This window comes from Carettochelys insculpta, chromosome 3, assembly GCF_033958435.1.
Source record: "Carettochelys insculpta isolate YL-2023 chromosome 3, ASM3395843v1, whole genome shotgun sequence".
NCBI classification, from domain to species: domain Eukaryota; kingdom Metazoa; phylum Chordata; order Testudines; family Carettochelyidae; genus Carettochelys; species Carettochelys insculpta.
The window spans coordinates 49,310,964-49,455,142 of NC_134139.1; the positions used below are offsets into that span (position 1 = coordinate 49,310,964).

The 144,179-nt window shown below is 43.6% G+C and overlaps 1 protein-coding gene across 1 annotated transcript; it reads right to left on the bottom strand.

Annotated features, from left to right (window-relative positions):
• Window positions 1–50,972: 50,972 nt before the first annotated feature.
• LRFN2 (leucine rich repeat and fibronectin type III domain containing 2) lies at window positions 50,973–115,521 on the bottom strand. Its single transcript, XM_074988563.1, has 2 exons — window positions 114,149–115,521; window positions 50,973–51,891 (listed from the first exon to the last, which is right to left on the bottom strand). The coding sequence occupies exons 1-2, from the start codon at window positions 115,519–115,521 to the stop codon at window positions 50,973–50,975; spliced, it is 2,292 nt and encodes a 763-aa protein (XP_074844664.1).
• Between the last annotated feature and the right edge of the window lie 28,658 nt (window positions 115,522–144,179).

A 144,179-nucleotide genomic window follows, 5' to 3' on the forward strand; every position in this document is an offset into this window, starting at 1 on the left:
CCTGGGCCTCAGTTTGTATGCATTGCAGTCCTGTCTGTTTTAATTCAGCGTATTTATTTTGTAGAGCAGGTTTCACTTCTCCCTTGTTCATGTTCTCAAGCTGTATGTATAATGCTGTTTGCATAAGAGGGGTTATGTTTTTTTTTTTTCCCTCTTCTTCACAAATTCTTTTACTTCTCATGAAATGCTCTTTTGCCTCTACACCTACAATTGCCGTCTGTGTACGAATGTATATATAATTTAAGCACCCATATGGCAGCTACAGAGAGCCCTAGCTGGTTTCTAACCAGCACTGTGTGATATTGGCTAAAGTTTGTTTTACTTAGCGAGCCTTGCTTGAGATATGAAATCTTCATAGGGTGAATCTTTCCGGGATGCCCCCAGTCATGTCCTTTCACTCAGCATTTCAGTGCCTATGAGCTAGAAGGAATTAGGTCATTCCTTTCTATTTCCCAGGTTTGATGATGGTTTAAGTTTGCAGTTTAGGAAAACATTGATACACTGAAAACGTGTCTGAGTATCTAGCTGAAAGAAAACAAACTGCACAAAGTGAGAGATTGTGGGACTGTGGTTGGAGCATAGTTTCAGGCAACAAAAGCACTGACAGACACTCACTGTATAAGCTATGAGACAGTCACTTAAACATCTGTGAAGCAGACATAACCCTATGAAGGAAATATTGGTGTGGGGCTTAATTCATATTTATAAAGGTAGCTTGTGCTCCTCGAAGAAAAGGGGCTACATGAACAGTGTATTTTATTTATAATTTGCTTTATTTCATTTCTAAGTCATCTCCCTTGGTTGGAGGAAGCTCATTGGCTGCCAGGGAAATAATTAATAACAGCAACAAAAATCTCTTTTAAAAGCTCTGCACCATGCAAATGGGATCATATTACACAATGGCTGTGAAAAACAACATAAAATCTGGGACATTCTTTTAATTCTTTTTCCCAAACCAATGTTCTGTGACCTGAGACAAAATCGTGTCACCTGATATGTAGGCAGTCCTTTAAAAATGTCCTTGATTACATGAAAGCTTGATTATGCAAACACCTGTGGGGTTCTGCATGACATTTGCATAATCAGAATTATATTGTAAGGGTCTGATCCAGTGCCCACTGAGGTCATTGGAAAAGCAGTCATTGAATACAATAGGCTTTGGATCAAGACCTAAAAGAACAGCATATCTCAGTATTTCCCAAAGTGTGGGTGCACCTCCTCAGTTAGAATCAAGCAGTAGCCAGTACCCCTCACAGATTTTCTCTAGCATCTTAGGTTGCTTTTGTTTTTAACTCTCTAGCCATCAAGGTGGCAAGTAAAACCTTGAAAATGTAAAGTGCATATACTCGATGCAGTAATGTCTGCCTGAGTCTGTGGAGAAAATGACATGCATTCCCCCCCCCAAATTCTCTGCTCCCTGTTTCTAAGCCTGCAGGAACACCCTAGCTGAGCAATGCATTTTTATACTCCTTTAACATTTTAACATCCGGTCTACATTATAGAATCATGGGAGTAAGAGCACATGGTCAGACAGCAAGGTGATAGATTTCTTAGAAATACTATGGACAAAAATGTAGCTGGCTAGTTCAAGTAAAAATCTGTTCTCTTCCATTGCACACCAAGCCAATGCAGGACAGTTTTCTTAAGGATTTCTAGCTATTTGCCAGTTGAATTTTAACACATAGGTGTAACCATGGACAGGCTCTGGCCCACCCACTTAGCATCCTGGTTCACCCAAATTTGAGCAGAGGTGTAATTCTGCCATTGGGCCCCAGAGCGTCACTTGGGTATCTGAAATCCAGGATGAAGCTGTACACCCACCCTTCAGAATGCTTCCATTTTCTGAGCTTCCCCTTACATGTGCCCAGTAGAGCAGGCAAAGCCCTGTGTCTGAGGACACCAAGGCTAGGAAGAAGGCCTGGTGCTGTGGAGTCGAGTATCGGAGGGGTAGCCGTGTTAGTCTGGATCTGTAACAGCAACGAAGGGTCCTGTGGCACCTTATAGACTAACAGAAAATTTTTGAGCATGAGCTTTCGTGAGCACAGACTCACTTCATCAGATGCATCTGATGGGCAATGACAGACTGATATCCCAGCTTCTCCACAGCACCAGCAACGAAGGGTCCTGTGGCACCTTATAGACTAACAGAAAATTTTTGAGCATGAGCTTTCGTGAGCACAGACTCACTTCATCAGATGCATCTGATGAAGTGAGTCTTTGCTCACGAAAGCTCATGCTCAAAAATTTTCTGTTAGTCTATAAGGTGCCACAGGACCCTTCGTTGCTGGTGCTGTGGAGAAGCTGGGATATCAGTCTGTCATTGCCCATTCACCTGGAAGTCAGGGCCCATCCCAATTTCCACTTTCCTCCATACCGTTGCTTTGAAATTGCAGTCAATAGATGTTTCTTGGTTTCCCGGACATCCCGCCTCTTTAAAAACACTGTCACTATTCCCCAGCTGTGAAATCTGTATGGCTTCCTACTCATGCCTACCTCTAGGAATTTTTCACATCAGTGGCACAGATAACAGGCTGATTTACCTCCAATAGCCTGGACTGGTGAATAGCTTTCCTCCAGTTGTACTCCAGGTAGCAGGCATAATTAGAGAGGGGCCTGAACCAAACCCCAGAGGGCAGAACATTCCTGAATCTTGAAGGGGCTTAAAATCCAAACCCAGGCCCAGATTTCTCACTCCAGGTCAATTTAAGACTGGTACCTTAGAACTTTAATTACACCTGTGGGAAATGCTCCCGAATGCGAACGGGGCCCTTAGTGCCAATCTCCATGAAGGGGTTTTGGATATACACAAAGCCTAGCTCCAGAGTTAGGGGTAGGAGCAGTTCTAGGCTAAGCTGTAGAACATCTCACATCAAGTCCTAGTTCAGTCACCATCACCTCACCTCACCTGAAGAAAGTGACTTATCTGTAAAACAGTGCTTATATTTCTCTGTTGTGTTGCGAAGCTAAAATCCATTAGAGACCCCCAGGTAGTATTGTGATGAGGGACATTTAAACAGCTAGCTTCCAAATTTTCAGATTGGGTCTAGGTTTTCAGAGACCATTTCCAATCACATCTGCAGCAAACGGCTCTGAGCTGGAATTGTTTTGGGGACATTTATTATTTTAAATTGAGATCCTGTTAGGTCGCCTATGCCCTCAAAGGTATTTCCATCAAAAATGCTATTTGAAGGGATTTTCCCCATGTTCCTCCAAACAATGTCAATTTGAAATTGCTTCTGATTATTCCTCTTAAAAAGGCTCATCTTTATCTGAGGACTCTGTTCCAATTCCTTATTTTCTCCCTTTCTCTCTGACTCTGCATACATTTAAAGCCTAATTTCAGCTCCAGACATCAAGCTAAATGTTATCTGTCCCTTTAGATCCCTATTTAACAGTTCTTGTCTTAATTTCATCTCTTGCCATTGTAACTCATTATTCAGGTTATTTCTCACAAGATTGATTTGCGTATTAGGGGATCATTTACTTTTTTGTTGGAGCAGCCACTTCAGCTTATAAATTCTGACTGTGAGGAGAAAATGTGCTTATCAGTTGTGTCATCATTTGTGTGAGACAGGATTGGGTTTGTGTTGCAGATACTTTTATAGCTGGTATGAGCACTGTTCCTTTATTTTCTGTGGATAATCCTTGGCTGCTGCCTCTGCTGCATTTTAAAAAGTAGATGAAGTCCATGGACCCTTGCTGTAGTTTTCTGATGGGATCTGTCTGTATGCCTGAACTGAGAAGATCTTCTATTACAAGCCAACATTAAGATGGAACTTCTAATTTAGTGGATCAGATGGCTCAAGGGGCTACAAGTGGTGGTTTTTGTAGCTATGGCTTGGAATGTTATCGCTTTTTCTTTGTCCCATATTTTTAAATTTCTGAGTTTTCTGGAAGCAGCTGACATTTTATGCTCAATTCAACTGAATTATGTTCCAAAGGAGACAGACACTGGGCTTTCAGGGGATGGCTTCTCTCCCCAGATGGTTGACATGGTCAAGGTTGATCTTCCATGGAGTACATGTGAAATTGAACTATTTGGGGCCCAGAGGTGACCTCTGTACTCCTCACTCTTGTGAGAAGTGTGGGAGGTTGACTGGAGAGTTTCTCCCATTGACCTCCCTCAGTGAGGACGGTCAGGTACATTGATTGTAGATTAGTGGAATCCAGCTATTCAATTGCCATAGCTGGAAATGTATATCTATGATTGACTTTAACATTTAGTGCAGACCTCAGCTATGAAAAATCTTATTTTATGCCTTGGTCTAAATGGAATTACATAGTTGTCTTTCAGTGTGGAAATATGTAACCACTATTGTGTTATGGAGTCTTGCATCTGGGCCATGGAGTTGAATTCAGTTCATGTCCGGCTTTTATCCTCAGTTTTGCTGCTTACTTAGTGTGAAGTGGGATGATGGTAGTCTCAATACAGTTCAGAGTAAGATGATGTCATACTGTAAAATCTCTCATCAGGGTAGATACCTTTGATGGCAGCCTGCATGTACTGGTCATGGAAAGTGAAGTTCCTTCGAACTCTGGGGTCTTTCCAAGTCACAGCTGAAACCCAGCAGTAGGGCAGAATGGGGCAAAGTATCTCCGTGTGTAATGGGTGGAAGAAAATAAAAATAGATATGGCCTTTCGGTGGGAATAGGGAATCAAAAGTGATTAAATGTCCTAGGACAGCTTGCAGCTGGTTTAAGCAGTGTCTGCTCCAGGAGAATTCTTTGCTGACTTGAAAAGGATCTTTTTTGACTCTCATATTCTGCCACAGCACTCCTTAACAAGTAGTGCATGAGACTAGGGTAAAAAAGTGCTTCTGTAATAAGCCAAACCCCTGCAGATTTTAGTCAGGCAAAACTGCTGCTGGTCTATACCTTGACGGTGCAGGCAGTGACACTTCCATCCTTCGTCTCTTGCTATTGATGTGATAGGTTTGTCATCACTGGCAGCAGAGTTTCAGCAGTTTTATGAGATGCTGAGAATGATTCCAACAGTGGAACACTATAGGAATGTTTACCCTTTCTATTGAATTGTATATTATAACTTACACTCTCTCACCATTGTGAACCTAGTGAACCCTTGAGGAAAGGCTTCCTTGGGCTAAAACACTTCAGTTATGCTACAGTGTCATGCTCGTGAAGCACAATTTCATGTCCTGACACAGTGTTGTGACTTTCTGATGCATTATCTTCTGAGGGTGCAGAGTTATTTCACAGTCCTGCAAATATCATGTTGCAATATAAGGATATTGGAATGAGACCAGAACAATATGTTAATGTTACAATGTAAACAATGAGGCTGCAACATTCACTATCAATCTCAAGGTCAACAAATACTCCTTTGTATTTTTCATTTGCATGTAATACACTGCACATAAACTAGACAAATACAGCCAAGATGGAGTTACCGTGAGGTGGGCGAATAAGTGGTTGGTTAACCATCCCTTGAGAATAATCATCAATGCTATATGGTCATGCTGGAAGGGCATAAGGGGCGGAGTTCTGCAGGGATTATTTTTTGGGACTGGTTTGGTTCAATATCTTTATTGAAAGGTTTAGATAACCATATACAGAATACACTGAAAAAATGTGTGGATTTACCAAGTGAGAAGAGTTGCAAGTGCTTTGGAGGGCAGGATTTTAATTCAAAATTACCTGAATAAACTGAAGAAGTGGTCTGAGGTATATAGGATGCAATTCAACAAGGAGAAATGCGAAGTACCGTACTTAGGAAGGAACACTCCATTTCAAATATACAAAATGGGAAGTGGTTCCCTAGGAAGCACCACTGCAGAAAGGGTTCTATGGGTCACATTGGACCACAAGCTAAATGGGTCATCAGTGTAACATTATTGCAAAACAAGCAGACATCATTATGGGATTTGCTGACAGGTGTGTTGTGAGCAAGACATGAGAAGTAATGCTTCCAGTCTATTCTGAACTGATTAGGCCTCAGCTGGAGTGTTGTTTACAGTTTTGGGTGCCACGTTTCAGGAGAAATTGGAGAGGATCAAGAAAAGAGCAATAACATCATGAAAGGTCTAGAAAATGACATCTGAGGGAAGGACAACTGAAAGAACTGGGATGATTTAGTCTGGAAAAGGGAAGACTGAAAGGGGACATGATTTCCATGTACCTAAAACTATGGTGTCCAACCAGTTCTGAAGCAGTAGCCCCTACAGTGGCTATTGCCATAGTGAACTAGCCGCATTATTCTGAAAATATATTTCTTGTTCAAGTCAAGTAGCTATACTCAACCAGCTTAAGAGCCACATGTGGCTATCATGTTGAACACCATGGATCTAAAAGGCTGTTAGAAGGAGTAGGGAGTACAATTATTTTCCTCAACTCCTGATGACAGGACAAGAAGCAAAGGGGTTAAATTGCAGCAAAGTAGGTTTAGGTTGAACATTAGGAAAAACTTCCTAACTGTCAAGGTAGTTCAATATTTGACAAAACTGCCAAGAGAGGTTGTAAAATCTCTATTATTAGTGATTTTTTAAGAGCAGGTTAGAAAAATGTGTCAGTGATGGTCTAGATAGTGCTTGGTCTTGCTATGAGTGGTCTAGATGGTGCTTGGTCCTACTATGAATGCAGGGAACAGGACTTAATGACCTTTTGAGGTTCCTCACAGTTTTGTGTCTTGCTGAATTTCAGCTTTACTTTTGTATCAGCATCACCTTTCTACAATATGTTTGGTCAGACTGTTCTCTCTGAGCACTAAGCCCAGTCTAATTTAATTTTTGCTTTTTATGCGTAGCAGCCCTGATACTCCATCCTTCAGAAATGGCCAAGGTGTATGTTAATAAAAATTAGGACTGTTGATTAATTGTGATTAACTCAAATTAAATCACAATTAATTGGACTATGAAATAACATTTTGGATATGTTATAATCTTTAAATATATTTCAATTACAACACAGAACACAATACAGAATGCTCACTTTATATTTTGATTACAATATTTGCACAGTAGAATTGATGAAAGAAATATTATTTGTTAGGTCAAATCATGTGAGCCTGGAGTGCAATCTCCTTGCCATGAAAGCACAACTTACAAATGTTTGTTTTATTTTTTGAGTACAGTTATGCAACCAAAAAACCTATGCAAAATTTAGAGGCTACAAGTCCACTCAGTTCTTGTTCTTGTTTGTCTTAGTGACTGTCTTCTGGAATGGTTTTTGAAGCATGAAGAGATATACAAATCCTTAGCACATCTGGCACATAAATACATTGTAACAGTTTCTACAACAGTACCATGCAGACACCTGTTCTCACTTTCAAGGCGCATTGTAAACAAGAAGGAGGCACTAGTATCTCCTGCAAATTGTAACCAAAGCTGAATGAAAACTAGGACTGAGTGACTTTAAGCTCTAAACTAACACTGTTTTATTTGTCATGCACTTTTTGGGCATGATTCTGCATTTGTAAGTTCAACTTCCATGATAAAGTGATTGCACTGTAATACTTGAATCATGTCATGTATTGGGTGTACTGAAAAATGCTATATTTTGCAAATATTAGTCAAAATAGATAAAAGAAATTTATAGTCTATATTATAGTTGAAATAAATTTGAACGTGTAGAAAACATCCAAAATATTGTTTACATAAATGGTATTGTATTGTTTAGTCACATGATCAATTGCTTCACAGCCTTAATAAAAAAAGTACATATGCTTACATCAGTGCATCTGGCACTTGCTAAGCAGATAATCAAGAAGCTCTCTTTTTCCAAGCCAGTTATTGGGTCGCAGAAGGACTTTGGTGGGGCCAGGAGACATTTTGCAAAGGGAATTTGGGGAGGCTGGTTGCAGTTTTTTGACCTGCTGTGGAGAAGCATTTATGAACATAACTTTGAATCTAAAAATCGGTGACCCCAGTTCATTATGTATGTACAAGCACTGCAAATGTTACTGGGAAGCAGAACACAGGCCTTCCGTACTTGAACTAAAGTGGTGAATTCAGTGTTTGTAACTAACAAGCTTGTATAGATTTTGATATAGTCATAAGCAAGTGACCCGCTCTTGTACAGCAAGCTAAATAGCACAGTAACATGGAGTAGCAATGTTTATCTCTCTAGTTGGTGGGTGCAACTAGGTATATAGATACTCACAGTTGCACCACAAAATTGGAAGTTGGTTTTGTAGATCCTTCTAAAAACCTAGGCTTGCTCTGCATTGTAAAAGACTCAAATAGTTTTCTAAAATAATCTCCGTTATATGGTTATCTACCATGGCCTTAATTGAAAAGCTGGTTTTATGTGAGTGATTGCTTGAGAACAGCTGATACTTCTAAAACAAAACATTGAATATCTTGTTAATAGCTTGTTGTCATTTTTTCCCTTACGTGATGGGGCTGGGGAAAATAAACAGTTACTTGGTTCTGAACAGAAGGGCCCAGCAGCCTTCCCCAGATTGCTGATGCCAAACTGAAATTGATTAATTGGAACACATTACATTGGGGGGAAAAAAGCTGTGCACATTTACACTATAGCAGCATTTGGAAAGCCACCGAGTATGAAATATGACATATCTGGAAGGGAACGGCCAAGCGGCAGAAAAAAACTTTGGCAAACACAGCTTTCTCATCAATTATTTACAAGCTGTAACTCAGGTCTAGTCAACACAGTGCTTGAAATGCCAGTGGCAGCACATCTATGGTGGGGCCCTTGATTCGTCTCGAGCTGAAATGGGGTTAGCAATGGGGGGGAAATATTTACAAGGTAATGCTGATGTTGCTTAGATCTAAAGGGAGGTTCCCTGAAGTAACCAAATTGCATCATAAAGAAGTCGATTGGCTTATTTGCTGACCATCTGATGTATTCCTTGGAGATATTGGGAGAGATTCTCAGCTGCACTACTGCTCTTCACATCAAAGCAAGTTACACCGGCGGAGCAAAGTAGTCAGAATTGTAATTTAGTTCCAGGGTGACCATATTTCCCTATGGTGAATATGGGACACCTGGTCAAATTTACTCACGTTCAAGTGAGTTCAACACTCAATCATACAAACATTCAAAATGAACATCAAGTTGATGGAGCCCCTGTTGAAAAGATGTCGTGTTGGATTACTTTCATTATTTTTAAGGGTTTAGGGTTCAGGCAAGGAGGGGTCATGCACACTCTCCCATACACCGCTCTCAGGAGTATCGGCAGGGCATGGATGACTGACTCACCCAACCCTTCCTGCGCGGCAGTCTCCACCTTCCATACTTCGCTGGGCTCACAGGATGGATCCACCTCTTGTAGTGCCTAACATAGCCTCTTCTTGAGGTGGCAGTGGACGGGGGGAGGGGGGCGTGGAACGCAGGGTCACAGGCCTCCCTGCCCAGATTTCTGTCAGGGTTCACAACGCAAAATGGCCAGCGGCAGCCTTTTGGCATTGGGTGGGAGTGAAGGGATGAAAACTGGGGCAGGAGGATAGGAATGATCTGGCAAAGCTTCTCTCTCTTTGCCCCCTCCCCCAGTACCCCTTCTCTCTCCTACCTCCACCCTCCAGCTCCCATGTGGCTGAAGGCAGCCCTTCGCTTCCTGTCCTTACACTGTCAAAAGGCAACTAATATCTCCAAGCTGCTGCTGGCCACCAACATAGCCCACTGCCTCTTCTCCCCTGGCTCCAGTGTAGGCGGAAAGGGCTTAAGCCATAAGGATGCACTATGCACTAGGACCAGCCGGCGAGGTGGCTCAGCAGAGCAGGGTGCCTAGGGAATGGAGCAGCCCTGTAGTCATCCTTAGCTCTGCCGGGACCACAGTGCTGGCCCCCCACAGCCATGCAGAGAGGTAGAGCAATGCTACTGGCACTGCAAAGGGGCCCAGAGCTCCAGCCACCACCACTGCTGAAGTAGCAGAGCCACTGACCCCTTCCCCCTAGTTGGTAGGTCGGTATAAGACAGCGTGGGAGAAAGGGAATATTTTATTTACAGATGGGGAGCGAAGTCATAGCGGGGCTAAGAGGAGGGGAAAAAAATCCTCAGGTGATATAAAGTCAGTGTAGCTGGCTCTACACTCTCCCTTTTAATGTCCCTCAGTGGTAGCAAAGTGAGAAGGAGGCAGGGCCAGAGTGGGCTGTGCTCATGCAGTTCCTGGCTTGTAGATGGTCACCTTGTGGCTGTTCTAGTCAGGTGAAGGCATAGAGCAGCCAGCCTTTACTGCTCTCCTCTATGGCCGCAGGCTCAAGGGGATGTAACCTGACTGCAGCTTGTCTGCCTTTACTGTGCCCAACCAGACTGGGTAAGACAAGGGGTTGAGGCAATTTTTAGGAGGACAGATGAGAAGCCGGAGTCCTGCTCAGTCCCACTTCAGCTATAGTTTTTATGCATGTTCTTCATAAAACATTGTGGGTTTTTTTCCCCCTCCGGTTCCTTAGAAGAAACTGTTGGCTCTTGTAAAACCATTTGCCTACCAGGAAGATGGTGGTAGAAGAGGGGAGAGTGACATATGCGTTGTCATTTTGAGCATCTCTGGTCTGAACACAGCACTAGTGCTGTAATAGAGTATCTAGTTACACAAATAACCAATAAGTATCTGCTTATAGATTAGTGCTACTGGTTACTCACAGTATCCCTCCCTCCCCCAAGTAAAGGGCATGCCTGGCTGAGCCTCTTTCCTGTTTGCACTGGGATCAGACAATTTTTCCCTTTTGCTGTTCTGCATTTAAAAGGCTGAGCCAGCACACGGGCTGGCTAAGCTTCCGTTCCCACCATGGAGATTGGGCACTTCCACCCTCCCCAACAGGGAAGAATCCAATCCCCATGGCGGGGACAGAAGCTGAGCCAGCCCACATGCCATCTCAGCCTTCTAAATGCAGAGCAGCAGGGTGGGAGGCAGTTAACCGAGTAACCAACAGAAATTTTGGTGGTTAATCAGTTGCCAGATTATTCTCTCTCTAACATTCCTACACAGCACAGACAGGAGATTTGACATCTGTTTTGGTCTCTAACACTGATGTGCTCTGTAACCATGGTACAAGTCACTGACTTTCTCTGAGCCTCACTTTCCCTGTCTGGGAAACCTCCCAAACTGCAAAGCTCTTCCTTGAGATCACTGTATGAAGCACACCCAGAAAAGTGCAAAGAGATGTTGTTTATAGGTACCTCCTTAAAATGCCATCAACAAATGCATTTATTAGTATTCTGTATAGGCATTCTGGTGGAATTTATCACCATAGTACCTGAGAGCCTATTCACTCCTGTGAGGAATTTCTCAGGGTTGAAATAAGATTAATGGTCGAAGACACACCAGTAAAAAGCCACCAAATTCAGGTCTGAGGCTGACCCTCCAGGGGAAATTTTCAGTGTGGTGAGTGAGGATTTAGTGCCATAACTCTCATAAAGGAACAGCTACATCCCTGTGCATTGCATTCTCTCTCTGTCTTCTCTTGCTTCACTGCAGAATAAAAGAAGATGGAAGGTGGAGGACAGAGGGTGCTAGGTTTAATTAAGGCGCCTAGATCATTAGATCCTGGATTTAGATAATTCTTGTCAGTCTCAAATTTTCCTTATTCTGACACTAAAAAATTTACCTGGCATTGCTCAGGTCCCTAAGTTCAATAATGGTGTGGGCTGTTAAAATATTTTTTTAAATAAAAGGAAAATGTAATGCTTTATTTAAATGATCGTACTTTTCAAAACCTGGAGCCCTTCCTCACCACATCCTGACTCCTACACCCCAGCTTTTGCCCTGAGCCACATGCCCAGCCCCCTACTGTTACTCCTGCTGATCTCCACACACCTCTGAACTCCATGCCCTGAGTCCTTCCTCATCTCCAGTGGCTTGCTGTGAGGGAATGAGAGCAAAGTGCACAGCTTGCCTTCCCCTTGCCATGCCCAGCCAGAGTAAGGGATGCAGCAAACTGTGCACTTTCCTCTCACTCCATGACAGTGAGGAAGGAGAACAGCAAGCAATGAATCTGGAGTTGGGGAGCTTCTTCCCACCAGCACAGCCAAACCCTTACCTTGCTCTAAGATATGTCAAGAGGAAGCTTTACACTGAATTTGGTGCTACTAGCTCTTATCATTTACTTGGAAAACAGCAAAGATGAGTTTCAAAAAAATCCACGCACGTATCAATAGCTGCCTCAGTAAGGTTCTCTGGATCCACTGGCCACACACCATCAACAAACATGACCTGCGGCAACTGACTCACCAACTTCCTGCTGAAGGAGAAATCAGCAACAGAAGATTGTGGTGGATTGGACATATCCTCAGAAAAACAGCCACCACCATCACAAGGCAAGCCGTAGGTTGGAACCACAAGGCAAAAGGAAAAGAGGGTGCCCCAGAAACACCTAGACACCTGAAGGCAGACACTAGAAAGAGGGAATATGCCTGGCCATAACTGGAAAAGATCGCCCAGGACAGGGGACACTGGTGAATGGTTGTTAATGGCCTGTGCTCTAAGGTGTAGGATTGGAAGAGGCTTACTACTAGTTCTTACCATTTAGGTGTTCTTGGACAAAGCCACAGATGCACAAATTCTTTCCAATATATCATAGATGAGATTCTTATTCTACTACTTTATTTTTATATGCTAGAGATTGAACATTGCTGGGTTAACATCTGCCAGATGCTGAACTCTCCTATTTTTTCACCAGATCAGCAGAAGTGAGAGTATAATTATGTAATGCCTGGGTCATCATAAGAGATTTTTAGCACTGCACCATAGACCTGCACCACTTAGTGTAGATTTTGCTCCTTGGGCTTAAACAGGTTGTTACCCTCAAATGAACTGATCACCAGAGAGGAATGTGGCATACAGTTTGCCAGTGCATTATATTCACTTTTCCAAGTTGCTTTCCCAGTATATCCTATTCCTCTCATGGCGGTAACACTGTCTGCAACTCCCCTTCAATCTTTGGCCAGATAAGGGAAAATTCAAAGCAGTGACATAAAGGAAAATACCTTTTGTGTCCCATTTCTGGTTATTTGTCTATGTAGTTCTCTAGTTTGTTAAAGAAAAATGGTTATATGGCAGTTTATAAAACTTTAAATATTATTTACATGCTAGACTGGAACCACACCTGAGGGTCTATGCTGTTCTCTGGGGTATAAAAAAAACCATTCCGGCAGTCATTTAAAAAAATGTGTACAGTTGCGCTGTTCCAGTCTAGCTGTTAAATCTGCATTCACACTCTAAGCATGTGTTATTTACCCAATAAATAGGAACTGCTGGCAGCTCTTGGGTAAATATCTCAAGGTTAAATGGCAACACTCTCTCCAGTTTGTGGTGAACCTGGGATATTCTTGAGTTTGCAAGCATAACCACATGCTAGAGTTCTACAAATTTGCAGACATCCGCTTCTTAGCCATGGGTCTTCACCTCTGCAGATGTGGATGTCTGTGGCTCCTTTTTGCAGATGCAGACATGGATACCAATGTTATATCCACTCTGAGATCTACAGATTCAGAAGTCACCATGTTGGTAAGTGAAACTTGACATGTCTATTTCTCACACGTTCTTGAGCGTAACTCAACAATACATTCAGAGGGCCAGGCACATGGCTGAGAACTTGTGCACTCTGGTAATGCTAGAGACTACTGGCCCACTTTCTATATGGGTGCAAGAGGAGACTACACTGAGGGGGGCAGAGGGAAGAATCCTGTAGCTGAATAAAAAGAAAGAGTTCACCCAAAAAATGAGCAGGACTCGAGCTGACAGTTCGTAATTTAAGTCACAATGGACACATTCGTGTCCTCAGGAATCTCCAGCCACCCAGGTTTTTGTTCAAACCAGCACATAAATGGTTTAATTAAAATCCTCTGATTTGTACTTCCTATTGAACTCTCACATGCCCTAGACTTTAACATGAATTAGGGTGTTTACGTGTTTCATAGGCAATAATAAGTCATTAGGGTAGACAACTTTCTAATCACATAAAACCAAATACCTTAGCTTCAGGCCTTCCCTAAGGCCCTGGCCCCTTTGAATACATTCTCCCTCTCTTGGTGACTCACTCTCACTCATGTTCCTTAGGTGGGGGGTGCTGGCGTGTGTGAAGGGGTAAGGCCTCTGCACTGGGGCCAAATATAAGGGGGACATGGTGTGGAAGGGGGCTCCAGGCTGGGAGCTGAGATATGGGGACGTGAGAGCTCTGCCGGGGTGTGTGGACTCAGGTGGGGCTGTGGATGAGGAGTTTGAGGTACAGGAGTGGGTACAAGGTGTGGGACAGAGGGATTCAGAATGTGGGATGCGGATGCAGGGGGTTAGGTGTTGAAGGGAGAGAGGGTTGTATCTGGGACAGGGGACTGGGGTGCAGGAGGATAAGAGGGCTCCAACTGGGGGTGTGGGCTCTAGGTTGTGGCTGAGGGGCTTGGGATACAGGAAGGGGCTCTGGTCTTACCTCAGCCAGCTCCCAGTGAGCAGTGCGGTGAGGCTAAGGCAGGTTCCCTGCCTGTCCTGGCTGCATGCTGCACCCCAGAGGTGGCCAACAAGTCCAGCACCTGGGATGGGGAGCAGAAGGCTCACCCACATGCACTGTCCCCTCAGTGCCCATTGGCTCATTCCCAGCCTCTGTTTTCTGGGGAGCAGTGTGTGGTACCCTGTAGCACACACTCCCCCTACCCTGTACCACCACACAAACACAGGAGCTGGAGCCAAAACTTGTTGGCTGCTTCCAGGGCGTGGACCCAGGACAGGTGGGGACTAGCCTGCCTTGGCCCTGTAGTACCATTGACCAGACTTCTAACGGCCTGGCCTGCAGGGATGATGGGAGCCATCAGGGTCCCTTTATGACCCAATGTTCCAGTTGCAAGTAAAAAGGAAAGGGTGGTGTGCAATGTCTTCTAGCCACTTTCTATTAATATGGTGTTTTTAAAATGTGGCACACACAAAATCTGAAAATCCTTCCCTTGCAAGGAGTTGGACAGGGTGAGAGAAGGACATTGGTGGTCAAATACAGGCCTAGGAGTTGTGGTTCTCAATGGTATCCCTAGAAATACTACCATCTTCCTGTTTGACCTTGAGCAAATCACTTTTCCCTCCTCTGTGCCTCTCTTTGCCCATATCTGAAATAGTCCATAACAACATTTCTCAGACACTGCTCTGAGGTAGGTAAGCTTAATAAGTCGTTAAGCTCTGTAAATCTCTGAGAGGGGAATGATTTTTCAAAATGTAAAATAATATATTGCTACTGTAATTAGTTATAATAGGTCTTCTTCCTTTCTACCTGCTATGAGCCATGTACTTTTCCCCAGATATATTATTTTTATGTTGTTGTTTAAAAAAAAAAAAAAAAACTATTGATGGGTACGGGTAAAAAGAGTTATCCAGGAATTGTGAGATAAGTAAATTCCAGCTGTGGTGTATGTAACTGAAGAGCTGCTATGCTTTTGGTTTAAATTTCAAAGTGTGCTGTTTTCTGGAGGCAGCTGCAATTTTATGGTCAGTTCAGCTGCAGAGTGTGGTAAAGGAGTGACACATTCTGTGTTCTTCCATGGAGTTTGTGTGTTTTGTTTATTTCTGACATTTTCCCTTTATCTGTAATAAGTGTCATTCAGGGTAAAAGGAGAAACATATTTATGGAAAACCACAGGACTAATGTGTGTCTTTTCTAGCAGGTAAGGCAACCTCTTCGCTAATTGATTTAAGACTGCTTTCGGGGACAAAGCCCCACCAAAATTGGAAACCTTACAAACATACCATTTGGAGGCAGAATGGGGAAGTGCCCGTTATATGAGAGGTGAGCCAAGTTTGCATGTGGAAATGTGACAAGATAGATCTCAAGCTGAGCTTAACCTCCTCTTCACTCAGGGTGAAATTCACCCCCAGGGCAGAAGTCCAACAGCGCAAAGATTAAATGTGAGTGGGCTTAAGAAGCACACAGCTGTCACACTGGGAGGATTCATCTCTCAGGACCTGATCCTCCTCAGTTCCCAGTGAAAATTCTGGGAGCTGAGCACCTCGAAGGTACTCACCATTGTGCAAAACCAGGATCTACATTTCTAATTATATAAATTCTGTCTGGCTTTGCAGCATTTTGCCTTCATTAAATACCTCTCAGTGGCTCTCTCTGTTCTCTGGATAGTGTCTCAGCAGGCTTGGTTGTTGGTTTTTTTTTTCCCCTCTGCCTGCTCCAGGCTGCGATGAGTGATTCATACAGCACAGCGCTGTGCTGTGCTTTGCAAGGTCAGCATTTGCAGCATTATTACAGACTACGCACATGGTAATTCTAACAAACTTTATTTAAACATTGAGCACAGGGGGATACAGTATCTGCTAATTGGAAGTCTCCGGGTATCTTTTTTTTTTTTAATGGATTATTAAAAAGGAAATGTTCTAAGAAGAAAGAGAGGCTGAAGCCAGAGCTGATTTCCATTGTGCAGCCACACCAACTTATGGTTGGTTGTGTTGATTCATTATTGATGATAACAGACTAGTTTCTCTGCAATTCGAGACACAGCTAAGATCCCCTTTTCCCAGGAGCCTTTGTTAATGCATGGCTAAGAAAGAGAATTGTTTTCGAAAATGAGGTAGGGCCCATTGGAAGGAAAGGACTCTAGAAATATAAGATAATGGGGCCTCAGTCCTCCTCCTGGGTTGAAATTCATTCCACATTCATATTGAGAGCTGGCAAAAGAAAAGCCCCCTGCTGGCTGAGAGGGAGTTGAGTAGGGCACAGAATTTGTTCTCTCCCTGCACACAGGAAGGAATCCTATCCCCCATAAAGGGAATGACAATTTTGCCATCAATTTCCATAGAAGATTAGCTGGTTCAAAGAAATTCTGACACACTGTGATGCAGAAGCCATGTGCTTCTTCTGGGAGGGTAGAGGATTATGGAGTGGGGTGGATAAAAAAAAAATGTAGGGACCTCTCTGCTGTTTGAATGGCACTGAGGTAGCCCTATAGGTCTAATGGCTGTGCTTCTGTACTTGGTTAGGCATGAATAGGGTGACCAGACACCCAGATATTAGCAGTTTTGTCTTATACACACACACACAACTATACCACCCCCACCACAGGAAAAAAGAAAAGTGTCACTATTTGCTGCGTAGTCATCCTAGGAGTGAGGCAAACTATTCCTATAAGAAAAGGAGAACGGTGAGACAAATATTCCTAGCTGTAAGAAGACCATTTGTGTAGATTTTCCACAGGGGACAAAACAGGGTCTCTAAAAGAGGACTTCTTGATGACATGTAGATATAGGACTAGGCACATCCATATTTGTGAATATTATATGTCCTTACTCATAAAAGGAAAGAAAAATAGAATGAGAAGGATGGAAGCTAGAGAGGGGAAATAAAAGTGAAACTGGTCTGTGGGTCAGAGGGGAAAAGAGAGTAAGAAGACAAAGATGAATAAGTAAGGACCTGAGGTCAGACCTAAAGCTTCAATCCGATGGACAGCTAAAGCACACTCTACTGTATGTAGCTACAAAGGGAAATACAAAGTTTGATTTCAGAAGAGAGAGAGAAACATCTTTTCTAGTCTGTTTAGCAGAGGGATGAAATTTTCCTCACCCTTTTTTATTTGGATAATGTGCTTTTCTTTAAGTCAATTTCAGCTAAACGTTTCCATTTTCTGATTAGAAGAATCAAGCAAAAAGTGGAGTTTCCAAATACTATTTTGTTTAAATCTCATTTTGAAATGGGGGGAAGAGGTAACCACAATTCAGTACACTGAATCATTCCAGTCAATAAATGACGAGTTTTTGTTTTGATAGCTCTGAGTCAAAATCTTGTAGAATTTTGCATTGTGAAGACTTTTCAGTATTCTGACTTTTTTTCTAATTTGAAATGGAAAGTTGACGTCAGATTTTTAGCTAAAGGAAAATAACATTTTTGGAGACAGCTATACTATGCAGTACAAACAGGAGAGCTGGCAGCAATAGACTTTTTACTGAGATGTAAAATTACTTCTGCGTTAGAAAAAGACATCTCTATTCAAGAGGATAATTTCAATAGCCATACCAGCGAGCTTGTACCTGAGGAGGGTAAGACTGAGCTGAGATGTTGGAGAAAAGAAACTGACAGAGAAAAATCTACTGGCTGAAAACAAAGCTGATTGTTACAGTGTTCTGTTGAGTGTTTTCTTCGTCACAAAGTACCATAATGCTGTGACCTTTTTGAGATTCTCAAAGCATTTTGCAAATGCTGATTGATTCAGTGGCACAATTCCTTGCTGGGTTCTGTAAGGGCCCAAACACACTGAAGAAACAGCCTCCAATTAGTACAAATAATTATTAACACAGCACCTAGGAGCTCTTCCTCCAGAGCCTTGTAGTTAAATTGACTCAAACAGGCTTTGGCCTCAGGGCCTAAATGAGCATTATTAGCCTCATGTTACAGACAGAGGCACTGAGAAGTTAGGTGACTTACCAAAGGTCATAAAGCTTCAGCTCCTGTGGTGAATTCCAGGCAAGTCAAGGCCTGAGAGGGTCATTTGCCTGCAGAACTCAAGGCTCCCAATGTCAGGTCTCCTGATGCTACCGCTGGACCATACTGCTTCTCTGAACCCAAACTAAAGATTAGGCAACAGCTGGTAGAGGTCTGATGGAATGTCTGATTCTACTCCCTTTGAAATAAGGGGAAGTTTTCCCAATGAGTTCAGTGGCAGCAGATCTGGTCTTATAGCCCTTCATTCCTTGGTTCTTGTGTGAATACTAAACAGGAGAGGCAGGTGCTGGAATTCCAGTGGCAGAATATGCTAATAGTCTCAGTTTGTAAATTTCCCTAGGTTTCTCCCCTGTGGTCTATGTCCCTTCCTCACCACAGCTGTTCTGTAGATTACACACACAAAGTAATTATGCAGATTTCTTTGTTCCCTCATCTTAAACCATCCAAAAATTGATCACTCTTATGAAGTGGTTGCCCCATAGGGGAGAAGAATGGAGCAGCATTTCATGCTGATTGGGCACACCTCATTAGGTCAATGACAGTCTTTGGCTGGCCTCCCTACAAAGGATAATTTGCACTAAGTGTTGTTTTGCCATTTACCAGTCAGAAGTAGGATCAGCAATGAGATGAGAGAAATAAACAAGAAGGAGGGATGAGAAGGAAAGAGCACTGACACTATGAGCTGAGGAATTAAGATACCCACAGAGCTGTTTTTTAATTTTGTTGAAGGCCAATTCTGCCAATTATCTATCTTAAATAGTAGAGGACTGAGCAAAGCCTCATGAAGCACTACTTAATAAAACTGGAGACAGACCACAAATGCTTTTCATGCAGCATGAAGACAGAATTCAGTGGAAAAGCCAAAGAATAATTTTCTCTCTTCTTTTCCATATGCCCCAAACATGATTTTGAATGCTATTCTCCACTGCATATAATGGGGTTCTCTTATTTACTTAAGAAGGCGCTGAAGATGCTGCGTAGCACCTTATTGGAAAGGGCCTTATCTTCAGAAAGAAAATGGGGGTTATTACTTTGACAGTAAACCACAGAGGTTGGGAACTACAGAGATAAGACTAGAAAGACCATTGTTACAGGTATTCATAGGTGCCCTTTGTCATTCAGTCTGAGTGCCCCATTTATATAATTTAAGTAATATTGGGGTTTCTTTAAAAATCTTAGTTGTTTTGTTTGTATGTACAGATACCAAGTAGAATAAACTCCAAAACAATTGTGATCCATATTTCCAGGATACAGAGCCAGGTTAAGATTTTGATTTTAATCCTAGACAGAATTTTCTCCAAGACATATTGCTTTGTTGGGATTGCACCAATGCTGAGGAGACTCAGCACAATGGGACATTTGTCCATGACGAGGTGCTGCACCAACTCAGAACAGAAAACAAGTAATCACAAGCACGTCAGCAAGGAGCACACAATTGTCGTAAACATAGAAATCTTGTCTACATATGCAACTTGCACCAATTAAACTGAATTAGACGATTTTGTGATAAAATTGCATATAGATTATCCCATGGACACAGATGCACACCTACAGCTCACAGTAAACTTTACACCACAAAACAAATGGTATATTGCAATGTAGTACCTGTCAAAAAGGGAACATAGTTATTGTTCACTTAATGGGAGTGTAAGATTAAATTGGGTGAAAAACCTGTAAACATTTTGATGGGATTTTCTTAAATTGCATTGTTTCAAAAATTTTCACTAAAACTTCAAGCATTTTGAGGAAAAATAAAACAAAGAAATTCCTAGTTTTGGTTTTAAAAAAATTGGGTTTGAAAACTAAAAACTGAAATTTGTTACCAAATCCCAGAAAACTGTACACTAAAATGTCAGTGTTTGATTTGCATTCTTTTGTTAAAAAAATACAGAAAGGGCTGTATATAGATGTCCTTAAAAGTGGTGAAAATAGATCTGTTTGTTGGCAAGTTTGAGATTAAAAATAAATTGTTTGGGGTTGAAATTAAAATAAAAAATTTTCATTACATTGAAAATTCCGAAAAAGTCTTGTCAAATGAAACTTTTTTGTTTCATGTGCGTTTTTGTTTTTGACTTTGAATTTTTTAATGATTTTTAATTAAAAGGAATAAATTTCAAACTGAAAAATAAAAATGTAGAAAATGTCAAAACAGGCTGTTTTGAAGCTTTTGATATATTTCCTTTTTTTTGTTTGTTTTTTTTGTTTTTAAATGAGAGCTTAGCAAGTTGATGCATACCCATGAATCATTCCATTGACACCAAATCTGTTTCTTGAGGGAGGAAAACTTTGTAGCTAAAATTTTACCCACTCCAATTATAATTCATATTGTGGCCTAGATTTTGACCTCTGGACTACCGGAGTATATTGGGAACACCCGCCTCTCCACTCCTCATTATCTTTGGCTACTTCACCTTTCCAACATTTTAAGCAAAATCATAATCTGGCCTCGTAAATGTTTCTTGAAATTATGCAAGTATTTAACACTATTTAAACACAACACAACTCTGATGTAAAATCTATTTTTGTACATATTCCTAAGGGGAGAAATTATTTCTCTGCTCCTTTGTGACATTTCTGAGCCTTTCTATTCTCTCTGTTCTTCCCAGTATTTCTGCTTCTGTTTCTTTTTTGTGTTCGGCTCTCCACCACCACCTGCATGAGTGACGCCTCCCTCCTGCATCTTGTTTTATGTTGTTGTTGTTGTTGGGTTTTTTAAATAATTCACCCACAAAAGCAGCATGTAAAGCTCTTACTCTAAAAGCATAATTTGGCTTGATTTGATAACTATTGGAATCTCAACACAATCTGTCTGTCACCTGGGTAAGGTATATCTGTGCTCCTACAGGGCTGGACTTTTTCAGATGCACCGAGTCTCTGCACTGACTTCAAATGGAAATCACCAATTAAATGCAGCCACTTCTGTGACAGACTAGCAATAGTGATACAGAATACTGCCAATGATGCGTGTAGGGGAATTTAGGTAGAGGACTAGGTGGGAGAGAGTCTGTGGACAGACAGAGTCGCCTCATGAAGAAATGTATTTGGGAAAGCAAAACTGATCATTAACACTGGACCCTGCACGCCCTGGGTATGGCCCATGTGTATACAAGTGCAACATAAAGAGGGGTAAAGAAGGTGGGACTGCATGGGAGCTCCCTACTGGATTAACAAAAAGGCTGCTATTTGATGATCCCTGCTGCTAGGCAAGCAGTGAGAAAGTGAAAGGGGAGCCAGTAGCTACGTGCTTTAGGGGTATGCATAGAGAATGGCTTAAGAGCAGTTCCTCTCATGCCCTGTCCTTTTGTGTGTGTCCGGGAATGGGGATCTGAGACATACTGCTGCTGAATATAGCTGGCTGGCTACACTAACACTTATCCTTTTGTGTGCCCATAGGGCATGCCCACTCCCATGGGCCCTAGTACTTTGCACCATTCAAGGAGCAGCACGGCCTATCCTGTGAAGTGGGATCAAAGGGGATTTCCCCTGATCTTAGCTGCTCTTCTCATTGCTTGAATGTTGACAGCATGTGAGGAGGGCACTCTCTAAGCTACCTTTCACGAGGAGTAAACCGTACACAAACAGCAAGGGGGGATTGACTCACATTGTGCTTCTAATCCTGGCTAATGCACACCAGATGGCTCTAAAACACATGCAGGTAGGAAGAAGCCAATATCCTCCTGTGCCAGCAGGGTAGGTCCTCCTTTGCCTGTGTGTTCTCTGAGCAGCCAGAGGCTAAACCAAGCTGTTCCCGTTTACAGGAGCCTTGGATTACTTGTAATCCCCTCGAAGAGGTTAGTTAACCTTAAACCGTTTTCTGTCCTGTAAAATCCTGTCCCCTTTGTATGAAAACCAATATGCTGTCCAGTTAATGGCTTAAAAACACAAGCATACAAGAACCGTCACAGTAGTACAGAACAAGGGTACAATCTATTATGCGAAGCCGAGAGGTGAGGTCTAACAGGCAAATGTTGGGAAAGCCATAGTTCAAGTCATTTAATATTGGATTGGCCAGAGCTCTGGAGAATGTACTGTGGGGCCCCACTTTCTACTGCACTGTTGATGGACAGTGAACTAGCGCTTTTTAAGTGTCTAATTTCATGAATTCCAGGGCCAGAAGGGACCATGATGACAATCTAACTGACCTCCTGTGTAACACAAGTCCTAAAACTCCCCTCCCCACACACACACCAATAATTCCTACGGCAGAGCTCTTTGAAAAACATCCTGTCAGGATTTCAGAATTGTGAGTGAAGGTGAATCCATCAGGACATTTGGTAAATTGTTCCAATTGTTAATTACTCTCACTGTTTAATTTTTTAAACTTTGTTTCCAGTCTGAATTTGTTGAGCATCAGCTTCCAGCCATACAGTTCTATGGCCTTTCTCCAATTCTGCCAGATGCTACGCAAGACTGCAGGCCAGCAGAATGCCTCTGACTGTAAAATGCTCTGCTCTGAAAAAGTGAAGTGATTTCTTCCCAGCCTGATCTCATGGACAAAACAGCCAACCTCAAGCATTCATAAATCAGCTCTCTCCCCCTCACAAAATCATGAGAGATTTAAAATGAGTGTGGGGCTCTTTTTTTATTTGCCTTCTGGTTCTTGAGTCTTTAGTTTTGAGTTTCTCTCCATAACCCAGAGGGAAAGTGACTGATTTGATTTATTTTTACCATGAAGTTGATATTGTCAGAATAGCATGACTCCAGGACCTGAGGCTCCAAGGAAATCACTGACTATAGCAAAATTGCAACACAATCATTGGAGTTGGCCCCATTGGGATATTTATTACCTGAAGCAGGAGGACTGACAACCCTTTGAATGTTTCTGCTCTTAAGAATAGCTGTAGATGCTATCACTTATTCCATAAATGTTTTGGTTTTTTTTACTGAAGTAGCCTCAGCTGGTAGTTAGTTAGCTCTGATACTCTAGGGTATGGGTGAGCATAGTAGGGTCTGGCCTCCTTGGGGTGGGGGCATGCAATTTCATGAAGGGGACACAGCACAATAAACTGCTGGGTCTCAGGTTCATCCATTTAAAAATGTTGAACTATGTTACTGTTTTTATGTATGTGCGTTCACATTATATACTGATTAATAACGTGTTTACATTCTACAGACTTATTTTCTTACGTGTGCTGAGAGGTTTTCTTTTTCCTTCATATGAACAGAACTGAAATTTCTCTCAGTTTGAATTACATTAGACAGGCTGGGTTGTGGGGTGTGTATGCTAATTGCAGGAATGAAAAGTGGAGCCCCGCCTAAAAATTTTGCTCACTTTTGTTCTAGGGTGTTCTGTGCTCTTCACGTACTTCTGTTGTACCTATTACAAGCTACTTGAACCTTGTAGAGTTAAAATGAATAACATTTACAAAGTGATTTATATCAGTAGTGAATAAAGCATCCTCTCTTTCCTTCATCTTATTTTTTTTTTAATTTAACCTGTTTGTATTGTATAGAAATGCTGATTTATTGAATCAGTTTGGCTGTGTCTAGACTGGCCCCAAACTTCAAAGGTGGTAGGGTAAGTAGGGTGTTGGGAGATTACTAATGAAGTGCTGTGCTGCACATGCAGCACAGCACTTCGTTAGTCAAAATCTCCCCCGTGGCAACTTCAAAGTGTGAAACTTCGAAGTGCCGGCTTGCCTGTAGCCGCAGGTCGGCCTCAGGTACTCAATGTGCCCACACTCCTTCAAAGTCCCTTTATTCCTCAAAAGTTTGACCTGTGGCTACATGCAAGCTGGCAAGTTGAAGTTTCACACTTCCAAGTTGCCGCAGGGGAGATTTTTGACTTATGAAGCGCTGCGTATGCAGCACAGCACTTCATTAGTAATCTCCCAACACCCTACTTACCATGCCCCCTTCGAAGTTCGGGGCTAGTCTAGACACAACCTTTGCTGGGGAAATAATGAAATGTAAAGTCTATTGACATTATGAAGGTGGTCAGAGTGTTAATCTCTCTTACATCCTGGGAATCAACTGCATTGACAGGCCAGCCCCCGAAAAAGCCCTGTCTACTCTGCTTGAGCTTCATCTTTGAGGTACCTCGTCTTTTGTTCTCAAGGAGCAGAGATGTTGAAGGCATGCAAAGGTCAGGAGGGCATAGAATGCTTTAGGGATCCTGGTCCCAGAACATTGAGGGCCTTGTGAAAAGGACACTAAAGGCCAGATATACAGAGGTATTTATGTACCTAAAGCTGCAGCTAAATGTTAGTGAGGTTCTTGGAAACACTTTAGCAGGTCATGAGAGGAAGACGTTGAAGATCAATGGCAGTAAGGCATTGACAGTACTTCACTTAGCTGCCTAGTGGCATTTTCACCTATCTTCATCTTGTAGGAGCCTAAATATCTCCCAAAAGCTGGTGCTGATATCACAAAATTGGTATGATCCTCAACAGGGAACTGGTGGTGTACAAAGGGGATACACACTGGAGGTGCGTTTTTGAAAGGAAAAAAAAAAAAAGGAGTCAGTATTCACTCAGCTCCCTGCTGAGGGGCTGCCAGGGACCCATGCCCCTCAGCCAAGCTCCCATGGGGCTGGTGAGGTACCCCTGCCACCCAACTGGGGGTCCAGCACTAAAAAAAGCTAGAAATGGCCGAAACCTGAAAACAGGTAGACTGACACTGCTCAGTAAGTAGCCTGATGAATTGTGAGACAGCTGCATCTTGTTTAAGCTTGCTTCTCTGAGACCAACATTGTGGACATGTGATCTGGAGTTAACAAAACCCGGTGTGAGCAAGTCAAGGCCATCACCAGACAGGATGGGATGTCATCTTCTAGCATGCTGGGGCAGGTAGACTACAGTTGGTGAGCCATGTTCTGTTGAGGGTCCAGGCTCAAGAGAATCCAAGGAGTAAACCTATTTTGACAATTTAGGGCCATACTTCTTAACTGCTGGACTCATTGGATGCCATGCTACCTTTGTAGGCCACACAGTCTTTTAATGAATATGCTGTGAATGTGGATCTCACCACTATCTGTTACATTGCCTGGCTATGGACCTGCAGGCCCATGTCTCGAGATAGCTAGAAAACCACTACCCAACTTGCTGCTCAAGTGGCAAAGGGGAACTGCTGTCTTTTGTACCCATTTCATCAGCTTTCCCAGGGCCTAAGCACTGCTGAAGTTGTGCTGGTCAGTGTGATGTGAACCCACAACTCAGGGGTTAACAGGAGAGCAAGTTGAAATTTTTCAAGACTGAGCACATCCATGTTCTTCTGCTCCAGGAACCAATTCTCAGAGCTTATGTGCAAGATAATTTGCTGAGTGATTAGGCTGGACAATCCTATTTTGCTTCCCTTGAGTCAGAGATCAAAGGTGATAGCACAAAGCTTTGGTGTTTAATAGGTCAAACCCTTTTGCTTCAGTGGCATCCGTTGAAAGGAAAATATCTGCTAGTGAACTAGACCTCTTTGAGAGATTGTTTTCTATGGAGCACACCAGAAGAGAGCAGAAGGCAAGGAAGCCTGTTTAAAGGGAGAAATGGAGAGTGGGATACATTATCACACTCTGATATCGCATACACCAAGCAGGAACACCTCCCTGGTGCAATGTACTCATTGATATTGAATTTAATTTGGGGCCGTAGTCTCTTCTCCCATGCATTGCTTGAAAGAGAAAATCCAGATGGCCAGCGAGATCACCGTATAGGGAAACAGTGGTGTGGAGCAGCAACCTGCCACAACACAGAAGCAGAACTCCATGCAGGAGTGGCACCTTGCCCTGTTGGGGAAAGTGGAAGAGGGAAGAGGTGGTAAAAGGGTCTCTAGGGAACAGCTGTGCTAGTTGGCATGTTCCATTCTCAGGGCAGTGGACCTTAGGCTGGAAGATGCACAGTAAATTTCTGCTCTTCTGCTTCAGCAAAGCAGTAGCACCTTACTTTCAGCTCTCCCTTGTTGCTTCTTTGCCATTGAGAGGCAGGCTGGTGCCTAGAGCTGTAATGATGGGCGTATTCGAAATACCAACGACCACTGCTGTACTGGGTTGGGGATGTGAGAGAATGTGGATGAGTGGAGACCAGTGAGTGATGTCTAGGGTACCCACAGATCTGACCTTCGCTGTAAGAGCTACAGCCCAGGTTCTTCAAGGGATTTAGATGCTGATCTCCTATTTAAAATCCTCTCAGTAGACCTCCCATACTCCTCTGGCTCTTCTTCTTTTGCACTGGCCTGGCTGTTTTTAACACAGGACCATGCAGTGAAGTGGAAACAACTAGGTCTTAATGTCAGATGTTCACCTTCAGCGGGAAGGGGGAGTGATGGGTGATAAAAATTTGGAGGTTAAGGGGACCCTTTAAATTCAGCCAGCAGTGATAAGGAAGGTGGGTGAAAAATGTGTGACCATGTAAGCAAGATTAAAGAGAGAAGGAGAGTTGAGATCAGCATATCTGAGCCTAAGATTAGCATCACAGAACTCTTGCATTCTTCTCCTACCTCTGAAACTGGCTCCGTCCATGGGTGCAGTGAGTTCAATCAACCTTTTCCCTCTGCTGTGAAAAGAGATACTTAAACAGGCTGACTAGGTTGTCTTGAGCATGAATATTCATGGTGTCCAGGAAAAGCCTTCTTGTCCCTGGCTCCATCTCTGTATCTGGGTTTAAATAATAAAAAGACTCTCATGTTAAAGCTTTAGGGGACTGGGTGGCATTACAACATGGTATTCCACGAGCATTCAAAGTAAATATGTGGACAAACTATCACCTCAGCATGGCCCGCTAGTTAACTACAAAAAAGCTGCTTTCTACCTCATCTGCAGCATTCCAGAATCATACCCTATACCTCTTTGGAAGTGTATTTCAGTACTTGACTATGCTTGTTAGATATCAGGACAACCTTTCGAACATAAAGCTCCCTCACTACAGATTAAGTTAATTACTTCTTGTCCACCCGTCAGTGGACACTGAAAACAATTGATCACTGTCCTATTTATACCAGATTTAAATGTATTTGAGGACTCTCTCATGAGGTCCTCACTCCCTCATTGCTGCAAGCTCTTTCTTTTTGTTTAAGTAAATAGTATGCCCCCTTCACCACTTAACACAGGGGTTTTTGTTGTTGTGTTCTTTCTTTTTCATATATTTGTGGAGTTTCTGTGTTAGTAAACTTGTAAATATGGAAACAACTGAAATAAAACAAGAATGGCATTATTAGAAAGACTCTTTTTTATTTATCTATTTATTTTCGTATCAAACACCTCCTTCAATGTTCTCTTACAAGAGGAAGTCCTTGAAAATGTGTTCTTTTGGAATTAAAAGGAATATCCTCTACCAATGTCTGAACATTGTATATGGTCGACTACTCGACTGGTGTTTCAGAGTCAGGCTCACTGATGGGGTGGGGGAGACAAAAAGGGCTTTTGCCCCCTGGCCCAGTGCTCCTAGATGATGCTTGGCATGACTCTTGAGGGCTGGAGGGACATACCACAGTCTGGGTGGTGCAAAGGAATGACTGCTGAAGGTCCCACCCCTTCCTAGGACACAGAGTTTGCCTCACCCCACACCTTGCCCCATAAGAACATAAGAATGGCCATACTGGGTCAGAACCAAGGTCCATCTAGCCCAGTGTCCTGTCCACTGACAGTGGCCAATACCAGGTACTCCAGAGGGGGTGAACTGTACAAGTAACAATCTGTCTCCTGACATCCATCTCCAGCTTCTGACAAACAGAGGCCAGGGGTTCCATTCCTTCACAGCCTCCTCTGGCAAGAAGTTCCACATTTTGACTGCACAGTGTGAAGAAGCACTTCCTTTTATTTGCTTAAAACCTGCTGCCCATTAATTTCATTTGATGTCCCCTAGTTCTTATATTATGGGAGCAAGTACATAATTTTCCATGTTCACTTTCTCCACACCACTCAGAATTTTATATACCTCTATCCTACCCCCACTTAGTCTCCTCTTTTCTAAGGTGAAAAGTTCTAGTCTTTTTAATCTCCTTTCATATGGGACCCATTCCAAACTCCTAATTGTTTTAGTTGCCCTTTTCCAAACCTATTCTAATGCCAATATATATATATTTTGTGATGAGGTGACCATATCTATATGCAGTATTCAAGATGTGGGCGTACCATGGTTTTATGTAAGGGCAATAAGATCCTCTCTGTCTTATTCTCTACCCCTTTTTTAATGATTCCTACCATCCTGTTTGCTTTTTTGACTGCCATTGCACACTGCATGGATGTTTTCAGAGAACTGTCCATGATGACTCCAAGATCTCTTTTCTGATTAGTTGTAAGTTAAATTAGCCCCCATCATATTGTATGTATAGTTGGGGTTATTTTTTCCAATGTACATTACTTTACATTTATCCACATTACATTTTATTTGCCATTTTGTTGCCCAAATGCTCAGTTTTGTGAGAGCCTTTTGAAGTTCTTCGCTTTGGTCTTAGCTATCTTGAGCAGTTTAGTATTGTCTGCAAACTTTGCCACCTCACAGTTTACCCCTTTCTCCAGCTCATTTATGAATAAGTAGAATAGGATTGGTCCCAGGGCTGACCGTTGGGAATGCCACCCCTCTTCTTTATAAATAGGCCCTGCCTAGGTCCCGTGGTAGCTGTTGGTCCTTCTTCTCAGAGCCTCCCTCCCCAGGATGTTGATATATAAATGAAGGAGAGGTGGGGTACCTCTTTGAAACCTGTTTTCAATCTAAGACTTAGTCTATTCTATGCCTTCCTGTCAAGCTAAGATGCAGAACTTCAGCTATGTGAATAACACAGTGAAAGTAGATGTACTTAGATCTACTTACCATGGTGTCTTCCACGTGGTAAGGTTGGCGGGTGCTATCCCATCAACTTTTTCCTGTCCATTTTGGACAATGTTTTGGGGCAGATCTTATTTTATCCAAGCCTAAGCATACGTCTGAGCTCACTTCATACATACGTAGTCCTAAAACATTTATACATGTCTTCTTCAGGCTATCTCATCTGTTCTTTGTGCCTTTTTTTTATTATTTGTAGATGCTTTGGTCAGGGGAAGAGGGAGCATTGTGAGAATGTTTTAAAAAAGTTGGCAAAATATCAACATTTCAAAACGTGAATAGAGAATTTCTGAAAACTTTTGACTACTTCCATAGGTAGTTAAAAACATTGAAAAATGTCAGTGAAAAATTCACTTTTCAGGACATTTGATAAGCTCTAACTCTGTGGTTATGACTTGCTCAAGATATTTCTGCCTCCCCTAGCTAAGTGGTATGCCACTTCCTAACAAATTCTGAAGTGATATTGGGTGGGTTTTGCTTTCTGCCGCTTCTTCTCCCTCTTGCTATCTATTGGACACTGTGGGAAAAATAAGCTGGAGAACTGAGATGTGTGTTTTTGCTTTAACTGCCTATGTAATTTGTGGTTGCTTGAGTCTCTTGTGGGTATGGGTTCCAATGATTTGGGTTAGCTCTGAAATTGATTATCGCACAGTGACAAATCTCGGAGCCTGCCTCCCAGATTGGGCCATATGCAGGAGGAGGTGGTGCCTCCTTTAGCCCTGGTGATTAGATTACTTAACACTCAAATATTCATTGGGCCAGGGGGAGATACAATGATGCTATATGCTGGTGGTTGGGCACTCTCTGAGGGGCAGCCCAGGTTTGTCTTGGCTGAAAAGATCATGTGTTTGTGTAAAACCCAGGACAGACTGAGAGATCTCCTCCCTAAAAGGTGGGAGATGTGTGTTCAAAGTCTGCAGTAGTCATCAGGCAGAGCCATCCCATCCATGAGATGATTTGGGCAGCCACATGGGGAAACATTTTGGGAGGTCCCTTGGTGACTGCCCCAACTGTTCTATGGATCAGTTGGTTTTCTATTTTGAGGTTATTCCTTGGAGACCAGGGCATCCTTAGGGATTACCTGGGGGACCTGGCACAGGGCCCTCTGAATTGAACATGGTGGCAGGAGTCACCAGAAGTGGTGTAATAGAGGTGCATGCTCTGCTCCACCACTGTCTTCTAGCTGGCTTGTTCTGCTTCAACACAGAGGTGGGAAGTGGAGCACCCTGGCCCCTGCCCTAGCCTGCATCCTCAAGACACGGGCAGAAGGGCAGTTGTACCGGGCACCACATCCTCCTAGTGATGGCTCTCTCTAGTCACTTGCCTATTGAGCATAAGGAGGCAATCTCCACTTCCATTGTTTTTTATGTGTAAAGATTGACCTGGTTTAGTCACCTGACTTCAAGAGAGGATTCATGGCTGTGAACCCCCCCACGCACAGGAAGGCTCCTCCCATTAGGCACCTGGTTCCCTTTTGAGGGAAAAATGGCTAAGCCCCATCACTGTCCTCAGCATTCCTTATTGGCTAGCATGGGTGGCTCCCCAGTCAGCTTGCAGGCTGTTTGTGGATTTCATAGTTAGGCACTGAAATCAGGTACCAAATTCAGGGTGGTGGATTCCACTAGTGCCAGGGGACCTAAGGTCAGGTGATTTGACACTGAGTCTGTCATCTTTGTGACTCTACCCTTGGCAACTTGTGTTTTCTGCTTTCAATTCCAGATGGATTTTTTTTTCAGGGTCAGCCTTTTCCTCCCTATGGAGGATAGGCCTGATGCTGCAACTGGGGTAAAATGGCCTACCTCATTTGAGATTACACCAATTTACAAGAGCCAAGGCTCTGTCCTGATGCCTCTGTTGTTGCAGATGGTATCTTAAGAGAAGCCTGCCTGTTGAAGATGAGGATGTTACAGCCAGAAGAAGAGAGTGAAGTCAAACTCGAATACAGCTTAGTTTGGATGTTTTTATAAAGTCTTGCAGAGTTCCTTCCACAAACCATTAAGTCGTAATTGCCATGCTAATGTTATTTTATATTGTAACTGCAGCTCCAGACTCCTGTTGTTACAGTACCCAGTGGAATTAAAGCCGGCAATTAGCTTCCTCATGTTCCTTGTGGTAACCTTTTCATTCCACGATTATTATTCTGCCGACTCATGCTTGTTCATTATTACTTAAAGGTATTGCCTTTTTCGCTAAAATGACTTGCAGTTGTGTAAATTAGAGACATAACTAACTGGGTTCAGTGCTGAAGCAAGCACCTTTCTTTTGACAAGCTATGAATTAAGGGGCTTCTTTTTATTCCCAGCTGAAGGAGTTTTTCTCCTTCATTTCTAATAAGGACAATGCTGAGGTGGATTTAAAAGAGTCTTTTCCATGAAAGGGGTTTGATCTGTGATAATCTCCTCTAATCTGAGAATAGTGACAAACTGAGAATTAGGCCTGGAGTAAAGATGCATGATAGCCTTTTTTTCCCCCCTCATTGTTTAGAAATTAATTTAAGATGTACACTCCCACAGTTTGACAGCAAAGAAACGCCTTTCCAATTAGAATGCCAATTTGATTAATTGTTAGGTGACCCCATCTCTGGTAATCACATTTCTACCGCAGAAATCTCCTCTGCACCTTAGAAGTGAACACAGTGTTGCGTAGCATTGCCATGGCTTTATTTTAGCTGCAGAGATAGTGCTCCTTCTCTTTTGAGTCATGCAGTAATGACCACTACAGTTAAGGAACCATAACTGCTTACCTCCTGCCTCTCCTTCAAAGGTGGTAGAATTTTCTATCGTAAATAAATTAGCCCATGAATGTAGTCCATTTTTAAAATTAATGAATCAGTTGCTTGCTAATCCTAGTTTTAGCAACTATTTTCATTCTTTGGCCATAATCTGGATGAGTGACTATCATCCCCCAAGTTTTTCATGCTGGCTAGTTTTATTGTTGCCCTTTGCCACTAGTGTTTTGTGATTGATCACGTTACTGTTTCTATACCCCTGCTGGACGATAGCCACCTTTTTTAATAGGTGGGAAGCACAGAAGAACTGATGACTAATGGCTCCAATAATGAAGACTGGCCATTCTTTCTCATATAAGACTTCTGTGGTTCGCCTGACACGCCTATCAACAAAAACATTACAGATACATGTTGTGAAGACAGACTAAAAAGGGGTACACTAGACCCAAAAAGATGTTAAGAATCTGAGTGTTTATCCACAAACCATGGAGTAAAGATACCCCCTAGAGACCCTCTGCACCAGGTACAAGAGCTGGTAGAGGAGAATTGCACAGGCATGGTAAAGATCAGCAATAAGATTGACTTGTAAGTACCTTCTTATAAACCCTGGGGTAGGGTATGTGTGGGAGTGAAGCTTCAGCAAGCAGGTGCTAAAGAAATTCAAGACAGTGATGTGGCCTACAGGACTGCCTGAGAAGGCTACTGCAATGGACAGCCCTAGAGCAGGATAAGCTACACCATGAACCACTGACCAGCCAGGATCAGGATAGTGAAAAGTTGGCTTAGAGATTCACCAGATCCAACCCTCTCCCTGGGCTACAAGTCCTGTGCTTTTGCTGCACAGAAGCTTGCCACAAATCGACCTGATTTTTCCTCTTTCTTGTTCCTGGTCTGGTCATTTATGTCTCTGGAAAGCAGGTGTTAAATGCTGCTATTGGTGGAGACTTTTGTGCTGGGGGCGTTTACATACACTTTCTGCACATGTGACTCAGGTGTAAATGAGGGCACAAGCTGCAATGTGGTGGAGAATCACGCTTATGCTTCCACAATGTTTGAGCACTTATTCTTTCTTAGAAAGGCCTTTTGCACTAGCCCATCCCCTTTGCCAAGCATGAAAGGGCATGAAGCTGGCACAGCAGCTTAATCAACTGCTCTTGGCACGTGTTGGGTATTCCAAGGTGTGAAAAGGGTATGGCTGGACACGTGGTGTTCTGACAGTCCAGGATCAGCTTATAGTTCCAATGTAGCTGCAGGAAGAGAAACAACTTAGAGCCCCAAATTACATTCGGGGCTTGTTCAACTAATATAAACCCAAAGTAACTCCAATGGAATTATTCCTGATTTCCTCTTGTATATCTGAAAGAAGAATTTGGACTCAATTCTGAGCAACAGAAGGGTCCATTAACGCTACTTGGCAGGAGGGGCACAGCAGAGGACTGAGCTCAATGGAAAGCTCATCTAGCTGAACCCAGAATTGCTGATACACCCTGGAGTTAGGTCAGGATTTGGAACTGACAATACTTGCACAAAATGAATAGATGGGGCTCTCTTGGGTAGAGGGCAGATATCCTTTCTCATCTTCCTAAACTTCTCCACAAAGTCCAACAACGTTGACCATGAGATACTGCTGTCTCAGCTGAGAGAGATAGCAAGAGTCCAAAGTCATGTGTTAAAATAGTTGTGAGTCCTCCTGGAGGAATGAACCATAACAGCAGTGATGGGAAACTGCACCTTCACCCCTGAGCCCCTCACTTGCAGGTTCCACAAGGATTGTTTCTCTCTCTGGTCCATTTCAATGTCCACATGCAACCACTAGGTGAACTGATCAGATCAGATGAACTTCAGTGCCTGCAGTTTGCATGTGACATGCAGCTCTACCTGTCCTTCACCATGCAGGACCACAGCACTACCACAAAAACAACCCTGTTCTTGAATAAGATCAATTATTGGATGAAGAAGAGCTGGTTGAATCTGCACCTGTTCAAAACAGAAGTGATGCTGGGGGTCACAGGCATGCATTGGAGGACTTTGCAGCTATGGTGTAGTTCCCTTTGCTTGTGGATGTGAACGTTCAACTGGTCGCTTCAGTTTGTAACCTAGGAGTTTTTTAACATTCTGCACTGAACCTGAATGCTCACATCACAACGGCCCTGAGTAAAGTTTTCTGTGTCTCCAGTTGGCTGGGAGACTGTCTCATTGTTGAAGGTAAAGACCGGGCTGAATTTATTCATACCATCACTTCTTTGCTGGACTACAGAAGTGTGATTACAGCGGGCAATGAAAGCATCAGTGCTTAGGAAATTCAAGCTAGTACAAAACCTACCAGCACATTCTCCTCAGCAACACAGGCTACTGTGAGCCTGCCACACCTATCACCTGCCATCTACACTGACTTCCTGGAGACTTTTGACTCAAGTTCAAGGTCTTTTACTTATCATCAAAGTTCTCCGTGGACAGGGCCCAGGATGCCTATCAGACTCTTTGAAGCTCTAGGATGAAGAGTGTGATTGACAATTCCACTTCTTCAGCCATTATCCTCAACGGTAGGAATAAAGCTCAACTCTGTAGGGAAGGAGAACCCTCTCTGATGTTCCTTTGTTCCTGAGAAAATTCATTCCACAGTCTCAAACTATCACCAAAGTGGTGAGGTTTGTACTCCAAGTGCAAGGGTGATTTCTTTGACCTTGTCTTCGCTAATAAGAAAGCACAGCAATAGGTGCATTTTACACACATTCACAACCACAAAAGAACTACAGTCACTTGACAGGAGATGGAACTTGTTCTTTTGGAGGGGTTGACAAAACTGATTCCCCCATAACAGGTGCACAGTCCTGTTGCTTAATGCACTTCTAGAAGGCATGCAGAAGCTGCAGGGTAAAGTGAGGTGTAAACCCATGAGTAGAGCAGAATAGAAGATGATTTTGGAACTGGACCATCAGTGGATAGGGCCTCAGACATATGAATACTTCCCGTTTCTGAAATGAGATCCAGGTCACCTACTCAGGATACTAATCTGGAAGCTCCATACCAGGTGTAATCCATATTAATGTCAAGGGCAATTTACATGCAGGTGCTTTAGCTGGAAATCGAACTTACCTGACAATGCTGACATACTTTTTTGCACTGTGAAAAGTAGGACACAAGGCACATGAGCCTTGAGTTAAGATGAGGTGTGAACCCTAAGAACCATAACTTTTACAAGATTATGTTGAATTTTGTACAAAGCATATTGTGTAAGGTATCACTTAAAATATGTGATTTGCTGAGCATTATTGTCCTTGTAAAACGTCCTGTTAAATATTACCTAGTACATGTTCCAACATGTTCTGGAGGGCATTTACAAAGTCCAACAGAGACTAAAAGCTAGCCAATGACTCAGCCAGGTGTCAATGGGCTTGAAGGTACCAACACTCGATTAAGTGGTCATTTCTTCTGCAGAAGCAGGGGTGTAGGCAAAAGCTTGACATTTTGACAATTAGGCAGCTTAAGGTTTCCTGCCACACTGACCTTCTGTCTCCTGAGCATCATCTGGAGATAATTCTTGTGGAAGAGAAAGGGCCACACAGAGAGAAGGCAGATGCCCCAATCCACCTTCCCCTTGCTCTCTAGCCACACTATCTAATCTTGAAGAGCAAAGGTGGTTGCATTGGGTTGGGGGTGGCTAGGCGAGCCTTATGGAAAACTTCTCAGCCAGTAAGAGTGCTGGAACATGTGGTGAGAGAGATCTCTGCTCATTGTTAAATTAGTGTTAGTAGTTTTACATTTTATTTCCTTGTAACCCAGTCTGATTTATATGCCTCATTACATGTAGTCACAGAAAATCTATTTTTCTATAGTTAATACATTTTGCTCTCTTGTTTTATTGGATTGATGTGTTTGGGAAAATCCATTTGCGATAACAAGATTTGTGCATACCATTTTCTCTTCATAAATGGTGGACTTTATGGGACCTTATATTATCCAGGAGGCTGCGGAGCAGTAGCAAGATACACTTTTCTGGTGGAGAAGTCTGGGACTGGGAGTTTGCTAGTGTTACTGTGCACAATAGTTCAGTAGTGGAACTAATACAGTAAAGCTGAGAGCAGGCCTGGCCTTAGGGCAAGGTGAACAAGGTGGTTGCTTTCAGCCCTGTGCCTTAAGGTCCCATATTCCTATCAGCCTGGCCACACTGCCAGCTGTCCCACTACCCACCATCTGGGTTCTGCCCTCAATGCGCTGCGTTAGAGCCTCCCCTTCCCTGCCAACTTGCCTGGCATTGGCTGAGAGTGATTTACATGCTGCGAGTTCAGACTGGGAGTGGCTGCTTTCACAGCAAAGCGCTGTAAATGGTACTGCAAGCTGATGAACTGAGGAGATGCAGTTATCCATCAGTCTACACTGCACCCCAGGTAACGTCATAGTGCACTTTGTGCCTTATACTTTATACGTTCTTCCCTGAAAGGCTGTGAGCAAATGCTAAACCAATTAGTCTATTTAGGTCACCAGTTTGTAAAGCTGTATTATTGCTGCAAGAAGCTGTCCATAGCTGGATTCTTTTTTTCTGAGCTACTAACCAGGAGTGAATAGCTTGCAAACATCTCATAGGCTGTGATTTTTTCCACACCAGCTCTTTGGGGAATTATTATGGATACTGAATAAAGGCTCATAAATTGGGATGGTTTGTGAATGATAAAAGGATTCAATTAATCTGATCACTTACTTGCCCTGAATAATTCAAACATTTCTAATTGAAACCATTAGTCACTGAACTCAACAGTGGAGTTGCACCAGGGTAATAGAGAGCCTTGTGGTCCAGAGTGAAGTCTTAGGTTTGTCTACACTTCTGAGACAAAAGCACAGCTGTAGCAACACTTTAACATGGCAGTGTGGTCCGGGCAGGATGGCTGGGCGAGGGCCTAGGGCTGAAGGTAAACCATCTCCAGCAGTGGAATAGCTCACAGCTCTGGAAGACTTTTTACACTGGTGCTTTGCAGTGCTGACGTTTGCTGTGCTCAGAGTGTACGTGCATGTATTTACACCTCAGAGTGAGACAGTTACACAGTGCATTGCCTTGCCAATGCAGACAAGCCTTTACTTTCCTCTGCTTGTATAGTGACAACATTGCACTAGGTGCATTGAAGTCCTACCTGGTTGCCCCAGAGCTGGAAATGGCTCTGTTGCTTAAATTCATCTAGTAATAGAGCTGGAGTGATAGAATCTTGCAGGAATCTTGATTCGTTCTGTCCAGATGTCTCCTAACCCAAAAGCATACTTCAGAGTGAGCTAAAGCCAACAGCGCCAACAGCTTCTGTGGGCCTGGGGCCAAGGTGGAAGGGGGACCTGACTCCCTTCCCCTGGAAGGGATGGGGCCAAGGCAGAAGGGGGTGAGGCTTAAGGCACTCAGCCCTGGGACCCCCCATGCTCCCTTGGAGTTGTGTGGGATGCAGGGATCGGCAACATTCCAAAGGCGCATGGAGTGCCAGCCACCACCGCCACTACTTAGGCAGCAGGGGCAGCCAGAGCTCCAGGCACCTTTGAAATGCTGGGCCCAGTGACACCTGCCCTCAGTGCCCCCTGCTCAGCAGGCCTGTCTAAAGGTCTCTAGGTAAGGCTGTGATAGGATCATAGCCTCTGTGATCTGCACTGAAGGAGACCTGATGCCTATGCTCACCAATGGGTTCCACAGGAGAGGTCTCAATTTCACCTATCTTTGAGCTTAATATTATTTCCGGTGGAAATTAAAATTGGATGATTCTTATCATCAAAGTTGTTCTGCTGAGCCCAGGGAAAGTGTGGTGACTTCAGTTCAAAGTTAAGCATATGCTTGCAGACAAAAGCAGCTGGATTTTGTTGCACTGTATCATGGCTGTGTCTCTGTGCTAACTGCTAGACAGCACTCTGGTGCATGTGGACAGGTAGGATTGGCAGCTGTTTAGTCCCTTCATGTTTTAGTAGGGCAGTGAAACAGTGCAGGAAGTATGGGTGAATGAATATGGGCTGTGTTAAGCAGGAAGTCAGACTAGATAGTGTCCCATTGGGCCTTAAATATCTACAAATGCTAATTACACCATAACCCGGTCATACTCTGTGTAGCCTTCAGTATGCCAAAACATTAACATCATACCTTTTATTTTTATACTGTAGGAAACTCTCTCCTCTTAAGCAGCATCATTCTAATTCCTGCCTGGTGGTCTCTATGTTCATCCAAAGTGCTATCAGGTGCATGGGTCACAGAGAATACTTCCCTTATTTCTTACCCTCCGCAAAGCCATATAAGGAAGGTAATGCCTAAAGGCTTTTAAAAAGCCTGGATCTTCAAATGTGATGTTGTCTCTTTGTTTTCACCATGTTCATTTGACTTTTATGGCATGTGTCTCCATGAGCCACTCAGAAGGCACTGCCTGGACTTGAATCAGAAATGTTCTCATGGCACAGAGTGTGCAGAGACATGTTCTATGCTTTTATTCTGCTCAGCCACTATGCTCCCAGGAGGCAAGGCCTGGTTTTCTCAAAGCAAACTCCGAGACAGAACCAGATGAGTCACTCGCTGCTCATTTTAGTTCCATATTTACTGCTTTTTTGCTTGAGTTTGGATTATGCGAGGGAGTTATCTTCTTTTTCCATGCCTATGACATTGCAAAAGTACAAGATCAGGAGGACACATTTCTCTATAACATGTTGGCAGTGCAGGCTCTCCAGGTATTCTGTAGCAGCCTGCTGCAGGGTTCCTTGCCCCTGTGCCTGAAGCATCTGGTGCTGTTGGTGCCAGGATCTGAGGCTAGGTGGACATTGTGTCTGAGTTAGTCTGACAGGTCCTACATTCTTCTAACGTCAGTTTTTCTCTCTCTATGATTGAACTCCATTTGGTGATTAAGTTTTGGTAGTAGGTACCATTTTGCCATTTCTCTTATCTGTTGGGTACATGCTAAGGGCATCTTTTTCCCATGCAAACCAAAGTATGGGCAAGGTCCTACTTTCTGTTGGAGCAGGAGATTGGCCATATAAGCCGCGTCTACACGTGCACGTTACTTCGAAGTAGCGGCACTAACTTCGAAATAGCGCCCGTCGCGGCTACACGCATCGGGCGCTATTTCGAAGTTAACTTCGACGTTAGGCGGCGAGACGTCGAAGTCGCTAACCTCATGAGGGGATCGGAATAGCGCCCTACTTCGACGTTCAACGTTGAAGTAGGGACCGTGTAGATGATCCGCGTCCCGCAATGTCGAAATTGCCGGGTCCTCCATGGCGGCCATCAGCAGGGGGGTTGAGAGATGCTCTCTCCAGCCCCTCAGCTCACTGGTGGCCGCGTGGAGCAGCCCCTTAAAGGTCCCCTCCCCGTCCCTTCCTGTGCAGGAAGCTGAGGGAACGTGCAGGCTGCAGCCTGCACACGCGGCCAGCCTGCACCACCCTCAGCCCCCCACACAGCTGCGATGGCTGGCCGGCAGCCCCCCCAGCGCCCCCAGGGGACCCCCCCAAGGGGAGCCAGGGCAGCCAGGCTGGCAAGTGGCAGCGGGGTCCCTCCTGGACGGAGGCCGAGCTGCGGGACCTGCTGGGGCTCTGGAGCGAGGAGGAGGTGCTCCAGGTAATGGGGAGCAAGAGGCAGAACGCGGATGCGTTTGCTCGGCTGGCCGACGGCCTGGCTGCCCGGGGTCACCCTGCCCGCACTCCTGATCATGTGAGGAGAAAGGTGAAGGAGCTGCGGCAGGGTTACTCTCGGGCCCGGGATGCGGCCAGCCGATCTGGGGCTGCCCCCGTCACTTGCCCCTTTTACAGGGAGCTCAGGGACATCCTGGGCCCCCGGCACACCTCCTCCCCTCCGGCCACCTTTGACACCTCGGCCGACGAGCCCCAGCAGGCCCTGCAGACGGAGTCCACCCCGGAGGCAAGCCCCGCACCCCGGAGGCCCCCCCCCAGAGGCCATCCCTGGGACATCGCGGCAGGAGGAGGAGGAGGAGGAGGAGGAGGGGGGCTCCTCCTCTGCAGAATCCGGGCTGCAGATCCTCCTCCTGCCCTCCCGGAGCAGCAGCAGGGCCTCCGCGCCCCGGGGATCTCCGGACCATGGGAGCGGACCGACAGGTAGGTCCCCCCCTCTGGTGGACACCCCTGGGCTTGAGGGGCGGGGGTAAGAGATGTGTGTCCAGGGCCCCCCACATGCTCACATGGCCATGGCTCCAAGGACACCAGGGCCATGGCCCTCACAGCACTGCATCCATCAGCCCCTGCCCCCCCCCACCCCGCATGACAGTGCCATGCCCCATCCCCGGGCCAGGGGGGAGCGGAACCTCGAGGGGCCCCTGGGAGGAGGGGGTGGGACACCCCGCAGCAGCAGCATGTGATGGAGTGGGGGGAGTGCCAAAGGGAGACTCAGGCTACATACGAGCAACAAGAGCCGAATATCTCCCAGGGACAAAGGAGGATCCTGGGGCTACAGCTGGCAGGTGACACCTCTGCCCTGAACAAACAGGAGGGAGGAGCCGAGCTGGCTTGGACTTGGGGGGCAAGGGTGGGGCCCACAGATAGAGGCTAGGGGAAGGGAGAGCTGGAAGGCAGCCAGCCTGAGGAGGGGGAAAGCTGCATCCCAGAGGGGCCCCCCTTGGGGTCTTCTCCCCAGGATGGGTTGGAAGGACTGTCTCTTCTGACAGCTGGTGCTGTCACTCCTGGGAGAAACTGGGCATCTGTGGCCTAAGAAACCTCTCCTGCTGTCAGACCCTGCGGGGTGAAGTGAGAGTCGCTCCCACCAGGGGATGGGGTGCAGGGCAGGGGGACCCCTGAACCCCACCCATCACAGCAGCATCTCCCGGGGACGGGGATGGGGAACCTGCAGCACAGGGCTGGGGGGACAAAGGCCACAGCTCGGGGCCCACACTAACGCCTGTCTCCATTCTTCTTCCCCCCCTCCTCTCTTGTGTCCCGCACCTGCACCATCAGAAGGACTGGAAGAGAGCGCCGGCGAGGCGTCAGTCATCCCGGAGAGCCCTCCGGGGCCATTGCTCCAGGCCAGCCCCTCAGCCGACGACCGACTGGCCCCACGGCGGGCTAGACGGCGGACCCCGTGCCACCAACCGCCGACGGCGACGGAACCCCAGCTGCTGGCCATCCACCGTCGGCAGCTGGAGGTCGTGGAGCAGCACCTCCAGCTGCAGAAGCGGGCACTGGCCTGGTGCCAGGAGGCATGGGGGGCCTACATGGAAACATTTAACCGCTTGGTGGACTACCTGGCCCCCCCATGCCGTGCCGGCCACCACATCGCCCGCCCTGCCTGCTCCTGCAGCCCCACCACCAGCTGCTCCGCCCATCGCCATCCCGTCCGCCGTCGCCCCGCCACCCACCAGCGAGGGCCAGAGCGCCAAGGGACCCCTGGAGCCACCTGACACTCGCCGGCCACCGTACCTTCCGGTCCAGCCCGCTCCCACCCAGCCACGGACCAGGCTGCGACCACGGCAGGGTTCCCGGCCGCCAACGCCCGGTGCCGGGCTATAGGGGTGAGGGGCCCGGGACGTGGCCCCCCCCTTGTATATAGTTGGACCCTGTTGTTTTCTGCCCCCGGTTTGCCCCGTTCCCCCCATGTAAATAGTTCTCCCCTTTATCCTCCCTGGTTTTCTTTTGATTATTGAGGACTGTTGTTTCTTTGTATTGTTTTATTTTTGTACATATTGCTTTTGTTCAACATGTTTGTACATAGTTTTTGGTTTTAATATTTATTTACAGTTCCAAAAAAAGGGTTCGAAAAGAAAAAAAAAGTTTAAGTTCAGCCACAAGTGCGTGCTGTCATTTGTCCAGGACAAGTGGGAGGGGGGTGCGGTGGGGTGCTCCATGGTGTAGGCGTTGGGGCAGGAGTGTGGTGGAGGAAGGGGCGGGCAGTAGGGGGCCTGGGCAGAGTTCACCCCGCGGCCTATTCATCAAAGTGGGCCCGCAGGGCCTCCAGGACCCGGGTCCCCTCGGGGTCCACCTGCCGACTGGGGGCAGCAGGTGGCTGGACGTCTGCCCTGCCGGCCTCCGCAGCCCAGCCCTGGAAAAAGGTGTCCCCCTTGCTCTCTACCAAATTGTGCAGGGCGCACCAGGCACCCACAATCTGGGGGATGTTGTTGGGGCCTGCATCCAGGCGGGTCAGGAGACATCTCCAGCGTCCCTTCAGGCGGCCAAATGAGCGCTCCATCACCTGGCGCGCATGGTTCAGGCGCTGGTTGAAGTGCTCCTGGCTAGCGGAGAGATGGCCCGTGTAGGGGTGCATGAGCCACGGCCGGAGGGGGTAGGCCGCATCTGCGATGACGCAGAAGGGCATGGTGGTGTCCCCCATAGGGATCTCCCGCTGGGGGATGTAGGTCCCCGCCTCCAGCCGGCGGCACAGGCCCGAGTTCCGGAAAACCCGGGCGTCGTGGGTGCTGCCAGGCCAGCCCACATAAATGTCCTGGAAACGTCCCCAGCTGTCCACCAAGGCCTGGAGGATGACAGAATGGTAGCCCTTGCGATTCAGGTATCGTCCTCCACTGTGATGCGGGGCGCGGATGGGGATGTGAGTCCCATCCAGAGCCCCGAAGCAGTTGGGGAAGCCCAGGGTGGCAAAGGCAGCAATGGTGGCATCTGGGTCCCCCAGCCTCACGAGCCTGTGCAGGAGCATGGCGTTGATGGCACGCACAACCTGCAGAGAAAGCACACGGGACAGCACCAATGAGGGGTGAGCAGGGTGTGCGTGGCCCTGCCCTGCCCTCCCCTGCCCTGGACCCCCTGCCCTGCCCTGGTCCCCCTGCCCTGCCCTGCCCTCCCCCCGTGGGTTCGCTTACCTCCATGAAGACAGCCCCGACGGTGGCCTTGCCGACACCAAACTGCTGGCCCACGGATCGGTAGCTGTCTGGAGTGGCCAGCTTCCAGACAGCGATGCCGACCCGTTTCTGCACTGTGAGGGCACGCCGCATGGCGGTGTCCTGGTGCCTGAGTGCGGGGGTGAGCCACTGGCACAGCTCCAGAAATGTCTGCCGGCTCATGCTGAAGTTCCTGAGCCAGCGGTCATCGTCCCACTCCCCAAGCACCAGCCGCTCCCACCGGTCGGTGCTGGTGGGGTAGCTCCACAGACGCCGGCGTGTGAGGCGGGGGGGTGGGGTGCTGCAGGGGTAGGGGTTGAGCCCTGCTGCCCTGGGGGCATCTCCTCCTCTGGGGCAAGGAGGTGCTCAGCTGCCTCCCGCATGGCACGGAGCAGGGCAGGCCCTGCTCCTGCCGGGAGGGCTGGGTGGACCTCTAGCTGCTGCTGCTGCTGCTGCTGCTGCTGCTGCTGCTGCTGGGGGTCCATAACTGCATCGTCCGGGGTCTGTGTGCCTATGGCTCCTCAGACCGCGTGCTGTGCAGGCTGAGTGTGTCTGGGAGGGGCCCTTTAAGGGAGCGGCTAGCTGTTACCCCGGAAGCGCTAGTCCGCCCGGTGACCCTGTCTGCAGCTGTGCCTGGCATTCCTATTTCGATGTGTGCTACTTGGGCTTGTAGACGTTCCCTCGCTGCACCTATTTCGATGTTGGGCTGTGCAACGTCGAAGTTGAACATCGACGTTGCCGGCCCTGGAGGACGTGTAGACGTTATTCATCGAAATAGGCTATTTCGATGTCGCTACTTCGAAATTAGCTACTTCGATGTAGCGTGCACTTGTAGACGTCTCCATAGTGAGGTTCTGGACCCTGGCTCATTGGGTTTACCTGCTTAGGGATTCATACTTCCCGCTGTCTGTGACCTGGTTCGTACACAGGTGTGAAGAAAGAAGGAATTGTCATCTCAGAATTAGTCTGTATTGCAGTTTTAATCCACAAATCAGGACCTCAGTTTGATGCTAGCTGGAAAAGAGAAAGTGTGTGCATTACTGCGGAGATAACAGGTAAATATCGCAGCGTGTGCTTCTCTTTGCCTTCTCAGCGGCTTAGTTATTACACTAAGCCAGTGACCATGTAAACAGGACCAACATCCCTGTAAAAATATAATCTTGTCTTCCTTTTTCAGACACCTGTCTTGTAGCTTGACTCAGAAAATGTTACAACAGTTATTAATGGCATAGTATGAAAATATTCCAGTGAGGCTCATTTCAGGGAAGAGTAGTGGGACTATTAATAAAGTGGTGACTTTAAAATGTGCTAACCCAGTAGAAGAGAGCCATTTATTTTTGTTAAAAGGATACATTCCATGAGTAGCACCATGGAATGTATTATACATATTAAGCAATAGCATTGTCTGTTATTAAAGTTGCTCTCTACTTCCCCTTAGAAGATCATGTTTTTCGTTCTTATAATTTTGCCAAGCATTAACAATTTGAGTTAAAATTTTACATGCTGGTTGTCTGTCTGAAGCTGGATTTTTCAGGAAAATTCATCCAGAAAGATTCAGCTGTTTCCTAAGAATGATACTATAGGAAAATGTGATCTTTTGCCCACATTAAGAAATTTGAGATCTTCTTGGAAAGGCTCTAGCACCTCCCTGCTTTGAAGCGGAGGGTTGAGATTTGGCAAGGGATGGCCTTTGTGTTAGGGATGTGACTTCTGCTGCCCGCTCCCCCAAGAAAACACGTCCAGATTTGGCCATGTTCTAAACCTTTGAAAAATAATTGTTCCCAAATGCTTAGGGAGCCAGCTGTAGAATTGTTAGACCTAGTTCACAGATGAGCATGGGGTACAATGGAGAAAATCCCAGTCAAAGTTTAAACATCAGGGTAGCGGGGGGATCACCAAGCAAAGAACTCGTGATGGTGCTCATGACTTGTTCAAGGAGGCAAGGAACTCTTCCTAGATACATAAGCTTAACAAGGGATGGGAAATGGGTTCCAGAGTTACAGAGCACCCTGCATAGGGTGACCATATCTCCCTGTCCCAAATATGGGAACAAGGAGATGGGCTGATCCTTCTGGCTCCACCAAGCCCCAGGGAGCTGGGAAGGAGGTGGCAGCTCCTGCCCCCTGACCCCAAGACCTGGGGAAGTGGCAGCTTCCAGCACTCCCCGAGCCCTGGGGAAGTGGCAGCTGTCGCCTCCCCAGGAGCCAGGGAGGAGTGGCAGGGATGTGGCAGCCACCCACACTCCCCTTCTTCCCCAAGGCTCAGGGAAGTGACCTGCATGCTCTCTGGCCAGCAGCTGTGCCTGTCCAGCTGCTGGCAGAAAAGATGAGAGGGGGAGGGCCCAAATATGGGAAAGTTAGTCCCTTTTAAAAAATAAGTAGGGACGCCTTTTTGCCATACCAAATATGAGATCATCATGCCTAATACGGGATGGATGGTCACCTTAACCCAGCCTCCTCCCAGCTTTCTTTTCCTGGAATGATGGATCACCATTGTGCCAAAAACAGGAGTTTGACAAGGAAGTCCCACAATGTTGTGGGGCTAGAGTGTGAGTAGATCTGACGGTATGCAGAGAAGTGGTACACCTCACCGAATGCACTATATATCCCAATAACATTTGTCCATGTGTGGCGGGGAGGAGGGGAAGCAGACGCTCATTGTGCTTGGGAATGAACTCTCACTGGAAAATGAGAAAAGACATAGGAAGATAAGAATGGCTGTACTGAGGGTCTATCTAGCCCGGCATCCTGCCCCCTGACAATGGCCAAGAGCAGGAGCCCCAGAAGGACTAAACAGAATAGGAAATCAAGTGATCCCTCCCTGTCCTCCATTTCCAGGCTCTGACAAACAAAGGCTAGGGACACCATTCCTCCCCTTCCTGGTTCATAAACATTAATGGACCTAACCTCCGTGTATGTATCTAGTTCTTTTTTGACCCTTGTTAAAGTCCAGGTCCTCACAACATCCTCAGGCAATAGGAGCTGAGATTGTGATGGGGTGAGGGCAGCATGCAAATTCCTCTCTCCCCCTCCTTCCCCCACAGCACAGAGCCACAGGGAGCAGCTGGCTGCTTTGTGCTGCACTGTCTCCTGCTGTAGGGGCCAGACATGGGTCACATGAAAAGGCTTGGTGGGCTGGATTCTCTCACCCAGGGAGGGCAAGATACAGTCATCAGGCCCACTCCTGTGGCACGGAGCAGCAACATTCAGCGCCCCAGCTGCTCCCTGTGGCTCTCTGCTCTGCAAGAGGGAGAGCTTTTTATGCTGAGCCATGCCCATAAAAATATCTCCACTCCTATTGGCTGCAAATTGGTCAATGGGAGCAGAGAGATTTTGCCACAGGCAGTGGCAGCATGTGAAGCCTTCTCCACAGTGCACAGAGTCAATGGGAACAGCCAGCCACTTTAAGTGCTCTGGAGCTATTGGCAGGCAGGAAAGCCTACCTTAGTGTGCTGCTGTCTGGGAGCTGCTTAGGTTGGCATCTCCCAGCCAGAGTCTGTTTCTGGCATCCCTCACCCTCCTGCACCCCAACTCCTGACCCTGCACTCCCTCCTGCATCCCTTCCTCAGGCCAGAATCTTCTCCTGCACCCATATACCCTCTCAGACTGTGCACCCTAATCCTCTGCCCCAGGTCACAAGCTCCTCCTTCACCCAAACTGCCCCTCCGACCTCACACACTCTTCTGAACTCTCATCTCCTACACCAAGCTCCCTTCTGCACCCCACCTGCATTCTAGACCCCACAACTCTTCCATAGCAAAGTGCAGAGCTTTAACACTCTTCAAACTCTTGGAGTGCCACCCTCCCCATCAAAAAATATTCCCTATCCTTGCCCTAGCCAATGGGTGCTATTCCATTGACCTCTGTAATAGCTGGATCAGGTAATCCAGGAAGTGGTCTTCCAAACCAAAGAAGTAAGAGAGAGAGAGAGAGAGAGAGAGAGAGAGAGAGTGTGTGTGTGTGTGTGTGTGTGTGTGTGTGACTTCACTCCCCACTGAAATGAAACTACTTCTGAGGTGGAACATGGTAGTTCTAACAGCACAGAGCATCAGTACCCAAAAAATTGCGATGATGCATTCAAGTGAAAACTGTAGTAAAGAAGGGTAGGCTAGATCAGAGATTGGCTAGGAGGCTGGGTTTAAAACCAACGCTGTTGTAAAGAGTGCCATGGAATCTTTAATGTGCATAACTCATTGGAATATTACTTCTACATTTAATCCAAAAGACAGCTCATCCAGAAGCACAGTGTAACCCAAGCTAGCAGGCTGGAGCATTTATTAGTGTGTGAGGCAGAACAGTGGCAACTGTTGCATCTTAAGCACCTAAGAGTTGCTTGGTGGTCTCCCAGCCAAATATGCCCCAGCCTGGCCTCATAAGGTCTGGCAACCTGCTGTGGATGCAGGGCTTGTTTACCTTTCAATCAGCATTTGCAAATTTGTTGAGCCTCATCCTTTAGTGGTAAATGGATAAAAATAATAATTTAATGAGTGCTTTCCAATGGTTATATTATGGATTTTAGACTTGGGGGTTTTTTTTGGCATGCATCCACTTTTTCAAGACAGCAGCTGTTGAGTTACTGTCTCTAATCTTGTAGGCAAAAATAGAACAGAGGGTTTTTTTTCTCTTTAATAAAGAGGAGTGCGTTGGATACCGCTTTTGAATTTTCATGAGGGTGAACACTATTAATATTGCAAATGAACTTGACAGCTGAATTTGAAGCACCCCAGCTGCCATGTTTAAAGGGAAACTGCAATGTAATAAATAGTCTAACTGATGTGTGTAATAATGAGGAAAATTAAATTACTAGACAAAATTCTTTAGGTGTCTTAAACACAATTGAAAATTGAGCCCAATTAGTCAATGGGCAGCAGCATCTGGGCAGCCGGCTTTTTTAGATGAACACAAGAAATTTGCAATTCTCATTTGAATGTGAGGAAAGCAAAATGTTCAAAGTTGTTGTAAAGTTACACTAAACATGTTTGTTATATGAACACTGGTCATATAGGGCATGATCCAAAACCCATTTAAATGAGTGAAACCACCACCGGTTTTTGAATCAGGCTCTTAGACCACTGTTAACATACATATCTAACACAGGCCATTGCAGTGGGACCAAGGGCCATCACAGGCCCTGGGAGAAGGTGGAAATGGAGCCCAGCTCCATGCCTCCCAGAATTGCAGTGCTTGGCACCCATTCTGTCACAGCCAAATGGAGCTGCACAGCCGCTGTGCTGCAGCACCTCAAAGGGGACCAGAGCTCTGGGCCCCTTCAAAAGACTGGGCCTGGGGGGCAACTCCCCCCTTCCCCTGTTGGCAGGCCTGGACTCATGTAAAATTAACCGTTAGAAAAAATAACTCAATGTACCACTTCCTGCTTTCCCTTCCTGTAAGTTAAAGGAATCTGAATTGCTTGAGTCCAACTCCCTGATGAAATTCTGGCCCTACTGTGGTAAATGTGAATTTTGCCGCTGATTTCATTGGGGTCAAGCTTTCATTCTAAAGCTTTATTACAGCTGCCTCCCTTCTAGGAAGTCGAAATAAACAGTCATTTTCCAGTTGGTCAAACACCCATTTAATTGTGATATTGAGACAGAGGAATGTCAACATTTCTGAGATCTCTTCTGGGCATTCATTAAGGCTCTGGCTCTTAATAGTAAATAATAGAACTTTCTAAGCCAGATCCTCATCTGGTATATTTGGCATAGCTCTATTGGTGTGGATGAAGCTATGCTATCAGGTGCATGATATAGCTCATGTGTTGTGTGAGGCACGCTAATGTATACAGTCAGTCAAGTCCCATATGTAAGCTGTTGTCATGTAAGGAACATGTCATGTTCCTTGTCTTTGACAAAGAACAATAGGTACACATGCACAAGCTTCCAAGTGTGTTCAGATTAGGGTGTATTTTCCAAGAGTAATCAATTCAGGATTGGGTCGATATAAAGTATTAACGGCTAAGCCGCTTCTTCAAAAGGCATCTAAGACCTTGTCTGAACTAGGAGTTTTGTGCTATAGTGTGAAACCTGCAAATCTGTAGCTATCTGGTTTGTATTTGCATCTGCAGATGGGCTCCTGATACCCATGGCTCATTTTTTGTTTCTGCACAGGGTTCTAGCAATAGTTACATCAGTACTATGTGGCAATACCCTCCAAGGGTTAATGAAGTTACGCTGGGGTAGCCGTGATTACTTAGAACAGTATAGCTTATGCCATTCCCCATAACCTATTGCTATATACAATTATATCAGCATGACTGTATCCAGGCTGGGGCCTTTTCCAGCTTTGCTGTATATATCTACCCTGCCATCAGAACGTGTGATTGCAGCATGTATACCTGTACTAGCTTCGGTCCATCCAGTAACAATAGCAGGAGAGCACTGGGAACAGCACAGGGTATCTCTGCCTGCCCAGGTATGCGCTCAGGTGGCTGACGTGCTACCACACCACCTGTTCTGCTGCAGAGCCACGCCTATTGATGCTCAAGCAAGCTAGATGAAAGCTGGGTGTCACACTTCCCAGAAGCAGTGTTGTTTTACCCTGAAATGTCCTGCTCCTGATCCACAGAGCCAAGTTTAGATCATTTCAAGGTCTTTTTCTTTCTTAAAAATAAATGAAAAGAAGGTGCTTTTTTCCCCCAAAGAATATTTTGTTTTTACTGTACATTTTGTAGAAAAAAAGTAAAAGAAAAAAAAAACATTCTGACCACAGAGATGCCATTGTCTAAAATGCCAAGTAGGAACGTGACAAATACAAGATCAAGTACACAGCCATGTCACAATATATTTCTGAATCTTTTAGAAAAAATACATAGGTTTTTTTTTTGTGGTTTTCCTCTGCACCTTACAACCTTTCTCCACATATGTATAATAAAATAATACTAATGCGCAATTTCAAAGTGGCTTGCAGCTGACAGATCACTGGGAATAAACAAAGGAACAAATCAAATAAAGATGGTTGCTGTAGCCACCAAAGTATTGGAAATGACATTAAAGTCACTAAGGACAAAGGAGTCAGGAGGGTGGGCCATGTACATCCACAAGCAATCCCAGAACTGCAGCAATGCTCTCCCAACAGGAACTTGAAATTTACAAGCCATAAAGAAGAACCCTTTAGTCTCAGGCAGCAAACAGCTTGGCAAGGGATGGGGCAGAGGCATGGGAGGGAGAGAAGGACACGACACAGGTAACACTTGGGAGATGATTTAGTCTGAGATATCCAATTCTACCTATTCTCCGTGGCTAAAGAGGAATGTCCCCGTTGCACTTAGAATTTCCTTAATGCTCAAAGACCTGTAATGATGCAGCTGCACCAGTTGTGGCAACTGAATTAACAAAGAATTCTCTCTTGAACTAGAGCTAACACCTATATTTTCTTTATCAGAGTAACAGAATAACCTTGGCCAGTAGCAATTTGTATTAATAATGTGGATAATTCACTGAAACAGCTTTTGTTTTTCTCTTTCTCTTTTCGTTTTACATGACATCTCGTATTACTCCCTCCCACCCCCAGGAAAGCAACACCCCTCTACACACTGATATGAAAGCTGTTGCAATCTGCCTTGACGAGCAGCAACCATAAAGGAGCTGGAAGAAATAGGATTATTTTTTTCAAATTTATTAGCCCCCTAGATTTAATTTTCCTCAGGCATAAAGGGTGGTGTTAGAACGTGGGTTACATAGTGTATGGACAGTTTCATCTTTGTACATACCCTTGGTTTCATCATGGGGATTTGATGAGGAAAATAAAAACAAAAAGGAAAAAAATAACCTTTTTTCCCTCCAAAAAAATCCCAACCAGCCAAACAACTTAAGCCAACCAACGCTCCCTTCAACGAACAAGGAGGGCAGAGGAGAAATCTCCACATGTTTTTGATAATACCAAGAGAGTAAGCTGAAAAAATGGTCTGTTACCACAGATGCCTTTAGTGTAGTTCTGTGATGATACTCAGTATTCAGGGGCAGTGACATACTTGCATCAGTTTTATATCCATTGGAGCATACTTCACAAGTTATCAAAAAGGGAAGGGAAAAACCCTTTGAATTAAATATGTGCCACTAAACCCACTTTACTCCTCGTTTAATCTTGTTTATCAGGTCACCAGAAGGCCAGGAGACTTTTGGGAAGCAATGCTAAATATGACTGGTAAAGTCCTTGAAATTTTTACTCTCGGTTTCATTGGGACTGGACATTATTGGGACCATATGTGCTTATTAGCATTTCATTGCCTTTTCCTTTGTTTGTTTACCTCTCCCCCCACCACTCTCATCTTTTCTCCAATGTGTCTGAGCATGCTTCCCTCCCCCGCATTTTCACGTCTTTTCAACAAAACCGAGTTTTATTACATTTGATGTAACTCGAGAGAAGTGAGAGGGAAAAGCTCCTATTTACACTGTGCTTTCCATTACCCATTCTGAGCTCCCATAAGTTCCTTTTGTCCCTGCTAAGTCATTGTCATCGTACTGCAAGAGCATGCCATTCACTGAGAGGCTGCGCTTTGTCCAAATATTTGTTATCTTTTTGGGGTAGGTGCAACATTGAGATGTGGCAAAGTCCCCCATGTCAAAAGAATGGCTACGTTTAGTTTTCCCCTCCAGTGGTAACATGAGGAGGCTGCGGAATTTTGACTCCTGTTGGCCCAGAAGTGGTTCTTTGTCTGAGTGGTGGGCCACTGTGGAAGTTCTGGAGTCTACCGTGTCTTCCTTTTTCTGACACTTCAGTTCCAGGGAGGCAAAAGCTCCCATTAGCCGGTCAATGTTGTGTTTTGACCTAGAAGGAGGCCTCCACTTACTGGACAATGTGCCTTGTTCACTGTGAAGGCTATAGTCATCACAGTCATGGCTATTCACTGAACTAGAAGAGGAGGAGATGCTACTTTGCACAGACTCACAGTTAAACTCCATGAGTTCATTCCTTACCACCACTTTGGGGTTGACTTGAGGCAGAACCCCATTTTGAACAGGTTGAGCTCCATTAGTCTGTGAGTAGACATTGCTGACATTGGCCATCTTCCCCTGGGAATTGTTACAAACTTTATAACGGACCATGAGTATCACTATGAACACCAGGAGAGTGGCCACAATGATGCCTCCAATGACTAAGATCATCGTCCCACCCAGGAACTGGCTGTGAATGGATTGGCACTGGGGATAGTCCTCCTTAGTGACGAACTGGGCACACCCCACAACGTTGGTGGCTGTGAGTGTCGTGGCAGTGTCATCCCACATGGCCAAGACGCAGAGGTCATAGCCCGTTCCAGATACAAGGTTGTTCACCACGAAGGCTTTGTTTGTAGCTGGGATCATCCTTGAAGAAAAAAGAGAAAAGTAGGTTAAGGTTTAATGAGAAAACATTCTCCATTTGTTAATGACCAATAGCAATAGGCCTGACCTGTAAAGTTCAGATCTACAGCCAAACTTCCTCAATGGTCAGGGGTTCTCAGACCAAAAGTTTATCTTTAGATTCATCTCGTGTGGCCTACCTAGCCCACAACAGACTGTGCTTTAGGTGTGTACAGGTGGTCAGTAGCCATCTCTCTCCTCCTGCCTACATTATGCACTAAAATTATCCATTCTTATGTGCTGGAAATTTTTGCATGTGACCTCATTTCTTTATTTGCAATAACACCTAGAAGTGGTGGGAAGAGCTTTTTTTTTTTTTTGGCAGTGGTAAATCCATTCAAAACCAAACAGTCCGAACTGTACTACAAATGAATCTACTATATATTTTAGAGTGTCTGTCCATCTCTCTGTGTACAAGAATTCCTCCTAAACTGTAAGAGCTAGGACCACCACACTTGGTATACAGTTTCCTCTTTGTTATGACTGAAAGGTTTTGGATATGCCAGGAAAATGGGATGTGCCTGGAATAAGAATTCTTCTCATAAAACTAAACAGGGGTGGGGCCTGGCTGGGAGGTGCCTTGACCCATGAGCCTCCCACCCCAACACAAGTGCTGTTTAAAGGGGGGGACTGAAGCTTCCCCACCACCTGATTCACATGGGAACATTGTTGTCTCTTCCCCTTTGTAAGAGTTCGCTGCATTCCTCTCTCTGCCTGGGGAGCACAGTGGGCAGATGAACCTGGATCTGTCCTGGCCAGGGGACAAGCACCTTTCCCTCACCTGTGCCTGCTGGAACTGCAGCATTTCTTCCCTGGCCCCAATCTGTAATGGTGAGAGAGGCCTGGGGTAGATCTCTCTCCTTGGGGCAGCCTGCATACTGATCCCCTCATCCCCATCCCAGGGCAATGATTTAAATTAAGCATGTATATTTCAATTCTATTTTCCAAAAAACACTAAGTAATTGAGATTAGGACCTGAGCAACACTGGGTAAATCTTCTGGTAGGGTGCACAACCAAGATGAGGTGCTTGAGGTTTTTTTTGCAAAATGTGGAGTTGTGCATGGGAAAAGACAATGGGTTTTCAATATTCATAGTCACTAGTGGGTCTGATTCTCTGTTGTCATACACCCTGGGCAGTCATTTACACTCATGCAACAGTGGAGCAAAGTAGTTGTAAATCAGAGGGGTGTTCTATCTCTAGCCACTCTTCACTCACTTTACACCAGTATACATGATGGCACAAAGTACAGGGCAGTGAAGAGCCAGGCTCATGCTGGGTTTGTGTGTTCTACATGAAACTGAGAAGCAGCCTTTGCATTTTTCCTCCTTGTCATGATACAGATAGTTTAGAGGGAAATGGTTATATTAGGTTCAAGTGAAATCTAACAACTCTGAATCTCATTTACATCTCAGGCCGAATATTGCCCATGTAACTTACTGCACTCCAAAGCCTATTTATATGGTTAATGTTTCTGAAGTGGCCACAGAAATAAAATAGAATCCAGTCCAGCCCTTCAAATCTCACAGTCCTTGTAGAGACAAAAATCACTATAGACTTTCTGACTGAATCATTACTGAGTGGAAATTGAGTAAGAATTTCAGGATCTTACCCAGAGTGACCTGAGATTTGAAATATAAAACTGTGGCACCAGAGACCATCAGCTTAAGAACTCGTGGCCAAGGTTTGGTGCTGACAGTTGTGTATTGATATACTGTCAAATTGTACAACTCTGGATCAAGGCTAAGACCTTCAGCAGTGTCAGATATAGATAACAGGGGTGTCTTTGCCCACTCCATCCCCTTCTCCTTTGTTCTGCAGCTTCAGCAAAGAGGTCAGTGTTACCTTACTGTGGTTGTTTCTGTTCTTTGCCAGTGTCGTATTTACTTTGTAGCTGATGTTCAACAGACACAGCTGATGGCAGCAAGTCACCTCATTACCTGCAGTAACAACTTTTGCATGACCCTCCTCCCTCCAAATCTCTAGCATTTGGTCACAGAGGACAAGATTAAAAATAGAAAATGATTGAGAAAGTCACTCATAACTCTTTCCCTACTGGCCTTCCTTCACCTGTGCTGCCATTTCCCACTAGGATGCTACTGAAGACAGTGGTATCTTCAGAATATTCCTGGAACACAAAGCCATAGTGCATGTGTTCAGTCACATGTACGTGCAATCACCAAGTAGTCTTACTAAAGAGGAATTTTCACAACACTTTGGAAAGAGAGGCTGCTGAACTCTCTTTTATATTCAAATTCGACACATTAACACGTGGTTTGAACCAGGATGGGAATTTTTTAGGTCATTATGGGGGCTCTTTTCATACTTGGCTTAATCTAATTCTTGATACCCCACCCCCACCCCCCTTCTGCCTCTTTACTCTCTGATTTGCTCACCTTGACAGAATTTTTTCTGATTTGTCAACCTTGATTACTATTTTTGGTTCTCTGTGCCTTAAATATTGAGTCTGTTTTGGTATGGCTATGGTCTGAAGAAGTGGGTCTGTCCCACGAAAGCTCATCACCTAATAAATTATTTTCTTAGTCTTTAAAGTGCTACTGGACCGCTTTTTTGTTTTGATAGTGTATAGACTACCATGGCTTTCTTTCTGTTACTATGTAATCACCAGAACATCTTGTGGATCGTGCCTGAACCAGGCTATTTATATAGCAGGTCAAAAAGGTGTGTTCTTCCTGAAAATACTGGGCCATAATGTCAGGTGCACCATGCCTTCTATGTAATGCACTGACAGGGTAACCTGTGGCTAAAATCAGTGTAACCACATCAGGGAGGATTGTACCTCTTTAAAAGAGATCTTCCAGTGGCGGTAGGCAATCAGGGGAACTTCCACCATTCTGCTACCAGTGTGGCATAGACAAGGGTATTGCCAGAAGAAACGTGGTAAGGTTGTTATGCCCCTAAACCAGGTACAGTGTCTGGTTTATTTTGGCCTTGTATAGCCATTGCCAAAAGCAAAAATCAGAGCAGTCCCTAGGCTGTTCTATCACAAGGCAGGGACATCAGCCTGCACAGCAAAGCAACAATATCAGATCAGCATAAAGGTGAGTATTAAGCCACCTTAGCATGCATGGGGGTGTGTGTGCACACACACATATCACAGCTTGTGTTTCTGCAATTTGGCCATAGCAGATGACCAGGCTTATTGTTTGTAGGACACTCCAATAGACAAATTAAATATCACCCAGAGAGGCCTGGAAAATTGGACCACTCAGCAGATGCTTTCTGATTGCATCCCTGATACCTTTTTTATCAGAGCAGATGTGCTCTGCAGATACTGGCAGGACACTCAGGAGCGTTGTACCTGCTAGCTCTAGACTGTTGAACAGTCACATGCTCAAATGAGAGCGGCTTCTAATGGTCCCCCCCGCACTTTGTGGCTCTACGGGCATTGTATCTCCAGCCAAGTCATGGCAACTTGGGCAATATTCCTAGTGAATGAATGTTCCATGCCAGTGCCTGTTCGCTGCCTCTTGTATTCTAAGAACACAAGTACAGCAATCTCACCTTCTGCCAACCACCATACACATTACAACAGTGAAAAAAACACAGCAAAGAACAGAAGCTCTCATTTGGAAGTTTCTGCTAAGGAGCCCAATTTGCATACTTACATTCATGTTGGCTAATTCTGCATTTGTCCTCTCATAGAGTCTGTCTAAGTGATTAATGTGCTTTTCTAAACTAATAACACCCATCATTCACATCTATTTCTGGCCTATGTAGGAGCAAGGACATAGTTCAATTCTCATAGGCAAGCCTGATCTCCTGTGATGAGGCTGTTTTCTGAATGTAGAAGAGATGAGGCACAGAAATCAGCTGATTTTTACCACCTGCTTTCAGCTTCTTCGGTGAAACAGACTATCACTGTCTGAACCAAATGGTAGACTGTTCGTAGCCTGAATGTAGCCTTGTCACACACCCTGAACAGTCATTAGTAGCCTGAATGTAGCCTTAGGGATGCTGCCCAGCTGCAGTTTTAAAGAACTCTGTTAGATCTGTGCAAACTCTTCACCATTGAGTGTGATGTTCTGTAATTAACAATGCCTCAGTGTGCAGAACATGATGAAGCAAAGCACAGATTGAAGTGACATCTCACAGCTACCACACTGGGGATTATCAAAGAGTTATCAGTATCCCAGAGGGAAAGTGTGTCTGCACTGGATTTCAGATCTGGGTACTCCTAGGTGATATCATCAATCACAGCAAACAAGTAATAAGTTTGTGGAAGAGAGGGTAGCTTCAGAAAGACTGAAGATTGGGAACTTCTTGAAAACAAAATCATGCTTGTCAGATGTAAGAGAACTGGTTTTGAGTTCTGTTGCAGTGCTTGCATCTACTACTTATTTCCACACTGAGCTGTTCCGTTACAGTAACATTTGTTTGAATGTCATGCAGGGTGGGGCACTTGAAGTATATTTATAGAACCATAAGTAATCCTTGGATTTAGATGTATTATAGAAAGATGATCACCTTTCCATAAGTAAGATTGAAACTAGGTTCCGAAAAGCCTATTTTTAGCCTCTATACAGCAACTACTGCATCTACCAAAACTGATTGAGCTTAATAATCACTAGATTTCCTCTGAAGTCTGTTTTGTTTTTGTTTTTTTTTTCCTGGAAAGTTTGAAGAAAACTAACCAATTCCAGGTCATTCATAAATTGCCCTACACTGAAATTTTGATTGGGTTCTCATATTTCTGTGTGCTATTCTAGGTTAAAGACATAGTTGGTACCCCTTCACGCATTCCACACGGTGAAATCTCTTTCAAAATTCTTGTCTGGTCCATATTAAAAGAAAATAAGTTGCTAACAAGTTAACGCTTGTTATCTGTAACTGTTACAATGTGCAGCAGGGTCAGTTCACAGTCCCACAGGTAGCTAAGGCCCCTTGTGCCCTAGCCATGGTTTGCTCATATGTCCCAGGGATGGAGGGATTTGAGGGAGAGACCCCCTGGTGGCCTTGAAAGAGAGAAGTCCCAGCACTCCTGGTGGGAGCTCTCCACCTCACCTCACCTCACCTCACCTCCCCAGTTGGTTCTGGCACCATTAGTGTTCTTTTTCTGTTCTCTACCACTTTCTCACTCTGACCTTCTCTGATCTCACCTCCTTACTCTAAACTTCCTTTTCCAATCTGCCCTCCTCACCCAGCAGGAGAGGCCTTTTAAACAGTCCTGTTGCAGCATCAACTGAGCTCAGCTGTCCCCAGTTGATTTATAGCAGCCCCTCCTTGCTGCTTCCCCAGCTCAGCTGCTCCTTGCTGCCCTGAGCTATCCCTCTGTTAATCTAGCCAGGCCATTCTCTCCCCTTCTCAGGCCTCAGGCCTGACCCTGTCGCAAATGATTATGGCTCCTTGTTGATGAAATTCACCTGTGTGCACTCCTGACAAATACAAGACCATTTAAATCCCATTTTGAGGGTTTAAGTGGAACTTAAATGGCACATAGGCCTTGAGAGGTCCCTGTTGATCAGCCACTCTCTAGTGGCTTAGACAGTGTAGTGTACAGACACTGTATGCTTAGCTAGCAGGGGTATGAACAGCAGTGTAGGTGGTGAGACATGACTGAACTCACCTAAGTGCTCTACATGCCTGAACCCCCAGGGTGTATACTTTACACGGTCCTCTGCATACCTGAGCAGCTGCAGAGCTTTCCCCCACTGACACCACCTTTCACTAGAACATATAGCTACATGTGTAGTACCTGTATGATTCAGACCACCATATGCCTAGACCTGGCCCACATTTCATGCTCAAACAGTAGTTTGCTTTAGTTCAGTGGCAGAGACTTGTATTTAGGGAATTAAGAGCATGTTTCTGGTCCTAACTTTGCAAAATTAGACAATTTATCTAGTGACTGTGGTGTCTGTCTCCAGCAAGAGAAAGAAAACTGTGTGTGGTCACCTGGATTACATCTACACAGCAGAGTTATTTCGCAATAAGTTATTGCAGAAGAGATTTTCCAGAACATCTTATTCCAAACTAGTGCATCTACACAGAAAATGCATTCTTAAGTAATACTCAGCTATTTTGAAATAGGGTATCCAGGCACACTAAAGTCTATTTTGAAACAGAGCCATTGGATGCACTATGGTTTATTTCAAAAGAGCCCCTACTCCCTGTCTACACAGCCCCTATTCTAACATATCTTTTTGGAAGAGGCGCTATTCCTCATAGAATGAGGTTTACCAAATTTGAAGGAAGCCGACCACTATTTGGAAATTATTTCAAAATAGTGGTTTTGCTGTGTGGATGCTCACAAAGTTATTTCAGAATAGCAGTCATTATTCCAAAATAACTTTGCTGTATAGATGCATCTCAAATGGCTTGTTCTTCTTCTTCTTCTTCTCCTCCTTGTACAACGTGAAGAAAACTGATCAAGCTGGTTTTGAGTTACTTCCCATGAAAAATTATGTTGCACATACAGCCATTTAGACCATATCTAGACTTCGATAAAATCCCACAGTACTGAGTGGCGGTCACTGCGTCAGCTAACTTGTGCTCATGGGGCTTAGGCTGCAGGACTAAACAACTGCGGTATAGACATTAGGACTCGGGCTGAAGCTCAGTCTCTGAGACCCTCCCCGTATCACGGGTTCTCTCAACCTTGGCTTCAGCCAAAGCCCAAAACTCTAAAATGCAATTTTATACTGCCCCCGCCCACCCTGGAAGTGCAACTTAGCTGATTTAGTCCATCCTCAGCTGTGCCATGGCTGTTTTACTGCAATGTAGCCATACCCTCTGTAGGAGCTTTATGATTACAGCTGCAGAGTGTGATCTTTTAGGAACTTGTCACAGGAAAAGTACTTTTATGATCACTTTGAAGATACAGTAGAATTTTTCTCCCATGCACCAGTTGAAGTTATAGATTCTTATTAATGATACATTTTGTAATTTTACTCTAATTTATGGGGCTTCTGCACACCAACAACATTGCATGACTATACCTCTTCAAACTTCACCTAGCATCCTCTGCCTTAAAACCTAGAGCATACAGTATGGGGGAAAAGCTTTCTTTCCCATGTGAAGTTCCACGTGACATGATATCACTTCGATTATTTATATTGCAGTGGTGCTTAGCATGCCCCGCCCGATGAGCTCACAGCCCCATTGTGATAGGCACTGAATAAACACATAGTAAGCAATGTCCCTGCCCAGAAGAGCTTGCAGTCTAAGGTCCTGATACGACAAATATTGACACACATATTTAACATTGCTGCTGTCCGTATTCCCATTCCATTGGAACTATTCATGATTGTAAATTTGAGCATGTGTGTAAGCGTTTGCAGGATCAGGGACTAAATATTCAAAAGTAACAAAGGTTAGAATGGGAAACAGACATTAGAGTGACTTGCCCTTGGTCACACATCTATTGAGTATCAAACTGAGAAATTTAAGGAAATCTTTTGAGTCCTGCAGTCGTACCCTCCCCATTATACAACCATGCCTCTTTGAGGTGTGCTTATGAAGTCCACCCACCCTGACAGGCCTCTTACGAAGTCTATTCAGAATAAAGAGGAATGGAGGAAAGAGAGCTCCTCAGGGCAATGTAAGGGATGAGAATAGGTGAGTTGGGCAACCTCAGGAGCTCCAAAGCTCTGCATGATAACAAATAGTTGAGGAAGTCAGTGGTGTTCTTCAGTACCACATGAATCGGTGTCTTAGGAGTACGTGGAAAGTTGGGCATCTCACACTGTTCTTAAACTCAGCAGGATGGGGTGAGCTAGAAGAAGTTCCAGATCTTGCAGCGCTCCTGAGAGCCACATGCCAGAAACATCCTGGAAGAGCTTGAAGAGCTCCCAAACTCTCCACTGGTCCCATTTTAGAAAAAGCCAACCACCCTACAATTAAATAAACTGGCCACAAACTTTATTAATGTTAAGCTATGATTCCTACTATGCATTTATTTTCACAGTTATAGAAGTCTAAGCCTTTTAAAACCTGCAAATAAGTACTCTGGGGAAGGTAATAAATACTCAACTGCACTGGGGAAGCCAATAAATACTCAATTAAACTAACAGTTCAAACGATCTCTTTATATAAACATAAAAGTGTAAAGTGCCACATTGAATAATCCGAACCAATTTTAGCTTATCCCTAGATAGCCAAGTTATTTTATAGGGATCCACAGGCAACCTAAATATAACAACCACAAGTTTAGAAATCACTGGCCAGAGTTAACTTCTCCTTCCCAACACTGTCCTCTGATTCAGACTCCTCTTCTAACAAACCCCTTTCTGTATTTCTTCCTCGGCCCTTTTCCATCTGAGTAGGAAGAGCAGGGAAATGATTTCATCATGTTGACCCAAAAATTTAGATAACAGAAAATTAAGGGTACTACTAAAGTTTCTCAGAAGGGTAGCTGAGTTCGTCTGTAGCTTCACCAAAAGCAAGCAGTCCTGTGGCACCTTAGACTAGAGATTAACATTTATTAGGTCATGAGTTTATGGGGATAAGACCCACTTCTTTACATAAAAAATGGAGAGGAAAAGCAGATTCCAGGATTCATACAGCAAGGGGCAGGAGAGGGGAAAGAGAAGAGGAGAAAAAAAGGGTTACCTGTCAGTAGTACAACCAGTTAATGAAGCAAATTAAGTAGCATGTGTCTCATTTCTGTGAATATCAAAAGTGGAGAAATTGTCCTTGTAATGCATAATATAGAACAATGGAGATAAAAATGTCCCACTAAATTAGAGATTCTCCCAGCTAGGAGTCTGGGTGCTACCCACTGGGATATGCTGTCTTTCTAGAATGAAATGAGTTTCCAGTCTTTTGCTATCAAAACTGAGACTTGCAATCACAGGAGCATTTTACAGGGGGTGCAATAGCTCAGTGGTGTGCCTATTGGCCTGCTAAACTGGGGGTTGTGAGCTCAATCCTTAAGAAGGCCATTTAGGGAGTAGGGCAAATAACTGTCAGGGATGGTGCTTGGCCCTGCAAAGATGGCAGGGGAGTGGACTAGACAATCTCCCAAGGTCCCTTCCAGTACTTAGAAATGTGTATCCACACACACACACACACACACACTTTTTACAGGCCAGGACTGCAGCATCTTGAAAACATGGTATAGGAGCCAGGAATGGGAGAACAGAGGTGCTAGTAGGGAAGATTGATGTGCATTGGTAACTCTTCCAGGGGAAAGGGAAAGTTTGTATGGTTCCACTGTGGATTGTGCCTGCCTCAGTCCAATGCCTTTAGTCCCTTATTTTGCACCAGTATTAAAACTTGCAAACAAAACAAAAAAGGCATCTCACCTCTGCAGTCATCTCAGCTTCCCCTTTTTGAGATTGGCCTTTACTTGGCCCTAGCTATGTACATTGCATGATGCTATGGCTACAAACTTGCCTGCTAATGGCTTTTGTGATATCATGGCTCAACTTGTGGCTTCTCTTAAACAAATTAGGCAACACAGGACTGAAAAGGCAGCAGCACTAGTCAATTCCCAGGGCTGCTGTGGACCTTATTTCCCTACATGGCTAGAAGGACCAAGTGTGGGATCTTTTGGATACAGCAGGATGTGCAAAGTGGGGGAGTGAACCCGTTCAGGGGGATATGAAGGTTCTAAAGGCCAGAGCAATATGATCACCCTCTCTCCACATGGCTGAGTCACTTCCGAGAGTCTAGCTGATGCAAAGCCGGCCCCTCTGCCCCTTAAATCAGGTGTCTTCCTCCTTCCTCTCTTCAATAAAGTAAGGGGTGGGGGGAAGTTTGGGAAAGACACAGGCAGGGAGGGAGAGAAAAAACAAACCAAATACCCCCTGGGTCAAGGGTTGGAGAAGGGGCATGCTGCTCTGTGACTCTCCCCTTCTGACACAAAGCCAGAGCCTCTCATTTTCTCTGAGGCTGTGTCCACACCACAGCATTCTGTTGACAGAAGTCACTGCTGACAGATATTTCTCGACTTAACCTCTGTCAGCAGAACATGTCCACACCTAATAGAGGCTCCACCTGCCGACACACTCTGTCAACAGAACAGCTAACCGGAAGCTCTGCAAACAGGGCTGCCCAGTGAACCAGAAGCCATCTTTGCCCACAGACGGTCCCCTGGTGCATCTGCACCATTTTTTTGTTGACAGAATCTGTTGACAGAGGTGCTGTGCCACGTAGGGTCACAACAGAACTCTGCTGGGAAAACTGCTGCGTTCTGTTGACAGATTCTTGACAGAGTACATTTGTAGTATGGATTCTCTCTGGTTTTGTCAACAGAAGGCCTCTTCTATTGACAGAACTCTGTAGCGTACACCAAGCCTGAGGCTGTCGTTCTCTTCTCCCAACCCTTTGCAAAGGAGGAATCTGCTCTTGCAGGCTGCCTACTTCTCCCCTGCCATTGGGGTTGTGGAGGGAACCGCGAGTGATAGCTGGCAGAGAGAGTGATAGCTGGCAGATCCTCAAAGCTTCCCAGAATCCTGGCTCGCACCAAAGAAATGGGATTCTTAAAGGGGTAAGGGCCAGACACACTACTGCAAAGCAGCAAGTGGTGGGATCCATTCACAGGCCTTCACAGCACAGGCACATTCCCTTTCTGCAGGTGTGTGGAACAGCTTCCCTTTTTTTAATTGTTAGGGGTATTTTTCTCCATCCAATTCCATTGTTTTTTGCAGAGCGGGATCTGATTCTAAGCCTTGCAAACAGCAGGGCAGGTCGTGTGGGACCTGCTTCCTTGAAATGTTCTCAAGTCTGAAATGAGACATTGCAAGTGGTAAACCTGGGAGCCAGGTCTGCTTAAAAAATCTGGATGATAGAATCAGAACGTCATTTACGGCCTCAATCCCAGGGGGGCTGGAACAATTTTTTGAGTGGGGGTGGGCAGAGCTTTTGAACCACACTGAAAACCCTGACACCTCTAGTTCTAGCTCCTATACTCAGTCCTGGCTTTTTACTCTTTATCCTGGCACTGAGCCAACTGTTCTCAAGCAAAAGGCCATATGTCCAGTAGTGATCAAAATCTAGGGCTTAATTTGTCCAAAGTGCTGCACCACCAGTGATTAATTGCAAAGAGGAATATATGCAGTTAAGGCCCTGCCTAGCATGAATGCACTTTAGTCTGGTATTGCACGTCTCCTGATTTTATTGCATGTCTCATGATATTTTGTGTATTTCTTAAAGGCCCAGGTCCTGGAGTCAAGTGATTTCATGAGAATCTCAACTTTTTTAAAGTGGATTTCAAGACCTCACAGTTACAGAGAAAAACCTTGAAAATGTAAAATAAATGCATGCTAAAAGCCGGGAAGCCAGAAGACAGTTTTTTTTGTTTTTTTATAAATCCTTTTATTATTCTCAGAGGGGTAACCATGTTAATCTGTATCTGCAAAAACAGTGAGGAGTCCCATAGTACCGTAAAACAAGGGTGCACATAACTTTTGCTGGATCCCCCAGCCTCTACTGCTTCCCCCCAACAGACTTCGCTGCCTCTGAGGGAGTGCTGCCAGTCACTTCTGAGGGACCACTGCTCGCTTCCAGAGAGGTTGGGGGCCCCTGCTAATTGCACAGACAAAAAGCAGGGCCCGATATAAAAAGTTTGCTCACTCTGGGGATAGAACACTGAACCAGGCCTCCGACAACCTCTGTTCTAATCCCTGCAAGGGATTGACCTCAGTTAAGTTTTTTTTATTTCCCCTCTCTCTGTGCCTCAGTTTCTCCAACTATAAATTGGAGAGGGGGAGGTAATGATACTAATCTCTTTTATAAAGCACTTGAGATATACTAATTAAAAACATTACATAGAAGACGTGTATCATCATAACATATTGTACAAATGTCCTCATCCCTACTTTTCAGGCATTAGGGAGTATTTGTAGAGAACATAGTAGTTAATATTTACAGGTGATGTGTGTGTTGAACAGATGGATTGGGCAAAGATAGATCAGATTCTTTGAGTAAATAGTTTCTTTACAACTTTTTATCTTGCTAGGGATAAGGCACCAACTATTCTTAGCCTGAAATTGGCTCCTGTAATCAGAGAACTTGAGTTCCAACATCCTGCCCCTGAGTGTGATTGAAAATTTAGAGGGAAGGGCATTTAACGACTCACTGGCTCTTTGTCAAACGTACGTGCAAAATTTACCAGGGAAAATGCTGAGGGAATAAAAGCCTGTTTGTGTGAGGGCAAAAGCCTAATGAACAGATGAAGGCCAAAAGTTGGTCAAACATAGATCGGTCTAAGAGCTTGACAAGTTCTTGTTGTAGAGACATCTCTTTTTGAATTGCCCCATCTCAAGTCCCAATTTAATCAACTCTCAGTATTTACTATAACAATCCTTAGCCTTAGCAGTACATTTCCTACATTTCAGTAAGATTTCCCCTAAAGATCTTACATCTTGCCATAGAAATTCAAGAGGAAAAGATATAAGATAATTTAAAAGCTTGTCTACACTACCTCCCTTCTTCAAAGGGAGGATGGTAAGTAGGGTGTTGGGAGTTTACGAATGAAGTGCTGTGCTGCATATGCAGCACTTCATTAAGCAAATTGCCCACTGCAGCAACTTCGAAGTTTTAAACTTGAAAGTGCCAGCTCGCGTCTAGCCGCGGCTCACCCACCGGTACTTTGAAGTGCCGGGGCAACTTCAAAGTCCCTTTACTTCTCAAAATTTTGTGAGCCGCAGCTAGAAAATATCAAATATGCATGTGAATGGCAACAATCAGAAAAATGGGAACAGATCAATAAGAAGTTGAATTATGATCAAAGCCAGAGAACCTATATTACACAATCAATAAACATGTGAAAACCAAATTGTGCACATAAAAGAGCTGTGTGTAAATATGAGACAATTAGCAAGGCAAAAGACTGATACACTACCTTGGAAAGGGCCTAGCTGGTAGCAGGCCAGATATTCTCAGGAGCATGTCGATAATGAATCTCAGAGGGAGACTAGATGTATGTGGTGCCCAGTAGGTGTGGGCTGAATCAACTTTTGGTTGCACATCCATTGTAATGGTGGGCGTCACTATTTCTGACTCCTGTGATTTTATCAAAAGTGTCATTACATTTGTGTTCTTCTTAAAGCTGCAACTCCCAGAGTCATGTGATTAGGTAAGACTTTCAACTCATTATTTAAAAGAGAAAAAGTGTTTCTAATCTTTATGGCCTCACTGAAAAGCTGGAAAACATGACCTGAGCTAATCCTAAAGGACCAAACACCTGGAGAAAGATAAAGAAAATACCAACTTTATTACTTTTTTCAGATGTGTTACTTTGGGGCCTGACTCATGATTTAAGGTGAGGAAGAGATTTGCTCATAGGAGCATGCTGGGACTGGGAGTTTCAGCAGTGACTGGTACAAGAGGCACTGTACTTAAAAGACAGGGCAAGAAGATTGCTGTGGCCATTCTCACCTGAAGCCTGGGGGAAGAAGCAGCTGGTATTCTTGATGAGCAGTGCACTTCTGCTATCTATACTAACACACAGAAATATTTGACTGAATGTGGAGTGGTATACTGTGTTTCTAAACTGAACAATGCACCCCAGAACCTTTTGGAAAACACCTGCTCAGCCACCACCCAATATACTCATACATTTTATCCTTTTAATATTTTGTTATTTTATGACAGCCTGTAGTGGGGCGGGATGGCCACCCTGCGACCTAGAAGGGGAGGACCCCTTCTGGCAGCCATTTTGTATGGAGCCTGGCCCCTCTCAGTTACCTGACCAGAAGTCAGGAGGTGGGGCCAGGCCTAGAAAAGCCCAGTCTGAGGACTCAGTTGGGACTGAGCCTTGAGAGGAGGTTGGTGACAGCCCTGGGCTCCCTGTCTGGGTGGTTGAGGGCTGGCTAAGTGAGGCCGAGGCCTGGATTGGTCTGCCTAGGCCCCTGATGGTCCTGACACCCTGTGGTTCCCAGCGGGACCTGCCAGCTACAGAAGACCAGCTGGACCCTGAGGACTGATCAGAGTATCATCCTCAGCCTGCACCCTAAACCAGCCTGCACCAGGAGAACCGGCCTCAGCCTGCACCCTAAACCAGCCTGAGGCAGCAGACTCAGTAAGCCACCTAGGCCTGGATCAGGCCACCCGGACCGCAGCTGGACCTGGAACCCTGTAAGCCCAGAGAAGTCAGATGGACTTTGGGTATGTTCCGGGGGAGGCGAGACTGGAGGTGGCCCAGGGGTAAGAGTCCTGTTAAAGGCCCAAAGGTTGGCATGTTGCAGTCTGGATTTCCTGCTGACCCACATAGCAGGTGGCACTGCTGCAACGAGGGCCCCAGCGCTGGGACATGGTACAGCGGGTGGGCCCACATCCCCCATGCCCCACCCACTTGCTGGGTGGCAGTGTCCCCTCCGAAACTGTTGTTTGCTGCCGTGCCCTGAGCTAGGACCTTGGGCCACTGTGTGACTGTTGTGTGCTGCCCCGCCCTGAGTCAGGGCTTGGGCCTGCCCTGCCTTGCTCCAGGGCATGGGCTTCCTTTGATGTGTGCCACCCTGCCCTGAGCTAGGGGCGGGAGGGCACCTAAAGACTGTGGTGTTGTTGCCCCACCCTGCACTTGGGCCAGCCCCACCTCACCCCAGGGCTTGGGCTTTCTTGGGCTTGCCACCCCACCCTGAGCTAGGGCCGGGGACCACCAAAGACTGTAGGCTTGCTGCTATCTGGACCTCAGGCAAGTCCAGGACTTGAGCTAATTTTCCCCAGCAGCTGCCTGAGGTAAGGCAGGGGGCTTTTGAACTCTTCCCTCTCACACACCTGAGGCAAGGTGGGAACTCCCTCGAACTAGGGACCTGGGGGTTGTGTTGGACATTTGTGACAGTGTGGTGGGATGTCCGCCCACTGACCCAGAAGGGAAGGAGCCCTTCTGGGAGCCTGAACCAGCTACACAGCCTTAATTTTGCCTTGTGGTGGAAAAATCATCACAAGACACAAATCCTCCCCATCTACCTTTCTGAATCCTGTCTCATCACTTACATATCCAGCCACTCTTCAGAAAATTTATCTTGTCAGATGAGCCCCATACTTCATGCCAACTCATTTTTCCTAATTTGATTATGCTCTCTTTTACTCAGTTGGTAAAAGGGAGGGAAAAGAAAAGAATCAAAGGCAAATTATAAACCTGGTATGAACTAATGAATCAGAGAGATGATATACCCTGAGCTACAAGGAAGAAGAAAATATATCAGATATTGTTTTTTAGGGAGCATTCATTCATGTTAGGCTGTAGGATAGTGTTCCAAGGAAAGAAGAAAAAACTTCTGAAAGGGCATAGAACAAAGACTGGAGAACATAATGTAGGAAGCAATCCTGTGCTGGCTAAGGAATGGGGTCCTATGACCTGGTGAGTTTCTTTGATCTATGATTCATTTTTGCCATTAGAATTTCTCTCATTCAGATTCTTGCCTAGAACAGGGAGCCACCAGCCATCTACTCTGGAGAGTGATTATTGAATGAATGGGAAGCTACAAAACTCACTACATAACAGCCTGAGTAAACATAAGTCTGGGGAATGGTATTCAGCACCCTGGTTTGATCCTTCCTCAAGTCTGGGTTCTGGATTTTGGTTCAGGCCCAAGCTTGTACCAAACAACCTATTCGTTCAAAGCTCCTCTGAACCACCTGCTTTTGAGTGAAAGTCGAGGTTTTGGTACTACACTCTGAAGCACCTGTCGCTTGTCACTTTTGGAGACAGAATAATTAGATGCAGCCAGCCCTGATCTCATCTGCTATAGCAATTCTAATGTTTCTACACTGTGGTAGGGTACCCTGGGAATTGCTGGCTTCCCACACCTCTCCCTTCTTGCTGGAGGATTAAGCTTCATCCACCTCTGCCAGTCTGGGCTGGCTGGTCAGTCCTTTTTCACCTTTGCCATGGACAGGGCTTCCTAGAAGAGGGGAGTCCAGGTACTCTCCCATTGAGCTAGTCCCACTCCCCTCCTCTGTCTTTTGTAAATGTTGCTTGCTCTCCTTATCTGTCTTCTCCCCTGTTATCTCCACTTCCCTATTTTGTTCATCTCCTCTCCAATCTCTTCCCATTCCACTGACTGGGAGTGCTTCTTAAGCCCTGGCAGCAACCGGCAGTGAGATCTGCTGCCCCTCATTGATTAACTGCTGCCACTTGCTATTGCCTCCACCTGGCAGGTTAACTAGCTCTTTCTCTTCCTCCCCTAGCCCAGGCTGTGTCCTGAGCTGCCTTTCACCCTTCCATTCTACTGGCCTGACCCTGTTGCAACACGCGCATATGAAAATACCATAGCCTCAGCCCTTAGGTTCTGACCAGGCCAACTGGCAGCAGAATCTCACAGAACAGACTGACCTCAAGATCTTCTCCAGCCTCATTTAGTTAAAACAATGATTACAGAATATGAATGAGATGTTTAGTCAAACATCTATGTGACTTAACCTTTACATCTAGCCTTTTTGATATTCTCTGACAATATTCCCATGAAAAATAAGATTTCTGGAACAGGAACCGAACCCATCCCTGCCTAGGAGCTTCATGGTTTTCACTATGTTACAAACCTAACATACACAGAACCTTCAATGTAGCCTAGGGAAGAAATGTGAATCCTCCCATTGCAATAGCACCATCTCATGCTTCTTGAACTAAAGGAGAACCTCCACTAACTGTTGGCAGAATAGATGCTATGACGTAGAAGTGAGCAGTTCTCATTCCATCCAGTAGAGGACAGCAGACTACGCACACATAGGTAGTTGTAGACATCCTTCAGTCTGCATAGACTATGGATCGCGCCCTTTATAGTTTCAATTGAGGACTCAGGAACTGAGTATGCACACACCAGCTAATCCATCTGGGACAACAACAGCCATGTTGGGAGTAGAGTTGCCAACCCTCCAGGCTTGCCCTGGTGTTTCCAGGAATAAAGATTAATCTGTAATTAAAGATCAGTCATGTGATGAAATCTCCAGGAATACTTTCAGCTAAAACTGGCAACTATAGTAGGGAGCTTAGCTGAATGGGAACTAATGACTCATGGTGTTTACACTAAAAATTCTGGAAAAACATTTAAGTTTTACTGTCAGACATAGGTAAGCTACTGCTACAAAAATTACTTCTGCATGACTGCCCAAAACATGGCCAGGAAGATAAATCATATCTGTGGAGTCCTAAAAGGAGCCCAGTGGTTGCTCCTTTTCCTGCAGCCACAGGCTGGAGATAAAACTAACCAGCTACAGATATTTATTCATTGATGTTGAACTCAATAACTTCGATCTGTATACTAACCAAGATTCAAGAACAAACAAACATTAAGGCTGTGAATGTTTACCTCTTACACAGTTGTATATACTGCCCTATACACACAATATGGAATTTGTGCTGAAGTCCTCAACTGCCACTGAAGTCTATGAGTCATACTCCATGGGCTAAATATACATGCTGTGATATTAGAGAGCCTTTGCGGAGGCAGCTGAATTTATTTTGGAAAGGATTCCTCTTGCATACAGAATAGCCATCTCCCTTTAACTCAAGTAAAATGGTTGTCAAAAGAGCAAGATGGACCACTGGGAGGAAAGGTTCACTAGGTATATAACTTATTGTTCAAATCAGCCAATGTGCCATGTGACTAGCAGATGGCTAACGTAACACTTTTTTTTTTAAAGTTTCATGAGGCAAAACAGGTGTTTACAGGCCAGTAAGTCTAGCTTCACTCCAGGCACATTGGCTGCAAGCATGGTAAAGATCAACATTATCAGGTGCATAGATGAATCTGATACATGGGGGAAGAGTCAACATGGCTGTAGTAAAGGCAAATCATCACTGACAAATTTAGTAGAATTCTTTGAGGATGTCAACAAGCATGTGGACAAGGGTGATCCAGTTGATATAAAGGTATTCGGACTTCCAAAATACCTTTGACAAGGTTCACCAAAGGTTCTTAAGAAAAAAAGCAGTTATGGGGCAAAAAGGGAAGGTCCTCTCATGGACCAGTAACTAGTTAAAAGTTGTGAAAAAAAAGGAGTGCGTCTACACTAGGAGCTAACTTCGAAGCAAACTTTAAAGTTAGGTGCTACTTCAAAGTAGCCTGCAGGGAGTCTACACACATTTTCCCTTACTTCAAAGTTAACTTTGAAGTAAGAGAGCCCAACTTCAAAGCCTAACTCCATTCCTGGGAATGGAGTAGTGCCCTACTTAGAAGTTTAAATTTAAAGTAGGGTGTGTGTAGACACTCATCTTCTAAGTCTGTAACTTTGAAGTTATTTTTGTAGTGCAGACACAGCCCCTGGGTAGTAATAAATAGCCAGTCTTCACAGAGGAAAGAGGTCTCCAAGGATCTACGTGGGGAGCAGTGCCATTTGACATAGTTATAAATGATCTGGAAAAGGGGGTAAACAGGGAGGTGACAATGTTTGCAGTCTGTGCAACATGACTCAAGATAAATAAATCTACAGCTGACTGTGAAGAATTACAAAGGAATCTCACAAAAGTGGGTGACTGGAAAACAAAATGGCAGATGAAAATCACTGTAGATAAATGCTACCTAATGCACACTGGGAAAAATAACCCCAATTATACAAACAAATAATGGGATTTAGATTAGCTGTTTACTGCACGCGAAAGATTTCAGAGTAATCCTGGATAGTTCTCTGAAAATATTTGCTCAGTATGCAGTGGCAGCTAAAAATTGCTAAAAGAAACTTAGGAACCATTAGGATTTCTGAATACCATGTGTGGTTCTATTCACATGATCTCAAAAATATATGAAAATTGGAAAATATACAGAGAGTGAAACCAAAATATCTAAGAGAGGGGGTGTGGAACATATGAATACAGATTAAAAAACTAGACCATTCATCTTAGATATGAGATTGATGAGAAATGGGGATAAGATAAAATCATATAAAAAGCATGACTGATGTGGAAGAATTGACTAGGGAAGGTGTTATTTAATCCTTCACACAATAAAGAACCAGGAATCACCCAATGACATAACAGGCAGCAGTTTTAAAACAAATATAAAGAAGTACTGAGTCACCCAATGCATAGTCAACATATGGAACTTGTTGTCAGGGGATGCTGTGAAGGCCAAAAGTATAACTGGGTTAAAAAAATAGATACATTCAGGAGAATAGATCCATCGATGGCTACTAGTGAAAGTGGTCAAGGACACTACCCCATTCCCCATGTGTATTTATGCTCTGACTAACAGAAGTTTGGATTAGACAACAGGATAATTATCACTTGATAATTACCCTGTTCTATTCATTCCCTCTGAAGCATCTGTTGCCGGCCTCTGTTGAAAGAGTGAAAACTGGGCTAGATCTGGGGTGGTCTGACTCAGTATGGCTGTTCTTACATAGAGGTACAGAATTTGACTATTTTCTGAACAAACGCCTAAATAGTTTCATCCTTTCACTTGGGAGAGTAATGGTTAAATAAAGCATTTCACTGAAACCTGAGACTCGGTCCTTCTTTGAGAAAACAATTCAAAGCACAGAGTAGTTAGAAAACATAGCATGGGGATGGGGGTGGGTGATATATGTTATTGAAGGGAATGTTGAAGCCTTGCTAGGTCAGAAAAGCAGCTTTCATTTACACATACTGTAGGGGGGAGATAAGGTGAATTAAACACCTAAGGCTAGTTCGATAGGCCTGTGCAGGAATATGTTCCTTTATTCAAAAGCCTCAGACAAATTAATAGCTATTCCCACAAGGTTATAGCAAATTGACAAAGTCACACCAATAGCCTAAAGACTGACATATCCCTCACACCATGGCACTGGAACACTGAAGTGGAGTGATTTGCCCAAGGTCACCCAGCAGCTTAGAGTGGAGGGAGGCTGGTAGCCAGTACTCTTGAGTTCTATCACCCCCTAGGGAGTGGGTAGGAATCTATCCTAGTGGTTAGAGCAAGGGGCCTGGGAGACAGAAGTCCTAGGTTTTATCCCAGTGGGGGGAATCTAGTCTAGTGGTTAGAGGTCTGGCAACCAGGACTGTTGGGTTCTATGCCAAATCTGGGAGGGGCATGTCCAGCCTAGTGCTTAGAGCAGGGGGCTAGGAGGCACAAGACTCAGGTTCCTAATCCCTCCCCAGGAAGAGGGTGGGATACCCTTGGACTATGTCTGCACTAGGGGGTTCTTTCAAAAAAGCCCAATCTTTTTTTGAAAAAAATCCCACAGTGCAGCTGCACACAAACACACATTGTTTCCATATTAAATCAACAGCAGGCAGCAATTTTTCCAGTGGCCCCTCTTCCTCTCCCAGAAGACAGGTTTTTTCAAAATAATCTTAAAAACAAAGTACACGTAGACATTCTGGGAACCCCTTTTCAACAGACAGGGCTTCCAGTTCACCGGGCAGCCCTGTTGGCTGAGCTTCTGGTTGGCCAGACTGCCCAGCCACTCTCTCAACAAAGCAGATTGCACTTCCGATCCACCTATTGTATGTGGCCGTGTGACCCCCCCTCTTGGCTGGGACTAGCACAGTGCTCCAGTGTGCTTCAGAGCTGAGTGCTCTCTGCTGCTCTGCACACACACCCCACCACTTTGGTGGGAGAACTGCTCTAAAATATCTGTTAGCCTATAAGATGCCACAAGACTTCTTGTTGTTCTCGAAGCGACAGACTAAGCCGGCTACCTCTCTGATACTTGATTGTATCTGCATCTGTCTATCTAAACAGGAAGGCCTCACCATGCATTGGGGGGCAGGTTAGTTCTAGAGAAAGCCACCAATTGTGAAAACCATGAATATCAGAAGACAGGGCGGGGATGTTTGCAATGCCGGAACATTCTGTCTGCAAAGAATGAATGAAAAATGAAAAATCAAGACCCTGGTATTCGACATAAGGGATGGTTCAAATAGGAGAGGCAGACCCCACAGAGAATAGGTAGATGATATAGTAGATTGGTGCACAGCTGGTCTACAGAAACTAAGCCACTCCGCACTGGATAGGGGAAGATGGAAGGAAATAGTGAGGGAGGCGTCGGACATCAATGGACGCTGAGCCCATGGTACATGATGACAATAATTGTCTGCAAAAAACATTTTACTGCTTGCTGTTCAACAAGGAAGTTTAACTCAAAAGCAGTAAATTAACAGCCAGATTGGAACACAAAGATAATGCAATCTACTTCAACCTTAATCATCCAAACCAGTTCTTTGAGTTCATGGCCTGTGAATCATGTTCCTCTGGTAGGGGAGGTTTAGCACTTGTGGTTTGCAAAGGAACATTGTGATGGAAAGCGGTTTAGTCTTGCTCTTTAAAATTTCCTGGTGTGGCAGCATGGCAGAAACACTGTCCCTTATGTTTTGGTCCTTTTTTAAATGAAACACACAGTAGACTCATTAATACCCTACCATCTAGTTACTGAGGATGCAGTGTGACCACTTACCAGCTTATTCAGTAATTGGATTTTCTAGCTTAATGCTATCATCATTTTTCCCTTCTGAGCCTGTCAACTGCTATCGGCATCACCTGCTTTTCTTTTTGGTGACATAATTAAAACTGGGCATTCCTTTAGCAGCCTTAATATGGTTGGGAGGGAGGGAGCATGCTGAATCATGTGCTTGGGATAGTGCAGTGCAGCGTGATGAAACTGCAAACCACGAATGCACAGATGGAGAAGACTTCCTGTGTAGACACACCTACATACTTTTATGGTCCTCCTCTAACCAACAGCAGAAGACTATGGGATAGTTGTGACGTGTACAGCAGATTTGTCAGCATTAAATGTGGAGGAGCAAAGGACTGCCTTTCAGCAATGAAGTCAGGTTGGTTGAAATTGTATGGACAGGCAAATGGCCAACTCAATGTGGAGGAACTCAGTCTATTTCAGAAGTGCAAATGAACTGGCTAGCCTAGATGACATTGAACCGAGAGGAGACTGAATCAAGGTTCCAATATATAAGATTAAAGAGTACTGCTTCATATTACTCACCCTCATGTTGTTCAGTCTAAACACATTTTGCATAGTTAGTTTTGAGGCTGAATATGGATACAGATGTTGAACAGCTAATTATAAAGAATCACCTTGCACATGATAATCAGTCACTTCAAACTTCAGGTATGCCTTGCAGTCTGTGGATAAAATTAGATCCAGCACTTACTCATATATTATTTGCTTCCTCTGATTGACTACTACTCTTGATACCCTGAGGCATTCACACTCACAGATACTTCCTCCTCCACCATTAGAAGGAAAGTTTAAGTCTTTTTGTACATCATGCTTATCCTTGTGAAGTCCTTACAGATAATGGAGGACAATTTGTGAATAACTTCACTGAAAGAATCTTTACAGACTGGAATTAAACACATAGGATCTTCTCCAAATTTTCCAAAGAGTAACGTAAACAGGGAGTGTTTTCATCTTTACTTGGAGACACTAATAGTAAGAGAAAGCACTGGAAAACAGTTGCCAAAGGTACTCATGTGGGTGAGGTAGTGTTTCATCAGACCAACTTTTGTTGGTGATGGAGGTAAGCTGTCGAGCTACACAGAGTTTTTTGACCCTGAAGAAGAGCTCTGTGTAACTTGAAAGCTTGTCTCTCTCACCAAATGAAGCTGATCTAATAAAACATTATGTCCTCCACACTGGCTCTCTAAAATCCTGGGACTGACATGGATACAAAAACTAATGGCATACTGCTCAATTAGACATAGAGTTTCAGGTGAAACACCTCTGAAAACTATTTCACTTGCAGGAAATCTGCTGTCAGGGTTCTACCTGGACCCTAAGCCTTCCAGAGGAGCAGAACTTCCATTGTCCATTGCCCTGGGGCCCCCGGTGGCTGTCAGCCTTTTTACTTTTTTGTAAATACATTGAGCAGTGCACTTTAAGTTTCTGATGGTTTAGCCCATGGTCCAGTTCTTTGATCCAGCTTGCTATTGGGTGTTTCATCAATAGGGGCATGTGATCATATTAGGCCTTGAATTCATCAGATTCAATAAGAATCCTTCAGGTGAAAGTGAAGAACGTCCCTAGCTTCACATTTATGGGGGTTGAGGTGGAACCTGTCTCCCGCAGTTCATGAAGCATGAGCTTCTGCTCCCTTTGCTAGAGGTGACAGTGAGTTGGGAGTAGTGCAGCCCCATTCCCTCAAACCAGCCTCCACCCCAAACAGGTGTTAAGTAGGAGAAGAGTTTTGTAGATGATATCTCTTCTTTAATAGTCACAGGGACCATGCTCCTCTGTAGCCCATGGGACCAGCTTTCCATTGTTCCGCTAGCGTAAGCAAGACATCTACTCTGCATTGATTAGCAGCCTGCTGTGATTGGCATCCTACCTTTCTTGGCATCTTCTGAGCTCTGGGAAACAAATAACTGCAGCACAGTGCACTGTGGCTATGCCTTCTCCTCGTGTTTGACCTGCTATGCCAAGCCAAAGAGGCCCTGATGCAAGCAAGTATTCTCTGATAGCCATTTCCATTCTGATTCAGGCCAATTTGTGCTGCTGCAGTGGCATAGAGAAGCCGGAGGTAATTGAGATTCTGACCTACTGTGTCTTCACCAGGCACCTCGGAGCTCCTGCTCAGGTGGCATAACCATCACACTGACCCCTGGCAGGATTGCCTTAGAAAGGTACCATACAGCCCCCTTCACTTAAAGAGAAAATGAGCATTAGAGAGTTAAATGTTAGAAAAGAGCCTTTTGTTCCAATTGAGGCAGTAGCCTTTCCCACTTCATCACCACATAATCCCTGCTGGGGTTTGGCTTTTTGTGGTTTTTGTTTTCAAAAGTTTAATTAATCTTTTCTTGCTCTCACGCTTCATTAGTGTGACAAGGGAGGCAGAAAAATAATCTGCAGAAATGGAACCTGAAAAACTGGTAAATAGCAACACTGGCTGAATGGGGAGAGGAGATTGTACGCTGGGAATACCCCGGTTCTTGTGCACAGAACACACAGGGAACAAAAATAGAAATGGTCCAGTATAAGACTCCTGTTCTGATCACAAGTAGAACTACTGCCTCCATGTAAAATCTACTGCCTGGGACAAGCCTTTGACTGTGGCTGTATCTGTTTCCAGGTTAATTGGAGACATCATAAGCAGAGCAGGTTCTCCCTTTTATTCTTGATGGTTCAAGCTTAATATGTACGTGGAAAAATCTGATGTCCAGGCAGTGTGAAGTCCATTTTTTTGATAAACTGTCAAGTATGTGTGGTTGTGCGTATTGTGCTTGTGCATGTGCATTAGGACACTTGTATGCCTATGTACAATGAGATTATGTTTTTCTACATTTCACCTCCTGTGACACTGCTTACATTACTCTGTAAGTCCACAAGCACTGTGAAACAGGCATGAAACAGAGCCAGTTCAGGCACTGCATAAAGCATAGTATGACTTGTCATTCCCACAGATGTTACAGGCAAATGTGCTTTGTGTGTGCATTGTAATTAACTCATGTCAGGTAGAAAAAACCAGACTTAATACAGACAGAATTGGGCCCTACCAAGAATGCTTCCATCCCTCTTGAACCAGCTACATAACTAATGAAGGTATAAATCTAATACAAAGTGATTAAATACCAACAAACCGTTAAAAGGGTATTTAATTAGTACTAACACCTCCCCAGTGGAAAAGGGCTTTTACCTTAACAGCTAAACTGCACAGTGCCTTTTGGAAATTGCTGTTGCTTTTTAAGAGGCATGCTGATCATTTTTTGTGGTAACACTGATGAAGGGAATGGACATACACACTCTTACTACAATAATTGCCAGTTTCATTTCCATGTGAAGATCTGTACCAATATTCAGGAACATGCTTGAATGTTCAGGGCTCCCCTGCAGGACTTTCTGTCGCATTACTCTGGAAAAACTATGGCCTAGAAGCGCAACAGTCCTCATCTGTGGCACTCACCTATGACATGCTTTTATGGTTTTGCAGACAGCAATTGTGGACCTGATCCCGTCAATGTTCTATGTGCCTCATAGTATGGGATGAGTGCCCCCAACAACCATTAACTTCAGTGGGAATAACTATGAGCAGAATGGTATAGCATTAATTATTACTTGGAACCCATGAGTATTAAAAAACAGAATAGAATATTATGTCCATCACTGTTGTACATGAACACTCCTAAAATTGCATTAAGTAACATGACTAGCATTTGTCATGTAAACATGTTAAGGACTATAGGATGCTTTGAATCTACGCAAATAATAGACATATCAATAAATAAATATACCAGAAGGATATTCTCATTGTTTGTGCACTAGCCAAAGTCTGACCTGAGTTCAAGTGTCTGCTCTGTCATTCTGAGGAAAGGAGACTTTCTGTACATAAATTACGATTGGAGAATATTAGGAACTCAGCCAGAAGTAAGGGGCATGTTGCAGAAGTGGGTGGGTGAGGTCTTGTGGGCTGCAATGTGTAAGAGGTCAGAGCAGATGATCACGATTGTCCCTTCTGGCCTTGGAATCTAGCTCTGCTCCTGCTCTTTCTGAATTTTGTAGGAGGTTTGCCATTTTCTCCCATGGTAACAGGACCAGCTCCATATAGTTCTCTGCTATGAGATCAATTTTAATTCATTAATATCAATTTTGTAATGCTGGATTTTATAAATGCAAATTTGACTAGCACCTCCCCACATGCTCCTCACAAAGTCGACTTATTGCTGCCACACTCAATCGACAAATATCGACTGTTGCAGCAGTGCATTGTGGAAACCTATCTCACACTTCCCTCATCCCCGTAGCATTCTGGCTATTTTTGCTGGTATTTGACATCATCTTCCCACATTGCATTGGCCTCATTCCCCTCCCATGGTAAGCAAATGTCCCTTTTTCCTGGCGGAAGGAAGGAAAAGCAGGGCATCAACAAAGATCATCAAATTAAGAGAAATTTCTTCCTTCTGTAACTGAGTTGCCTTTTAAAACTGTAGCTGTAACTGAATTATCAAGGATTTTATAAAAGTCAGCATGTGTATGTCTTTCTCAAGTGGCTCTCCACTGATTTTCCTCCCTCCCTTGATTGTATCTGATCCCTGAAAATAATACAGGGACAATGAAAGGCATGAAGAAAGAGTAGATAGTAAAGATTTTGAAAAACGAGTTACTGAGGGGAGGGGATTTGGCTTCCCAGTCCGTTATACAGCTTCTGTGCACAGTCTGTGTTCTCAGCTGGCTCTTTGCCCACTCCTCTGTGTGAAGGGGTCCAAAGTTAGGAGAAAGAGGATAGAAAAAGCTAGGGAAAATATTTTTGGCTTTCCTCTTCACTACACAGAAAGTATCAACAAAGGGGATGGGGCTTGCCAAATTTCTTTGCCATTGTGAGATGGTTTGGTATTTGGAAGGTTGAATGGCCAGTTGACGTGGTCCCCAAACATCTTTATTGGCTCTGGGGTGCAGGGTCTGTGGATCAAGGGCCACTTGAACCACTCCTCCTGGGCGACTGCAAGCACTTGCAATTTGTAGCCACCGAGAAAGACATCCCCTCAGTAGCAGAAAGGCCCAAAAATCTTAGCTGTTGGGTGAGATTTTCCCCAGGTGGCAGCTAGCTCCCTGGGTGCTTGTTGGGGTATGAGGTGTAGTAGGGGGGTTCACTAGGGTTTCAGTTGAAGTACTCCCCCTGGGCGGCTGCACACGGGCCTTTAATTGAACTTTTAAATTCAAACTTGACTCTACACCCAGCCTTTTCTAATGATATTATGGTATCGATATTAAGTGCTCCCTAAACTGAGCTGATATTTACAGTGAAGACAGGCATATGGTAATATCAAGCTAACTGCCTGAAACTGAAATTTATTTCATAGTGTAGTTGTAGCCTAAGTAGCACCTAGCCCAAGAAACTCAGCTAAGCAAATACACAGGGGCCTGGATTTAGTCCCCCCACCCCCACACCAGTTGGTGCAGTGTCACTGAAGCTGACACTTTGAAGATTATTACAGCCTAATAGTGGCTGTAGTAGCTCTTATATGTCCTCCCTCCACAACTGCCAAGGGATGGGGGACAGGAAAGCTTTATAGCAAGCAGGGATTCGCTCCCTGCATGCATGTGATTTGTGCAGAGCACTCCTACAACATGCAGCCATTTTATCCCTGGCTCAACAGAACCACATGAATTCTGTTCCTCTGCAGCCACAGTGGGGTGGACAAACTCTCAAGTGGCAAGGAAAACAGTAGTCCCTTTTGCCTATCCATTGTATTGGATTTGTGAACTAGACTTAGGAGATGGGCACTGGTAACTGATGCTCAGAGGAGAGAGGGTGCAGGAAGGACCACAAAGAGGAACAGAGAAGGGCCAGGTGGGAGCACCTCCTGAATATAACCAGGAGCCACTTGTGGAGATGGGTGCCTAAAATGCTTATTTCTGAAGAGTTTTTGGTTTTGAGCGGAGGAAGTTTTGCATGGCTGATGGCTAGAGACATGAGATGGACATCAATTATTTAATCCAGAATATATCTCTCAAATTCTGAGGCTAGTTTCTCCATAAAGGCTCCAGACTCTTTCTGGGAGCACCTAATTGGCCAAAATTTCAGAAGAATTAGGAATAATCTTATGCAATATTTTAGGAGATCCAGTTGCTGTCCCCAGCAAGTGTGATCTTTCTTGGTATGCACACGTTGTGCAAAACCATCAACATCCCCGTTCTTGGCTGTTTCTGGCCCCTTTTCAATTCCAGTGGTTCATAAATACCCTAAATCTGATGGATTTAGCTCCTGGAAATTCTCCTCTGTGTAGGTAGATCATTGGCTGACACCCTGTCCATGTTGGTGCTTTCACTCTGATACTATTGTGGCTACTTGCCCAAAGGATGTAGCCTATGTTTCCTTTCACACCACTGATCCCCAGCTGCCAAATGCTTGAAAAGTAGAGAGGATATCCACGAGTGGGGGAGAAAAGAAACCACATTTACAGCCTTTCCCCCTTAGCTGCACCCAAGACTCCTTGCCTCAGTGAAACATCTGGCCCTGTGTCTAAATTGCAAGCACACCAAGAAATATTCTCTGAAAGCTGAATACTTGTTTGCTAGGCTGCATTTAATGGGCGTTCTGAGAAATATCCTAAGGCCTGTTTTAATAGATTTCTATATGAATAGCTCTACCCAATTGATAAATGATACAGAGGCTGTAATCTCACAAGGTGCTCTCCACTCCAGAGGGAAAGGGCTTGGTATTTGACAGGATCTGACTCCCCATCTGCCAGTCCATAGTGTTGTCATCAGTTCCACTCAAAGCAGATTTTGGCATGCGGTGGGCATTGTGGTATAAAATCATGGGCAAACTGGCAGTTTTCATAAGAACTATGTCAGCTAAGATGACTTTGCTTTATCATCAAGTAAGGTAATGTCGAATGATACTGGTATTTGATCAGAACTAATAAGACATGTTAGCAATATGATTGCTGTGGCATAAATATAAGTTAAACTAAGGATATATGTACATTATTAACAGGGATCTGATTTCCAGCCTTGTGTACACACACTTGTGCTAGCCAAATGAGAACTAATCACAGTGGCAGTGGCAGCTGCAGCATGGTTTATCCTGCCTAAACCTCATAGGTACTCCTAGTTAATAGTTTTAGACATAGCATAATAATTACTCCTATTCACAAATGGCTGAGAGTGAAGTTTCAAAATATCAGGTTGTTGCATAAAAGCAACCTTGTACAAGATGCTTAGCTTCCCTGAATCTGTTGACTTTAGGAAATGTCATGGGTTGACAAGCTGGCTGATATTAAGTTTCCAAAAAACCAAAACCACAAACAAAAATGGAGCTGGAAGGGACCTTGGGAGGTCATGGAGTCCAGTTCCCTGCCCTCTTGGCAGGACCAAGCATTACCCCCTTTTTTTAACCTATTTGCTCCAGATCCCTAAATGGTCCCCTTGAGGACTGAAGTCACAACCCTGGGTTTAGCAGGCCACTGCTTGAGCTACTGAGCTATCCCTCCCACATTTCTGAATGCCCAATGAGCAGATGGGAATAAGGGGACTTCGAAGTAGGCAGGGTCCTTTCGAAAAGGAGTCGTGCCTGGATGAGCCACGCGGCAGCAAACTGCGTCAATTTCGAAGTGCTGCGGCTGCCCGCATGCTAATGAGGCACTGAATATGTATTTCAGCACTTCATTAGTAAACTTCGAAATGGCCATTTGCATGGCCATTTTGAAGTTTTTGGCTAGTGCAGACATAGCCCTTCACAATAAGATGTGACATTTCAAAGCTCTCATTGCTCCAATAAAATAAAAGATGACCTTTATTCTTAATTTTTTTGAATCAAGGTCAGCAGCATAACTGTGAGAGATTGGCAATGGCTTGGGTTGCCAATTGTGTGAGGGATACCCATGGTTGTTGATGATTAATATCTGTATTTCACTCACCCTGGTGTCGTAACTCACTCTGCATTCAGTTTTTGAGAATGATGGAGCATCACTGGAAGAGATAAAACCCATAAATAATCCCCAGCTACCAAAACAGTGCCAGCTGTGTGGGAGTGTCTTTATTATTCAGACAATAGCTTTTCTTTTAACATGTGCACATAGAGGGATAGGAGGATGGATACAAACTACATATTGAAAATTAAAGGCAAAATAATAAGAAAGCAGTAGCTTATCTGACTGATTACTGTAGCATATTTTCCTTATTAGTCACTTTTAAGGTGAAGAAATGACAGAAAGGCATCCTATATATTCAGCTGCAGCTGTGACTGATGAGGTAAATTCTTTTTAAATTTTGTTGAAAATTTCACTTGGAAGTGTGTTACTTCCCTGAAAAAAAATCTTTATAAAAATATCACCTTCTTATGTAATAGAACCAACTCCTGGCAGTTGTACTATCAACCACATAATTCAGAAATAAATCTATTGAGCATAGTGATTAAATTAGTTTTTAGCTTTCAGAATGATCCAGATTCTCATTTGACTCAGGTGTCATCAAACAAATTGTTACTATATTGCAACTGCAGAATATTCATTACAGTTGACACATAAACCAGGAAGAATACACCTTAAGTCTCAGATTCCAGGCAATGAATTAGTAGGTCAGGTAATTAGAAAAGTAAATTATAAACAGAGCAAATTTATTCCAGAGTAATAGAGACAATAACATAGAACTTCTTTCACTAGAATATTTTCTTTGGGGTCTAAGCTCACTAGACAATCCCTAGTAATACATGTACATATTACTGAATGGGAAATATATTTAATTTTCCCCCCCAAAATTGAGGTAAACGTTTATTTTGCTTCCTTTACCTTTGTGTGTCTTTTTCCAGGTTTTCTTTCAGAAATCACAACTTTACATTTTTTAGCTTTCAAAAACCAAAAAGAAAAACATCAATTAAAACAGAAATTTTCTCCTAAAAATAATCAAAAGTACATTTTTCATACAAATATTCTGATTATTTTTCACCAAATCTACTTATAAATATTTACAATTTGTGATGGATCAACCATGAAAAGTTTGAGTTCAGATGGGTAATCTCCCTAGAGTTTTTCGTGTTTATCAAAATCTCATTAAAGCTGCTTCCCAGACTTTGTGGCTATGTCTACACTACAGAGTTTTATAGATAAAACTGGGGTTTTGTTAACAAAATTTGGAGAGCATTTACATACAAAATGCATTTTGTTGACAGAAACAAAAAAGCTGCATAGAAACTCTAGGAGATGGTTTTGTCGACAGAGCAGATCAAAAAATTGATCAGCTTTTGTATGTAGATGCAATCTGTTGACAGAAATTTTGTCAGAACATCTCTTCTGATAGTAAGTTCTGTAGACAGATGCTTCTAGTGTAGACATAGCCTCTGGATCTGCAAAATAGGACTAGACTTACTAGACTCATAAATTTTATGGCCACAAAGGACCCTGACTACAATCTAGTCTGACTTCCACTTTAACAAAGGCCATAGAACTCCCCCAAAATAATTTCTACATCAAATCTTTTAGAAAAAATCTTGATTTAAACATTTGTCAGCAATGATGAATCCAATGTTTTTAAGGGCTAATTACTCTCTCTATTAAAAATTTACTCCTGATTTTCAATCTGAGTTTGTCTTATGTTGATAGGCTCTTTTGTGAAATTTCCACTAATTCCTGCTTTCAGATTTGGTCAGATATACCAAAAGAAAACTCCCTCAAACTACTGCTGTATAGGAGAAGAACAAATACTGATGTGTTAGAGGGCTGTGTATATTGAAATTGTTCTTGGAGGCTGTGTGGCACCCTTTGGGTGTTATTTATAGTATCATAGTGCCTAGAAATACCAAAGATGGACCTGGATCCCTTGGGCTAGGTGCTGTGGGAACCCCTCATGAGAGCTGGAGCACTATACTTACTGACACCGGTATTGATTGCCTCAACTGTAGTTTCCATTAAATAGGCAACAAATACACAGATCAAGTTAACCTCATCCTGAGTAATGAATCCAGCTCCCAAATACACACTCAGCTAGTGCTGCCTAATGGAGACGAGGTCTTTATAAAACAGCATCCATGACTGCAGTTAACTCATATGATAATCTCAAGATATTAATCATAATTAAAATATTATATTAATTCAATATAAAATAATTAATCACCCTATTAAACAGAATACCAATTGATATTTGTTAAATATTTGGATGTTTTTCTAAATTTTCAAATATATTGATTCTTATTGCAACAAATGTACGGTGCTCACTTAATAATTTTGATTACAAATACTTGCACTGTAAAATGATAAGAAATAATATCTTTCAGTTCACTGGATATAAGTACTATAGTGAAAACTGTTTATAATAAAAGTGCAACTCACAAATGTAGATTTTTTTTTTGTTATATAGCTGCCCTTGAACACAAAACAATGTATAGCTTTAGAGCCTATAAAACTACTCAGTCCTACCTCTTGTTCAGCCTAAGACAATTTTGTTTATGGCTACAGGAGATAATGCTTCCTGCTTATTTACAATGTCATCTGAAAGTGAGAACAGGTGTTTGTATGATACTTTCATAGCTGTCGTTGTGAGGAATTTACATGCTAGATACGCTAAATGTTCATATGCCCCTTCATGCTTCAGTCACCATTCCAGAAGACATGCTTCCATCATGATGATGATGATGATGATGCTCATTAAAAATGGCTGAATTGACTAAATTTGTGACTCAACTCCTTGGGGGGAGAATTTTATGTCTCCTGATTTGTCTCACATGTATCCTGCCCTATATTTTATCTGATATGCTGTTTTATCATTCCAGATTACTGTTTGTTTTACAAGCACTGGCCTTATACACCAGGGATTGTGAGTTTAGTCCTTGAGAGGGCCTTTGAAGGGTTTGGGGCAGGTTAGATTTAAAAAAAAAGAATCTGTAAGGGATGATCCTATTGTGAGGGCAGGGGGCTGGACTTGATGAGCTCCTGACGTCCCTTCCAGTCTGATGATGATGATGATGATGATGATGATGATGAAATACTGTCACAGCAGATTTAACAAAATGCAAAGAGGGTTCCAATATGAGATTTCTAAAAATAGCTACAGCACTGAACGCAAGGTTTATGAATGTGAAAGGTGGTCCAAACTCTGAAGGGACGAGATGTGGGGCATGGTTTCAGAAGACTTGAAAGTGCAGCATCAAATAATAAACTATCGAACTGAACCACCAAAATAACAAAAACAAAGCTTCTTTTGGTGGCATCTGCATCAGATGACAAAAATGAACATGCTCTGGGTCATTATTGAGCAGAATCGGTCATCAAAATGAATGAATGCCCTCTAGAATGGTGTTTGAAGGATGCAGGCACGTGACTCTTTTGCACATCTGGTACATAAATATCTTGCAATGCTGGCTACAATAGTGCTATGCAAATGCCTATTTTCTCTTTCAGGTGACATTGTAAAAACAAGAAGTAGGTAGCAGTATCTCCTGCAAAGTGCAGCCAAACTTGTTTGAGTGATTGGCTGAACAAGGAGTAGGACTGAGTGGACTTGTAGGCTCTAAAATGTAAAAAACATCCAAAATATTTAAATAAATGGCATTCTATTATGGTTTAACATCACGATTAATCATGTGGTTAATTGTGATTTTTAATCACACAATTAATCTTAATTAATTTTTAATCGCTTAACAGTCCTACAAAAAGTTTATCAAATTTACTCACTTTTGGTTCATATTTTGTCAGGGAAACTTTCATTAAATTGCACAAATCTATGCTGCTGCTTGTATACATCTGATGTTTGTGTTTATAATATGCATCCTTTTTCTGAGCTTTGAATCTTCATTCCTCTTTCATGAGCTGAATGCTGTGTAGCTGTGTTCTTTTTAATTTGTATTAGGACAACAGATAAGACAGAATACCACATAAACAGCATGCATATCACTGAACTTGCTATATGGGTTGGACACTGCAAGGAACAATGAAAGAACATTCTTCATCAAACATAAAAAGACAGCACAAGTACAAAGAGGTACTTCATGTTCTGGTCATATGCAACCTTCAATAAAGGGTTGCAGGGCAGCAGCTGGGACGGGAGAGGCTGAAAATACGTAACACAGTCTTTCTCTGACTTAATGCTGCAAATGGATTGTTCTGAGAATTTCACTGGTTCCTTGAACATAAATCTTAGCAGGAGATCCTAGCAGCCAAGCATATAGAATTTCAACACATAGACAAGCAATTCTGATCCTATCCAGTAGATGGTAATGTTATTTACTTCACTTCAATGCTTTATTTTTGCGGACTTGTGATGTACTTTCCTTATATGACACATTTATATAATGATATTTTTTCAGGGATTTTAAAGCACTTTGCAAGCATTGATATGAGATATAGCCCCACTATAGTCTTTAAGGTGCTACAGGGTTTCCTGCTTTTTTGGGAAGCGAGAAACCAAGGCTATGCCTAGATTGCAGAGAACTGTCAGCAAAAGATACACAAATTGTGCAACATATTTGTGTACCTTTTGCTTGCAGTTCTGTTGGGAGAAGCTTTTCTGACATTGGCCCATCCACACAGGGCCAAATATCAGAAAAAAGCACTCTGTCAAGACATCCCTTCTTCCCTGTGGAACAAGGTGTACGTGCCTTTTGACAGAATGCGCCCAACTGGCAGATCTCTGCTGATAGGTGTGCAGTCTGGATGTGCACTCTGTGAACAAAACTTCTGTCAACAGAAGTTTTGTTGACAGAAGCCTTCAGTCTAGACATAGCCTAACATGACACTACTGCTATGTCTACACTGAAACAAAACTTCAAAATGGTCATGATAGGAATAAGGAGATTTCAAAGCTGGCAGGGTCCTTTAGGAAAGGACCCATCTGGACGAGCCGCACGGCAGCAAGCCATAGCAATCTCATAGTGCCGTGGATGGTATTTCAGCATCTCATTAGTAATCTTTGAAATGGTCATTTGCATGGCCCTTTAGAAGATTTGGGCTAGTGTAGATGTAGCCATACTCTATAATGAAGCAAAGGAAGTAAGACAAAGTAACTTTAGGAATCAGACTGTATTTTTTCTTCTCCTTATTCAGTGTCAGAGGACACCGACTCTTGTAGTTATTTACTATCACAAGACAAATACCTCTCAACATTTTGGGCCTGTGATGGGTGCTGGGCTAGCCCCACAGATCAACAAACTTACCCAGCATCACACAGGAGTGAGTTTGATGCCAAAACCAGGAAAAGAGGGTGGGAGTTTTGATTCTAAATCTGTTCCTGTTAGTGTCCCTCTGCATCATCTTTAAGCAGAACATTAATATTACTTCATTTTCACTATCTTCTGATTCTTTTCCTTCCCTGAACATATTTGGTCCTTTCTGAATGGGAGATGTACATGCAATGGTGAAAACTGGGTGTCACGCAGACAGGCCCTGTGCAAGTTGCTCTCATACAGCCCTGTACCCCAGCTAGTCCCATCTTGACCAGACAGTGTCAGAGAACTTCCATAAAAGGGGCTTAGAATTAGATTTTCAGAGGCAGGATGGTAAACTTTACCAGAAGGAATCAGAAGGCATCTTGCACTGAATACATGCAGGTCTCAATGCAATCCCCACCTCTCTTGGATAATGCCTTGGCATCCTGCCAGTATCAAAGCACAAGGAAAGAGAATGGAGACAGAAAATAGAAGGAAAGAATAAGAAAAACAACCATCAAAATCCTTCCCAAACATGCAGACTGGGGACAAGGGAGATCGGAAGAATGATGACATTTAGAGCAATGTTCAATGCTGTTTTAGTAGCCATGTGACAGTAAAATACCATCTTGATATGCTCCTTAGAAAAAAACAAATATTAGTAGATATCCAGAATTAATTCAATTTAGAGCTGGTCAGGAATTTTCCACTGAAATGGTTTTCAGATGTAAATCTCATTTTCTGCAAAATTTTAGATTTTTCCATTGGAAGATCATTCCCAGCATTACAGCTCCTCCTTGGCAGCAGCAGTTGACCTGACAGGCTGGTGGGGAGTCCCATTTCCAGGTTCCCTGGTTCTTGGGAAGACATCCAGTTAGACTGCCTCAGGACCAGCCTTCAAGGGATCTCTCATATGCCCAATTTTCCACACAGAGAGCTAGCAGGGCTCTGATAAACCCAAAGAAACTTGGAACTATTTTGAAAAGTCTGAAGCAAAATGCCCTTTTGACTTTTCGAAAACAAAGTTTTGAAATTGCCATTTTATGGAAAACCTGGAGATTTCATCCCCTTTAAAAAATGGAATTTGAAATTTGAAGTCAGGATGCCAGAAATCAAGCAAAGTAGGTACTACTTATGTTGTGCCTCTCCATCCTACAGTGATGGGTACCTTAGAAATGCATGCCATAGTCAGGCCAAAATATTTATGCTCAATGCATGGCTAATTCTCCATAGCTAGTTTCATGTATTTCTTTTCTCTCACTACTCTTATTTTTCAGTCTTTTAAAAGAAGACCAGGCAAATAATGATGATACAGCTATGAGAACTTTTGCCTGTAACCTCTAGTTCAGATGCCTCAGCACTCATCTAAATCTCTGTCTACAGTAGTGGTTTATGTAGATTTATGTAGTGACAGGCTAACGCAGGTAAGGAAAATGCTAGCTCTTTTCATTTGAGAATGCCATAGCAAAACCCAGACACTCCTATATATTTAAATAAATGTTGTCCTTTAAAGTCAGAAGAAGGTTAAAATCAAAATGATTTTTATCTATTGGAAGGAAAGCCATATTGTTCTGCCTTGCAGCAAAAATATCTAACCTCTTTTGTACAGTGACCCCCATCACTGTTTTTTTCAAAAATTACCTACACCTCTGCCTTGTCAGACATTCCTCCTTATATACCACTCAGCTAACAAACACAATAATAAACATCAACTAAATCTGCTACAAATACACGTAGCAGCTGTGATATAGAGAGCCTTCAGCAAAAATTTTCCTGTTCTTTGTAAATGGCTCTTCCCTCAGAGTTGACAAACTCTTTACACCAATCACATATCTTGTCGGGTATTAATCCAGAAAAGGTACTGTAATATGTAAAGTGTCTACAGGATGTTTGTAACTTATCAAGGCTAGTAATCATTGCAAAATGTATATACAGGTAATATTTAAGAAACTGTGTTACTGTACTAAAAGTATTCCTTATGTTCTTGGACTAAAAGTCACAGAGATAATGTGTCTTGCAGTGGCCCATTCAAGCAGAAGGAAGTTGTCACCCTTTCCTGATGAGACAATGATATAATGAAAAGCTCAGTTGTCTAAGCCTTGTTCCAGCCCAAGACTATCAACAGAAAACCAAAAGAAGCAACCACAATAATTAAAACTACTTGGAGATTTAAGAATAGAACTCTTCAGCAGACAGAGTAAATCCATATCTATAAATAGAGACAAAGAGCTATTTCAGTCTAACACAACGTGGGGAGCGGCACAGTGGATCCATTCACTGAGGAAGCATCTTGTGGAGTGGGGGTGTCTTCATGGAAGTTTGGATCCTGGTTCCTGGGAAGCCAGCCAGCTCTGCAACAGACTGAACTTTGGGGGTGTGGGAAGAATCTACTATATTAGCAAGAAAAGCAATTTGGCCCTAGCTCACATTTTATGATTTTTGTTTTGTATTGAAATTGTTCATTTCCATCACACTCACTTGTTTTTAGTGGATCTCTAGTCTTTCTTAAATAAACCTACATGTGTTTTATTGCAGGAGCTCACAAATGCTACGTGTTACACAGGAGCAGTGGTTTAATAGAAAACTGGTAAGCTGGGACACACTGCTCTTGGGGGCACCAGATTTGGGATTTCTGTTTGTGGTCAGTGTCAGGGGATGGATATCACAAGGCAATGGTTGAAAGGGATTGGCATGCAACTACTGCTAACCTGTAAGGTAAAGGAAGGGCTGGGCATGGCCTGGAGGAGAGTGCTTGAATGGCTGATGGGCTGGTTGTGATAGGTAGCTAACTCCCAGCCACTATGGGCAGGGTTACCACTCACTAGGAGCAAAGGGAGCTCAGTCCTCAGAAATTCACAGCACCATACAATGGCATATGCAGAAATCTGCAAGAAAAAATCCCAGCAGAAGACACATAAGAATCACTAAATAAAATTATTTACTGCCTGGCAATACCTTCAGCATCAGCCTAAGTAGCTGATTAAACAACACTTGATACACGTGAGAGACTGGATGGGAAAAACAGCAAAACGGTGAACTTTTATTTTTTCTATTGGAAAGATAACCAAGGACTAAGTTCATAGATATTTAGAGTATGTGGAAAAAATAGTTACCTTCTTTCACAACTGTTGTTCTTTGAGCTGCATTCCTTAGGCACATTCCATTCTAACTATGCATGTTCCCAGTTGAGCAGCCATCAGGTATCTCTAGGGTTGCCTGTGGCCCTCTCATGTTCTGCTCTCATGCATCAACACATGAGGTGTCACCAGCCCAAGAACTTCCCAGTTCCTTCTTGCCAGCAACTCTAACAGAGAAGCAGGCAGGTTGGTACTGGAATGGGCATGAGCAACACATCTTGAAGAACAGCATTTACAACAGGTAGGTAGCCATTTTTTCTTTGAGTGCTTCCTCATGTCAGTTCCATTTTAGGTGACTCTTAGGCTGTATCCCTGAGGGCAAGCTCAGAGTTCACAGTCCTGTGGCTTGCAACAGTGGTCTGCTGAAGCCAGCATCATCTCAGGCTTGCTTGATCAGTGCTTAATGACACAAACATGTAGCTAGATGAAACCGTCTACTATTGTAATGAACATTACATTGATTTGTGAAGCAGCTTAGTCCATTGGTGTAGAAAGCAAGCACCCTCCTGGCATCCAGGGCATGCAATTTGCACTCCTCTCCTGATTTATGAGCCTTCAAAAAGGAGACCAGTAAATATATATCTTGACTGGTATGAAATTGTGAAACAACCTTGGGCAGGACTGCTAGGTGTGGGCACAACTGGACCTTGTCCTTGTCAAACATCTTTTAGCAGGGGTGAGGAACAGCCAGCCCATGGTCTGCATCCAGACCATGGCTCACCTGGATCTGGTTCAAGACACGGGGCTCCTCTACCCAGCCTCTGACCCACAGTGGGGTGATGGATGTGTGTCCCAAGCTTGTGGGCTGGATCTGGCTCATGGCTCTTCCTGGCAGGGGGCGGGAAGTGGCACTGTCAACACCGCAGCCTCTGCCTACGCCTCTGCCATGACTTCCTCCGCTCCTCTCCCCCTTCCTCACCTGGGGCAATGGCAGGCAGAGCACAGCTTGGAGAGATGCTCCCCCTGCTGCTCTGATTGGCCAGAATTCTGGCCCACCAGAGCATCATGCAGGGGCAGTGCGAGGGAGCCAGGAGAAGAGCCTCTCCAGGGTGCTTTTCTCCTTGTCACCATTCCCCCAATCAGGGGAGGGGGCACTGTTAGTGGTGAGGGCAGCATGCAAAGGGAAACAGTCCCCCTGCTCCTGCACCCTCCTCCTGCCCAGAACCCCCGTCTTCCCCCTTCTGCTGCCCACACTCCACCCTCACCCTGATCCTGCCTCCTGCATCCTGCCCAGACCCCCTCCTGAAGCCCCTGCTGACTGCTGCCCCCAGCACACTCATGCATCTTCCACTTAGATCCCCCAACCCCAGGCTAGCTCCTGCACCCTCCCTCCCACCCACCCAGCTGGTCCACCCTTAGTTTGTTCCTGCACCCTCCCTCCCATTCCGTCCCTACATCTACTCCCTGCCAGACCTTATAGAAGTTGAATCACCATGTCATGGGCAAAGACTGGCTTGGTCTGAAGTGGAGGGTGGAAGGCCAAAATAGCAGCCAAGTGGATTTGGTGACAAGAAGCACCATTGCCGCTTCTAGTGGCTCAGGTGGTGCCAGCAATAATGGTAGAGAACTCAGCTCTCTAGGGCTGGGGAAGCCTGGGAAGGAGTCAGCCCTGCCACAACTTGAGGTTCCCCACCACTCCTGGGATGTATCCTGTGGCAGATACCTTGTGGGGGAACCACAACTGGTGAAGCACGTTCGTGTGACTCCAATGAGGACAGATGGCCTGAACTGGGTCCTTTGCCCAATGCTCCCTGGACTTTCTTGCCCAGTGCCAGGCAGTCCTGATTTTTGCCCTTTGTTTCAGGCACTGGCAAAGGAGAACAGTGGGTCAAATGGCTTTTTTTTTTCCAAATGCAACTCTTGTCCTGCACATTTTAATCCCCCAAATACTGTAGGCAGCTGCTATGGGAGTTACCAACAGGCACAGACCTGTTGCAGTTCGAGAAGGGCTTAAACTCCAGAGACCAGAGCGTGCCTTGCCTAGGCTAATTCCGAGCTATGCTTAACAACTGCTTAACTCTAAGTACAATAAACAATGTATAATACCCTAATGCTCCGAGTCAGAGGAGATGAAAACTGACACCCCCTGTTAAAGCAAGGAAAAGGTGCTCGAACTAGCCACCTCAGATGGTAAGAAGAAACTGAGGGGGCATAGGGCTAGTGGCATATATAACATACAAACTCGTGAGGGCAGTGCACAGGAGGGTACCACAGATAAACGCTACAGATACTGCTAAAGCAAAAATCTCCCACTGCCTGGCACGTGGGGATGCACAAAGCTAGAATGGAACTGACAAGAGCACTCAAAGAAGAATTTATTTCTGTGTAGAGACCCAGCACCAAGCTGAGCAACTTAACTCTGCCTGAGGACCTAGGTACCACATTAGTCCCAGTACAGCCCTCTATGCTTAAGTGAGGCTTGTCTGGTCCCTCAGCAGTGCCTAGGCCTTGTGATTATTCTCTGCACATGGCTGAATTTCACCCAGAGTGTTTACTCCACCCTCCCTCAGGCAAACTGTCATTGACTTCAGTACAAATTCAATTATCACTGAGGATGTTTTGGCTGCCAAGTCAAACTGTTTCTCCTCAGAAAAAATATTGGATTCCCCCTTCCTACAAATAATTTTAATTCAGACATTTTGATGGATATATATGGTAGCCAGGCTGGATTTTACATTATGTCTTTTTTATGGGCTAGTCTTGCACAAAGGACTGGAATAATGCAGAGTTTCTATTTCAGAGTTTTATGCTGCCACCCACCACCATAGTATCTGAGCACTGCAGAGAGTTTTTCCACACCATTCTACTGCAGAAGAGAAGGCATATGCTATTCCCCTGCCCACACCCATATGGCTCCAGCAGAGGTTTGTGCAGCCTGCCTATTTTAGGCAATCTGCCGCAGCTAACCTTGTTATCCCCACCCTTGTCTGGCTTATTTATACCTGGCCCTGCAGATTTCCAACACCAGCATCTGATGAAGTGAGTCTGTGCTCACGAAAGCTGATGCTCAAAACTTTTCTGTTAGTTTATCAGGTGCCACAGGACCCTTCGCTGCTGTAAGACACAGACAGTGGTTTTACACCACTTTGTCACCGTAGTCCCACCAGTTTCTCAGCTTCCTACTGCCCTGGTCACTCCTTAGCAAAAAGGAATTCAGAGCAAGGAGAAGGAGAGCTAGATAAAGCTGAATATCGTGAGGTTTATGCTGCACACTCTCCACCCTGCCCTCTCTAGAGCTCAACTTTCTTCCGCCAGTTGTGGAATAGAGTGGGTAGGCACCAAAGTACCTTTCTAATGAGAATACTGGTGTCAAAATAACTCCTTATTATAGAATCTTCAGACTGGACAGGACCTTGAGAAGTCAATATCTAGTCCAGTTCCCTGTACTTTTGGCAGAACTAAGTACTAGACCTCCTCTGACTGGTGTTTGTCTCATCTCCTCTAAAAGATATCCAGTGATAGGGATTACATGACATCCCTAGACAATTTATTCCAGTGTTTTGCCAGCATGATTGTTAAGAAGCTTCTCCTAATGGCCAATCTAAACTGTCCTTTATGCAACTTAAGCCTATTGATTCTTGTCCTGTCTTCAGAGGTTAGCAGGAACACTGTTTCTTTCTTCTCCTTGCAACATTTTTTTATGTTTTTAAAAACTGTTACAGTGTCCTCTCCAGTCTTCTTTTCTCCAGACTAATCAAACACGAGTTTTTTTTAAATCTTCTCTCATAAATCAGATTATCTTTAATCACCTTTGTTGAGCTTCTCTGGACCTTCTCCAATTTGTCTACATCTTTCCTGAAGCACGGCACCCAGAAATAGACACAATACTCTATCCCGGCCTAATTAGCGTGGAGCAGAGCAGAAGAATTACTTCTCATGTTTTGCTTGCAACACTTCTGCTAACACATCCCAAAATTATGTTTGCTTTTTTTTTGGCAAGTGTTCCACTGTTGTCTTATATTTAGCTTATGATCCTCCAGGACCTCCAGATTCTGAACAGCGACTACGTGCAGAAATGAAGTAACATACTTTCTGCTGCTGCATGTTGCTTCCGTCCTCAACTGTTATCTCCTGGGTTTCTTTATTTCTGCCCATCCCCCACTCCCCAAGAAGTGTGTCACAGGAAACTCAAAGACTGAATGAATAATGTACAGGGAGCATGGCCTATCTGCTTTTCCTGGATGATTTACTCTACAGTACATCTTCCCTTATTTTTAGGCCCCTTTCTTAATCCCTGACTGAATTTAAGCACTACTAAATAAGTTAAATACATCATAATTGAGACAAAAACTGACTTTACAACCCTTCATCTTGCTTTAATTTATAAAAGATTAACGTGTTTTAGGGTGTTTCAGCACTGTTTGTGATCCACTGTATTGTACAGGTTGAATCTCTCTAATCCAGAACTCTCTCATTTGACAGCATCTGTAATCCATCATGATTTTAGTTAGCCAGATGACCACTTAACATGGGTGTGGCCAAGTTTCCTCTAGTCCCATACATCTGGTTTACAGCCACCAGTCCTGGTTCTCAGTGTTCTGTGCTGTTATTTACCTATAATTTGCTCCCAAATATCTTCTAAGAGTCCACTGAGCAGTGAAAGAGTTGCTAATGTGCTCGACAATACTAACCTCCTGTGTTCTGGCAAATTCAGTCATCTGGCACTGGTTAGGACCCAAAGGTACTGGACAAGAGGGTTCCACCTGTATTACAATCCGATTTAGTTAAAGATTTGCACTCAATGTCATTGTCAATAACCAGACAAGTTTATGAATGTTTTTCAGCTTTTGTGTCTCCTCTCACTTGATTGGCCATGGTGTCAGGTATCTTAAACTGATGCTTCTGAGTCATTCATAAGATTTTTTTTCCTTTTCTGTGATCACTAAGGATGGATTAGGTGTAGCTTTGGCTGAACAGTGTCCATACTGCCACATTCTCACCAAGTTTTGTGTTCTAACTGTGGTAGAAGTTGTGATGATGTATGATTGAAATATTCCCACTGTTGGACAACACCAACAAATCTTGTACAAAGTATTGCATGTAAGGTGTCAATGGAAAAGTTATGATTTACTAACTATAACTATCCTGTTTATATGAATGTAGAATTTGCACCTGAAATTATGAATATTGGCTCTATACCTGTATTATCATGTTTGTTTCTGCGGTAAAACCCATAAGGTAGTTTACAACCAGTCTATCTAACCCGCTGTGAATAGAACCTATTAAGGACATAATGCTTACAATGGACCATAGAAGAAACTCATCCCATTCAGCAAGTGTTCCTGTGGGCACCTGAGCACAGATATGTCCAATGGCTACACTGTTATTCAGCAACCCATGTAAGGCCAGGTGATAGAATCATGTGACCCATGACTCCATCCTGGGTCACTAACTTTTCACAGACAGGGTCTGTAAGCTTTATTTGGGACAGTCAAATTACAAGTACATGGCAGAACATATAAAAGATCTCTTGAAAAAAAATATCTGTGTTATCTCTTTCCTACTCTCATTCTCCGGAGTATAGACTTTCAGCTAAAAGGAGAATTCTGAAATATGGACAGAGGCCCTGCCAAACTTTTGAAAATTAACAGAGACTTTACAAGCCAGATGTCGATAACATCAGTGGTACAAAGCCATAGACAAGAACAATGCCATTATTATATGTAAATGATCATTAACCATTTCTAACTCTCTTCCTCTTTTCTCTTATAAATAAACCCCTTGATTTTAGTTATTAAAAGGTCATCAATGTCATGATTATTGGGGAAGAAGTGAGTTATGTATTGACCTGGCTATGTAACTTATGTCTTGCAATTAGAATAATGCTTTGATTAAACTGGTTTTTAATAACCACTCATCATAAAGTCTAGTATTTGGGTGGCGAAATAAGGGCTGGAATGTCATTTTGACTTCTTGTTAACCCAGGTGGTGAGAAATAAGTTTACTTTTGTTACTGTCTTGGTATATCGAACAGTAGAATAACCATCACTTTGGAGTGAATCTGCCCTATTTCTGAGAAGTTTGCTTTGAGTCTGGTATTCTCACCTGCTGCCAAAGAAGCATATCAACAGAAGTCTTAGTGCTTTGTTATATTTTGTCTGACTGCTCTCTCTCATTCTTTTCCTCACTGTCACAGATTGCACAGTCATCCTTTCATTTTGTCTCATACGCAGTCATTAAGTATTTATACATGTGTTGTATAGGATTTCAGCAGGTGACTTTCCAAATTTAAATACAGATCTCTCACATCCACTGCCTTTTTGAGTAAGTTCTTCACTATACATGCTCCACGTTCATCTAATCCATTATCTTATGGATATGTAGGACTTGATGTCTCATGATGAAAGTCAGACATTTTAGCAAAGTCCAGGAACTCCCTGTTCTTGAATGGTGGTCCCTTCCCAGTTATTACTGTCCTTGGAATTCTATGACATGCACATACAGATTTAATGTGCCTGACAACTGTTGCTGCTGTTGTATCTTCCAGTGTCACTACATCTGGGAAACAGGGAAAGTAGGTCCATTATAACAAGGCGGTTATGTTTCCTAAGGTAGAACACATCAGTTCCAGCTTTGTTCCATGGAGCAGCAAGCTGTTTCTGCAGTATCATTGGTTACTTCTGCTGGGAATCTTTCTACTTTCATACATCCCACACCCACGTATTGTCATTTTTCCAAAGTCAGCATTTATCTCTGACCAAACCACAATTTCTCTAACTCTCCTATTTTATTTGGTCATTCCTGTGTGCCTTTTCAGTATATATTCCCGTATTTCATTTGCAGTCACTATGGGAAATACAGTCTGTGCCACCTTCAACAGCGCTCCTGAAATCCCTGCAAGCTAGTATTTATAGCAATAATAGGCAGGTGGCAAATGCTATTTTCCCTCATTACTGCTTAGGTCACAGCCTGCAAACATTTAATCTTTAGCTGTTTCCGTCTTCAGTTCATCCCTTATGCTTAGAAATACTGCACATATCAGGTTCATCATGCCCACTTGTAAGTTTACTGCTTGTTCCAGATCACCCGGTTGCTTATTATCCAGTGCAGGATATGCCCTTGAGGGTCTCTTCCATTAGTAAGGGGTATCAACATTGGAATTCCAGGATCACATCATGCTTCTGCATGTAGTAGCCACTGTGCCACGGATGGTGCTTCTCCAGGTCCCTTTTTGTGTGTTTCAGTCAGTGGTTTCTCATCAGTTGCTGTTTTGAAGCTATGAACATAGAGAAAATTGTGAAATCTTATACTTCTGCAAGCCAGATCTTCGTCTGTTTTTCAATTTGTGTGTGCAGCATCACTGCAGCTGTCACAGCCCTATATTCATACAAGCCTGGCAGCAAGTTGGTTCCCTGATGCCAGAGTAGTGCAGCTCTGAGCCATGCTTTTGAGGCATATGTAGAGCGTTTGATGTCTTCCACTGAATCAGAAAAATTGCAGCATGGGATTGGATATCAGAATGTGCTTTAAATCATTGAACTTAATGGTTTGACATCCCTGCCCATTCACTGACTTTGAGAGGAGAAGGCTCAGTAAGCTGGACAAGCTGCATTGGTTAGTATGAACCTGCTGACGTAATTCAACATGCCTACCTGCCTTTTTGACTGCTTTTTTATGTTCAATATTACCTGTATCTCTGATGCATTGGGCAAGATTCCCTTTGAGGACAGACTCTTTCCTAAGTATGTTATTTCTAGCATTTGAAACTGACATTTGGCCTTATGCCATTTAAAATTCTTAGCTCATACACTTGCCAGTATTCTCTTTATCACTCCTGATGTTCAGTGACAGTGCATCCCCAAATTATGTCTCCTTTCATGGTTTCTAGAACCTTTAACACCTGACAAAATACTCCTGAAGCTGCACATATTTCAAAAGGCAATCTTAGGCAATAGTATCTGCTGAATGGTGTGTTGAAAGTGTAGTTCCTGGAGCTCTCATTGACAAAGAAGATCTCCAAAAATTCTGCTGATGCATCTAATTTGTTGAATAATTAGCTCTTGCCACCTCAGGCAGTAGTTCCGTGCTTGGGAACAAGCAGAGCTGTTCCTTTTTATTTTGTTATTCAGTTCCTTAGCACTCGTACACAGCCATGAATCCTCTCCTTTTTTCTCTGTGATTACTAAGGCATGAACCTAATCTGCTGGTTCTTCTATTTTTCCAGCTGGTACCACTTACTGCCATGTTTTCCAGCTCTGCTGGTAGCCTTTTCCCTGAGGCTTGTGGAACCTTTAGCATGGTAAGCACCACAGGTTCTTCATCTTTTCCTCATTACCAGTAGGTTACCCAAAGTCATCCATTCCCTATGTTTACATCTTCCTACAATCCTATTAATAATTTCATATATGGCTCTGTGTTGTCTGTCTCTGTATGGCATACATTCTCCTATCAAGACCAAGCACCTCATAAGTTTGCAGGTGCAGCCCTGTTTGATTGCCAGTAGGTACCTCCATAGATGAGTTGCTTATCATTTTCTTTTTGCATCTGAGTAACTATGTACACTCTCCTAATGCTGAATTGTTCCTCCATTATAGTCTCTTACATACTCTTTTGACTCTTACACTTTGACATGCTTCTTACATCTCTCTATTTCACTTTCTATTATACCAGTTGCTTGTACCCAAGTGTCTATCTTGTGTGCCACATAAGTGCCATTTGTGCATATTCTAATTTCCAAATGTTTGACTTATCAGTCTCCTTCATTATTGTACTTAAGAACAGTGCTTCCTCCTCACTTCAGAAATCCATATTTGCATTTAATACTTTCCTCCTTTCTCTGCACATTTTAGTATAATGGCAGGGCTTATTACACTTCCTACATACTTTTGAGAATTTCCTATATTTGTTGAGGTTGTCATCCCATTGCCAGTTTCATTTCTATGAATGTTTGCTATGATGGTTTAGTTATGGCACTCACAATCACATGCTTTGTGCCTATTTCTAGGCCTTTAATTTGTGTTTCTCTTTTGCTGTTTTGCATATACATGTTGTCCTTTCTAGTGTCACATCCTCCTCCCTTAGTAACCACTCTTGAAGTCTCTTATTGTTATATCTCAAGGACAATCTGGATTTTAATGAGAGTCTTTTAATGTACCATATTCACAGCACTGACCTTTTACTTTCAAGTCCATGACAGACTCCTCTATAATCTCCCCTTCATTCTTATTTTTTCACACTGGTTCACAAGCATTTTTATTATTCCCACAACATTTTCCTGTGTCACCCATTCACTGTCACTATGGAATGCGCAGTAGACACTTCATGCTTCTGTGATGACCCCTGTTTAGAGCAGAGAAATTTTTTGCTCATCCTCAACTTGTGAACCATTTTCAGGTCCATTTACCATTTCCAGTGAGGGCTGCTGGGGGAATTATTAGCAGTTCAATGGGCTGTGGAGTAGACATCTCAAGGTTATCCTTCACTGGTCACCAGCATGGTGTGTTTTTCACTCCTGTTATTAGGTAATACAGGGGTGAGCAGCCCCAGCACACATGTCAAGAGTGATACATGAGCTGATTTTTCTGTGGCATGTTGTGGGAATTCAACCCTACTCCTCCTCCCCTCCACGATGCAGCTCCCTGCAGTGGCTCCCAGCCCAGGGCTGGTGGTGGCTCTGCGCTCCTGGCTGCGAATCGTCCCTGGTTCGGGCCAGCAGTAGCTCTGCTCCCTGCCAGTGGGGCTGCCTGCAAGGCCATCTGAGCCCTCAGCCCCTAGCAACCTCTGTGGCTGGGGCTCTGTGGTTCAGTGACATCCTCAGTCCTGCTGGACCATAGATGTTGCCAGACCAAAGAATCCAGGATAAGAGAGGTTCAACCTGTATTAAAATTCTGAACATTTTTCAATATTTAAAAAACCTAGCTGGATGGAAATTTAAGGACCGAAATGGTAAAGCGCTGCATCTTAATTTATTTATTATTCAAGCTGTTATAAGTAGGACTATTTGTGACTTTAGAAAGTATCACCAGCACTTGGATGGTACATAGAGGTCAAGAGGTCAAATTTCAGAACTCTGCCTCAGAAAGGTTGCTGACCTCTAACATAGTATGATACTGATGAGTGAAAGAATTCCTATCCCTCTTTAGAAACTCCCAGCTCCCTCACATATTTTTTTTCTTCACTGTCTAAACTTTGGACCATTTTTGTTTATTTATTTATTTACTTACTTTAGCACAATAGTCTTTGTCATAAAACCTTATACTGAACATTGCACACAGGCCACCTACAATGGAACTATGAGCCTAAATCTTGACTATGTCAAGATTTAAACTCCCCATATTAGGTGAAACCCTAGTGTTAGCACAAAGCCCATGCAACAGTAAAATCTCACTTATATTCTCAAAATTGGGCTTAATGTTTACATAATGCCCAGCTTTATATCGATCCCCCAGAAAAGGGGCAATTTTTACCTGCTCTGAGAATGCACATCTTGTCCTTGAAGTTAGCATTCCCCATGTACGCTTGATTTCCCCACCCCTCTGAAGCTTTGTCCAGTCTAATTTTCAGCCTTTCAAGTGACAGGGTTTCAGCCATTTCACTTGGGAAATGAATTGCTCTGTTATTATATGTTAAGGTCCACCAATGTGCTCAAGGCACAAAATAAAAAGCAGGTTCTATCTCCAAGCATATATAAGCTATAAGTCTGACACACAGGATACACCAGAGAAGCCAGAATGGGGCGTTAAAAGGTGGTGTGTCCTGGTGGATGGAGCACTGGGTCAGAGAGAAGATTGGGCTTCTGAATTATTCTGTGCCCAGTGTCCCAGAGCCCTTGCCATGGTAGGGGCCTGTAAGCATTACTGTAATACAAATAAATAATAATAATGTGGAGCAGCTAACGCAGGATCTGCAGTTCTTTCGCTACAAGGCAATCTGCCTGACTTTTGTGTTTTGTTTCAGATACAGAACATTGGAGCAAGTTGCTTTGCTCTCTTTGGATGTAAGAGCACACTTGAGAGACTTCATATTTGTTCTTTCCTTGGATTTCTTCATCGGAAACAAAAGTAATGTAGTCTGAAATGGCATTTTCTATTAATTATCCTCCTCTTTTAAACACCTTATTTGTATGTCAAATATCAAAATTCTTCCTAAATACACACATTAAATTTTCATTTTTTTCCTATTTTAGACCTCAAAATTAACTTAAACTAATGTCTCTTATTTATTGTGGAAACCTTATTACTCAATGGCTCAAGATTCTTCTCCCAAGGGCTGTGACTACACTAGCCCCTGCCTTTCTAAAGGCCCCTGTCTACACAAGCAGTATGCGTTTCAAAAGCGGCACTTTTGAAATGTGCGTGGCTTCCATTATGCTAATAAGGCATTGCATATTCATGGCATGCTTCATTAACATCTGCCAAAGTGGCTCATTAGCAACTCCATTTTGAAAGGCAGGGGCTCGTGTAGCCATGGCCAAGTTGAGTACCAAGGTGAGTACCACGGCATCCTGAAATAAGGAATGTAAATTGCAGCCAATTCTGTTACTCTTGTGGGTAGGGGGCAGGGGAGTACATGTTTGTCATAGTTGTGTCTCTCGGGGCCAATTCTGATAAATGCTTGATCAGAGATATTTGACAAGTATCTTAGAGGCAAGTATTTCTGACCATCACTCAACTATAATAAAGCTATTTGGACTACTTAACTTTCTCACTGTCCCAGTGGCAGTGAAGAAGTTTCTGATCCCATTTGTTTTCACTCTTTCATTTGTCTCCTGCCCTAGTGTCATTCCTTCACGTTTCAGGCAGACTGATATGGCCTTAAGCACTCTGCACTACTGCAGTAAAAGTTGTACACATTCTGCCTTGTGAGGTCTTGGATGCAAACTAATATAATGCTGTTTATTAATATCATTGTAAAATGCATATATAAGTGTTATAAATGAAATTATGAATTCCTCCTGTATGATGTTACTAAAACATTTTTTTAAAACAGGACAGTTTAGCCTAGATAAAGGTGATACAGGTCTGTCCAAGACAAAAGACTATGGGGCCATGTCTGTACTAGTCCAAAACTTTGAAATGGCCACGCAAATGGCCATTTGGAAGTTTTGGACTAGTGTAGACATAGCCTGGGTGCGTCTACAGTTGCATTCCTCTTTCGAAAGAGGTATTCAAATGAGGTAAATCAAAAATGCAAATGAGGTATAAATGTGCATATGTGGTACCTCATTTGCATATTCTAATTTCAAAAGAGCTTCTTTCAAAAGAAGAAAGCCAGTGTAGACGTTGCTCTTTTAAAAATAAACCCCATCTTCGAAAGAATCCTTCTTCCCATTAAATAAAGCAGCACCTCATTAGCATCTTTTGAACCTGCTAATCAATATGCAAGGGGCTCGTGTAGAGCCAGCCATATTGTTTGCTATTTAGATGTGCGTGTTTCTTGTTAGGTTTTCAAATGTTCACCATTTATCGAAAATAATCAGGAGTTTGGCTTTTTGTTTTGTTTTGTTTTGGTTTTGTTTGTTTGTTTTAAACTTTGCAATTGTAGCATCAAGAGCCACAATAATGTCTTTAAAGAGCTGCAGGTTGCAGACCCTTGACATTACGGAAGACCAAACTTAAGGCTTATTCCGACAACTAGCAGAGCTCTTTGAATCTTTAAAGGTAACCAACAATTATAAAATGTGAAATTCAAACACCTTGACTTGCATGGTAAGATCGTTGGGGCAGTAACCACCTTTCTTGTTATGTGTGTACAGTGCCTAACATGGCAGAGCACTGACTACATCTGATAGGTGGTAACATAATTTAAATATAACAACTGTTTAGCCCAGTAAACCAAATTACTTTCAAGCAGCCAAAAGCCTGAGGCAAAACTGGCACATTAGGAATGCGTTAGCAGCTCCTGGGCTCTCATCTGAGCAACATTTCTCTGGGTTCTGTTCCCAGCTTTGTGGCAAAGGCTCACTGAGTTACGCTGGGCAAATCACTTAACCAGATTATGCTCCAAGTATCAGAGAGGTAGCTGTGTTAGTCTGTCGCTTCTTGTGGCACCTTAGAAGGTGCCACAAGACTTCTTGTTGTTCTCAAGGTTATGCTCCAGTTTCTCTATCTGTGAAATAAGAATATGCACATCACAAAAGGGTAAGGCTGACTGAAAACCCATTGAAATGAATGGCAGCCCTCCCATTGATTTCAATAGGCTTGGAATCAAACTTTTAGCAGGTATTTAGTTTGTACCTTCAAAGGGTAGTATTAGAGCTAAGTATTATTTTTTTCAGATATAGGAAGGTATGGGAGTTGATTACCATTAAAAAGTCAGCATTTTGCAGCACTTATCACACACAACAGCCTATAAGATACCATAGTTCTTTGCTATATTTAGAATAGGAAAAACTAGAAACTATGTCGCTGTGGCCTGGCTTATTAATATTCACAAATACTATGTATATGTTAAATCTTTTCACTTGGATATGAAACTGCTGAATCAACTGAGGCTTAATCAAAATGGTGCACTTTTAGCAACAGATATGTAAAATGTATAATTATTATAGGTGTGGAAAGCTCTTGGCTCTTGGGCTTAGAAGAGCTAAGAGGGGATAGGACAGATGTTGTGGGCAAGAAGTGTCTCCTCCTCAGTTCCCTGCAAGTAAAATCCTAAGCCTTCAATGAGCTAAATAAATAATTGGCCATAGAGCTAAAATAGAAGCATCTCTGTCTAATCCCACACTGGAAACTAATTCTGGTTTCACAGCCAACAGAGTAACAGTACACTGACTTCGGTGGAATTGCACCTGAGTACTACTGCAGCAACTGAGATCACAACCAAGCCCTTAGTCTTTATGTTCAGCTCTTGAGGCAAAGCTCAGAGGTACTGCTGTAATGTAATAAATCTTTAGCTACAACCCCAAAGCTTACCAGACAGCTGTTACACTGTAAACAAGGGCTAGCAGCACATTAGGGCTTAAAATATTTTGAACACATTAAAGTGCTAGTGGACATTAGCTCATACCACCTGTTAAGCTATTTTGAAACCACCATCAGAGGTCCCTTGCCAACTTCCTCCTGTCCTGATTTATTTTGGTTCACCTCAAGGACCAGCAGAAGCACATTAGTGTTTTTATAAACTAACCCCACCTGTCAAGATGAAATGTTTAATGCTGTGTCTTCTAGTTGACTCCAGCTTTTCAGACTATTCATTCCTCCTCCTCCTCCACTTTCACCAGCAGTTTCTTTGTCTGATGCCTAGCTGTTGGAAATTGAGTTGTCAAAGGTTACAATCCTCTGGCGCAAGTAAGGACCACCCAGTGCAGTGACATTGGTATGCATTAACTCTGTATGGTGGAAAATGTAAAAAGGTCCCTCCAGGCCAGCTACAAGTGCTAGAGGATCTCTCAGTGGCTAGGAACCATGGTAGGAGACCCTGGAGGCACACCCGGGCAGGCTAGAAAAGAGAAAGGATATAGCCAATTGGTCCACTGTCCAAATCCACTATGTAGAGAATGATCTGGCTCCAGGGAAGGACTGTCCATCCCTTTATCATCCGTGGAACACTATCCAAATACATTTGCTCATGATTTCCTTAGAGGAGACAACGTATCTTGACTAAATATAGCCAATGAGCTGTGATCTGAGGTAAACAGAGTCATCCCTAGTCAGTTAGAAGAGAGACCTCCGTGGAGCAAGAATGTGTCACACAAAATGGTGTTAATAGTTTGGGAACTGCGATTCTTCTCTGGAGCACTGTTGTGTTCTCATCATGGGGATGCTATGCTGTTTCATGGCTGAAATACAATATCAAGTTCCTACATATTTTCAGCATTCTAAAACACCCATCATCTCTAAGTGCTTGTTATTAACAATCCATCAAATGCAACAGTAGATGTATTAGTCCCACTGTGCTGTGGAAATTCTAACTCATTTAATTACTTCCTGCCTAGCTACAAGTTTCCATAATTGCAATTGCTGAAATTATTCTTTTCTTTTGAATTTTAAAATATTGGTGCATTAGCTTTCTGGTGCAGAACTGCTGCTGTATCATAACAGAGATGTGGCTGGATGTTAGTGATTGGTTTAGTGAGCTCTGTTCACACAGCCTGTAAAATGTTTGCAGTGAAAGGAGCTGTGTAAATGTAAAGCATTCATTAAAGCAATCCACTTCACTCCACTATTGTTTAAAGAGGAGAGAGTTGTGGAGCCATTTATTCATATTTCAGAGCTTAAACTGCCTGTTAGGTGTTATGTATGTGTCTGTATTCGGGGCTATATACAATACATTTTTCACTGGTGACGTTAGAGGCAATCCTACAGAAATTCATAATTTGTACTGTTGTTTATATCACCCAATATATGAAATACTTCAAAGTAAAACAGGCCTAAATCTATCATAAATGTAATCATAGAATACTAGAACTAGCTAGGAGGGACCTTGAAAGGTCATCGAGTCAAGCCCCCTGCCCTCATGGCAGGACCAAATACTGTCTAGACCATCCCTGATAGACATTTATCTAACCTGCTCTTAAATATCTCCAGAGATGGAGATTCCACAACCTCCCTTGGCATTTTATTCCAGTGTTTGACCACCCTGACAGTTAGGAACTTTTTCCTAATGTCCAACCTAAACCTCCCTTGCTGCAGTTTAATCCCATTGCTTCTTGATCTATCCTCAGAGGCCAAGAAGAACAAGCTTTCTCCCTCCTCCTTACGACAAACTTTTAGATACCTGAAAACCACTATCATGCCCCCCCCCAATCAATAATGGTAGAGTGTTCAAATGCATGTATTTTAAGGTGTACTGTGTCTGCTTCAGGATGACTACACCCATCTTCCCCTCTGATGGTCCACCACAGACACCCACTGTAACTAGAGACTTCCAACCTCCAGTCACGCCTTCTCTTAGGTGGAGAGCCTATGTCTGTGTTCTCCCAACTAGGATTTTCTAAACTGCACAGTTCCTTGCCTGCATAGTGATATCTCCAGCAAGCCAGACTGCCTAAACAGAACTGTGTCTGTGCTTTTCATTTTACTCTCTCCCCAGAGGCTAGCATCACTGCCCACAATTAATCACACAGCTCTTTCTAAACACATTTATTCTCAGGGTGAAAGCACTGCAGAGAAAACACATTACAACAACAAGGCTACGTCTACACGTGCAGCCAACATCGAAATAGCTTATTTTGATGTTGCGACATCGAAATAGTCTATTTCGTTGAATAACGTCTACACGTCCGCCAGGGCCGGCAACGTCGATGTTCAACTTCGACGTTGCTCAGCCCAACATCGAAATAGGCGCAGCGAGGGAACGTCTACACGTCAAAGTAGCACACATCGAAATAGGGATGCCAGGCACAGCTGCAGACAGGGTCACAGGGCGGACTCAACAGCCAGCCGCTCCCTTAAAGGGCCCCTCCCAGACACAGTTGCACTAAACAACACAAGATCCACAGAGCTGACAACTGGTTGCAGACCCTGTGCCTGCAGCATAGATCCCCAGCTGCCGCAGCAGCAGCCAGAAGCCCTGGGCTAAGGGCTGCTGCCCACGGTGACCATAGAGCCCCGCAGGGGCTGGAGAGAGAGCATCTCTCAACCCCCCCAGCTGATGGCCGCCATGGAGGACCCAGCAATTTCGACGTTGCGGGACGCGGATCGTCTACACGGTCCCTACTTCGACGTTGAACGTCGAAGTAGGGCGCTATTCCTGTCTCCTCATGAGGTTAGCGACTTCGACGTCTCGCCGCCTAACGTCGAAGTTAACTTCGAAATAGCGCCTGACGCGTGTAGACGCGACGGGCGCTATTTCGAAGTTGGTGCCGCTACTTCGAAGTAGCGTGCACGTGTAGACGCAGCTCAAATGTTCCTAAACCAATGTTAAAGTTTTATTCATTTTATATTCATATTTTAGGTTTAATAATGTAGCAATACAAGGTAACATATTAATACATTTAGCATTTTATTAATTTTTATTAATTAAGTTATTTAATTAAATATGCATCCCTTTGTTTTAAAATTTAGTAAGTTCAGTAAATAAAAAAAATTGGTACTGTGTCTATGTTAATAAAATTAAATAAATGTTAAAGCTAAAGTCTTAACTGTTTAATTTACAATGTCTTTTGCTTTGCCCAATATAAAATATTGTGGTACAATACTTTTCTTTAAAAGTCCTTGTAAAGATTGTGTTTACTTGTAAAAATGGTACGTCTGTGTCAAAATAGAGGTGTAAAGATTATCCTCAAAGCCAAATGGCCAAAAAAGGAGGGGAAAAGCATGGGTGAAAACAAACTTAACAGCATCTAAAAACCCCCCATCACTATATACCCAAAGTCAAAAAGTAATCAAACTGGCAAATTAACAACTCTAAAGCATAAAGCAGGCACCCCTAAACACAAAATAAGCCTTTCAAAAATGTTTTAAAAATAATTAGCATTAAAAAAATAACACCCTGTTCACAAACTAACAGCCACATCCATAAACTTCAACCAATATATATATATAAAAGCAGGGTGCTTTGCCATAAAACTTTGGGTTTGTCTTGCCACCAGCTACAGGACAGCATCAGATTACGACTGACAAGGCCCTGCTCCCCCTCTGTGATCGATCTAGCTGACCACTAGATTGATCCAGACTCTAAATTGGTAACTATAACATCATCCAGCAAGACTGTGTGCACAGTGTCTGTATATATAAGTAACTAAAAAGCTTATGATACTGTTGTATTCTCAACAAATCCATCATATTGCCTTTTCCCCTATAAAAAAAATCTTGTGTGCTTTGTTTAAGCATGACACCAAAACTGACAGATTTCCAGAGATCACCCAGTAGTTTTATGGGGCCCAAGTACTCAAATTCTTCCAACCTTTCTGGAAGGCCCTCTTTGCTCACTTGGAACCAAAGGTTATATCTGTTTTTTGGATCAGAAGGTAGGTCCTGGGTCCTTTTAAATGTACACTATGTATCCAGAAGTCCTTCCTTGGTCTGTTGGTTTCTGGAGAATCTAGTCTGGCCTCACATATGCCAGCCTCCTCAGCTGGTTTGTAAAGCCCAGCTTGACAAAGCCCTGCCTGGCTGATTTAATTGGGGTCTGTCCTGGGTTGCATAATGGGACTTGAAGTTAGAGCTGATTGGAATTTTATCTCTGAAACTTTGTAAAAAAAATAAAATTAACACCCTTGTGCCAATTTGTAAAAGCAACTATTTCATTTCCAACAGTTACTGTATTTGACCTTGTCTCTGATCAACTCCTTCCCTCAATTATTTAAAGAAATTAAGGTTAATGAATTCATGGTCCTGGAAACTAGAAGCTTATTTCTATAAGAGATAGCAGCATGGCCTTCCCATATACAGTAAAACTCCAGTAGTCCTGCATCCAATTGTATGGCACTCCTGATGGTCTGGCATCAAAATGGCAAGAGCCTAGTGAGTGAGCTTTGGGAAAAAAATGAGTCACCAGTCGGCAGCAGCAGCTGCTTTACAGTATGTACAATAAAAAGGATAAAAAAGGGTTAAAAAACTAAACCATTACAGTATACTGTATACAGTATGTACAATAAAAAGGATTAAAACATTTCATATATGGTGTGTGTGTGTGTATATATATATAAAATCATCTTGTAATACCTCCTGATAGTCTGCAATAGCCAATAATCCGGCACCACGTAGGTCCCAAAGGTTCCGGATTATCGGAAGTCTACTGTACCCCCTTTTCAGTGTGCCCTGTCATTTAATTAGAAGACCCATTTTTTAGGTGAGTTTATACCCTGAGGCAGTCAGTTCTCAATCTAATTGCTAAAACTGGTACCAAGAGGTTCAAAGCACATCTGGAGGCTTGGCTGTGGGTACCTGTCTGCTAGGAATTGGACTTTAAACCTATAACACACATCTGAAAAGTCACCAGAGAGGTACCAGATAGTACTGGCTTTCAGTGCCTCTTGAGCTGACATGTGCTAGTCAAGCCTGTGACTGAAGGATAAAAAGCTACTATTCCTCTGAGCCATGCAATGCCCTGTTATGTAGCTGAGGAGGCTGGAAACTTTTTAAACCTCGGAAAGGCAGTGAGGCCCAGCGGATATCCATCTCTGCTACTTACTTACATGGCCCACACTCGTATCTGAACACCTCATTCTTTAACACATTTACCCTCAAAAGTCTTCTGTGAGGTTAGGAAGTAATATTGTCCCTGTGTTACCGACAAGGAGCACAGACCCAAAGAATGGTCGATAGAGACTAAGGATAACATTTTCAGAAGAACATCTGCAGCGAAAGAGCTTAAATCCTATTGCCTTTGGGACCCTTGGTTTCCAACATGTCTAAGTCACTTCTGAAAATAGGACTTCAGCTTCTAAGTCACTTATGTACATTTAAAAAATTGACCCTCAGTCACTTTCCCAAGGACACACCGGGCAGCTGAGGCAGAGCAGAAAACCGAATCCATATGTCCCAAGGGTGAGGCTAGTGCCTTAACAGCTGGATCTGAGTAGGGCATTACTCTGGAGACCTGGATTCTATTTCCACCTCTGCCACTGGCCTGGACAAAGTGCTTCCTCGTCTGTTTTTCCTTATTTGCCCTCTCTACTTTTGGTTGCTGATTGTAGGCACCTCAGGACAAGGATTGTTTGCATAGTGATTCATGCAACACAGAAAACCACATAAGGGGTCCTCCAGTCTATGTTTTCTTTAGCAATGGACTGCATTTAAATATGCTTTTAGCTGCATGTATGCATGTGGGGACGGACCAGGCAGCTGAACACAGATCCACACGGACTTCAAAACATCCCCACATTCACCTGGCTCCTGCTCTTCTAATCCCCACTGGCTTTCACTGCTATGGCAATTATGAGAATTCCTGTTCACTTTTCAAATAATTAGCTGTCAGAATGCATGCAGGCAGCAGCACCAGCTGCTGCTACCTTTGTTCACCCCAGCTGCTGTATGAAGCAACGTCACATATCCCAGTCAGGAGTACTGAAGCCCCGAAGCAATGATTATTTCCACCCCACTTCCAGCCAGCAGGTGCTGTTCCACTTGTTTACGGAACTGTAAAGGATTTTCAGCAGAAGGTGATGCTGGTTTCACAGGAGGGAGAGAAGAAGCAGAAGTGCAGAAAGCAAAGAGAACGAGAGCTACAATTATTCTTTGCGTTAAAAATATTAATTTGGTAGGGATCAGAAAAGGAATTGTGGGCATCCTATGTGGCTCTTCCAATTATACAGCAGGCTTGTTCTGTGCATCAAAGGGGGTCTATGCCTGTTTACATGCTATCGGGGTAGTTAGCTAATAGAACTTCCCAAAGCATGCCCTACTTACATGGTGTTCAATTTTTTTTTCCTGGAGACCCAGTTGAAGATTTGTTCGTACCTGTGACCCAGTGGAGCTGGGGATGAGGGTTTTGGGATATGGAAGTGTGTTTTGGGCTGGGGCAGAGGGTTGGGTTGGGTTGTAGGGGTGAGGAATGTGGGGTGAGGTCAGGAATGAGGGGTTTGGGGTGTTGGAGGAGGGTGGGGGTGTAGGCTTTGGGGTAGGACCAAGGATAAAAGGTATGGACTGAAGACAGGAGCTCTAAGTTAGGTGGTGGCTCTGAACTGGGGTAGGAGGCTGGAGTGCAAGGAGGGTGAAGAGTCTGGGAGGGGGTGTGGGTCCTGTGGTGGAACCAGGAATGAGGGGTCAGGTATAGGACAGGAGTTTCAGGGGATCAAGACTGGGGCATGGGCTGGTAGTGCAGATATATATCTAATGGCTCCCAGTCAGCCAGACAGTGGGGGTGCAGAGGCAGGTTTCCTGCTGGACTGTGTTGCACCCCAGAAGTGGCCAACACAAGATCTAGCTCTTTAGCAAAGGCACCAGACCAGATCTTGCCCACAGGCACCACCCTCAGCTCCTACTGGCCGGGGAGTGGGGGCAGAATGTGAAACACTGTTGTCTTCTGCCGAGGAGCCAGACCTGCTGCTGGCTGCTTTGGGGGCAAATGGTGTCAGAACCTGTAGGGAGTCCCCAGTGGTTTTGACCCTCTGCCGGGTCACACCCATCCCTACTTTATTAGTGTTCCGTATGCAAAGCAATAGGTGAGTGTTACATTTTGTGGACCTGGAGAGTAGCTCTGTGTAAGCACAAATCTTCCCTCGTCAACAGAAGTTGTCCCAATTAAAAAAAAAATACCTCATTCACCTTGTCTCCCTAACACCCTGGGACTGACACAGCTACAGAAACATGGCATACAACACTTTGAAGACGGCAGACAATAGGCCAGATTTTTAGCTGGTGTAAATCAGTGCAGTTCCATTGACTGTGGTGGAGCAACACCAAATTTACACCTTTTAAGAATCGGGCCCAACATTTCTGCCCCGCTAAGGGGTTGAACAATTTTGAATGTTGGGAAGGACAGAGGGAAGAGGGAAAAAAAACAACAACAACAAAAAACAAACTATAGAAAATGTGTCTGGTGTCTCTTTGGGCAGCCAGTTTCCCTCCTCATTTGTTCTGGTTGTTGAAGACCTGGCTAGCAAGACAGCAGGCTCTGCTCTGTTCTGACCAGAATAGGTCAGAACAACTCCACTGACTGACACCAATGGAACTAAGAGCAATCAGGCTGGACAGGGAAGACAGTGCTCAGTGCATCTCAGCGTGCAGCAATAGGCTCATGGTGCCCTTCTACCAATCTCTCAAAAAACTAGGTTCTGCAATGTATAAGCCCGGAGTCAGGATCTCTTTAAATACTACCGCACCTGCAAGGTGGCAGGTTGCTGAGCACAAAGCCAAGCACAGCCTTTTTGGTGTGATGTAAAGGACATTTGGGAAGGGATAATGTTCACAGCGCTGCAGAGATGATGGCATGTGGTATCTCACATAAGGGAAGTCAGACTGCTCTTTAAATGCCAGAGGCAATGCCAAAAATCATCATTGCAAATTAAGGGACCAAGTTGTCTACGCCTGTAAACTCGAGCACTGTGCAATATCCTGACACAGGTGGCAGTCTATTCTCTCAACCTTGTCCTTGTTACTCCAAGGCAGCAGCACACAGCTAATGTACTGTTGGCTTAGAACTACACTCACTGCCGCTGTGCAGCAGGGGCCTGATACTGGTTCCATTAAAACCAAAGGGATTTTTGCTTTTAATTTCAACAGGAGGAGAGTATCAGGCCCCTCCATAGAAATTACTGGGGCACATACAGATTACTGGGCTGCCACTTCCATTAATCCTGATAATGGCAGCACTAATGAATCAAGAGCTGAGATTTGGATTTTGATAACCTTTCACTCCCTTCAGTCAGGAGAGCTGACAGGAAACATTTCTCATTATTTTCCAGGTCTTTTAATTTTCATGAGGTCGTTGGAGCCCTGGTATCCCATTTGCACAGCCTGCAACATGTGCAGAGAGACTCTGCAAAGACAGCAGAGACAGATGAAAGGCGTATCATGGTCAGTGTTGCATGCCATTGTCATTGAGATCAACACTTTTCACTGACAACACCAGGGTGGGTTCCCTCAGCCTTTCTGTTTGAAAATGGCTGAGCAAACACTGAAGCAAACTTGTCATCTATGCATATAGCATTCACAACAGCTGTGCAAGTTGTTTCCTTCTAGATCCCTATCAATATGCCCCAACCTGTGTATATTTCTTAGATGATTATAAAGTCCCCATCACTGTGATAACTAAATACGGAAATATTGTTTGGCACTTACACAGTACTTTATAGTCCAAGTACTATACAAACATTCTATATTCTAGGTTTTACTATTTACTATCCTCATATCTATACCGCATGAGTATCTATTAACAAAGAGCTAACCAACATTAGCAAATTAACTATGAAAAGTAGACAAGCTAGTGAACTGGAGCTTAGGAGTCCTGGGTCTGATTCCTATCTCTGTCACTGACCTGATGTATGACTGCAGACAAGTCACTTCACATTGTCATGCCTCCTTTTTCCTATCTCTAAAGAGTGAATAATGACACTTACCTGTCTATAATAGTCACTTTGAAACTTATGGATGAAAAGAGGTGGGCACAGGTAATTATGCTTCACATTGTCTTTGTCAGATAGACAGTAAAGGTAATTGTCCCCGTTTTACAGATCAGAAAATTGAGGCACACAGCAGCAAAGTGACTTGTCTAAAGCCACTCACCAAGCTGGCAGCAGAGCCATTACTAGAATTCAGGAATCTTTAACTTCCAAGTCTCTGATCATTCTTTAAGCCCATGCAGGAGAAACCATTTCTGCCATCATTTTTTACTCTTTCTATCCTTACTGTATTCCTCATTCCTCTCCCTCCTAGTCATACAATTTATTTCATTCATCAATTTTATTTTTTCTGTCCAGTCTTTTGCAGCTAAAGACAATCTTAATAGGCAAGGCCCACTTCTTTGTACTGCTCCTAGAGCTGCTGTCTCAGACCTCCAGGGGGATCAAGAACTTAGACCACCAAAACTTTTGCCAAGGGACTTACCTCTGAAGTGGTTCCTCAGGGAAAACCGGGACTATTCTACTATTACTTAATTTATTATTCCCAAGCTGAACTCCATCTCTACAGAATGTTAGCCAGACCAAAGCAAATAACGTCCAGTTAGTAATTAATCTGATTAACTCAACATATCTAATCAGAGAAAACATATAATCAAATTGTGATTTTTCTCAGAGTCTCAGATTTAGCCAGCATTTGAATGTATTCATATTTTTTACTCTAAGGATCTGATTTTTCAGGATTCAAATGTTGACCAATGTCACTCAGTTGCAAGCAGCCAGACCTGTCACAAAGTAATGTTTCTCCTCCTTGGTTGGATGAGCATGTCAGAACCCCTAACTCAAATAACTGCGTATGTTAGTTTAAAATTCGGTTTCTACAAACACTGACATTTGCCACACTGAAATAAAAAACAAATGCAAGAGGAACGTGAGCCTGAACAGGGTGAAAAAGGACAAGTGAGCATTCACCAGAACTTATGATAGCTATAAGCAGCCAGTGAGGACTTGCCCCAGAAGCAAAGGGCCTTTGCATGTAGCAACTGAGGGGTCCCCCTGTGACTTTGAGTGCTTCAGCTCACACTGAAATGAAGCAGAAATATAAAGTTCAGTATTCTCAGATGGGAAAGGCATAGCCCCTGCATTTTCCTAAGGGGTTTCCCTGTAGTTACAATTTAGCCAGTGCACCCACTATTGCTGTCTTTACAGACAAAAGCCAGACTGTTCCTGAGGATTATTTGTTTCATCACTAGCGTAAATATACTACCCCAATCTTACATTTTTCTTCCCACAGAAGAGAAAAGCAGTAACACACTATTTTACTACATTATTAAGGCATTTTCTGCTACTTTTAACACCTAAAATTTACAGCCTCTTTCATTTTCTCATTCTTACTCCCACCACCACACTGATCGATCCTGGTCCTTGTTGAGAATGGCTGAGGGCATCTCTATGCGTAGGAAAGGAATTTAATCTCCAAGCGGAGTAAATTTTGCCTTCTTTTCCAAGAGTACCAACAAAGGTGCCAATTGCAACTGTGGGTTTTCTCCAGCCTGGATACCAGTTAACAATTAAACAGTCCAGTCAGTGTCTAGACATTATAGTGATCAGTACTGCATAAATGTAGATAAATTGGATAGCCAGACCTACCAAATAAGAAGGAATTTTCTGCTCCATCATCCTGGGTCAGATCTAAACTGGTGACATACAAATGAAAGGCTACGTTACAAACCCTTTCTCCCCACCTCCTCCCCAATTTGCAGAGGAAAACTGGCAGTCACATTTACCTGTAAATTAGAACTTCATCATCAGAGCAGTTATATTGCAGCTGATACATTTTAACCCTGGGGGCTGACTTGCTCACCGTCCACTTGACCAAAGCTGAGGTAGTTGTCACCTCTGACACCAAGACAGTCCTTTCTGGTGGACCTTTTGTCTCAGCTCGATTGGACCTGCTGGAGCTAGTGATGTCAGAAAGCCTGGATTTGGGTGGGGCTGCTCGACCTGTGCCATTGCTGAGGTGAGGGAGCTGAACGATCGAGAGCTCAATGGTGGCAGTCGATTCTCCAGCAGCATTGGCTGCTATGCAGGTGAAAGTTCCATAATCCTTGGATGTAGTGATAAGGATATCTAAAGTACCATTATCATACACAGACGTCCTCGAAGAATTCCCAATGAGTCGGTCATCTGGAGCCACCCAGTGAATGATGGGGGATGGGTCTCCAATGGCTTTACATTTTAATGTGGCAGTCTGCCCTTCTAAAACCAACAACTTGTGAGTATGCTGGGTAATGAGTGGTGGCTCACAAACAAATTCCTCTTCCCGCACATACCAAAAGTATCTTCCCTTGAGGTTGGGAGGGGAAGCACAAGTTTCCATATCATCATCCCTGTCAAGCCGTCTTAACCACAGGAGCTCACAGTTACAATGCAGTGGGTTGCCCCCAAAGCTCAGAGACAGAGGTGGAGAAAATGGAGTTGCTTCTAATGGAGATATTTGGGATCTGGCAAAGATGGGGTCTGGGGGGAGCTTCTGAAGCCTGTTAGAGGTTAGATCCAATCTGGCCAATTTCTGAAGATCTGCAAATGTCCCCTCTGTAATGTAATCTATCAGGTTATGATCCAAGCTAATCTGGTGCAGGTTTACCATCTTCCTTATAGATTCCCAGGGGATGCCTTGGAGGTTATTGTAGGAAAGATCCAGGTCTTCCAATGTCAGCAGAAAATCCTCAAAGGCTTCGTCAGAGATGCTGCTCAGCTGGTTGTTGTTTATTATCAAATGCTGAAGGTTAACTAAGCCTCTCAAAATATCTTCTCCAATGCTAGGTAGCCTATTGCTATCCAAGTGCAAAGAGCGAAGGCTTTCTAGATCAGCAAAAGAATAGGGCTGAATGTAACTGATAGTATTTCTGGACAATGTGAGGTCTACAAGGCCAGACATGTTGGCGAAGTCCTGCCGGCTGATGTTAATTATGAAATTTCCCCCAAGCCGGAGTTCAACAGTCCTTCGGTCTATGTCTAGTGGTACAAAAAGGAGGCCCTTGGAGGGACACAGAGTGCCAAGTGACTCCGACAGGTTCTGACAGACACAGTATTTGGGACAAGCATTGACTGCAACTGCCATTCCAAACACCAGGATGCTACAGAGCAATTTTTCCATGGTAATTCACGCAGCAGGACCTGCAGAAAAGGAAGAATTACAACTGAGTCAGTGACTTTTCCATTAGTAGGCTTTAACTAATAGTTTCCCCAAAGCATCAACCCCATGAAACCTCTCCCCTAGTCACGTGATAGAAGCTAGGGCTAGACAACAGGGAATGGATGACTCAGATTTGCCCCATTCTGTTCATTCCCTCAAAATCATCTGACAGTGTTAACTGTCAAGAGACAGGACACTGTTTTAAATGGGTCACTGATCTCACCCAAAACAGTTGTTCTTATCTCTGAGGTATCCACTCTTCCTAACAAGGGGTGCTTATTCTGTTGTTAAACCATCAATTTATTCCCTGTAATACATTTTGCCAGATGATGATTGTGGTGTTTCATACTGAAGTGAAATAAAAGTCGTTATCCAAAAAAACCCTCATATTTACAGACCTAATGGTTTATATCTACTCATGAGTTTTGATAACTAACTGCTCTTTGGTAACAATAACAGGGTTTACAGTTAATTAGGTAGCTGGATGAGGAAATATCCTACTGTTGGGCAGTGTTTTTACTCAAAATCAGTGTGACTTCAGTGGGAATTATGAATAGTTTTCTGAGGGTAGAGTGTGCCTGTTAATAATTTTACCCCCCTGCATAATAATGTAGACTTAAATTTAGGGGTCAAATAATCAAGTTAAGAGATTAAAAATAGCTACATATTTCTTCTGCAGTTATATGATAATTATAGTGTAATTATCTGTTCATTCCCTGTGGGAAGCTAGATTAGCCCCTTCCATGGTTAAGCCCATAGGAGGCAGCTCAGGGGGAAGGTGTTTCCTTGAAAACTCACTGCATGGAGATGCCCTCCAATCCCACCAAGCCATCCCACTTGGAGGTCATCCCCCACAGAAAAGGCTGCAGAGCCTAGCTCAGCAGACCTCCAGGCATTTACAGGGCACCTGTGCTAGCTCTGACAAACCTCCCATTACCTAGACTCTCTTGTGGTTAGACCTTCTGGGCTGGGATAAGGTCTGAATTGAATAACATGTATTCTCCCAGATCTGCCCACTTTCCCATGGCAAGCCAGTCTCCATCCCCTTCTGCAGACTCTAGATCCACAGAAAGGTCTTTTGGGGGACTTATGCCCTTCTATGCAGGAAAGGAGAGAACTGCATGCATAGATTTCTCCCTTTCCCAGCATTATGCAGAGCTTGGGGGCGGGGTTGGGGACTATCTGGGCTCTGGTAATTTGGGTAAACAAAGTCAAAGATTACCATACATGTAAAAAGAGGCCCCAACACATCAGTGCCTTGAATTTAAAGTGGTACTAGAGTGTCTAATTTATACACTAACTAGAACTGTGACTTTTAGTCTAAAACACATCAGGGACTCATTTCAACTTTCTTTGTGAATCTAATCTCTCGCTCTTCTCCTGCCCTCTTTTCCCATTCATATTCTAGAACAGTCTTCCTTTCTGTCCCTTCAGTCTGTTGATGCCAGTGCCCTCTCCCAGTGCATCTTCTGTTGTCCCTGACATCCTTCTTGTGTTTCCCTGTCTCACCACTTTCACCTGTTTCTCCAACCTCATCAGCAAACATATCTTGCATTAATTCAAAGAACAAACAAAACACACAGAGATTGATTCAGAAAGGGCTAGTTTGTGCCTGAAACCACGTGCCTCTGCAGAGCAGCAAAAACAAAGCCCAGCCGTGCACGGGCCATCTAACCATTGGATCTGGGTGCACCATCCCCATACCTCCTCATCTTTTATGCTGAGTAACGTCTAGCACTGTTTTACATGTTCTGCTTTGAAGGAAGGGGTAAACCAAGCCTCAGCTAAGAAAGGAAGTTTCTACTGAAATATTTATCTAGTGTAATTCTGCTTCTACATACTCGCAAGTGGTAAATAAATCATCTGAGTCTAAAAATGGCTTGGAGAGAGAGGTCACCTCTGCATACTCTGCACATTTACACAGAACTCCACAAAGTGTTGCAATAATGAGTGCTGAGATGCCATTCACTCCTGAACAGTCAACTGACGCTGGGGATGCCTTTTCAATAAAAGCAGCTAATGATATATTTATATATATTTCATCCCATAGTTGAAAAGACCATTGCCTACTCATTTGATCATACTGCGAAGAGATCCAGTTTGGTTACTAATCTATCTCTGCCATTGTACACCAAAGCCTGTCACACGGATGAATGTATTCCAACTCTTGCTTTGAGAAACGGCTCCTGTTCCCATGACAGTCAATGAGAACTAAAGCCTAGGGCCATTTTGTTATTGGAGGGCTCCTTTCATTGTTTGTGTAACAGGACTCACATTCTGGCCACTTGGATGCTGCAGTGCTGGGAGCTCATCGCCAAATTATTAACCAGATTAAGTATGTTCTGACTATTCTGTATCTATGGAGATTTTATTCTGCTCATCACCATGGCATCTGAATACCCAAGTTCCTCCTTAAATTGTTCCTGCAGCTTCATTTGGTACAGATTCTTCCACCCTACTTTGTAGTACAGTATTCATCCACAATGAAAAAAAAAAAAAAACTTTGCTGTGCTCTGCACAGAGGTGGCTGCATTTCACTAACAGGAAAATAGAATTCTCATACATTCTCTAATCAGGTATGCAAATCAGGAGAGAGAAAGGAGCAATATAAATTTAAACTACTCTATGTGCTCGGCTGTACACAGTAGGGCATTCTATACACAATGCGGAGGTGGGGCTGGGATATCTTTCTTTATTAATTATGGGACTAACTGGGACTGTTAGCCTTCATATGCTATTATTTTATGGTTCGGGGTGTAGGTGGCAGGGGGCAGAGAATTGGAACATCAGTGACTGCAGAGCTTTATAAACCTGTCAGTGAAGGTTTCTTGATTTTGGTTTTAAAAGTACTCTGTCATTCTGATCAACATAGTAAATAAGGAACTAACTGCTAAAAAATGTTTGTTGAGGTTTAACAACCAGATTACTGATGCAAAGCTATAGCACAGTTAGCAAAGCTCCATAAATATCCCTTTATATTATCATCCATCAGTAGTTTTCTACAGACAATGAGCTTTTTGAGTCTAAATTGTAATTGTGCTGTGCAGCCTTAATTTTGTATGTTGCCCTGTAAGTTGGGATAATAAAATAAAAAGCAGCTTTAGAACAATTTTGGAGAAAGATCAACACAGTTAATTATAAATAGGCCCTTCCCCAGCTTCTCTCCTTCCCCACATCACCTATTCCAAAACATATATTTGGGAATTCAAATGCATGCCTAGGAGCAGTGTCTCTCCCTTAAGCATCCCACTTACCTAACCACTATTTTTTTTTTCTGGATGCTGTTAAATATCACAGCAATTGTGAGAGATGGTCAACTGTGAGCATCAGAGTGAAAATGGTGCAAAAGCAGGGGTAGGAACAGAACTTAATTATTGGAAAGAGGCATTGGTACACGGAAAGGAGGCTGTTAAATAGGAGTTTCTAAATGGCAAAGCAAACCCCAATAGGGAAACCATCTGTGGAAGATATGACAGCTCATCTGCAGTGCGTATGTGAGACAGAAAGCTAATGCTTTACCGGCAGAAGGATCAATAGCATCCTTAATGTGGCAGCTGTCATTGTGACTGTAGTACACATTTGGAAGTATGACTGGTTAGTTATCATCAGTGGAAAGTTCCAGCTATTGTGATGTATCACCAGCATTGGTATTTTGGTACCACAGACTTCCTCATGATGCCTTAGGGCCCATTTATGTCATTTATAGTGAATAGTAGCTTACACACGAGTCATCTCAGAGACTTTAATGGAGTTGCTTGTGCGAGAACAGTGAGCACTCACCAATGAAATTGGCACATTGGGCTCTCAGGCTATGTCTACACTAGAGGGCTTTGTCAATAAAACTGTCCTTTTGTTGTGTTGTCGATAAAACCCAGGGAGCACGAGATTCCCAAGGTGTTCCGTTGACAGTACATCGACAGAATGCAGCACTTTTATTGACAGTCTTATCTCACTCTTATGAGGCATAACTCCTCTGACGACAGAGATGTGCCAACAGAAAGCTGGTCTTGACATTCCAGGCAGTCTCTGTCAAGACACAGAGCTTGCAGGACACTGGGTAGCCCTATCTGTTGTGTTTCCAGTTGGCCATTTTATTGAAAGTGCAGCCAGGCAGTCTGGCTGAGGCTCCTCAAGGAGAAAGGACTTTGTGGGGGGTTCCCAGTTCAGTTCACTTCTGCACCCCATAGACTTGTGCTACAGGAGCAAGGGAGACTTCCAGCCCATGGCTGCGATGGCAATTCAAAATGTATCAACAGTATCCAAAGCTTATTCAAAGCTCTCCCAAGGTCTAGGCTCTCTTGTTGTGTCCTTGGCACTCCCGGGGTCCAGACAGAGTGAACATAACAATGAGAACTGCCCTCTTCATGAGATTTGGTGAATCCACTTCCAGTAACAAATTGGCTTGGGTAAAATAAGAACCACCCAAATCAGGAGAAGCAGAAGGTCCCTAAAACTGGAGGGAGGAAGGTGGCTAAACCATGGTGCTCTCTTCTCATGCCATCCCTTCACCATGAAGCCTCTGCCCTCATATTGCCCCATGTCCCCCAGCCCTCACAGTTGGCTCTTCTGGAGGCTCCACACTCATATTGTCCCATTCCCCAATGCCCCGTGCCTGCACTGTCCCTGCCCAGGGGCCTTGTTCCTGCACTGCCTCTCCTCCCCCGCAATACATTGCCCCTCACTCATCCTGTCACTTGTCCTTACAGCTGGTAGGATGTTGGACAGTATTCCCCTCCTGCTTTTAAACATGGGGGACATGCCCCCTACCCTGTGCCTTCCTTTTCCCTGCCCCAATCTTTAAAACCTACACTGACCTTCCCCACTATATACAGAGTTTGGAATTCCACTTCCAGTAAAGACAGATTCAACGTTACTGTAAAAGGAATCCCAAAAGCTATGTCTATGCAGGGTGTCTGTTTCAGCTGAAGGCAATATTTGGGCTGTTTCTTATTTTACTGAAGCTTATTTGCTCATCCAAAAGGTGCAGACCCCAAATCCCCTATGACCTCCAGCTCCAGTCACATCCAGCTGCAACTGTTTCAAAGAATGTTGATGGAATCCTTACGGCATCTCCCTTCAGTGATTTACATTTAATAGAGATCTATCAGCCAGCACAAGCAGCACCCTCATGGCAAGTCTGTAAATCTGGCAAAGTTCCTGTCTCACTGCAGGATGAAAAACAACCCCTTTAGTACTCTTATAACATGGCTCGGTATGAATTAATGTGAGCACAAGGTATAAACCCTGGAGTTCTGTATTCAAATTTTCCTTATAAAGACACAACTCATGAGATGTAGCATCTTATTTTAGGACAGTCTCCAAGGCACTCGCTAGTTCTGTATTCATTGAGTTTTGCACAGACATTCCAATAGCCTTGGGATACAGTGGCAGCAGCTCGTTGCAAGGTAATTGTCTAATCAAACCTGGGGCTCTAGTATACATGAAAAAAAGAGATGGAGGGAGACAGAGTTCTACCTGGCTACTTGCTAGTACTCTGGGACCCAAGGGTTAAGGTGTCTAAGGGCAAGATTGAGCCTACCTCTTTGTGGTGACTGTGAGGGGGAATTAGGAGGATTCAAGAAGCCAGCCTTTCACCTTTTTTCAGCTTTGTGCATGGGCAGGGGTAATTTGTGTCTTGGTGATGCGGGCTGAGATTTTCAATATAGCTTGTTACAAGCTGAATCTCTCTAATCTGGAACACTCTCATCCAGAAAACTGCATAATCTAGCATAATTGTAGTTAGCTGGATGACCACTTAACATGAGTGTGGCCAAGTGTCCCATAGTCCCGTAAAGTCTGTTTATAGCCACCAGTCCTGGCTCTCATGTTCTGTGCTGTGATTTACCCCTTAATGTCTTCCAAGGGCTTTGTAAGCAGTGGAAGTGTTGACAATGTGCTACATAATATTGACACCCTGGGATCTGTCAAATTCTCGTCTGGAACTGGTCAGGTCCCAAGGGTGCTGGATGAGAGAGGTTCAATCTGTAGTGGCTTAGTCTTGTGTGAGCAGAAGCACCCCTATATTCACACCCTGTGCACCACTGGCCTAATCTTTGTACAAAATATGCATTGTGAGGTATCATTTGAAAACTAATCATTAGCCAATTAATAATATGATGAGCTGTAGAGAGCAACATTCAGTTATGGAAACCCCCTACATTATGTTATCATCACATATTCAAAAATCACACAACCCTATCTAGGGAAAAATTGTTAAAACAAATCTGCAATAAGCAAAAGCGTGTGTTTTTACCTCAGTTTAGATATACATTGTAAACAGATTATTCAGAAGTGAGAGGGGAAGACAGGCAATGAGGAAAATCTGCCTTTCAGAAAACAGAGGTGAGAAGAAAATCTCTTTTACCACCAGACAGCATGTTGCCTTCTTTGCTGTTTGAATGAATTTTAATGAGGGGTAACCCTGGAAAAATGCGTTTCAAAGGGTACTTGAACTTTAAAAGCAATGGGGAATACACACACACACATCCTATGGACTTCGGGAGCACATCGTGACCTGACATTTGGCTAGCAATGTTACTAGGAACCTGTGATAAGAATATCATCCTGAATCAAGTCTGGTTTGTAAAGTTTCAGAAACATTTTATCTTTATTTCTCTTGTAACCATTTCTGACTTTAAAGCCCCATACTTTACGCACCTTATATCTACTTCTTTGTAGTTAAACTTGTTTTATTCTTTAATTTAAACTGATCCAATGTTGTGAACTGTTTTTGTAACTCCAATTAAGGTATCATACTGTTGTATATTGATCCCCTGAGCAGGACAATGGCACTAATAGATTTGGACCTTCTAGAAGAGGGCTGAATAGTGAAGAACATGTTTTGGGGAGAAAATCTGGGCCTGGAAGTACATTGGTGGGGTGTGCAGGTAGTAACCACTGAGAGGCTGATGGGATCATTGTTGCTGGACCAGAGTTCTGGTTATATACTGATGCTGAGAGGGCAACCTGCATTCTGTTTGGCTGTTTGCAAGGAGCCGAGAGTGGGAGCTACAGAAACAAAGCATGGGGAGGCACTCCAGGGTGCAGGGCACAGGTGATAGAGATCCTCAGTGGTCTGGATTGCACTTTGGCCGATGCTGAACCCTTTCAAAAATACCATCCACCATTCCTGAATGTTTTGGGAGAAGAAAAAAAGGGCAAAATCTGGTATGAGCTTTTTTAGTAAATAACTACTGAGTGCCGGATGTCTGTGGCTTTATGTAGGTGCACAAGGTTAGGCAGTGGGATGACAGAGGCCCCAGATATCTGTGCAGGATACAGATTCAATCCTAACCCTTGCATGTGAAGATCACAAGGACTTCTTAAGGCATGCACTGATGATTAGAGAAGCTAATGCCACTAAGAATGTAGCCATCTGTATATTCTCCCTGAGCACTGGACAGCATAGCTGACTCCATTTGATATTTCTGCGTTTGAGGAAGTGTATACTATAACTCACGGGTGTCCAACCTTTTGGCTTGCCTGGGCCGCATTGAGTGAAGATAGTCTTGGGCCGCGTACAAAATATATAATATAGTTAATGTATATAAATCACATAATAATGTTAAAAGTTTACGATCTTGTGGGGCCGCATTACGAGCTGTCCAGGGCCGCATGCGGCCCGCGGGCCGCAGGTTGGACACACCTGCTATAAGTCATAAAAGCATGCAGCAGGTACCACTCTGGTTTGTGCTGTTCTAGTGCCCTCACATGAATGGCATCTGAGTTAGGTACAATGTCTCTGAGAGCTCCCACTGCAGGGGGGCAACTCCACATCCCCCCATCCTGGTTTATGTCTTAAAGACACAATCTAGCCCCTATGTATATTAACAGTTCTGTGTCCTAGGAAGATGTGACCTGGCAAAGGCCTCTGAGGTCATAGAAGATACCACATTGAACTGGGAGTGTGGTTAACTAAAAGGAAAAAGCAAGGGAATACTAAGTACTAGCACAGAGCTGTTGTTACCTCCTTATACCGTATGTCAGACCATTACCAGAATACTTCATCCAGTTCTGGCATCTGCTCTTCAAAGATGTTGAATGATTGAAAAAAATTCCAAAAAACAGCTACAAGAATGACACAAGGTCTGGGAAACCTACCTTATAATGAGATTCTAAATAACCGCAATTTATCTAGTGTCTCAAAGAAAAGGTTAGGAGGTGAGTTCAACACAATCTACAAGTATCATTGTGGGAAGACAGGTCTCTTGAATCTGGTAGACAAAGGCATAACAAAGATATAAAAGTTAGAAGTGGATGTCAGATAAATTCAATTTAATATTAAAGTACATTTTTTTAAAACTAAGAAGGTAATTACCCATTTACCTAGACATGTGGTGGATTCTTCATCACTTGTAGTCAAGACTAGATTTTTTATATAAAAAAAATATGCTATCACTTGCCGACGTTGTGTATTTGTTACAAAAATTATGGGGTGGGGTTCTTTAGTCTACCTTATACAGGATGCCAGACCAAATGATTATGATAGCGTATTCTGTCTTTAAAATCTACTTTGTAATTAACTAGATTTCTAGTAAAATAACAGTTAGGAAAATGAAGCCCTGTGTTTGCATGAGTTTAGTTCCTAGGTTTATTTAGTGAACAATAGTATACGTATATGTGCATTAGACACCCACACCTGCCTCTATGGATCTATATGGACATTTCCCTACCATTGCTGCTGACCTTCCTATTCTCTTCCTGTGACACATAATGGTCAAGTTGCACAGCATTCAATGGGGGTGTCTCATGTACTTGAAGGTGAGCATTTACAGAATGAAGTCTTAATATCTCTGTGGTTCAGTTCCCCAGACATAAAATGGAGGTAATAGTTCCTTTCTCCCACCATTTGTCTGCCTTGTTTATTTAGACTACAGGAAATTTATGTGCAGCACAACAGGGTTTTGATTTTTGGTGGGTATTCTAAGAGCTAGTATAACACAAAGGAATTCATAGCATGAACTGTATATACTCCCATAACCTCTGTATAATCCTTAAATCACGGGAAAAATACAGTCATGAACTTGTAGCAGTCATTACTAAGCTCTGTCCTTACCAATGTGACTGATGATTCCATAGTAATTGAAATGTGTCAAATAGAAATTAAGGAAAAAAAACCCAGGAAGGGTCTGGAAAGCCCCACAACAGCTTATTAAAGGAAGAGAAGTAATATTAACAAACGGCTCTGTGGTGCCTGTGGGGGACTCCAAAGTTTATATTGTCACCTGCATGACTTGCTGGTGAACAATGTAGCCATAGGAGCATGACAATAAAACTTTACAGCTGCCCACACTCTCAGGGGAGTCACTGATGCCATTTGTTTCATTTGAATTTGGCTCTCACTTTCCCATCTTTCTGCCAATGCTCTTTAGTGAAATACTTTAGTCACTACAGCTGAAGACGTTTGGGATTCTGCCTGAGTTTCAGCAGCAGTTGGGAAGCATCTGGGGATGCAGTGCTTGATCTAAGCAGGGCATTGGGAGGTGCACACCGAATAATAAAGTTGGGTCACAGGATGGTTTGAAATGTAGGATATTTTCTGTTACAGTCATCACAGTTACTGGGACTTAAAATGGATGCATCGACAATGGGACCCACATCATTGCAGACTTCCACAATGTCTGGGGTGTGTGGGAGGGAGGGTTTTTAGAGGAGGGTTCTGGTTCAAACTAACACAAAATAGGAGTAAGCTGCCAAGTTCAGATCCAGTGAGCCTGGTTTGAGTCCTAAGAACACGTCAAATTCTTAAGCACAGATAACTTGACAAAGTTCTATGTATATCTCTATGAAGCTTTTAAAGATTTCCCTGTCCCACCCCTATCCCTAGCTATGATCACTGGCTTCTATATGCTCTAAACTCATCCCACTTCTAAAATTAGTGCTATACATTCAAAAAGCTCATATCATCATGTGGGTATTTGCAGGCATGGGTCAGGTGCAATACGGATACAGCTAGACAGTGCTAAAACACCAGCTTGGTGGAACATATATTATTTTACACACCACAAAGTTCTAGTTGCTGCAGGGTTTCGGCTGAGAAAGCTGTGACCTGATAGTAGCTTTTCTACTGGAATATAAGAACCTAACACTGATCGTCTCTGGCAGGGGAGCCACACAGTTTTAATGCAGACAAATGATTTCATCCTTTGTGTTTCACAGTCTACTGAGGCATCACATTCTCTGTGTCTACCACAGCATGTTCCATACACGTTTAAAGAACCAATTCACTTGTTAATGGGCTAGCACAGTTAACCCTTTCCAGTTAGTATGCTGGCACATTTCAAATACAAATATAACCCTAGGGCACTTCAGCTATGAATGATGAAAGTGAACTCCAGAAATGCACACTGGAACTGTTCTATATTTCTTGATTGCCTCACTGTGATGCATGGAGATCTGATTCAAGGTGATATTTTAGCTATGTATGTGTGTGTGTGTATTTCTATGGTTCAGAGCTTTGTTTTATTTTGGTGCATCACCAAAACCAAATATTCTCCATGAAATGGATTGGAGCACTAGATTGAGAGCTGTGTATATGCTTAGCTGCCCCAGAGCTCACCGATGCCTAGGCCTTTCAGCAGGAAAGTTGCCGAGAAGCCATAGGAGTGACCTAAGAGGAAACCTGGCAAGTTGCACTCAACTGCTGTCTGCTTTCTATTGGAACATCATCCAAATCAAACCATTGCCACAATTTTTTTTTCAAACAAATCAGCGAATTTCAACAACAAAACACTCTCCTCAGCCCCCTTTAGCATACAAAAGTTGAGGCTGAGGCTTTAAAAAGCTATTTAGAGTGCCCAGAGTGCTCAGTTAGGGCTTAGAAAGCATCAATCATAAAGAGAATCAAAACTCTGTGCCCAGAGGGTTACCTCTGTGCATATGTATATTTGCATCGTGAGAATAACTGGGAGGAAGTTACCCTGTTTACACTCATCCCTCGCTATACAAGCACAATTGGTTCCCAACTTTCTGCTCAAGGCAGAAACTCATAAGAGGGACACTAAATTCCTATTAAATTATACGTAAAAGTCTCTGATTGGTTCCTAGGGCTCCCAGCTCGGGGAAGGAGTGGCAGCAGGTGGTGCTGCTTTTGAAAGGTGAGTGAACGTTGGGTTGGGGAGGGTTAAACACTGGAGGTAATTTGGGACTATGAGTGGGAGGGAGGGTTAAAATCTGGTGGTGGGTTCGGAGGGGTTCAGGCTGCCGCAGTCTGGGGCCGGTGGGCGGGGGGGATGTCAGGCTGTGGGGCCGCGGGGGTCAGGCGGTGGAGGGGGGAATCTGGCTGCCCGGCTGCAGGCCGGTAAGGGGGACTGACTGAAGCAGTTTGGGTCTGCAAGGGTCAGGGCACGGGGCTGCAGGTGTTACAGGCGGGGGAGGTCTGTCCACGGGGGTTACAGGCGGCAGGAGGGGGATCTGGCTGTGGGACCAGGGGGTTTACAGGTGGTGGTGGGGGGTCAGGCCACAGGGGATACAGGCATCAGGCTGCAGGGGAGTCAGGCAGCGGGGGTTACAGGCAGCTGCATGGCCTGGCCCCGGGGCTGGCAGGGGTGTCAGGCTGTGGGGCCGCAGGACATACAGGCGGCCATGAGGTCAGGCTGCGGGGCCCACAGGTGTGTCAGGCTGCGGGGCTGCTGGGGGTATAGGTGGCGGGGGCGGGGGTTCAGGCTATAGGGCTGGTACTGGGGTCTGGCTGCTGTGATTTAAGGCTGGAGGCGGGGTGTCAAGCAGAGGGGGGGGGGGCTGGCTGCAGGGCCGCAGGGAGTACAGGTGGCAGTGGGGTGTCAGGCTGCAGGGCCAGCCAGGGTCAGGCTGCAGCAGGTTGTGGCTGCGAGGCTGGCGGCAGGGGTCAGAATAGGGGGGTTGGAGCTGCAGGGAGGAGGGTAAGGCTCATATGAGTAGAGGGGAGTTCACTCATAGAGTGAACTGAGGTAGGTAAATGTGTCCCTCGTTTAAGCAAGTACTCATAAATGAAGTACTCATTTAACAAGCAATGAGTGTAGTTACATTCAAACATCATCTTACCTTTTGGTTTCCCTTTCAAATATATTAACTGTCAGTGCAGAGTTTAGTATTTCAAGTGCTGCCTCATGCCCTTCATGGTTTGAGGACTGACCTGCTAAACCCAGGGGGTAAATTCAATCCCTGAGGGAGCCTCTTAGGGATCTGGGGCAAAGAGGTTTTTTTTTTTTTTTTTTTTTTTTAAAGGGATGGTGCTTGATCCTGCCAAGAGAGCAGGGGACTGGACTCAATGACCTCCCAAGGTCCCTTCCAGTTCTGTGACATGTGTATCTCCATATATTTATTTATTTATCCCCGAGTATGGAGAGTGACTCATGTTAAATGTCCAAAAACAAAACAGAACAAAACAAAAAGAAACAAAAGCAAAAAAAAACCAAAAAACAAAAAAACCCAACAATTAACACAAAATTAAGGTATTGCCAACAGCAACTGTTCCATTCACTCCACATCCCAGGGTATTAGCACATGTGGGCCTGTGCTCTGTATTGAGCATGTCCAGTCTCAGCTCCTTATCTCATCTCAGCACTGTGTCCTTAATGCATGCATGGAGCATGCCCATTCTCAGTTCCCCACTGCAGTCTCAGCAGTGCTTGTCTGGGCCTCGCTCTAAGAATGCCCAGTACAGATGTAGGACCTCTTATTTGGACTCTACCCCCCAAATCCAATGAGACACAGCACATTTTATGATGCCCTGTGCAAGTGACTTTCAGAACACTTAGGAAAACTGGGTATGTGCCACTTCCTGTAGTCTTTGCAATGATACCACTTGGACTTTGATCCTGGGAACACACAGTGGACAGAACAAAACAAGTGTGAGCTTAAAATTCTCTTCAGCACCTTGCTTCCCTTTCTAATGTTACAAAAGATGGTAAAAATTCTGTTAGAATGTCATTTACCTTCAAAGTCAACAGCAGCCTAACAAGTCTTTCTCTCCAAGTTGTAAGGTTTAATGTTTAAATCATGAATGTTGTTTACAGCAATGAAGTTAAGTCAAACCCACAGTGCAGCTAAGCCACATATATTGTGTCTATCAGCTGTTCCCCCAGCAACGGGTATTAAAAAAATCCCCTAACTGGTTTCTCTCCAAATGACAGGACCTCCTCCCCTTATAGGTCTGAAGGAGCTAACTTTTAAAGCTATGGATACAGGACAGTGCTGAGCACATGGGCCAACATGTGAGTGAAAACCTAGCTAGGAAAGGGGACCTCACAGGTGGCACCTACATATGGAGGTAATAGGCACACTCTGGCCCTGACTGTCAGAAACAGACTGTTTCAACAGATACGGTTTTGCAGATAACTCTGTTCACATTATTTCACCTTCCATGAGCAGAGAGCACAAACCTTAGAACTAAGCCTTCCTGTTACCTGATGTGAGGGTACAAAGCCGTGGTTAGCTGCCCAGTGAGAGTAACATTTACGCCTCAACTTACATACAAGGACAGCTTCTTGTGGGTGTGCAGAGACAGCAAAGAAAGAGACCGTTTCTGAACATTTGGATCCATACATGCATTTGAAAGGGATAGAGAACGATAGTTAGAATACAAGGCCAGATGGAACCAATGAATCAAACAGTCTGAGCTCCAGTAAATTGCAGACCACCAGCACCACCCAGCATCCCCTTATGAAACAACTGAAATTAGAACAAAGTTTTAAAAGTCCTCAGTCTGCATGGTGGTTGCCTTTGATAAACTGGTCAGACAACACAGACATGGTAGTCTCTGGCCTGGAGACAGTGGATTCCATTTCACCAGCTAGTACAGAGAACCCCACAGAAAGTCCTAGTCACTCCAGATGAGTGTAGAAGTAGGGTTGTCAGTCCTTCAGAATTACCCTGGAGTTTCCAGGAACTAAAGCCTATGCCATTTGGTAAAACCTCCAGGAACACATCCAACCAAACTTGGAAATCCTAAATAGGAACAAGGTTTTGACAAGCACAGAGATTCTCCAGTGAAAGAAGTGCAAAATTTCACTTTCAATCACGTCAGCTGCAAATGAGTTGATACTGTTCCCAAATCATTTGCAGGTAAATTCTCTTTTTTTGTCACTCTTGTGTTTAGAACTCACCTGTTGTATTCATTTAACGCTCCATCATCTGTTGTTGGCACCTGTGTTTATTATTTCATGTGCACCTACTTTATCTTCATCAGACATTTCTGTGTTCTCATGAGTCAGCTTTTATTTATCCATTGCATTTATTTATGGGGTTCTTTATAACCAGCCTGGATCTTACTTTATTTTTATACATATTATATATATATAGTGACTGCTCCCTCAGAAACACCCCCCCTCAGGGTGACATGTGCTTACTCATCAGCAAGACCTCTGCTTCCTCCCTTGTATCCAATTCAGAGCCTGCTCTTATCATCTGAACCCTAATGCCCTGCTGCTCCATGCAGGAACATCAACTCCATGGGTGGCCCTCTGTCATAGACTCACTGTAATTCACGTAAATGGCTCTGTGTACTGTGATTTCCAAGCCACTTCAAAGCAGGACAAGATTCAGGTTGGGATCCTTTTTGATATCTGTGCTTGATATATAATTTTTCTTAACTCATAGTTAATCCCTATGGGATACCTCCAGCACAGTTTCTCAGAGGCTGCATTTGTTCTTTTCAACAAACTGCATTATAGTTTTTCTTTGCTCATGTGCAAAATAATATTTTAAATAGACCCTGTCAGGAAAAATTAATCACACAGAGAAATTTTCTTACTGATATTGAAAATACATAATCCTACTTTATCTTTTTATGATAAATACCATCGATCTCAAAGCATCTTAGAAAGATAGGTCAGTATTGTCCTCATTCTAGTGATGGGAAAAAATAAGCTATAGAGAGGTTAAGGGCAACTGACTGCCCTAAGCCCTGCTCCTTCTACTCTTGTCCCCATCTCCTCTAGGACCTGGAGCCAGCTCCCCCTCCCGTCTTGCCCTTGGGCTCACAGTGGCTTTCGGCACCACTGAGCACAGCTTCCTTATCATTCTGTGTCTCATTTGCCCTCTTGCCTTTCCTGTAAAATGGGCATAAATATACTTACTGACCTCCATTAAATACTGGTTTGTAAAGTACAGTACTTGGAGGCTATGTATAGAGTGTATAGAAGGAGCTATACACTGTAAGCTATACACTGTAAAGCATCATTACAGAGAAAGAAGCATTAAGTATAGTTGATGGATTCTGGAATCTTTCATCTTGCTAAGTCATCAGCTGCAAATCTTGGTGTGAACATAAAAGGCATAGCCATCTGATGGCTGTTCCCCACATAGCACCTTCCACTGACCCTAATGGGGGGAGGTAGAGGATAATTCCCTCTCAAAAAAGGAAAAGAAAACACAGGCTAAAATAAAACATATTTCAGATAAAAATTCTACTTCACTTCACAGTTCCTGCCCACCAGCCACAGGATGACAGTCTTATCGGGTAAGACTAGCCTGCCTCTGTACACTGCATTTAAATTTATATTACAAACAACAGGCTCCATTACCCAGGGATTTTCTAGCTGCATTCCTATTATTGCCTTTCTACATGTTTTATAGTTCCTCATTTCCCTGTGTGCTGTTTGCTTTCTAGTGTATGCAAACACATCCCACAATTTGTCTCAACCTTTTTCTGATTTCATCTACCTCCAGCTAAGTAACCTGATTTATATCCCCTGTATATGCATCAGTCTCTGCTTCCTAGCTCTGTAGCTGCTTTCTGACAGCCTCTTTCTACCTTTCGTCTTCTTCCTTCCTGCATCTCACCACCAGTACCTACAAGCATTTGATCTTGGATATCTTTGAAGTGTGCCACCAAAGTTAAGCCCAATTTAATTGTGCTTTTTAGACAACTGACTTGTGTGGCCCCAATTTATGTGAGACATTTCCTTAACTGATCCAGGGTCCCATCACATGCTGCCAATTCCTAATAAGATACTTGACAAAACAGGCTGTCATATTTTATCTTTCCAGTCTGGTTCCCATATATCTGTGTTTAATTGTATGTATTCATTTGTTTCACAGTATATGATGCACCCAGCCCAGTCCCTGGATTTATATATACAAACAAAAAATGAAGGCAAGCTTTAAGACCAATTTCAGTTTAAAAGAGTAGCCCAACATGCAATAATAATTTCCATTCCACCACTTTAGCACGTCCTGAAAGAATAGACTGCATCAGACTATCCTTCGGTGAAAGTGTCATGGATGATCTTACCTGTTTGGATGAGGCATAAAGGGATGGCTTCTAAGGTAAAGCAGCTCACTGAGAACATTTATAGATCGAAGTGAGAATGTTCCATTTCATGAAGCACCAAACTGGAGGTCATGCAGTGTCTGGAGTTTTCGCTTAATACCCTTCATGAATTAAGGTCATCTATCTAAGTATGGAGCTGCATTTTGTGCTAGCAGAAGTTCCCAAGCATCCTTCAAGGGACAGTCCAATTCAGAGCAATCCAACATAGCAGATATTCCATCTGCATTTAAGAGCACAATGGAAATCTGAGGTGTGAGCTACATCTCAGACAGCAAAGACTGCAACCTTCCAGGCAAGCTAGAGTGGAAAAAAGTATGCATGGGGATCATTGGATTCCATAATGTCTAAGAGGAGCTAACTACCCTTTAGGATGCAGAGCTGTGCATTATCAGCATATTTTTGTCACTATATCACTTATAACTTTCTGTTCTCACAGCAGTCTCATATGCAGTATGAACAGAAAGGGGGACAAACCAGCAAGATACCCTCTAATCTCTTCCATCTTCGTGCATATTTTTTCCATCCATGTACATAACAAATTTTTACATGCATTGAGGCAAGAGCAAATGTGCATCACCAGGAGAAACACATACCTAACTGTATGCACTCTGCTCATCAGCGAGGCAGGACCTGAATCTCTCCTGAGTGTCTGCACAAGTGCACAGTTTACAGTGAACCTTCAAAGTGGGCAAATTTTCTGCTCTAAATAAGAGCCCCCTAAGATCTCTTTGAGAGAAGAGTGCAACTCCAAATCCCCCTGTCAGGATCTGCAGATGCACCAATAATGTACTATGGTCAGCTATATCCAAGGCAGGTATGTCCATACTATTATATTTAGATCAGACATTTGCCTTTATCTGCTGCCAGCTGACACCATCTAACAAGATCAGCTCACCTTCTGTACCCCACCGAGATTAAAACCTGATTAAAAGGGGAGATGGGAATCTAAATATTCCAGAGAAAACCACTGCTGCACCATTCTAACTTCAATATCCTTTCTACAAGGTGGAAGGTTAGAAGTTAGTCCCAGGTTAAATGTATTGAACTTGCCAATGAATTGCAATTCAGATGTCTCGCTTTGTAATCTGCTATTAATATCTCTTTGCAATAATGCAGTTTTCTTAAAGTCAGTCATAGTATATCCTTCAAGATTAAAGTGCTCACCTACAGGTTATATGTATTCCAATTCCTGATGTCTTATTTGTGTCCACTCATCCTAGGGACTGTCAAGTTTGTCCAGAGTGCATGTCAGAGGGGCACTCCTGGCATATGATGGCAATATATCGCATCAGAGGATGTGCATGGGTGCCTGATGGTGTGACTGACATAGTTAGGTGCTGTGATCATGTCTTCAGGATAGCTCTGTGGACAGAGCTGGCAGTATACATTTAAGCTAGGACTCAACAAGGGTCTCAATTATATTACACATTGCAAGGACAATTTCCCCACCTCTGATATTTGCAGGAATGACAGCCATCCCACTTACTTTACTCTTCCCAGAGGTTCTCTTAATGATAGGTGATCCCCACATCTTGCTCCCATTTTTCCTTTTTTGTTTCTTCCCCTCCTCCCTCTTTCTCCCTGACCCTTGGTTGCCCTAATTTCTCAGTTTTGCTCCATAAATCTGGTGAAGTGGGTCTTAACCATGAAATCACATTAGCTAATAAATATAAATTGTTAGTCTTTAAGCTACAGAACAGCTTGCTTTGCCATCTGATACAGGTTAACTTCCACGATGATGTGAGATTTTGGTTTGGATCCATTGCTACATAAATTCAGGAAACAGACCTCTTTCTAAACACATACACACCATTAAAAAGACACAGGATAAAAACAAAAATCAGCACAAGGGTAAGTTTCAGATAAGGAAAGAGTTGGATGAGTCAAAGTATCATAATTAAGAAACGGAAAACAATGCTTAGGTCACCTACTGTATTCCTGACTCCTATATTCTCCAGGGCTTTGTTCCATCTATCGATAAATGATGTTTAATGGGGATCCCATCTCTTTTCTTAGGGAGACAATTCCACAGTGTAATACTCTCAGTATGTGGAAAGCATGTCATAAAATTCAGCCCAGATGTTCTTTTGATCAGAGTTACCACATTATACCTGTTGCAAACCAACTGCAACACTTTTCCCACTTTTGGGTTCGCACTTAAATACCACACTTGTGAATATCTCCTTTAGTCCATGAACAGCTGCTGCTTCGCTTGATCAGCTTCACCCACTCACAAAACCTCTTGCCAGTTGGCTTTTGGAGGATGTTACTCATTTCTCCTCTCCTCTCTGGGCCAGATCGTGAGATCTTGTTCTGCTTCAATTGGGTGGGAGTTTTGTCCGAGTAAAATCTGAAAATGATCTTCAAGTTTTGACCTGCCCTTACTAGCTTCTTTTGAAGGTCACAAATACTATAAACAATTTCCAAGCTTCCATATGCAGTTGTGTTAAATAGGAACCACATAGCACAATCCTCTGTTTTCCTGTACAACATGGCTTGGTGGTGCCCACTGAAACTGGGAATGTCCTATGGCAGTCATTGGCTTCACTGAAAAGGATACCAATAAGTACCTTACACTAGTATTTATAAACAAATTTCATAAAACTGTGAGCCAGCTGCCTGGCAATAAATGATCAGAGGAGTGAAGCCTTTTGAGAAGATGAACTCTGCATTACTTGGCTTCGGAGGCTATTTCCCATCCTCTCCCTGCTGAATAGTTGGCTTTTCTTCCCTCAGGATTTTTGGCACATTAATTGAAGCATCATCATGCTTCCTGACCTAGTCATGCTCAGCCAGGCATCACCATCTTTCACATCCTTGGTAGTACTGAATGGAAACTAAATTGGACTAAACACAAGGGAATGTGGGTAAGGCATCAGGCTGAGAATGAGCTGAGCTGGTCTTCATGCCTTGTTCTGCAACTGACCAGTTGTGGGACCTTGGATAAGTCACTTTCCTTCTTTGCACCTTATTTCTCCTCTCTACTGAAGTGATACCTCCTTTGTAAACTACTTTGAGAGTGACCAATAAAAAACTACTATGTAAGAACTGATGTCCAGATTCTCAAAGATATTTAGCTCTGTAACTCACATTGATTTTGACACCTCAATACATTTGAGGTTCTCAAATACATTAATATTATCAATTAATTACATTCATGTTTTTGCCACCTATTCAACAAGAGCTGTCTTTTCTCCATATAATTCCATCTCTTCTCCCAAAACCTCCCCACCCACGTTTTTAATCATGGACAGGCAGGCTGACCTGAAGCCTGGAAGATCTTTCCTGTTTCAGACACTAGGGGGGCCCCCAGAGTGTGCAACTGAAATCATTGCTTCTGTGAAGCCAGTGGAAAGAGGAAGCTATAAAATGTGATGCTGGAGCCTGAGTATCCCATGTGACAAGGCATAATAATATCTAAAACACACGGAATGAGCCACTTCCCCGAACACCCTTATTAACAGGAAGTTAATCTTAATCTCAACATCAGTCCTGTCATAAAATACAACAAAAAATGGAAGCATCAAGGGTCATTAGTAAAATCTTATGGCATAGGCTACTTTATATCCAGCATGTCATTCCAAGTGGACCACGTTCCTGTCTCTGCATGCATGTGTGGCTAAACTCATGACCATTGCCTATTCATACATACACTCACATTTCGTGACTTTGCAAAACTTTCCAAACCCTATAGCTCAGAGGCACATCTTATTTCCTACAAAATGGTGCTCCCAAGGTAAGAGAGTGTGGATGGGTGAGTAAACTAGTGTCAACACCCCAAGTTAATAGAATACAGAAGAGGTGGCCATGATTTACTGGGTAGGATCTCAGATAAATTGTTTGATGCTGCAGTATAAGAAGTTAGGAAGGTGTTAATAGATTAGCAAAGAGCAGCACACAGTTTATACTATTAATTAGATTAAGATTTAAAAAACACACTTACACATTATTCAGACTGATATTAATCTTAGTTCCTTCCATTTAAGGGGAATTCCTGACCCAGTACACAACCAGAATAGTGGGTCTATAAAATGTGTGTCTGGGACTTGTACTGTTTACCACTTTCTGAATAGACTTGGAAGGCAAAGGAAACAGTAGCTAGCCAAGAGTATCTATAGTAACCGTGAAGCCTGTTACTAAGGCAATCCACTTCCAGTGAAGATCTTTATATCAAAATATCCCTCATTATTGCAAGCAGCTCTCCTAAGAAAGCAAGCTCAGTACTTTCCCCAATCAATCATATTTTACAACTACAAGACTAGGATTCCAACAAAAGGTGAAGAAACACAATCTCTATATTTTCAATGTTCCACAGATAAAGATGAGGTGCAATTTTGCTAGTTGGTGAATTATGGCAAAATTGTCAGAAATCAATCTTCTGTCAAAATGACTTGAGTGATTGCACCCGAACAGAAGCCAGGAAAGCAGGAAGCCCAGATATGTGCTTATTGCTACTTTGGAAATCAACTAAAATTGTGCAATTTTTGCAATTTAGGACAATTGTGGCAGTGAGTGAATTGTCATTGTCTCACTTCTCTGCAGGCTTGTTTCTTTCAGGGTGGGGTGCAGATATACCCTTGCTACTTTTAGCAGAGAACGTGAATCAATGAGAAAACAGGTTTTTCTACAGCTGGGAGATAAAGTGTGTCAAATTCAGCCATGCTGACTGGCCTATGACAGGTAATTTTGTGTCTCCCATGGTAGAAGTTCAGCCCTTCTCACCACAGCAGACTTATCCTACTTCTCAAGCAGGTTACTTTCAATGGTGCAGTTGGAGAAAGAAGCTCTTTCATGGGTGATGGAGGGTTGTTGTCCTACTGGGGAAAGGCTTTTGACATACACATCATGTTCTGCCTTTTGGTGGATTCCAGCACATTAAAAAAAAAAAAAGAAAAACACTTCTGAAGTAGTAGTGGGAGACAGGGTTAAAAGCCAGTCATGGGCAGGGCTGATTTAGTGATAGCCAAACATCAGAATGAAACCCATCAGAGGGACAAGATTGTTAGGGGTGTTAGTAACAATGTATAACTCAGGCCTGCATTTTCACTTGAGAGAATTTTAGGTCTTGTTTTCCTCTTTGATTCTTGAAACTTATGTTGCTACTAATATGTGTGAACAAAGGGATCCTTACTAAGGTTTGTAAACAAAAGACAAATACACGGTGTATGTTGTGTCTGCCTAGTCAGATGGTAAGTGAGCATAATGGGAACAGATAATATATAAAGTGCTATTGGCAGCAGAGCAGACAGCTACTCTGGGCCCTGGGGCCAGGTATGGTTGAGGAGAAGGTGGCTGGCTCTGCACCATGAGAAAGGGCCCTGCCCCAGCTCTCAGAGCTGCATGGAGAACTTGGCACAGCAATACAAAGGGGCCTGGGGCTCAAGCTGCTGCCAAAGTAGCAGCAATTGTGGTCAGGAGCCCTGTACCCCTTTGAATCACCAGACTCCAGGGCAATTGCCCATTTTATCTCCCAACTCCCATCAATGGGCCTGGTTACTGGGCTCGGTGGGAGTGTAATATATTAGAGCACACTTTAAGACAGTCTCAACTCCTATCTCAAGACAAGGTCATGGAACCAGTGGGGAGGGGCAAAAGGAGACTGTGGGTGTGGGGTGTGTGTGTGGCAGGTAAAATACACTAAAAGAAAATGCTGCCCCTGACCATAGCACCACCTTACTCCTTACATCTCCCATGAGGTACAAAAGAGGTGGGAGAAAGAACCTAGACTCAGGCCCACCCCTTCCCCCAACAGAACATGACCTTACATTGTATGGGCTTACATTTCAGGTATGCCTGCTAAGGAAGAGGGAGAAAGGGACACTGGGAACCATGGCTCTGGAGAGTTATAGACATGCTTGCTGAAAACAAACTTCAATAAATATTGCATTGCCTGTACCTCAGACTTCTGGTCTTCTGTTTTTTGCTTGTGGAAAAGAACCAGGGAAAGGGCAGAAGGAAAGCTCTCTGATAGGGATCATTTCCCCTACACACAACACCCATCAATCTGAACACAACAACCATCAAAGCATGTGCTCAGTTACTACCACAATGAGAACCAGACTAATAGAAAGACCCATTAGAAAGAAATGGAGAGTGAGACAGACACCAACAGGATTAAGAAGTAATGTACTGTACAGTTGACACCACTTGTAAGAATACCTGTTAACTGTTTCATTGCTGCCTTGTGTATAAAGGCTGTGGTAATATTTGAGCCTACACATTTATCAGAATTGCACACTTAGCTGTAACATATTAGTGGAAATTCATAAAGTGTCCCAATAACCTATAACTAAGTATTGATGGCAAAAGGGAGATGAAACTGATCCAAAACAAACCTTTTTTTCCACAAGCAGAGTTAAGATCATGCCTCTTAACCAGGATAATTGTGGGATTGAAAATCAATTGACAAAAATTGAGATATTGGAAATTAGGCCTCATTGGCAAACAAAATAATGAGGGGATGGTCACCACTCCCTTTTGGGATTCTTTAAAAAGAGTCACTTTAGGGGAAAGAGGGACTGAAAGTTGTTTTGCTACAAGTATGGGCTGGGAGACCAGGCAAATGAAAGAAGCAATCTGTACCACCCCGGCTCTCACCTCCACCACATCTTGGACCCTGTTGGGCCTTTGTCATCCTAACCCCATGAAATGCCCTCACCTACTGGACCAGACAAAGAAATCCAGATGACGATGCCTCCTCCACTGGCTTTGGCTAAATCTTGAACACCATCTGGTATGGGAGCCTTGGATTCCTACTGTCACCCACCAGCTCCTTCTCACATGTCCTTTTTTTCCCCCATTTTATCTAGCTCTCCTTTTTCCTTCTGCTAATGGGAGCCTGGCTTAACCAGAGAAGACTAAGTATTTTGTGACATTGTTATAAGCCTATAAGCAAAGACCAAAAGCTATGCCCTAAGCAGGACAATTCTGGTAGAAATTTGCCTGGTCCCAGTTTGGCTGTGAGCTCATGAGCTTGTGGGAGCACAAGCACCTGGTGGCCGGGCCTCACTCGCAAGGCAGAATGACCATACACTCAATAGCTGTGTCTACACGTGCACGCTACTTCGAAGTAGTGGCACTAACTTCGAAATAGCGCCCATCATGGCTACACGTGTTGGGCGCTATTTCGATGTTAACATCGACGTTAGGCGGCGAGACGTCGAAGCCGCTAACCCCATGAGGGGATGGGAATAGCGCCCTACTTCGAAGTTGAACATCAAAGTAGGGCATGTGTAGCCGATCCGCGTCCCGCAACATCGAAATAGCAGGGTCCGCCATGGTGGCCATCAGCTGAGGGGTTGAGAGACGCTCTCTCTCCAGCCCCTGTGGGGCTCTATGGTCACTGTGTGCAGCAGCCCTTAGCCCAGGGCTTCTGGCTGCTGCTGCCGCAGCTGGGGATCCATGCTGCATGCACAGGGTCTGCAACCAGTTGTCGGCTCTGTGGATCTTGTGTTGTTTAGTGCAACTGTGTCTGGGAGGGGCCCTTTAAGGGAGTGGCTTGCTGTTGAGTCCGCCCTGTGACCCTATCTGCAGCTGTGCCTGGCACCCTTATTTTGATGTGTGCTCCTTTGGTGCATAGACGTTCCCTCGCAGCGCCTATTTTGATGTGGTGCTGCCCAACGTCGAAGTTGAACGTCGACGTTGCCAGCCCTGGAGGACGTGTAGATGTTATTCATCGAAATAGACTATTTCGATGACGCTACATCGAAATAAGCTATTTCGATGTAGCGTGCACGTGTAGACGTAGCCAGTCTTGGAATGCTATCATACAATGGTGGGAAGGTCTGAAGCCAGGCCAGGAGAAAGAAATCAGAAAGTTGACAAATAGTTGGAGAGTCCCCAAAGAGAACATTCTGATAAGTAGATAGTAAGTCCCCAAAGAGAACAGCTGGGGCAAGTAGCTGGAAGCCCCCCACAAAGAGAACATCTTGGTTGTGCAATATTAGAGGGTCCTGGGGGGAGGTTTGGAAAATGACCAAGGACAGAGGAAATCTTGTAACATGTTCTGACAGACCAGGAGGATAGAAAGCCCAAATTAGTTAACAAATGCTTTAATTGGCCAGGTATTGTACCCCCAATTAAGAGACAGTATGAAAGGTGATTTAGCAGGGACAAGGGTGTGGGCTCCTGGACACTAGGCGGAGGCTAGCAACTTCTGGTCCAGACAGCAGACCCCGGCCTGATCACCCGGACGTCACCACCACGAAAGGTCCCAACCAAGCCATATCTCTGACTTGAAGGGCCGCTGTAACATAATTGTTGGTGAGATGTGGGAGCATTGGATGTTATTGGTAAGTCACATGTAATTATATACGGTTATATGTAACCTAGTGTTTAGCCTATGCCAAATAAATAAATAAATAAATAAATAAAAGACAAGTGTTAAGTAATTGTAGTTACGAATAAATGAATCAGCCACTATTGGTAAATACCACTAGCTGGACTAGCTGGGGCTGTATAGAGAATTATTGGGACTTAGAACAGCCACAGGGCATTGTGGTGTTCACAATCAGAGTGTTATTGTTCCTGGTACTCATAATACTGTGGAAACCTAGGTTTTAAAGTAGATACACTGAATCACATATTGCTGCTATGCTATATAAGGCTGCTATAAAGGTGTGGTGGTCAGCCCTGCGCCACCTGACTCCCCCTGCTGTATCAAACCCCACACGTACCCACAGGAACCGGAGTAGGTCGGCACATCGTCAGAGCTATGCCTGTATTCTTCCAGAACTAAGGTTGTCGCCTTAAAAGACAATTTGCGTGTGCAGGGATGGTCCAGGAATCCTTGCATGGCGCTCTCCAGGACACTTTCACAGAGATACTCTGCAATTCTTTTCAGAAGGTTTCTGAGGAGAGCAGTCTTCTTCCTTCCCTGGTGGTAGAACACTATTCTCCACCACTCCAGTATTAACTCTGTTGGTGTCCTTGTGGAACACAGTAGAGCAGCATAAAGACCAAGTCTACACCCAGCCTTTTGCAGCCTCTGCTCCCCTTTGCCACCTGTGGTACCCTCCTGAAACTGGTATCATTTAGGGTTGCCCTAGGCACTTAGGCATCCTTAGAGATGGAAGCTGCATCTTCTCTCTTTGCTATTCTTTTCTCTCCCTCTTGTGTATGTTTGTCTTGTTTTTTCTGGGAAATTAAACTGGACTTTAAACACAGCAGCAGAAACAACAGTTCCATTGCCTCTCAACTCACTACTCTTTCACCCAAACAAGGTTTACCATCTTTAATGCCAATTAAAGACTGCCAAATGGGGAGGGGTGCTTCTAAAAATTCTTTAGAGCTAAAGAGAAAACAAACAAAGGTGATTGTTAAATTGAAAGCATTACTTAATACTTAAATGATGTAATGCTCTAATACTTAAATGCTTTAACTGCTTCTTTTTTATTTTCAACAAAAGATTAAGGAGATTTGCATTGGAATGCTTAACATTTTACTAACCAGGCTGAGATCTCTATATATCAAACCTTGTTTAAAACTGTTTAATGTCGGACAGCGGAAGGGTCACAGTAACATATTTGACACTTTCGGTCCCTTCATTGAAACTTGATGCAATGAGTCTCTGGCAGCAAAACACACTTTCAGTGTTGCCTCACGTCCTAAGAGCCTCACCTCTTAAGTGCTAAACAATCCCAGCGCTTTCGCAACACATTGCGCTTTATAAATGCAGTATGGAGAGGTCTGTGTCTTGTGGTCTTGCAGACAAAATGTTTTTATGCTTTCTTTTCTTTCAATTCAAACCCAGCAGGTGTTTGCTGAGCAATAAAAGGAAATCAATATTCTTAGAATAAACTGTCCATGCCTTAGGACCAGGCAGGAATATGCAACCCTTAAAGAAAAGTAAAAGAAGGATCTAGTTCTTCATCGGTGCAAGCCAAATGGTTTCCAGAAAATACTGCCCATTGCATCAAATATATTAAAACATTAGGGGCTTCTTAGAGGTCCAGAAGGCTGGAAACAAGGTTTATGCTTTAACATTTCCCATGTTGTTTAACAAGTGCATATTGTAACTACCCACAGGTAGACTCAAACTTAGGACCTCTACAGTTTAGTGAAGGCATCTCTACAGCCTGAGCTAAAGGCCATCTGCCTCTCAGATCAGGCTGTAGAGGACACTTATTCTATGTGAAGTGGTCTCAGTACCACTACATGGGACAGTTAACCACACCTAGGTGTGTGGGTTACATATACACAATATTAAGGATGGGGCAAAAACGGAGTTAGAAGAGCTCTCTGCCATATTCCTAACTTGCTGAGTTGCAACACTCTCCGATCTTTCAGTGCTTGCTGTCTCCTTCTGGGAGGCAGATATCTGTGGAGGGAGCTGGTGGTATGGCATAACCATTCACTAAAGACTGGATTCATCCAAACTATTTTTCTTTTGCTAAAAGCTGAAACTGATACAGATGGAGCCCATTGAGTTCAAAGAAAGATAGGCCTTACTAAGCAGGCAGCAAGTCGATCAGGTTTCAATGCTGTGTTTATCAATTTATTTTTGAAACAATGTATCACAAAATAAAAATTAATCCATAATAAGTTTATGCTTTAGAATGTGTGTTGTCAGCCCTGAGCTCATGACCAAATTTTTGGACCCCCCTATTCCTTACAATATTGCAAAAATGGTGGAGGAAAGCCACCTAGAAAGGGCTTGAAACTGGAAAGGGAGTGGAAACGCAGTATTTAAAATATTGAGGATCCCAGTCAGGCAATATAGGAAAAGAACAGGTTCTGCTTCCTTTTTGATCAGACCTATCTGTCGAAATAACTGACAAGTGACTAATTTATTGAGAACAAAGTTCTTGGCAAAATGAACAGTGGGATTCTAAAGGTGCCAGATGAATTCTTGGTTACTCACTGCCTTGCTTTTGTGCATTCTTTACTGAGTTGCCTTGACATAAAAAAACACTGGCTACTGTCCATGGTGCTGAACTAGTGCCAGTCTGCCTAACATTTGCCAAATTGGTCTCTCTGCTGTTTGCACTTAGTTACAAAGACTGCATGTGTGTGTGTCACTAGTGCATAATGGAGAGCCTTCAGTGTTTAAAAGAATCATTTCAAAGATGTATCCAAACAGATTTAAACAGAGGCTAATGGGATTAATTTAGGATAATGTGGCTGAGCAATAATGAAGGAAGACACAGAATTAACTGCCTTGAAATATTTGAAAGCTAAAAAACCCACAGAGGGTAAGAAATTGTATTGCATAGTGCAAGAGTGTAGAAAGTTCCATTAGGTAACATTTATTACATGCTTAAAGGTGGAAAGAAAGGATGATCTTGTGGCAATGGGCTGCACAGCAGTTCAGGGGATCTATTTTGAATTCTCTCCCCTGCCCCACCACAGACTACCTGTATGCCTTAAGCAAGTCAGTTACTCACTCTCTGCACCATTTCCCATCTGTAAAATAGAGAAAAATCATTCTCCTTTTTCTCCTGCACTTAGTTTATCTGTTGAGACAACTTTTTTAAAGTAGGGTCTGTTATTTTCTGGGTAAAGATAAAAGGGCTAAAATAGTGGTTATGTCATGGCTCTACTATTGATGAAAAATTAGGAGTAGAAGATGGAGGAGACATTTTAAAAGAAATACCAGAAATACCCCAAACACAAGACCTGGTAGGAACAGAGGACATTAACTCTCCAGTCATCTGTGGAAAAATAATATGTCAAAATGTAAAATGTCCTGTAAAACTTATTGTTTCAGAAATTGGAAGAAGTGACTGGGAAGAGGGACAGAATTTTAAACTTAATTCTGACCAGCAAGAAGGAGCAGATAGTCAATCTGATGGTGGAAGGAAATTTGATGAAAGTGATCATGAAGTGATTGATATTATGCTTTTCCTGAAAGAAAAATAAAGAGTGAGAGCAAACAGAATAACAACATTGCACTTCTAAAAAGCAGACAAACTCAAAACTGGTAGGTAAGCTCCCATCGGAAGAAGAAAATCTAGGGCATAAAAGGATTTCAGGATAGCTGGCAGTTTCACAAGGAGACAATATTAAAGACACAGCTGCAAACTATCCCAAGGTGAAGCAAAGAGAGGTAAAATAGCAAAAACACAATATGGCTTTAGCAGGAGCAATTTAATATCTGAAAATCCTACAAAAAGATAGAAACATGGAGAAATTGTTAAAGAGGAGGACAAAAGAGAAGCACGAGCATGTAAGTTAAAAAACAGAAAGGCTGAGACATAAAATGAGTTACATAAGAACATAAGAACATAAGAATGGCCATACTGGGTCAGACCAAAGGTCCATCCAGCCAAGCATCCCATCTGCCGACGGTGGCCAATGCCAGGTGCCCCAGAGAAGGAGAACAGAAGACAATGATCAAGTGATTTATCTCCTGCCATCCATCTCCTGC

What these genes read in the sequence shown, in the direction of transcription:
- LRFN2 (XM_074988563.1), bottom strand. Translation starts at nt 115,521, where the DNA reads ATGGAAAAATTGCTCTGTAGCATCCTGGTGTTTGGAATGGCAGTTGCA. An exon ending in GATGAAGTTCTAATTTACAG is followed by an intron (nt 51,892 to 114,148) that starts GTAAATGTGACT and finishes TTTTTCTTCAAG; the next exon opens with GATGATCCCAGCTACAAACA.